This window comes from Rana temporaria, chromosome 11, assembly GCF_905171775.1.
Source record: "Rana temporaria chromosome 11, aRanTem1.1, whole genome shotgun sequence".
NCBI lineage: Eukaryota > Metazoa > Chordata > Amphibia > Anura > Ranidae > Rana > Rana temporaria.
Genome location: NC_053499.1, coordinates 57,209,245 through 57,353,423, shown reverse-complemented (window position 1 = coordinate 57,353,423; position 144,179 = coordinate 57,209,245). Strand labels below are relative to the sequence as shown.

Here is a 144,179-nt window from a genome sequence, read left to right as displayed (position 1 = left end):
AATTTTTGGTCCAAACAGTCCTCCTCCTACTCCTGGACCTGGACCGAGCATGAGCTATAGCCAGAACTCCCAGCCCATAAACAGCACGCTCTCTCGCAGGATTGCGCAACATGTCTGTTTTTTTGACGAACGGACGCTCAGAAACTAGCAAAATTGCAAGAGACTGAAAATCGCGAAAGCACACAGACGAAACCTCTACTAACTCTCGATTAGCAGAAGGAACGGAAAGGGTGACGCCGGAGAATTGAACTTCCTCTTTTAAACTCTCGTCAGTACGTTGAAACGTCACTACGTTCGTGTTTGTTGACGAAAATGTCAGAGCGTGTGTATGCTACGGATGTCCGACCGTGTGTACGAGGCTTTATACACATAAACAGATGTTTTTTCCTTGTAGTTAAGAGGGCTGGGCTGGAAGGCAGCATTTGTCTTTTAGACACATGCCCCTTCTATGACACTGCAGTTAGAGGCGTGCCTCCACGTCCCTGAGTCACACACCTAGCTGAAGATATGGAAGGCGGGACAGACCCAGAGTGTTCTGAGCTGTCATTCTTAGGACACTGCCTTGGTTGGCGGTACAGACCAGGACTCCCAAGTCCGCCCATTACAGTGATCAAAGAGGAAATACATTACTGCTTACTGGATAAAGGACTACAAAAGGGCTGTGATAAGAACAGTGGCTGCGGGAATACAAGGCACAGCAGCCAGTGGTCTTACAAACCCGAAACCACTGGGAAATAATGGTTTGATAAAAAAAAAATAACAATAAAAACAGGCTATTTCAGAGCAACTTCTGAATGAATCAAAGATGGATAACATATTCAGTAAAAGTAGGAAAGCAGCAATAAGGTTATGTAAAAAAAAAATTGTCCATACTTTTGTTTTAAATTTTACTTTCTTTGCTGCTGTACTTAAAGATAAATATTATAGAATATATGTGAAAGTATAACTCTTCAAAATATAGTTATCAAAATAAACATGCTATCACTTCCTTAGTATGTGGTAAAATTACATTTCATAGGGGAAGCCATGTACTAAAATTATTTTATTATGGTGTATTAGGCTGTCATATCTTCCAATGTTTAATGCTAGCTATACACTATGCAGTATGCGGAAATGATGACATGGCAAAGATGTGAAATCACAATTGTGAAATGTATACAGTGAGTTAATAAATAAGCGATCATGAGTGCAAAGCACCGTACCTCAGTAACAAAGGTCACAAACAAATTACAGCTCAGGCAGCTACTGCACGGTTTGTTGTAGTTAATAGGTCGCCTACGTAGAAACATCTTTAAAGTGGTTGTAAACCCTTGTTTACAACTTAAGTTACAGGTAAGCCTATATTAAGGCTTACCTGTAGCTATCAATGATATCTCCTAAACCTGCACGGTTTAGAAAATATCCCTGTATTTGCATGTGCCGACGTCATGCGGCACATGCGCACTTAAGCCAACTGAAGCAATGGCACTATGTGCCGTTGCTTCAGTTGTACTGTGCCGTTATAGCGTGCATGGGCGGGAGTGACATCATCGCGGCTCCGGCCAATCACAGCGCCTTAGCCGCGAGACCCGGAAGTCACTCTGGGGAAACATGTCGGCGGCCGGAGGGGGAGACGTGGACCACTGCGGGGGCTTCAATCGGAGGTAAGTAAAACATAATCAGCTAGTTTGCTATGCATACTAGCTGATTATGCCTTTCTTTTGCAGGATTTTAATTTTTTTCATTTTTGAACGGAGGGATTACTTACTCTTTAAAGTGTATTTCCATTTGTGCAGCCAAAATGGCATAGCAACTACGTTACATATTTGTTATATTTTCCCAATCACATATAACTTTTAAAAATATATTTAAAAATTGCTGTTGATGTTCTATGTTGATGCACTTTTAAACAAATCTGTTTCCTAATCTGAACAATAAAAGCTGCTTGTAGAGTTCTATGTATACACCTGCTACAAATAGTGTTTTAAATAATGTTTAGGTATGCCATGTGAATGGGAACACATAAGAAACATAGCAGGGGTTCTCAAAAATTTTAGTGCAAAGGCGGAATTGCTCTTTAAGACAGCTTTAGGCAATATCTTAAAATGCTATAGTCTGAGGCCTTGTACTCACGGCAGGACATGTCCGATGAAAACGGTCTGCAGACCGTTTCCATCGGACATGTCTGGCCGGGGACTGCCCGGGGACTTCTGTTCGATGGCTATACACACCATCGAACAGAAGCCCGCGCGTAAACATTACGCGGGGCGTGTCCGCGGTGTCGCCGCGTCGATGACGCGGTGTCGCCGCGACAATGACGCGGCGACGTGGGCGGGCCGCCTTAAATATGCTTCCACGCATGCGTCGAAGTCATTCGACGCATGCGAGGGATGCGGGCGGCAGGACATGTACGGTAGGTCTGTACAGACGACCGTACATGTCCGGGCGGACAGGTTTCCAGCGGACTGTTTTAAAACAAGTCCGGGAAACAGTTGTCCGCTGGAAACCTGTCCGATCCGTCCCAAAATGGTCCGCTCGGGCCAACACACGGCCAAACATGTCTGCTGAAACTGGTCTGCGGACCAGTTTCAGCAGACATGTTTGGTCGTGAGTACGGGGCCTCAGAGTCATGATTACTGGTCTACAGACATTTGCTGGTTTTGTAGCTACTGCTACCAAAAGGGAATGCAGTTGCAGACAGACCATGCATGTTTAGGCTGGTGAAGTAGAGATCGGAGATAGCAGAAGGATGTAGTGGATTTATCTCAGTGGAAGAAAATCTTGGCCAACACATACCCAACAAATCTTAGGCCCCGTACACACGATAGAATCCATCCGCTGAAAAATCTCAGCGGATCGGTTTCAGCGGATAGATTCTATGGTGTGTACAATCCAGCGGATCTGTTTCCGCGGATTTTTATCCCCTGGGATGGATTTCAAGCGGATAAAAATTTGAAGACATGCTTTCAAATCTATCCGCTTGAATCCATCCCAACGGATTGATCCGCTGGTCTGTACAGACTCACCGGATCAATCCGTCCGAAGGGATCCCCCGCATGCGTCGTAATGATTCGACGCATGCGTGGAATTCCTTATATGACAGCGTCGCGCTCGCCGCCGCGTCATCATCGCGGCGACGGCGCGACACGTCATCGCGAGGGGATTTCGGCGCGGATTTCGATCCTATGGTGAGTACACTCCATCGGATCCAAATCCGCTGAAATCCTCGAGAGGATTTATCTGCGGAAACGGTCCGCTGGACCGTATCCACGGATAAATCCTCTCGTGTGTACTAGGCCTTAGATGAATTTAAATGATAAGTTTACTTTTCTAAAAAAATAAAAGCAAATTATTTTTCTGGTTTTTGAAGCCTGTAAATCTTTAGATCTGTCAGTGTATCTGTATATCCCATATGCATAGGTCCCAACTGTCCCTGATTTCGAGGGACTGTCCCTAATTTGTAGCAATGTCCCTCTATCTCCCTTTCCCCCTCATTTTGGTCTGATTTATATAGTTGTATATAAAATGCACTTTTTATCTTTCAAAAAGTGTTTCCCAGTGCTAAAACCTTTCATGCATTTGTACATTTTAAAATCCGATATAAAGGAATAGTAGTGCTAAAAAAAAAGGCCCTTGTGGATGTAAGTAACCTTTTGTTTGGTTAATTCTCCTTAAAGAGGGCGTGGCAGGGGCGTGCACTATGCCTACATACATTTGCTAGTAGGTGTCCCTCATTTCCATCTCAAAATGTTGGAAGGTATGCATATGGGCAAGCGGATACACTGAAGGGAAGAATCCATGAACTCAGGGCTGATTCTTAGCAGGGTGCACAGGGTTCTTTGCACCCAGGCGCCTGCAGAGGTGGGGTGTGCCGAAGTGCCAGAGTTCTCCCCTCCCTCCTTCTCTACTTGTTTGTATCCATCCAGAACTAGTATTCTAAGCATAGGTGTGTGTCCATCCAGAACTGATGTGTGAGCATAGGGCAGCCGTCCAGTCTAGCAGTGCTCGGGGGAGGGTCCGCTCCTCTTCCTGACACGAGGGTTCTATTTTTTTTAGTGACTGCTGAGTGCTGATGTGCAGGAATGAATTCCTCACACTGGGAGTCTTGGATCCCGCACTGTCTCCACCAACTCCAGTTGGAATGCCGCCTCCCATCTCTATCTCGGCTGCACAGAGAGAGAACCGAGGTGAGTGACAGTGTTCAGTGTGCTGTGGGATGGCATCCCTTTACACATGCTCTGGGCTTCCCCTGCTCTAGATGTTTTATGGCATAATAAATTGCATTGGATACACAGCCTCTGCCCATTCCTGCGCCTCAGTAGTCCATCTAGAAATCTGATGTATAATGAGATGTACCAAGAGCCCTGACAGTGCGGGGGCGTCGGCGCTGCGAGTTTTAGCCTTGATTTACCATCTTTTTAGAGGTACATTTAAGCCCCACTAGCAGCCAAATAAAGGGTTCAAAGGCACCAGTGCTGAAGCAGGTATTCACCGCTCCTAAAGCCTCGTACACACGATCAGTCCATCCGATGAGAACGGTCCGATGAAGCTGACTGATGGTCCGTCGTGCGTACACACCATCAGTTAAAAAAGCGATCGTGTCAGAACGCGGTGACGTAAAACACAACGACGTGCTGAAAAAAAAGAAGTTCAATGCTTCCAAGCATGCGTCGACTTGATTCTGAGCATGCGCAGGTTTTTAACCGATGCTTTTGCATACTAACGATCGGTTACCAGTCCATCGGTTAAATTTTAAAGCAAGTTCTCATTTTTTTAAATAACCTATGGGGCCTACACACGATCGGTTTGGACTGATGAAAACGGTCCTTCAGACCGTTGTCCTCTGGCGATCCTATAGTGTGTACGAGGCCTAAAGCGCCTCAAAGAAGCTACTTGCAGGAATTTTTTGGATGTCCTGCAAGCACACTGCCCCAGTGTGAAAGCACTCTGACTCTCACACTGGGATTGCAGATGAGGCTTTTTTGAGGCGCTATTTTTACCGCTAAAGCGCCTGAAAAATGCCTCCAGTGTGAAAGGGGTCTAATGGGTCATCTCCTGTACTATGTCTGCAGTCTCTGCTCGTCTCCTGTACTACATCTGCAGTCTCCTATATCATGTCTGCAGTTTCTGACCGTCTCCTGTACCATGTCTGTAGTCTCTGACCGTCTCCTGTATCATGTCTGCAGTCTTTGACCATCTCCTGTACTATGTCTGCAGTCTCTGATCATCTCCTGTACCATGTCTGCAGTCTCTGACCATCTCCTGTACTATGTCTGCAGTCTCTGACGTCTCCTGTATCATGTCTGCAGTCTCTGACCATCTCCTGTATCATGTCTGCAGTCTCTGACCGTCTTCCTGTATCATGTCTGCAGTCTCTGACCATCTCCTGTATCATGTCTGTAGTATGTCTGGGGGCTCTTTCTAACAGACTCTCTAACAGAAGCCCTCTCTGTGTCCATCAGAGAGGCCCCCCTCCAGGTCCCAATAAAGTAGTCTGCTTCTCTTTCTGTATTTTGTTTATTGTTAAGAGATCATGTAAGGATCCCAGGTTAATGAAGACTTCACGGGGGAGCATCTCTGTGGTTGAGTCATTGCCATAGAAACATTTGTAAAGGGGAGGAGTTAGTAAAATGACCACGCCCATTTGATGGCACAATAAATATTTCTGCACCCAGGTGCCAGGTGCCTGTGACCCTAGGATCGGCCCTGAGTGAACTACTACTGCACTCCACAGTCCCATGGTAGTTCATTGAGATCTACAATCCGACAGCCGCAAAGCATGTCGGGACTTGAAGTTCATCCACAGCTATGGCCATATTGGTGGAACCGATACAGGATAATTTCTAAAAGTGACAGCTAGTACAGGGAGCTTCTCCCCATACTGCTGCCACAGGCGGGGGAGGGGGAGAAATCGAGCAGTGGCTGCAGCATTGGGAACATGTTACATGTTCCACCCTAAAAATGGGTGAACATGTAACATGTTCCCAAAGGTGAACTTCTCCTTTAAGCACTCCACCCAAAACAAATTGTTCCACTTAAAGCAGTCTGGTCATAGAGAGAGAGATTTTCTATCCTTCAACAGTGAAAATATGGGTCACCCTATGCATTGGAAACAGTGAAACCAACTGTACATTCTGCAGTACTTTTTCCCATATATCTCTTAGGTTACATCTATATCCAGATGCAAATTTTTAAAGGATAAATTCACCTTTGGTACATGTACCTAAATACTAGTGTAACATGTAACATGTTACTAATGCAACATCCCTGTTCACCCCCTTCCCTGTAACATCAAGCGGCGGTTCTTCCCCACCCACTTTCATATTTAAAAAACAGCACGGCTGTGTGGGGCTCCGCCCATACAGTCACATCATTCACAGAGATCTGTGAATGATACAGTGTTGCCAACCGACTGTAGATTTACAGGCAGCCCGTAAAAACAGGGCACTTTTCTCCTGCCTGTAAAAGCCCATAGCAGGAGAAAAGTGCCAGTAAAAATATGCGCACTTCTGGAAATTTCTAAGAAGATCTGATCCTGAGAAGCCCGAGTCAGACCACGAGCAAGTAGGCATGTGCATTTCGTTTCGTTCCGAATCGAAATTCGGACGAATTTTTCATTATTCGGACATTCGGATGCATACGAATTCCCGAATTGCAATATTAATGAATTTACCGAATCCGAACGAACGTTTTCGATTCCGAATCGAAAACCCGCGGACGAAATTCGATGGGAATTTAAATTTTTTTTTTTCGAATTCCGATCGAATTTCGTCCGCGGGTTTTCGATTTGGAATTCGAAATTTTTTTTTTTTTTTTTTTTTTTTTTTTTGGAATTCCGATCGAATTTCGTCCGCGGGTTTTCGATTTGGAATTCGAAAACATTTTTTTTTTTTTTTTTTTTTGGAATTCCGATCGAATTTCGTCCGCGGGTTTTCGATTTGGAATTCGAATTTATTTATTTTTTTTTTTTTTTTCGAATTCCGATCGAATTTCGAAATTATATTCGAAGAGAGAATTTTCGAATTCGACCGGATTTTTCGAAATTCGGTCGAAAACGAACGAGTTCCGAAAACGAATTTAACACATGTAACGAACCTAACTTAACGAAATTAATTAAATAACGAATTAAAACGAAACGAAACGAAATTTTCCCTTTTGCACATGCCTACGAGCAAGTCTGACTCTGCCCAGCTCCCTGCCCCGCACGCAATGATGACCGGCACTGTGGAACTTTGGACTGAAGACACACAGTGCAGACTTGGACCTCACCGGACTGGACAGTGCAACGGACGGACCCCTGCCTGGCTGAAAGAAAAATGAAATCTCGCTAACCTTGTGAAAAATTAATAAAACGTATGGAGCACAAGGTGATGTCAGCGTGTTGCTCCGCCCTGATGTCACCTTGTGCTCCATACGTTTTCCCAAACGGCCAGCACATCAGATTCAAGGCTTTTTTTAAACTGCAACATTGTAAGTGTATAACTTTGGTTCTTATAATAAATTTGAATACAGTAATACACTATACAGAGCGTTTATATTTTCTATGTACCTCGTGTATCCATTGATGGTCAATTGGTCGAGAGGTTACTTTTAAGAATCCATGACTGTGTCTGCTGTCTCTTGGAGTCAAGCTGCGATTCATTACATGCATTCTCTTGATCCTCTGTCATGGGGGATCGTGGCAAGTTGGCAAGAAGTAATTTCTGCTGATTTGGTGGTAGATTCAACACGGCTTTTTTGGATATGACATTTCACATCTGTATGGACCTTCTGTCACGGAGCACCGATGTATAGTTATTTTATTCACAGTTTTCTACACAATTTAACATATATTCTTCTTTTTTGGTATTATATTTTATGGACACTAATTTTTGGGATTTCGCTAACCAACACATTTGTGGACTTTATTTTACCAATATTGATTTTTATTAATTTATCATAATATCAAGTTTTGTACGGGATATTTCTCAACATTCTGAATATTGGTGGTTTATTTATCATTTAGATTCCATTTGAAGTTCATTATCAATTTTATTATTGAATAATCACGGTTAGCGCGATTTATTTTTCTTTCTAAATTTTGCTCTTGTATTTATGTTTTACATGATAATTGCAGCTTTCGTTTGAATAGCTGGAAAAAAAAAATCAGCTATTTGTTTTGTACCTTTTGAGCGCGGTTTCTTTTCTCCATTTTTTTTCCCCCGCCTGGCTGAGCCTGTAGCCCACCATAGTAAGTGCAGTACTATATGCAGTTCCTCTAACTTCCAAAGGCGCCAAGCCAAAAAGGACAAGAGTCTCGCTCTCGGAGTCAGGACAGTGACACTGGTCTGCTCTCTCTCTCTCCGAGAGAGAGATGACTGAGACAGATAGCCCGCAGGAGTTCCCCCTCGCTCTAGTCCAGACTCGAAGGAACTCAGTCAGTGCCTACTGCCCACTCGATTGGGCAGAGGCCGGGGGGGGGGTGTACAGTACTGCACTGCAGAGAGTATGTTTATTAGACCACTTTCACACTGAGGAGTTTTTAAGGCGTTTTAGCACTAAAAATAGCGCCAGAAATCTGCCTCCCATGTATCTCAATGTAAATTTTCACACTGAGGCGTTGCGCTGGCTGGGCATTGACAAAACTCCTGCAAGCAGCATCTTTGGAGCATGTTTTGGGCGCTTTAAATGGTGCTATAAAAATGCCTATCTCCATAGTAATGAATGGGAACCGATATAAATGCACCCTAAAACCGTCTGAAAACTACCCACAAGCTGTGGGAAGGTCACATGACCGCAGTACAGTGGAGGATGCTGGGATACCAGGAAATCTGGTTGTAAAGTGGAGAGGAGACCTGAGAGAGAGACAGATGAAAATGATGGTGGAGGAATCAAACCAGGAGATGCAGCCTACAGCTGAGAACCTCTGCCTTTGTAGAACCGGAAGAGTTTATCCACACAATGAGGGGTCACCCAGAACTGTGGGATAAAAAACATCAGTGGTATGCCAATAGAATCAAGAAAAGTGCTAGATGGAATGCAGTGGCCAACCTTCATATTCCACACTGGCATTCCCTAAGACCCCTTTCACACTGATGGCGTATTGCAGGTGCTATAGCATTAAAAATAGCGCTTGCAATCCGCCCTTAAGCAGCTGCTCCATTGTCTCCAGTGTGACATTCCATCCCACTGCTTGTAAAAGCAGTCTAGAGGCTAATTAGCTTCTAGGATTGCTTTTACATGAAAGCCGACCGCTGGCTGAAAAGAATGATACCAAGATGATACCTAAACCCACAGGCATCATTCTGGTATATATAAAAACTCAAGATCCACAATATCACTGTAGCAGCGCTGCAATCAAACCATCATTTGAAAGATTCATAACATGTAAACCAGAGGCAATTAGTGCAGTAGAAAGGGATGATTTGTGATGGATCGTAAAGTCTTTAAAGTAGCGCTTCTTTCAGAAAAATGAATAATAAACGCTCAGACCGTGACCCTGAGGACATCTGGTATCTAGTTCCTCCAGCGTCTTCCTGGTTCCCAGTCTGTGGAGCGCACACGGTACTTCCGGTTGTCCGATAGGAAGTCACGGCCTGACGCGTTTTCATCACTTCGTGACTACCCATCGGACAACCGAAAGTGACGTGTGCGCTCCACAGACTGGGAACCAGGAAGACGCTGGAGGAACTAGATACCAGATGTCCTCAGGGTCACGGTCTGAGCGTTTATTATTCATTTTTCTGCATTCATATGTTTTATTCATGGTACGCATATTGCAAAGGGGGTATCAAGGGTTTCTGACAATAAACTTTTAAAATGGTACTACTCTATGTGGCCATTTATTCTCTCATATGTACTGCAGATCTGGTAGCGTTGGTGGATATTGCAGAGATATTAGCGGAGGTGGCATTGATTTGATGAGCAGTTTATTTACATATTTTTGGTGAGTGCATCCCCAAAAGGGGATTTTGGATCCCCCTACGTGGCGATTAATCCCCTAGTGAAAGAAGCACTACTTTAACCACTTAAGACCCGCACCATTACTCAGGTAAAGGACCTGGCCAGTTTTTGCGATTCGGCACTGCGTCGCTTTAACTGACAATTGCACGGTCGTGCGATGTGGCTCCCAAACAAAATTGGCGTCCTTTTTTTCCCACAAATAGAGCTTTCTTTTGGTGGTATTTGATCACCTCTGCGGTTTTTATTTTTTGGCGCTATAAACAAAAATAGAGGGACAATTTAAAAAAAATATATATTTTTTACTTTTTGCTATAATAAATACCCCCAAAAAAGATATAACAAAAACCTTTTTTTTTCTCAGTTTAGGCCAATACGTATTCTTGTACATATATTTGGTAAAAAAATCGCAATAAGCGTTTATCTATTGGTTTGCGCCAAATTTATAGCGTTTACAAAATAGGGGATAGGTTTTTTTGCATTTTTATTAATAATTTTTTTTTTACTACTAATGGTGGCGATCAGCGATTTTTTTTCATGACTGCGGCATTATGGCGGACACATCGGACAATTTTGATAAATTTTTGGGACCAAAAAAATGCTATACAAATGCATTGTTTACTGTGAAAATGACAATTGCCGTTTGGGAGTTAACCACTAGGGGGCGCTGAAGGGGTTAAGTGTGACCTCATATGTGTTTCTAACTGTAGGGGGGCGGGGCTGGACTTGTGACGTCATTAATCGTGTTTCCCTATATCAGGGAACAGACGATCAATGACAGCGCCCCAGTGAAGAACGGGGAAGGTGTGTTTACACACACCTGTCCTCGTTCTTCAGCTCCTGTGACCGATCGCGGGACTCCGGCGGCGATCGGGTCCGCGGGTACCGCGGCCACGGTCACAGAGCTTCGCGCCCGCGACCCATGGCTGAGCACTTAAAGAGGACGTACAGGTACATGCTTGTGCCCAGCCATGCCATTCTGCCGACTTATATGTGCAGGAGGCGGTCCTTAAGTGGTAAAGACTTTACTATCTTTTACAAATCATCCCTTTCTACTGCACTAATTTCCTCTGGTTTACATGTTATGAATCTTTCAAACGATGATTTGATTGCAGCGCTGCTACAGTAATATTGTGGACTCTGGTTTATTCTTGAGTTTTTATGACTGTTTATATATATATTTATTATGTTTTAAGCAGCTGCTACATTCTTCTTTTTATTCACTCATTATTTATATATTTTATATCTCGTGATCCCATCCTAAGCGCGAGTGGTGTTTTTAGTAGGGGCGAGTACAGAAACACTGTTTGATTTATCATTCTGGTATAACCATTCAAAGTCCAGCAACATACCAGTACATTGCTGGTCCTTGTTGGACATATATTGTAATCTTTTTTTTCATGCAGCCTGTTGGCTGAACGAAAAAAAGAGATTGATCGGTGGGTATGCCCACCATTAGAATACCTCCCTTCATCCACCCACTTTTAATGATGGGCACACATGCAACATTTATATATGCCGAAGCATGGGGGCATCTTCCCCCAAAAGTTATGCCACGTACACACGGTCGGACTTTTCCACGGGCAAGACTCCATCCGAATTTCAACCGTATGTACGGAGCATTAGGAGCAGATCTCTCCTGCTGCCCCCATGCTTTGGCATATATGCTCTTTTTTTTAACTGTGGTGGTGAAATCACCTCCTACAGCGTTGGAGTCACGGCTTTATGTATCGTGGGAGCAAACAATGTTGCTGTCAAGATAAATAAAATGGCGCACCTGCTAAGCAAATGATGGTTAACATTAAAACAAAGTAACATTACAGTATAACAGTAAGACCTTAACATACCAAACCTGCAAAGCAAATACCAAAAAAACACAGTAAAAAATAAAAAAATGTTAACGCAACCTGTGTCTAAAATATATATATGCCGAAGCATGGGGGCTTCCAACCCGCAAAAGTTATGCCAGGTACACACGGTCGGACTTTTCCACGGGCAAGACTCCATCTGAATTTCAACCGTATGTACGCAGCATTAGGAGCAGATCTCTCCTGCTGCCCCCATGCTTTGGCATATATGCTCTTTTTTTTTAACTGTGGTGGTGAAATCACCTCCTACAGCGTTGGAGTCACGGCTTTATGTATCGTGGGAGCAAACAATGTTGCTGTCAAGATAAATAAAATGGCGCACCTGCTAAGCAAATGATGGTTAACATTAAAACAAAGTAACATTACAGTATAACAGTAAGACCTTAACATACCAAACCTGCAAAGCAAATACCAAAAAAACACAGTAAAAAAAAAAAAAAAAATTTAACGCAACCTGTGTCTAAAATATATATATGCTGAAGCATGGGGGCTTCCTCCCGCAAAAGTTATGCTGCGTACACACGGTCGAACTTTTCCACGGGCAAGCCTCCGTCGGAATTTCGATTGTATGTACGCGGCATTAGGAGCAGATCGCTCCTCCGCCCTTGCTGCCCCCCATGATTCGGCATATATGCTCTTTTTTTTAACTGTGGTGGTAAAAATTACCTCCTACAGCGTTGGAGTCACGGCTTTATGTATCGTGGGAGAAAACGCTGTTGCTGTCAAGATAAATAAATCCACGCTGCAGCTGAATGGCGTACCTGAAAACAATAAAACACATTAGACAGTAAAGCATAAAAAAATTAAATACCTGAAAAGCAAGCATGATAAAACATAATAACAATAAAACATTGCAGAATAGAATACAGTAAAAAAGAGCAGAACAATAGAGAGAAAATATAGAGAGAGAGAGAGAAAGAGCAATAAAATTGACAACTATTATTTTTTTTTTTTATATATTTTTTTGTGTAGCGCTACCCCTGAAGGAGCCGCTGATAATTAATGGGATGGCAGATTTACCTCATGGCTCCCTCCAAATGTCTAGGGATGAAGGATGCATACAACAGCAGCAAAGGAATGTCCGTTTATGTGCTCTTTATTACCCAGCCGGGTAAAAACAGTGAACAGGTGATGAAAGAGATAGAGATGGAAAAAGGAGAACCGCAGATTCAGGCGTAGTATTTGGAACAGTCCTGCTCCTATGCGTGACACTTTTCTCACCACTCCTATTTGAGTGGGCTTAGCGTACCCGGATAGGCCTCTCTCACTGACCTAGCAGCCGAAGTATTGCTCGAACCTCTTCAGGACGAAGTCTCTGCCACAGACCCTCCTGGATGAATGTCAGGGAGACGCCTCTGCCACAGGCCCTCTCTGATTGCAGATACGGAGGCAACCCTCCTAGGTAAAGTTATGCCTAAATCTTCTTCTTAACGTCGCCCAGGTACCGACTGAAAGAGGAGTCAATCCTTCAGTGTCCTGTCACCTCGATCCCCGGTGGTTCGTCGGAATCCTATTGGACCGCCAGGCTCTCATTGGCGCTCCTCAGATGGACTCCCCACCGAACAGCTACACTCCCTTGGGATCTTCAAAAGTGGGAACCCAGTCGACCACTGGGTCCCCGTCCTGCTTAAATGCTCCGGACCATCTTAGGCCCGAAACCAGGAACACTGCATAGCATGCACACTCCGGCCAGGTAGGCCATAGCACCGGAGTGCCGTGATGTGGCCACCCTGAAGGTGGGTGCCACACCGGAAGAAGACCCTGCCTCAATGGCGTCTGTTCCAGAAGTACCCTCTCCCAGCATGCCCAGTGAGAACACTCCCTCCTGATTGGCTGCTGGAAAAAGGCACCCAAGCCTCTACTCCACTGGTACCACCTGTCGTCCCGGGGTGCGATAACACCCCAGCAACAACAGAATGAGCCCACAGTACAGCCAAGCTGAAACAGAGACCCTAACCAAACATTGCAATTGAAATCAGAGTCCATACACTCTGATTATCCCTTAAATTTCGACCAGCACCGGTACTTGGAAGTAACCCGGCGCTACACACTCCCCCCACTTGAATAGACACTGTCCTCAGTGTCCAACAAACTGGTGTTCAAGCCTGAACATCTGACCCGAATCTGCTCTGACAGTAAAGGGAGAAATAGAAAAGAAAAGACAAATATAAAAACTTAAAACACTATTTTGTACATTATCCACAGTGATACATTACGACGTAAACATTTCTGACTATCTATCCTGCCCTATTCTCCAACAGTTTTGATAGATGATCAGCAACCTGCAAAACAAAATGGAAGAACACACACAAAAATATACACATACAGTTACCGAGGGTGAAATGAGACTGCTCCTTCCCAGCAAAGGTGAAGCCTCCTTTCCTCCCAGAGAGACACACTCAAATAAGTGCTGAGATTTTCTCAAACTGCAAGGGCCTAGGAGAAATATATATACAGATTGTCTTTCTGCGGTAGTAGAAGTTGCAGAACACTGCCCCTAGTGGTCAGTGTGCTGGTACTACCAGTATAAGGCAGTCCATGCTCAAATGGAGCAATCAGCAGAAAAAGGGAGATATGAAAAACTGTATCTTCTCCTCCTCTCCTCTTTTTTTTTTTTTTTTTTTGTGCTGTGAAGAAGCCGGCAAGATCCTATCCTTACAAACTTATCAAAGTTCTGCACAAACAAAAAAAAGTGTGAATCCGATGGGATGAAAACACAAAAAAACTGGAAAGGGGCAACAGTTCTTGTCCGCAACTTCTTTAAAGCAAAACAGCAAAGGTGACAACGCAGGAATGAGGCCTACTTATAAAACCGTGGATCCAGCAAAATGACAATGTCCCCTCGGGAATTGGCAGTGGTGACAAAGAAGACTTGATCCACTTTTCCGGGGCTTTTGAGGACCACTCTATCGTTGAAGATGTACCGTCCAGGACTCCAGTCCTTCAGGCAACCTTCAAACTGGTGGCCAAGAGAAACAAAAGCATAGTCCGTGTTTCGGGCAGCCTTTGGAACATTCAAATATTCCCAAATGTTGTCTTTGCACCACTCCTCCCGCTTTGATTCGATTTCCTGCATCAGGTCTGCGGGCACATACGGGAACTCCCATCCGTAATCCAGGGCTACCTTCTTCATAAAAATACGTTGAAGAAGGGCCAACTTTGGCAGCCTACGGGGGTGTCCAAGTCCTTGTAGCACGATAGCGTCAGGAGCTCTTTTCAATGCAGGCAACCTAGTAGGCATAGGGTCAGTAACTCTGGTGCTCGGCACTCCAGCCTCCCATGTCAGTTGGGGAAACCCCGCAAATGGTTCAAACCATTTATCGTCCCCATCATCAGACAAAGAGTCCAGATCTGAGGATTCACACTCTTCCACGGGCAAGCAGATGTGCACCCCAACAGGGACGTTGGTAGAATCACCCGTACATACTGGTAGGCCTCTACCACAGACCTTCACGGGGCCCATGCTAGCAATAGCGTGCCACACTGAGACCACATTAGTTGGTGTCGTCTCCGCCCAGCTCCCAGACGATTAACGACCGCCGCATGTACCGGGGGGGGGGGTCCCGATCGGACCCCGACCCACGTCTAGGCAGGGACGTACAGGTACGCCCATCTGCCTGTACGTGCCATTCTGTGGATGTATATGTACATGCGGCGGTCATTAACCACTTGCCGTCGCCGCACCGTCATAATACGTCCACAAGGTGGCTCTCCTAGGCGAGATCACGTATTATGACGTCCTACCTTTTAGCCGCCACTAGGGGCGCACGCGCGCCGCCGGAGGCGCGCGCGCGCGCCCCCCGCTCGCCCCCGACTCCCGTGCGTGTGCCCGGCGGGCGCGATCGCCGCCGGGCACACGCGATCGCTCGGTACAGAGCGGGGAACGGGAGCTGTGTGTGTAAACACACAGCTCTCGTTCCTGTCAGCAGGGGAAATGCTTTTCTTCGGTTCATACAATGTATGAACCGAGGATCAGTGTTTCCCCTAGTGAGGCCACCCCCCCCCCCACAGTAAGAACACACCCAGGCATACTTAACCCCTTCCCCGCCCCCTAGTGTTAACCCCTTCACTGCCAGTGGCATTTTTATAGTAATCTAATGCATTTTTATAGCACTGATCGCTATAAAAATGCCAATGGTCCCAAAAATGTGTCAAAAATGTCCGAAGTGTCCGCCATAATGTCGCAATACCGAAAAAAAAATCGCTGATCGCCGCCATTACTAGTAAAAAAAATATTAATAAAAATGCCATAAAAATACCCCCTATTTTGTAAACGCTATAACTTTTGCGCAAACCAATCAATAAACGCTTATTGCGATTTTTTTTTACGAAAAATATGTAGAAGAATACGTATCGGCCTAAACTGAGGAAAAAAAATGTTTTTTTATATATTTTTGGGGGATATTTATTACAGCAAAATGTAAAAAATATTCATTTTTTTCAAAATTGTCGTTCTATTTTTGTTTATAGCGCAAAAAATAAAAAACGCAGAGGTGATCAAATACCACCAAAAGAAAGCTCTATTTGTGGGAAAAAAAGGACGCCAATTTTGTTTGGGAGCCACGTCGCACGACCGCGCAATTGTCTGTTAAAGCGACGCAGTCCCGAATCGCAAAAAGTACTCTGGTCTTTGGGCAGCAATATGGTCCGGGGGGTAAGTGGTTAAGTGGTTAATGCTCCATTTTTGGCCTACATGCATATTTCCCTCCATGCTATCCTTGGCCCATACACACCTAGCCTAGTCACTTAACAATAGATTTTGGCAGCTTTATTGTAGTGCTTTACCCTAAACACCCCCTAAAATGTGTACAAATGTTATTGTTCTCATTAAATTCAGGCAGAGTGGCAAAGTCTTTTTTTGGGGGGCCCAAGCTCAGCTAGAACCTCCCCCCCTAAAATGTGTACAAATGTTTTTGTTCTCATTAAATTCATACAGAGTGGCAAAGTCTTTTTTTGGGGTCTCAAAGTCAGTTAGGACCACCCCCCCCACCCCCACAATTTTTACAATGGGCCATCAGAGAGGGTGAGGAATCTGATAATTGTGCCTTCTAATTTTGGCTTTAAATACTCCTTTAAAATAAATGTTATACTGATGTTGGCCCAGAAGGTTTTTTTTATAATATGCTTGCAATGTTATGTGCAAAAGTACTAATATATTTTTTTCTTGTTTGACTTCACAGTTTCCTTCTACGCCACAGGAATAGCAGACTGTGACATCCCAGTTTGCCATGCGGTGGGACTTTCCCAACTGTGGAGGGGCAATAGATGGGAAGCATGTACGCATCGTTCCACCACCCCATTCGGGGTCATACTATTTCAACTACAAGGGGTTCACATAGTATTGTGATAATGGCGGTGGTGTCGGCGACATATGGCTTTCTATATGTGGACGTGGGTAAAAATGGGCAGATGTCCAATGGTGGAGTGTTTGCCCAGACAGAGTTCTCCCAACATCTCCAGAGGAGTGGCCTGGCATTGCCACCTGATGAAGACAATGTGGAAGGACTCCCGTTTGTGTTCGTGGCAGATGAAGCATTTGGGCTTGGGAATCATTTGATGAGGCATTTCCCCAAAGGACCCTCACCCCTGAGAGGAGGGTGTTCAATTACCGGCTGGCCAGAGCCCGAAGAGTGGTCAAGAATGCGTTTGGCATAGAGGCCAGCCGATTATGCCTGTTTTATACCTCAATAATATGTCGGAATACAAACTAAATTACATTGTGATGGCGTGCTGTGTGCTGCACAACTTTCTACTGCAAACATCGTCAAATTATATGCCCTCAGTTGGGCATGAGGCTGCACTTCAGGACCTCAATCCTATCCCGGCCCTGGAACCTGGCCGTACTGGCTTGCCCCCCCCAAAGCGCCCGTGATGTGCACCAAAAATATGTGGACTATTTCACGGGTAGGGGGGCCATTGCTATGCCAGAAGATGTTTAATTTCTTTAAAAAAAAAATGTAATTTTTTTTACCTGTAATCATCTTGAATTTGATTTACTGCTTGTGTTTTATTTAGCTGTCTCCTAGGAATTTGCCTTTAGTAAATAACCACCATTGTCACTGTAAACTATTTTTTTTGCAAAAAATGGTATCGAGCATAGAAAGAAGATGCCACACATTGTAAATTTTCAAAAATGTTACTCTGTGCACATTCACATGTGCATTATTAAAAAACATTATTTCACAATATATACATCTGGCTTTAATTAACTTTTTTTTTTGGCATGTTTCAAAACATAACATACAAAACTGTGGAACTTACAAAGTTCAACGTACAAAATGTGAAGGCAATATCAGACATTATAGTATGTCAACAATGTGTTGCTGTTATATGAAAAAAAGGGAAAATAAACTGCGCTAATATAACAAAATGTACCCATCAAATCACGGGTATAAAATTATGCTAGTGAAGCAAATATGAAGCTGCGACTTGCTGTGTAACATCAAACAGTGATCAGAAAAATAGAAAGAAAAAATCGCGCTACAAGCTTGTGAAAAATATATAAACCAATAAAGGCATATGCTAAAATGAACTTCAAAATTAACACTCCTCATGTGCAAATCGTGAATACATAATTAAGGAAACATTGATTGCATTAAACAGAAGAGTCCATAAATAAAGTGAATAAATAAATGAGTGTCGCATCAATGACCAAAGCGAGGGAAAGAATCTTCCTCCACCAGTGTGAAAGTGCTTACTTGGTATATTCAAATTAAATCACAGATGAAAGTGACAACCCATCCACTGAAATCCTCCACCGACAGAGCACACACATCTGTTTACCAAATCCCGGTGGTCCCTTGATTATGAGGGACCGCAGGTAGCATGTACATCCGTCTAGGGAATCCGAGCAGTCCAGGAGGGTGATGTCAGTGCGCCGCTCGTTCCGCCCTACTAGTTTCGTGAAAATTCACGTCTTCCAGGGGCACGGGCGGCACACCACATCACCCCCCTAAGTATACAGCAGCATCAAACCAAGCCTCGCTCCCAGTCCGCGTGCGCGCCGCCGTCGAGAGGAAACCAAGCCTTGCTTCAGATCAAAACCCAAACAGCGGCTCATGCGCGTGCGCACCACGACAATAAGGAAGCCAAGCCTCGTTCTGGATCTCCACTCACACCATAGCCAAGCCAAGAGGGGCGTGTAGGACCATATGAGGCAATGCCCCCGGGACAAGAACCAATAAGATTCGTGTCTCGGGGACCAATGAAAAAACAACAGCAAAACCCAGTCTCGTTTCACCGAAAAAAGGCAAGTGACACAGTGTTAATCCCATCCGCATCTCACCCAACGGTGATCAATACAAGAAGAGAATGGGATGAGACCAATACACCGTCCAGCATAATTATGCATTAAACGGATGTATTACTCCAAACAGCACTCGCCTGAATAGCCTTAACAAAAAGTTAAATGAAGGCTAAAATTTGATTACACTGAACATATCAGTCAAAAATGTTGAGACATAATCTAATACATAATAGTACACATCTCCAGCTAAACTTGTGGGCATATGAACCGCAGACCACAGATTGCTGCAAAAAATAGAATTAAAAATGAAAATAAAAATAAAAATAAATATAAAGTATAAAAAATATGTAAAAATGAATCTAATCGGGTCTTCATGACATCACAAATAATTAATAAAAGCATTAATATCTGTGTCTATGTTGAGACCAAATGGCGTGTATGTTTTTAGGCGGTATATCCACGCCATTTCTTGTTTGGAAAGACAACTGAACTGCCCCTCCAATGTGGGTTATATTTATCGATCCCTACAAATAATGTATTGGTAGGGTCCCTGTTATGTACCTGGTCGTAGTGTTTCGACACTGAGTGTTTATCGAACCCCTTTCTGATATTGGCAATATGTTCGTTAAGTCTTAACCCTAAGTGCCCACTTGGTCCTCCCAACGTATTGAAGGCTGCAAGGGCACTGGATAAGATACACTACCCCTTTGGTCAAACAGGTGATAAAGGGCTCAACCTCGTGGGACCGGTCTTAGTGGATAGGAAGGTGCATGTTTTTCTATCTTGGCATCTGTTAAGAGAGCAGACTTGGCACCTCTTACATCTAAAGTAACCCGTGAGGTTTTGTAAAAAGGTTCTGGTTTCCTTTGGGGGGTCTTGGACGCTAGGAGCAATCTGACTAGCAAGCGTAGAGGCTCCCTTGAACACAATACGTGGTCTCTTTGGTAATATAGGGGCCAGAACTTGATCCGTAGTCAAAATGTGCCAATGTTTTTTTCTTTTGTTGATGCTATGATGCTGGACAGAATAAGTTGGCAAGGAAAAATTATCACCTCGATCCATTTTGATGTGATCTCTCAAGAGATGCTCCCTCTCCATAGTTCTAGTGTTATCGATCAACTGAGACAGAGTAGTATGATCATATCCCTTCTTGGTAAATCTCTTGGAGAGCACCAAAGCCTGGCTTTCAAAGGATTCCAACTCTGTGCAGTTGCGTCTTAAACGCATAAACTGCCCTTGTGGGACCGCTTTTAGCCAGACCGGTAGATGGCAACTGTCCAGTGGGATATAGGAGTTTCTGTCGGTGGATTTGAAAAAGGTGGTCGTCACAAATCTCTAATGTTTAATTGAAATTTTTAAGTCTAGAAAATTATCTTCCTCTCTACTCGCATCAAAACAAAACTTAGGGCCAGATTCACAAAGAGATACGACGGTGTATCTACAGATACACCATTGTATCTCTGATGTAAACTGGTCCTATCTATGCGCCTGATTCATAGAATCAGATACGCATAGATAGGGCTAAGATCTGACAGTGTTACACTGTGTTACACTGTCGGATCTTTTTTTCAATAGCGGTTTTCCGTCGTATACTTACCCTTTCTTTTATCAGGCGCAGCCAATGTTAAGTATAGCCGACGTTCCCGCGTCAAATTTAAATTTTTTAACGTCGTTTGCGTAAGTCGTTCTCGAATACGGACGTCGTTTACTTAAGCGTCGCAACCACTGACGTCCTAGCGACGTCAGTGGGAGCAATGCACGCCGGGAAATTTCGCGGACAGCGCCTGCACATTTAAATCGGCGCGGGAACGCGCCTGATTTAAATATGACACTCCCCTAGCCGCGGAATTTGAATTCTGCTGGGGGATTTAGGATCCGCCGTCGCAAGTTTGGAGGTAAGTGGTTTGTGAATTAGCCACTTGCCTCCTAAACTTGCGGGAGCGGATCTTAATTCACGTAGATCGAGCGGATCTATAGATCCGCTGAGCTACGTGAATCTGGCCCTTAATCCCTATGATGTTAATATTCAAATCCAACATAAAGTCCTTAAGATCGGACTCACTCCCATCCCACAGGAGGAGGACGTCGTCAATGTACCGGGACCAAAGCACTATCTCTGGTCTCCGGCAAACATCGACGACGTCCTCCTCCCACTTAGCCATGAATAGATTGGCCAAGCTGGGGGCATACTTGGCCCCCATTGCAACTCCCCTGTCCTGTCTATAGAATTGGTTGTCAAACTATAAATAATTATGGCTAGCTGCGTATTGCAACAGCTCCATAATAAAGTCAATCGACGTCTGAACCAACCCCGAGCTCCTGATGAGATACAATAGAACCACTTCTAAACCAAGCTGGTGTGGGATTATGGTGTAGAGAGAGGTCATGTCAGCCGTGACCATCCATAATCCTTGCTTAGGAGTAATGTTAGTAAGCGTATTGATAACTTGTTTGGAGTCCTTTATGTAAGAAGGGATCTTCTGGACCAGTGGTTATAAAAAGAAATCAATATACTTGCCCACCCGGGACGTGATTGAATCAATCCCACTAACTATGGGACGTCCCGGGGGGCAAGTCTGATTCTTATGTATTTTAGGTAGATAGTATATTACTGGAGTGAAGGAGCACTCGGTATCAGAAAAAAACCCTCTTTACTATTTAAAATACCACTACTCAAACCACGTTCAACTATGGCCTTAAGATCCTTCTTGTATCTGACCACTGGATCCCTATTGAGGGGTGTATAAGTGGCTGCGTCATCCACGATACGATGCATCTCGTTTAGATAATCGAATCAATCCAGGACGACGATGCCCCCCCCCTTATCAGCGGGTCTAATCTCTAGAGACTTATTGGAGCACAACGACTCCAGACCCTTCTCTAAGTCCTGGTGCATTTTGGTTTTCCCCTGATGGGAGATGGCACATGTTGACAAACTGTGTGCATCTTCACAATTTGGCTTGAAGAAAATATACAAAAAAAAATCAAAGTGCATAAAAGAACAAAAGGGGGGGGGATTTTTTTTCTTTAGATTCGCCCCAAAACATCAATCATGTTCTTAAATTTTTGATCCATAAGATTGATATTATTCCTCATAATGTCTAGTTCTCGACTACACCCCATGATTTCCTTTATTAAAATTTGTGCACTAGCACTTGAGAAACAAGGAGTTTCTTCTTCACCAACATGTTCATCACCTAAAAAAAAGGTATTAAAAAAATGCAGGCCTACATCTCTTACCTGAAGCTGTGGTGACAGACACTGACCTGTTGTGGTGACAATTTCCACCACTTCATCCACCTCTCCTTCCTCCACATCTTCATTTGTTGGTGTTCTCTCTGGTCCCTTTCTTTATTAGTAGGTGTGGGGTTCCTGGTGTCCTCTTTTGAGTGGTGTCCTCCAAGTCTTTGCTCCCCTATGAGAATGAAACAATCGGTATATTTAGCACACAGATATTTGAGGTCAGAAATAGGAATATGAAACATTGCTTGGAAGTGGGGTATAATTGTCTGTTTTGACAGAGTTCCAAGATTAAGACATGATTTTTTTCCCCTTACCAAAGCTGGAATACTTACCTTTTTTGGCAAAGTTTCACACATGGAGACACCACAAGTATAATTTGGAGCACCTGTGTTGGACACCCTAAAAATGTTGTTCTGGTGTCCCACACTAATGCTCCAGAGTCCAGATGTGAAAACAGCTGCTGTGAGTGTCCTCTCCTTTCCACTGAATAAAAAGTTTGCATTTTATTTTAGTAAAGCCCCATACTCACGACCAAACATGTCTGCTGAAACTGGTCCGCGGGCCAGTTTCAGCAGACATGTTCGGTCGTGTGTGGGCGCGAGCGGGCCGAATTCCAGCAAACATTTGCCCGCCGGGCCTTTTCCCAGCAGACAAATATTCCTGGACTTGTTTTAAAACAGTCCGCTGGAATCCTGCCCGCTCGGACATGTACGGTCGTCAGTACAGACCTACCGTACATGTCCAGGCGCCCGCCGTCCCTCGCATGCGTCGAATGACTTCGACGCATGCGTGGAAGCATTTTAAAGGCGGGCCGCCCACGTCGCTGCGTCATTGTCGCGGCGACACCGCGTCATCGACGCGGCGACACCGCGGACACGCCCCGCGTATTGTTTACGCGCGGACTTCTGTACGATGGTGTGTACAACCATCGTACAGAAGCCCTCTGGCAGACATGTATGGTGAAAACGGTCCGACGGACCGCTTTCACCATACATGTTTGTTCGTGTGTACCCGGCCTTACAAACACATCTAGACAACAATGTAATAAAAATCTTTAAATACAAATAGGCATGACCAAATGTAGTTAACCCTGTATCAAACAAAAACATTGTATGTAGTGGGGGAACAATGTTTCCTACGACCGATTACTGTGCCCACTAATCTGAAAGTTTTCATTTTAAACTGTCCAACAGTTAAAAAAAGCACATGGAGCAACATGCAAGTATAATAATAATAATAATAATAATAATAATAATCTGAACACAGGACATATACTTACTTTTTTGAAGCATTCTCTTGATCCTCCTGTACTGGTCATGCTCCCTCAGTTTAAGGTCTGACCAGCGTTTCCTCAGCTGCTCCTTGGATCGTCATACCCCAAAATTCTGGTGCAGACTCCTCACAACTTTAGTCATGATCTTGGCCTTTCTCACATTTGGGTTCTTGTATGGCCCATGCTTCCCATCATAGTCAGTCCTCCCCGCCATCTCTGCAAAGGACATATTTGAGGCCTTGTATCTCCTAGATCAGGACGTTTCTGGCTCTGGGCTTTCCTCATTGTCACTATAATTATCAGCCACCTGCTGTGTCTCCGCCATGTCGTCTCCCACTGCACGCCGAAAGAGAAGGGGCAGGGAACATACTAGAAAGAACGTCAGGTGCGGGCGACGTGTGCCGAGATTTACGCATGCGCAGTGTATATAAAGATAACACGCATGTGTTGTACCTATGTTCTGTGTGTGGAGGAAGGAGTAAGCTACGAACGTGAGACCGAAGGTAACATTTTGACTTGGGGCATCAGTGACCTATACTGCTTCGAGATTGTGGCCTATATGGGGATAAAGATTAGTAGAGTTTAACCACTTAAGACCCGGACCTTTATGCAGGTAAAGGACCTGGCCGGTTTTTGCGATTCGGCACTGCGTCATTTAACTGACAATTGCGCGGTTGTGCAATGTAGCTCCCAAACAAAATTGGCGTCCTTTTTTTCCCACAAATAGAGCTTTCTTTTGGTGGTATTTGATCACCTCTGCGTTTTTTTTTTTGCGCTATAAACAAAAAAAGAGCGACAATTTTGAAAAAAAAAATCAATATTTTTTACTTTTTGCTATAATAAATACCCCCAAAAAATATATAAAAAAGCATATTTTTTTCTCAGTTTAGGCTGATATGTATTCTTCTACATATTTTTGGTAAAAAAAAAACACAATAAGTGTTTAACGATTGGTTTGCGCAAAATTTATAGCGTTTACAAAATAGGGGATAGATTTATGAAATTTGCCACGGCTGGGCACTTAAAAAGGGAACGTACAGGTACGTGCATGTGCCCAGCCGTGTCAGTTTGCCGACGTTTATCTGCAGGAGGCGGTTCTTAAGTGGTTAAAGATTGACATTGTTATTTTTGGCTTGTGTTTTATCTTGCAGAAAGAATGAATGCTTTCAAAAAAGGCAAATTTATGAGTGAGTTCCTGGACAGGTATAGGGACTTGCCTGCTCTGTGGGAAACAAGAAACCCGATACAGAAAAAAAAGAGTAGCAAGGACGGCAGCGCTGGAGAACCTGCTGCAATTTGTGCAGACACGGGTCCCCACTGCAACCCTCAAGGACGTGGACAATAAAATTGTGAACTTGAGGGGCACATACAGGAGGGAGCACAATAAGGTCCTGGAGTCCATGAAATCAGGAGCAGCAGCAGCGCATGTATATTTGCCCAGTCTGTGGTACTACAACAAATTGAGTTTTCTGGACGACCAGCTGGAAGTGAGGCCATCACTTTCTACCCTTCCCTGCAGACTTCCCTCCACCCTTCCCTCCAGCCAATCTAAGCCTTCTGATGAGCAAGCAGAGCCTTCCATCCTGGAAGAACCGGATGTGGACTTCTGGAGCCTGGTATAGAATTTTTCAAAAGATTTATTGTCGTAAAATGAATGATGTAAAATAGATGTTAATATTGATAAGAAATTTTTGTTTGAACAAAAAGTGTTTTACATATCAATAGACAGTAGTGGCCAAAAATGATTGGGACAAGAATGAAAACTGCTGGGGTCAGAATGATAGTCTTTTCTAATTATTAATATTCAATTTACAACAGTCATGAGCTGAAAATTGTGTGTGATTGGTGAACCAAAAACTAAAACTATGTCCCTTTTTTATACACAGGAAGAGCTCAGCCAGGATGAGGGTGGGGAAAGTGGCAGGCATGAGAAGGCAGGGGGATGTGTCAGCCAGGAGGGGGCCGGGCCCAGTGGCAGCCAGCAGGTGGCTGGGCCCAGTGCCAGCACCCAATCACAGTTGCCTCCCATCCGCCTGCAAACAAGAAGGGCCAAGAGGGGTAGAAACATGGAGGAGGCAGCAATGGCCTTCATTAGGGAGGCTCATGCCACACTGCAAGAACCCACCACTACTCAAGAGGGCTATGAAAATGATGGAGATGGAGAGGGGCTAATGGCTCCTCTGTGAGACACTCATATTCAAGGCCCTAAATATGGGGTTGATGGGCAAAATTACAAAAAATACTGACATTTGTGAGGTCTCTCCTCCTTCTCCTCCTCCTGCCATAAGTCCATCTCCAGTGCCACAGGCTCCAACGAAGCGTACAAGGAAGGCTGCAAAGAAGGGTGGAGGGAAGGTTACCAAGAAGACCAGAAAGTGATGGCCTGGCTTCAGTCTGGTCTGACAGAAGACGCAGGCTGTTGTAGTACCACAGACTGGGGACATATATGTCATCTGCTGCTGTTCCTGACCTCTGGGAGTCCAGGACCAGATTGTGTTCCCTATTGTATGGACTCCTCAAGCTCCCAATTTTATTGTCCACAGACTTGATGTGTGCCCTGGGGTCCCAAGGCTTTGCAAATTGCAGCAGGTTCTCCAGCATTGCTTTCCTCTTTATTTTGTTATGAGCCAGAATAAATTGATTTTATTTTTACAGTTAATACTTGCCTATGTGTTTTTCTTAAAAAAAGGACAGTTTGTGAGTATGCAGGTACATTTTGTAAATACAATAATTAACAAGGGACACCAACAAACCTCCTTGAGGTTAAAAAATAAAGATAATAATGTTATTGTGGTAACTTGGCACACAAAAAATAAATAAAAGGAATATATGGAGATCACTAGAAAATAATTTGTAAATAATCACAAAAATGATGGAGATCAAGCTTTAAAAAAAAAATCTTCATGAGATCCCAAAAAATAATAAAGAAATACGTTTGTCAGAACTTGTGTGAATATCAGTAGCAAAACAAGTTCATTATTGTAGCATTATAAAGAAGAAAGGAATGTGCTGCTTTAAACAATGCAATGTGTGTCAGGAATGTGCACAAAATTATGCACATTCCCGACATGCACAGAAGTCCACTGCTCTTTAGGATTGATTCTTAATGGCACCCCAATGCATCCGCACACATGTGCGCCGAAACGCGTGGTGCCGCAGTACCATGTAGTTTTGTGTGGCATGATTTTATAAAGGGATCAGGAAATTCTTTCCCCATCTTTATAGGTAGGCGGGGCATCCCACTGAAATTATTAATCTGCCCTACACATTAAACCAAGCGGATGATAGGTCACATGGTATTGGTGTTGTAAAAACAAACATTTTTCCCTGGACTTTTTCATTGAACATTTCCTTTAAACTTTTCAAGTAATCGTTACTCTCAAATGTTCAAACATTTATCTAACAAAAAATCACATATTGAAAAATGTAACATATAAGAGGGAAGCACATTTGTATTTTTACCAGAAAACAGGCATTACAAAGTTCAGAGGAATTGCTGTAAAATGCTGAGGAGTGACCCTTGACTTAGAGTATAGCAATTGAAACAATTCTTTGACTGCTCATAAACCCTGGAGCATTGTGACTTTGAGTTATGTATGAAGATAAGCAGAACAATTAGGTGGAGGAGTGGATACTTTACGTAAGCACAGGTCAAGTAAGGACAAAGACATAATGTAGAAAGTATAGTTTGCCAAGATAAGAATGTTGATAAGTCAGATATTTCGAGAAACTGGAATTAGTAATTTTTTTTTTACAGATCTTCTTAAGCCTGCCATAGACGGTTTGAAACTCAGCCGGGTCAGCAGGAGCATGGGCCAGCCAGCGTGGGCAGGCTGAATGTACCCAAGTTGGTTGATCGATCAGTTTGGGTACAACCAGCCTGTTGGATTTTGCATGCGATTATTGTTAGTGGCTATTATAGCTGCTAGCTGTAATCGCTGTAGTCTCCCGGCAGGGACAGCTTCCTCCGCCCCCTACCGGGAGAACACAATGGCTTCAAAGGAGGGATTCCCCCATCATTACTGTTTGTGTTGATGTGGGATTTGAGCGATTTTCTTTCCTGGAGATGTAGATAGCTTCCTATGTGGTAGATGCAGATCTAGTTTAAAACAAAACAAGGCCCTAGGAAGGCTACGCTTTCTTCCCTATTCATACCCCGTTTACATATTTTCATTTGTAGCACCCTCTAGCTCAGGGATCCTCAATCTACGGCCCTCAAGCTGTTGCGGAACTACACATCCCATGAGGCATTGTAAAACTCTGACATTCACAGACATGACTATGCATGATGGAAATTGGAGTTCCTGAACAACTGGAGGGCCATAGTTTGAAGACCCATGCTCTAGCTAGTGTAAATAGGTTAGTTGTTAGAGTAGGCAAATTGGCTTGGCTGAGAGCCAAGCTTGGATTGTGACTCTGGGTCAGCGATTAGTGACTCAGGGGCTGGATGACTTATCTGGCAGCCCTCTCTGACACTTCCCCCTGGTCTGGAAGTTGGTAGACACTTCCAAAGCCAGAGGGTGGGAGTATAGAGGAGCTGCAAGCATATTTATGAGGGCACATAAATAGCCATGAGCCTAGCCAGCAGCAGGGGTAGTCAGGTGGAAGATGGAGATGGAGTGCTGAGGAGGCTGTTGAAGGTCCCACAGGGCACCCCCCCCCCCCAGTCTGGAGGGGGGGGGTAACTTCGGACCTGGGGCTCTGGTGCTGGAAGATTACCCCACAGCACGCAGAGGAAACACTTCCTGGAGGCATGGGAGCAAGGAGAGAGGACAGTGGGGGCAGGTCAGCATGTCTCGGAGATCTCATAAGAGTCAGCTGGGTGGGCTGGTGAGTGTCAGTCTGGAGGACTGTGGGAAAGTAAGTCTGGAGGGCTAGTGAAAGGGGCAGCTTCAGTCGTGTGGGCTGGCAGGGCCTGAAGAGGTGGTTCTGGAATCAGTGACCACAGAGAGGAAGTGCCGGGAAACTATACATAGCTGAATTCTGCAAGCAAGTGTGTACTGGAGGAGGAAGAGGAGCTGTATATAGAGAATGTATACAGGACAACTTGTCCCTGAAGTTTGTTTGAAGTCAAGTGGGCATCCCTCAACCTCACATCCTTATCCAAGATATATCACTCAATAAAACAAAAAAAAGTCACTGACTGTTCTCTGGAAATTCAGTGTGTCTAGCTGTGCAGGGTGGGGGATCCCAGTTACTTGTGGCCCTAAAGGAGATGCACTACACATTAAAAAAAAAACACTAAAATATTTTGCCCTCAAAAGAAAACTATTTTATATTCTGTATGACTCTCCTATGATTTTATTTCTGTATCCCCCCTTATGTCTTAATAGGCTAAAAGTTCTTCCACTTTCTGTATCCTCCCTTAAACTCCAATAGACTGTTAATTCTTCTACCTACCACTACCTCACTCTGGCAAGCAGAAGTGATGACAGCAGGGGGCAGTGTTGTGACCATGGAGATGTTCTGTTTTTTAGAAAGATCAACACTGATCTCTTGTGCTTTCAATACTTCAGCCTATATAAATAGGTAGTGGCAGCTGATGGTGTAGAACAGTGGTTCTCAACCTGGGAATCGGGACCCCCTTGGGGGTCAAATGATGATTTGCCAGGGGTCACCGAATCCTGGGCTATTTCTGAAGCCCGCAGCGGTCTCACAGCCTATTTGCGGCTGTCCCAGCTGTGCAGTTCCTGGAGTCCATGGCTGCCCACTTAGCCACTTAAAGCGGAGGTTCACCCAAAAATCAACTTTCTGTCACTAGATCCAGCATACTGCTGACATCTGCAGTATGCTGTATTTTTTTATTTTTTTTTGTACTTATGCTTTTAGCTGTCTTTCTTCTCCGGCTTCGCCGCAAGGCTTCACTTCCTGATTCTCTTACTGAAGATGCCGGCACCTGCACCCGGGAACCGAGGGACAGATCAGCTTCGGGTGAGGACATTGCAAGTGCCCTGGACAGGTAAGTGTCCTAATATTAACTGGTTGCCGACCAGCCGCCGTCATTTTACGGCGGCAGGTCGGCTCCCCTGCGCGAGAGCCCGTAGCTATACGTCGGCTCTCGCGCAGGCCACTAGGGCCCCCCGCTTGCCCCCGACTCCCGTGCGCGTGCCCGGCAGGCGTGATCGCCACCAGGCACACGCGATCGCTCGTTACAGAGCGAGGACCGGGAGCTGTGTGTGTAAACAGCTCCCGGTCCTGTCAGGGAGACAAATGCTGATCTTCTGTTCATACAATGTATGAACAGAAGATCAGTAATTTCCCCATGTCAGTCCACCCCCCCCCCTACAGTTAGAACACACCCAGGGAACATACTTAACCCCTTCCCCACCCCCTATTGTTAACCCCTTCACTGCCAGTGGCATTTTTATAGTAATCCAATGCATTTTTATAGCACTGATCGCTATAAAAATGCCAATGGTCCAAAAAATGTTTTAAAAATGTCCGCCATAATGTCGCAGTACCAAAACAAATCGCTGATCGCCGTCATTACAAGTAAAAATAAAAATATTAATAAAAATGCCATAAAAATACCCCCTGTTTTGTAAACGCTATAACTTTTGCGCAAACTAATCAATAAACGCTTATTGCGATTTTTTTAACGAAAATATGTAGAAGAATACGTATCGGCCTAAACTGAGGAAAAAAATAGTTATTTTATATATTTTTGGGGGATATTTATTATAGCAAAAAGTAAAAAATATAATTTTTTTTCACAATTGTCGCTCTATTTTTGTTTATAGCGCAAAAACTAAAAACCGCAGAGGTGATCAAATACCACCAAAAGAAAGCTCTATTTGTGGGGAAAAAAGGACGCCAATTTTATTTGGGAGCCCTGTTGCACGACCGCGCAATTGTCAGTTAAAGCGACGCAGTGCCGAATCGCAAAAAGTGCTCTGGTCTTTGACCAGCAATATGGTCCGGGGGTTGAGTGGTTAAAAGTCAGCAGCTGCAGTATTTGTAGCTGCTGACTAAAAAAAAAACTATGGTGGAACTTTAAACACATATAGTGCCTTCAAAAAGTATTCATACCCCTTTACATTTTTCACATTTTGTCATGTTATAATCAAAAACATAAATGGATTTTATGTGATAGACCAACATAAAGTGGCACATAATTGTAAAGTGGAACAAAAATAAGTAGTTTTCAATTTTTTTACAAATACAAATCTGAAAGGTGTGGCGTGCACTTGTATTCAGCCCCCCTGAGTCAATGCTTTGCAGAACCACCTTTCACTGCAATTACAGCTGCAAGTCTTTTTGGGGATGTCTCTATCAGCTTTGCACATCTAGAGAGCGACATTTTCCCCCATTCTTCTTTGCAAAATAGCTCAAGCTCAAGTCAGATTGGATGGAGAGCGTCTGTTACAGGAATTTTCAAGTCTTGCCACATATTCTCAATTGGATTTAGGTCTGGACTTTGACTGGGCCATTCTAGAACATGAATATGCTTTGATCTAAACCATTCCATTGTAGCTCTGGCTGTATGTTTAGGGTCATTGCCCTGCTGGAAAGTGCAGAGTGCAAACTGCTGGAAAGTGCAGACTTGAGACATGTTTTCTTTTAAGATTGCCTTGTATTTGGCTCCATCCATCTTCCCATCAACTCTGACCAGCTTCCCTGTCTCTGCTGAGGATGGTGTGTTCAGGGTGATGTGCAGTGTTTGTTTTCAGCCACACACAGCATTTTGATTTTAGGCCAAAAAGTAAAATTTTGGTCTCATCTGACCTGAGCACCTTCTTTCACATGTTTGCTGTGTCCCCCACATGTCTTCTCGCAAACTGCAAACAAGACTTCTTATGGCTTTCTTTCAACAATGGCTTTCTTCTTGCCACTCTTCCATAAAAACCAGATTTGTGGAGTGCACTACTGATAGTTGTCCTGTGGACAGATTCTCCCACCTGAGCTGTGGATCTCTGCAGCTCCTCCAGAGTTACCATGGGCCTCTTGACTGCTTCTCTGATTAATTCTCTTCTTGCCTGGCCTGTCAGTTTAGGTGGACAGCCATGTCTTGGTAGGTGGGCAGTTGGGCAATACTCTTTGCATTTTCAGATGATGGATTGAACAGTGCTCTGTGAGATGTTCAAAGTTTTGATTTTTTTATAACCTAACCCTGCATTAAACATCTCCACAACTTTATCTCAGATCTGTCTGGTGTGTTTCTTGGCCTTTATGATGCTGTTTGTTCACAAAGGTTCTTTAACAAACCTCAGAGGGCTTCACAGAACAACTGTATTTATACCGAAATTAAATTACACACAGGGGACTCTATTTACTAAGTAGGTGTCTTGTGAAGGCAATTGGTTCTACTAGATTTTAGTTTAGTTTAGTACTACTGTGCATTTTGGTGTCTTGTGTATGTAAAAAAAATGTTTGTGCGGGTTGGTGCATTAGGCAGCCCATTTAAATAAACAGGCTGCCTTAACGCAACACATGTTCACACACTCTAAAAAACTAAATGGGTAAACTCTAGCAGGTGAATCAGACCCATGCGACCTACAAACCTAATCCCATGCAGTCCCAACCTGAACAAATCAATGACAAGCTGACAGATGCTTTGGCTGTACGCTCATACAAGCATTTACATAAGTGCAGGAATGGATGACCATCCGCTCTTTTTTCCCTGTACGCATGCCAACACTCAGATGGGCATAAAGCCGTGACTTCTGTAAGCCTGTCTTTGATTTGTACAGACTGATGTCCATGGTTGTAGGCAAACACCTATGACTCCCAGGCACACAAATCCCAAAAGGTGTTAACTTTAGAGTATGAGATCATTGAGAGACCTATTTTCATTGCTGCATTGATTACTGTGAAGAAAGCGCCACTTACAATCCATAATGCAAAGGCTTTTTAGCATTATTTATTTGCCACATTACCTAAAGCGGTGTCCCAGCTGAATTGAATTTTTTTAAAGTCAGCAGCTACAAACATTGTAGCTGATAACTTTTAATAATCACACTTTCCTGTCCAGGGTGCCAGCGATGGCCCCCCGAGGCCGATCCAGCCATCGGATCGGGTGCCGGCACCGCAATTCGTACTAAGGGAAACAGGCAGTGGAGACTTGTGGTTTCACTGCCCGTTTCCTACTGCAAATGTGCGTGTCGTGCTGTGCTTTGTGAATGGCTGGCTTACTAATGGGACACACAGGTCCCAGAAGACAGGGCACCCGATTCCCCAGAAGACAACGCGAGGAGGAGAAGAATGAAGACTACCGCGGAATAGAAAGTGGCAGATTAGGACGATCTGCCTAGCAAGAGCCATTTCTGGCAAGTATATAAAAATTTTTTTTCACATTTGTAGGAGCCTTTTTATGGCATTTTAAATAAAAGGGTATCTTTTTTAGGAGCCCTTTTATGTAAAGCGGAGGGTGGACCTCCGCTTTAAACACTAGAACTGTTCAAATTCATAATAACAAAGAAAAAAAAAAGAAAAAAAGTGTTGACATTGTCTTAAAGTGGTTGTAAACCCTCTCTTGCAACTTGCACCTACAGGTAAGCCTAGATTAAGGCTTACCTGTAGGTGCAAGAAATATCTCCTTAACCAACACGGTTAAGGAGATATTTTCACACAAACGGGCACCGCTGTCTACGGCATGCGTGCCGTAGACACCGGTGCAGACGCACTGAGCGGTGCCGTTTTTGTGAAAGGCATTAACTGGGTTAATGCCGCGTTTTCGCGCATGCGCTGGGACCTGTCGGTCCCGCGCGCATGTGCAGAAGTGACATCATCGTCACTCCGGCCAATCACAGCGCCAGAGTGGCGATAACAGGAAATAGTGACGAGGGGACAGGACGGTGGCGGTGGACAGGACGGAGGCGGACTTCGGGGGCAAGAGTTAATTAAATAAAACAGAGTCCTCTACCAGAAGGAGAGCTTCAGGAGAAGTCTGAATAAAACAAAGCTCATTTGCAGACTTTCGGAAGATCAGATTAGATAATTGAAATACAGATAATCATTACTTCAATTTTCTTGTTCTATTTGTTACTATTCTGTTTGCTTGAGAATGATTTATTTCTAGGGCTGTGATTTTTTTATAGATCTGGCTATCAGACTGCTTTACACTGATGATTTTATAGTGTAAGGAACACTCTGTATAAAAGCAGTATGAATAACAATCACATGTAGTTTTATGTTAAATTGAGATTGCATTTGCAATTGTTTTTTTTCGTTTCAATGTTTTTTATTGAAAATTTCCCAAAGAAAATAAATACAATCTTGAAAGATGATGCACAAGAAATCCTACAAACAGTTTGCTGGAGACAAGCAAACTAATGGATTACTGGAAGCATGTCCTGTGGTCTGATGAGACCCAGCCTTAGATGAGGATCAGATCACATTTTATGGCAAATTACTGCAGAAAAAAACAGTCAATTCCAAGAGGCTCACATACTTTTTCTTGCCACTGTATCTGTGGGATCTCTTTATGTGTGATCAAGTTCTTCAATGTCCCATCTACACTATGCGCCAGATTCACGTAAAAGTGCGGCGGCGTAACGTATAGTAGATACGCAAGTTTTCATCGCAAGTGCCTGATTCACAAAGCACTTGCAATGAAAACCCGCGTAATTCAAAGGGGCGTGTGCCATTTAAATTAGGCGCGCTCCCGCACCGGACCTACTGTGCATGCTCCGTTCTGAAATTCCCGCCGTGCTTTGCGCGAACTGACGTAATTTTTTCGAACGGCGACGTGCGTAGCGTACTTCCGTATTCCCGGACGTCTTACGCAAACGACGTGAATTTTTCAATTTCGACGCGGGAGCGACGGCATACTTTATACAGCACATACGTGTGCTGTGTAAAGTTAGGGCACCCAAAACGACGACTAACTTTGCGACGGTAAACTAGACTAGCAGCGATGTAGCGAACGCAAAAAAACGTCGTGGATCGCCGTAACTCCTAATTTGCATACCCGACGCTGGTTTACGACGCAAACTCCCCCCAGCGGCGGCCACGGTACTGCATCCTAAGATCCGACAGTGTAAAACAATTACACCTGTCGGATCTTAGGGCTATCTATGCGTAACTGATTCTATGAATCAGTTGCATAGATACTCTGAGAGATACGACGGAGTATCTGAGATACTCCGTCGTATCTCCTTTGTGAATCTGGGCCTAGATTACCAAAAGTATTGGGACATCTGCCTTAATTGATTGACATCTGAACTTTAATGGCATCCCAGTCTTAGTCCATAGGGTTCAATATTGAGTTAGCCCACCCTTTGCAGCTATAACAACTTCAACTCTTCTGGGAAGGCTGTCCACAAGGTTTAGGAGTGTGTCTATGGGAATGCTTTTTTGAGGTCAGGCACTGATGTGGACGAGAAGGCCTGGCTCGCAGTCTCCGCTTTAATTCATCCCAAAAGTGATCTATCGGGTTGAGGTCAGGACACACAAACAAGGTCCATAAAGACATGTATGAACAAGTTTGGGGGGGGGATCTTGACTGGCCTGCACAGAGCACCGGCCTCAACCAGATAGAACACCTTTGCGATGAATTAGAGTGGAGAATGCAAGACAGGCCTTCTCGTCCACATCAGTGCCTGACCTCATAAATGCCCTTCTGGAAGAATGGTCAAACATTCCCATAGACGCACTCCTAAACCTTGTCGACAGCCTTCCCAGAAGCGTTGAAGCTGTTATAGCTGCAAAGGGTGGGCCAACTTAATAATGAATCATACGGACTAAGACTGGGATGCCATTAAAAGTAATATAATGTAATATAGTGTATATCTGATCCCCAATTACATATTTGGCAAATAAAGTAATGTTCTATTAATGTCCAACTAAAACAGTTAATGAATAACAAAACTTACAAGTACAGGGAGTGGCACTACCAGGATAATTTAACTCATATCATTTTACACATGTTTTTATTCCCAATCTTCATATTCAATATAAAATGAGCCACTTTGATGAAGACATGTAAGTGTTACTTTCTTTGCTGCTGTACCTAATTATACATATTATAGAATATATGCAAAAATGTTACTTCCTTCAAAAGATAGTTTGTTATGAAAATAAACATGCTATCACTTATTTAGTACACAGTAGATTGAAATGTAATGGCGGCAGCTATGTATTAAAATTATTTTATTATAGTTTAATTAGCCATCATGTCTTCCTATGTCTAATGTTAGCTGTACACTATGCAATATGTGGAAATGATGACATGGCAAAGATGCGATCATGAGTGCAAAGCACCATACCTAAGTAACCTAGGTCACATACTGTAAAGATTACAGCTTAGGCAGCTGCTGCATGGTTTGCTGTAGTTAATAAGTTGCCTACATAGAACCATCTAGTGTATTTCCACTTTTGCAGCTATTGGTATAATATAATTGGTATAATACCCGTGTTAGATGTGTTACATTTTCCTTATCACATAGCATAACTTAAAAAATATATTTAACCCCTTGGCACCTGCCAGATGCAAATATGCAGCCTCTCGGCGCCTGGTCCTTAGAGGGGCCCCATATTTGCGCTAATTTCTGCCTATGCACTTGTACTGAGAGCAGTTACCGTCGAAAGTTTTCAGACCAGGTGACCGCCAATTACTGCGGTCATGTGCTCTTAAGCCATGCCCCCTGCTTCCCGGCATCATAAATCCTCTTAAAGGGCCAGGAGGCGCTAAGAGGTTAAAAATTGCTGCTTAACTGGGGGCTGGGAGATCTTCATTATCAGTTGTAAACTTGATGTGCTCCCCGCCTGTCCTGACAAAACTTTAAAGTGGAAGTTAACTTCCATGCATGACTTTTACCTATAGGTAAGCCTATAATAAGGTTTACCTATAAGTAGTGTAAATATCACCTAAATGTGCAACGTTTAGAAGATATTTGCTGTATACGCAGCCAGTGACACCACTAGCGCGTGCCGTTTCTTTAGAGCCCTGCATGACCGGCAGCTCCCCTGTGCATTCGCTGTAAAAAAAAAAAAAAGACAGACAATTTTGAAAAAAAACACATCCAATAACAAGATGTAAAAAAAAAAAAAAACGCATATTAATTGGTTTGCACAAAAGTTAAAATGTCTACAAACTGTGGGATATTTTTATGTAATTTCGATTTATTTTTTACTAGTAATGGCAGTGATCACAGATTTTTAGGGGGAATGCGACATTGTGGCGAACTGATCGTAAACTTTTGACACTATTTTGCGGCAGACAATTTGGACACCTGAAACTTTTTGGGGACCAGTGACACTAATACAGTGATCAGTGCTAAATAATATGCACTGTAACTGTACTAATGACACTGACAGGGAAGGGGTTAACATCAGGGGCAATCAAAGGGTTAAGTGTGCTCCTAGGGGGTGCTTTCTAACTGTGAGGGGAATGCTGTGACTGGAGGAAAACAGAGATCCACGTTTCTGTTTAAAAACACAAGATCTCCACCTTCCTCCCTCACAGAACGGCGGTCTGCCTTGTTCTCCTGTGAACGATCAGCGGGTCATCGCAGCTGCCGGACCCGCTGATTGGCTCCTGCTGTGTACAATCACAGCAGGAGGGGGTCGCCGGTGGTGCACACGCCCTAAACCCACTGCACTAAATCACATACCTTTACATGATTATGTTCAGGGGGCGCAGTGCTGCAGTATATCTGCGTGGGGTGGTCCTTAAGTGGTTAAGAAATTCCTTGCTTAAGGTTGTCTAGGAAGCCACCCTACCCCTCCTCCAGCACAATTGTCAGAGATCAGTATTGGCCTTTAAAACTCCTAGACAAACCTGATAAGGTGCATTTAAAAAAAAAAATCATTGGAACAAGTTTTGTCAAATTGCAGAACAGATTTGATTACTTTACTTATTACCCGGTTTTAGACAAACATGATAAAGTGCATGTAACGGAGGTGAGGGTGGAAAAGAACACACAGATATCAGGAAGAGTTTTAGGACCCCTGACCAAGGGGTTCTTTATTTTTGGGGGCTGAAAAACAAGGAGTCAGAAAGGGGGAAAGGCCACAGGGTAATAATTTCAACACTGTGAGAGACATGCAAAAATATAACAGGGTGGCTATATGACGCATCAAGGGATAAGTCCCGAGTCCCAGGCAGGGCCGGACTGGCCTACCGGGATAGCGGGAAAATTCCCGGTAGGCCGCCTGCTGTCAGTCAAATTTATCAGCTGTGTGGGCTACGGCGGCGGCCGCCGGCCGCCATTGCGGCCGCACTTTGCAATTGTGCAGGGCTGGATGGCTGCCCTATGCCTAGCTGCAGTCACTCCAGTGTCATGCATGTCACATTATGTCAGTGAAGCAGCGGCGGGCCGGCCGCCGGTGAGTTGCGGCCGCCATGCTCGCCGCCGCACTTTCCTTCCCAGCATCTAACCCGCTGTGTGGACTCACTCACTGGACTGGAGCGATCATGTGACTGAGGGAGGGGAGGAGCCGAGCAGGAGAACTGAACGTCAGATCAGTTCCATCTTCCCGTGCGGCGCCAGCACCGCCCACTATTTCTCCTGCAGGGTCACGTGGCAGAGGAGGCAGAGGAGAAGAAGTTAATGGCGCCGACCACCCTTGAAGCACAAGGTAAATGAATAGATTTTAATGAAATCCTGACCTGCAGGGCCGGACTGACCTGCCCTGAGGCTGCTTAGGGGCGAATCTGTGGCTGCAGCGCTCCGCTCCCTCGTCCTCCTCCACTACACTGTGTACATCACACTCACAGTCAGCGGGTATCTCCCTCTGTGTGTCTGCAAGCTGTGAGTGTGAAAACTTTAGCGCTTCTGATTGAAAAGTCCCCCCTCCTCCTCCTAGACCAGCTTGTGTCTGCAGAGGGGGGGGCAAAAGCTAGTGTAATGTGGCTTCAGTTATGAGCAGAGTGTCTATTCTCTGTCACACTGTTCGGACCCCGCACTGACAGCCCACCCTCCCCCTCCTCGCACATTGGACAGGAGAGAAAAGAAAATACAGAGAGCAGGATCTTCTCTCACCCCCCCTCGTGTGTGTCCTCGTGGCCCCGCCCACATCCAATCCTCAGCAGCTCCTCCATGCTTCCCAAAGAGAAACTAGCAGCCTGCAGGGAGATGAAGGACAGCTTGTATTATGGATGCTGCCTGCAGCCCTCCACAGAGGATCCACAGCTCCAGGTCAGCTAAAATCCTTGCTTCCTAATTAAACTTTCCAGTGATTGAAAAGAAAGCAGCACACAGGTGGGTCAGTCATTGATGGGACTGAACAGAGTGTGTTGTCACCTCCAGAGTCCCTCAACCAACACAGCAGCCCACTAGGGTTTCCATTGTGTGGTGCACTACAAGCCCCAGCATGCTCTGCCAGCCTATGTATAGCACAGGCTAGTAGGCCTTGTTTGCTGACCAATCTAGGGCCCAAGCCTTCATCTTTGGTAAGGGAAATATCCCCCCCCCCCCATCTCGCCAACCTCTGAGCACACTTATGTAAGGGAGAGCTCTGTGGACTGTGATGTAAAGGGGGACTCTGATGTACATGGGGGCTTTGGATGATTAGAGACCCTCTTACATCAGGATTCCAAGAGTACCTCTTTGTGCCAGTTCACTCCAGACACAGTTCCATGTGCTTTTTTTCTGCACAAAATGCAGGCACAGTGTTTTCCATGTATTCCAATGGATCTTGATGGCTCTAGTTCACACCATGCAGTCAGTTTTCGGTCAGTTTCTGCACCAGAAACTGACTGCGTGGTGTGAACTAGAGCCATCAAGATCCATTGGAATACATGGAAAACACTGTGCATGCATTTTTAGCGCAGTAAAAATGCGCACAAAACTGTATGGAACTGCGTCTGGTGTGAACTGGCCCTTACATCGGTTTCCCTTTACATTACAGTCCACAGATCTCTCCCTTGGAGCCCTTTCACATGGGCAGACTCTGCCAAGCAAATCCACCTGCTCAGTGGGGGAACTGTCCACTGATCCCTGCTGAGCAGGCGGATGACGGGTCCATGTCTGCTTCACTTGTGCAGAGTGGACACAGTCACAGACTGCTGTTCTCTATGGACCGGTCTGACTGTCATCCAATCTGCAAGACGGATGGGGAATCTCCATCCATCTTTTTTCATTGGAACGGATGCAGGCAGGTGTAAATGGACACGTCTGTTTACATCCACCTCCCCATACAAAACAATGGGTAGTCCAATCAGTTCAATTGTGTAAAAGGGGTCCTTCTGCAGGACCAAAATCAAGGGCCCCGTGATGGAAGAAAAGGACACCAGGGGCCCTTCATGGTTTCTTGTGGGCCCTGAAGGTTCTAGTTACGCCTCTGGGCACAGACACTGACTGCAGTGACACTGCATTATGGGCACGGTCAGGCTGCAATGATGGGCACGGTCAGGCTGCAATGATGGGCACGGTCAGGTTGCAATGATGGGCACGGTCAGGCTGTAATGATGGGCACAGTCAGGCTGTAATGATGGGCACAGTCAGGCTGCAATGATGGGCACAGTGAGGCTGCATTTGATGGGCACTGTTGGCTGCATTGATCTCTTGTACCATGCCCGCAGCTCCTGAAATCTCCTGTACCATGCCTGCACCCCCTGACATCTCCTGTACCATGCCCACAGCCTCTGCCATCTTGACATCTTCTGTACCATGCCCATAGCCTCTGACATCTCCTGTACCATGCCCACAGCCTCTGCCATCTTGACATTTTGTGTACCATGCCCAAAGCCTCTGACATTTTCTCTACCATGCCCAAAGCCTCTGACATCTTCTGTACCATGCCCAAAGCCTCTGACATCTTCTGTACTATACCCACAGCCTCTGACATCTCCTGTACCATGCCCACAGCCTCTGACATCTCCTGTACCATGCCCACAGCCTCTGACATCTCCTGTATCATGCCCACAGCCTCTGCCATCTTGACATCTTCTGTACCATGCCCATAGCCTCTGACATCTCCTGCACCATGCCCACAGCCTCTGCCATCTTGACATCTCCTGCACCATGCCCACAGCCTCTGACATCTCCTGCACCATGCCCACAGCCTCTGACATCTCCTGTACCATGCCCACAGTCTCTGACATCTCCTGTAACATGCCCACAGCCTCTGACATCTCCTGTATCATGTCTGCAACCTCTGACCATCTCTTGTTTTATATCATGTCTGCAGTCTGGAGAGGAGTCAACGGTTGGGGTCACGGGAGAAGTCAGACGTGTGTGGACTGTGGAGAGGAGACAATAGGAAAACCAGAGCCACCAACTGGGAGCCGACTGACTGATCCCTGCACAGTGCACCTGAGAGGTGGTCAGTGACAGCGCTGCCAGGCCAGTCTGAGAGGGGGGGGGTCATTGATGTAAGGGGGGGGTTGATGTAAGGTGTCCCTCTTGATGATTGCTCCACTTTTACCACTTTTAACTGTAATTTGCTGTTATATATCCCTAGCCCTATGTGCTGTCATATCGGTCTTATCTATATATAATACACTCTTCAACTGTGCTTTACAATGCATAATTAATTTTCCCTTTTATGAACAAGAAAATAATGACGTTATTTTGTTGGGCTGGTATAATAATGCTATGGGGCTGGTATGACATTTTTTCCAGGGCTGGTTTTTACTCCCAGTCCGGCCCTGGTCCCAGGGCAATAATCCATGCACAGTGACTACCAGGTCACAATCCAGTACAGCATGGGCAAAGTCCAGGGGTACAGGGCAGCAATTCTAGGACTCCCCAGCAAACAATGACCTCACCGGAGGATGTCCTGGCAGAGTGGCAAGGAAAAGGAGGTCCTTCACAATCCCATCACAAGTCCTCAGGGGGCTGTGTGTCTTGGCCCTCGCTTCAGGAACAGACAGCAAAGTAGTTGAAGGAAGAGGAGAGAGTGGAGTTCCAGTATCCAGAAAGCCATACAAAACTACAACTCCCAGCACAGCAGAAAGCAAAGTCTGTCCCAGCAGTTCCATGCATTTTCTAGCCACCTTGCAGCCATGAACTCCTCTGTCCATCAATGAAGTAAACTCAGAAAAGTGACAATCTTTTTGTTATCTGGAACCTTTTAAATACAGCCAGAGATCTCAACTACAATCTGTCAGTGCCAAAGTGTCTGGCCGTCATTGTGCAAAATGCAATGAATTCTGTACTCTCTGCTGAGAAAGATGACCTACCTCCAGACCCACTGGTCACAGGAACTCACTAATTAATTATGTAGATCAGCTAGCCTTTTTATGTACTGCTCTTCATTTAGGTTTATGTAACAAATGTTTTTTTTATAGGTTTTTCTCATTCCCTATTTCTCAAAGATCGAAATATTTATGACCTCCGTTACAGTGCATTTTCCATATAGTTGCATGGTTGGCTCTCTGCAATGGTCCTGGAAGCATGTAACAATCCAGGGGGGATCAAAATGGTCTAAATTTCAAAATTAAGTTCTTACATATTTTTTTACCACAGTGGTTAAGGCATCAGCGGGTAATATAAGTATTGAACACGTCACTATTTTTATAGGTGAATCTATTTATAAAGGTGCTATTGACATGAAATTTTCAACACGTCGGTAACAACCCATGCAAACAAAGAAACCAAGACAAATAAGTTCAGAAATTAAGTTATGTGTAATAAAATGGAATGACACAGGGAAAACGTAATACTTCATACAAAGTCCTTTCATGGTAACGACAGCTTCAAGATGCCTCCTGTATGAAGAAACTAGTCGCATGCATTGCTCAGGTGTGATTTTGGCCCATTCTTCCACACAGTCTTCAAATCTTGAAGGTTTAGTGGGCCTCTTCTATGAGCTCTGATCTTTAGTTCTTTCCATAGATTTTCTATTGGATTGAAGGCAGGTGATTGGCTGGGCTATTCTAGCAGCTTTATTTTCTTTCTTTGAAACCAATTAAAAGTTTCCTTGGCTTTGTGTTTGGGGTCATTGTCTTGCTGAAATGTCCTCCCTGCAGGATTGCTTTCCAATTACTGGTAGATTTCCGCTATTGTCTTGGATTTCCGTGTATTTTTGCACCTCCTGTTCTTCATGTGTTCAATACTTTTTCCCTGTGTCAATCCATTTTATTACACATAACTTCATTTTTTAACTTATTTGTTTTGGTGTCTTTGTATGCATAGATTGCATTGGTTATTACCGACATGCGGTGGAAATTTCATGTCAATAGCACCTTTAGAAATATATTTACCTAGAAAAATGGTTATGTGTTTAATACTTATTTTACCCTCTGTATACTACCAGTAACCTTCCAAGCTTAGACAATATACTTATAGCACAACTTCTGACACCAGTAAACATATCCCACTGGCCTCTAATAACTATAAATATACAGTACCAACCCAAAAGGGGAAGCTCTGTTCGTTTGCATCCTCCCCCTCCCCTTCCACATTTGGTGGGGGTGGGGAGCGGGTACCTGGTTTTGACAGGTACCCTCTCCCACCTCTGGCTCAGATCGCCTACAAATAAAAACCACATGTTATGGAGAAAGGGAGGTGTTCTATAGTTCTAACATACTCCCTTTCTAGGGTGACAACACTGCTCATTCTAGATACAGTACTGTTCGCTTCCTAGGATAGGACAGTTTTTCCTGGCAGGATTACCACGCACTGCCACTTCACAGAAGTTACATTGTCCCTGGCACTCGGCTGCATTCCCGGCATGGATGAGCCAGAGTGTACAGAGCACTTCACATGCACTGTAGGGAAGTATACACTTTTTTAAAAATGGTGTTGCTTTGCGACTTTACATGTTTTTTCTGATAAAAATTATACCACAGTAGCAGGGCCATCTGAAGCCTCTGGCATTGAATTGTATAGAATGTTACCGTAGTCTCCCTTTACCATGTAAAGCACTGTGCAACCTACTGGTGCTATATAAATCTTATATATTGACCATATTTATATAAAAAAAATATTTTCAATTGGTTCATACGCTTAAGCCATCCATTGACAAATCGAAATTCGGCTGGTTCAGCAATAACCATCTAAATTCTGATATATCAATAATTAGGCTGGTTATATTCAAGTCAGTCTGCCAACTGTCCATTTTTTATTATACACTGCTGCAGGTTATAGCCGACAGCAGTGATCATTATATCCTAAAGATAGGAAAACACAATACAATAGCACAGGGATTCTCCCATCAACAAGGAACCAGTGCTTGAAGGAAAGAAAATTGTTTAATGTATGACCACCCTAAAGCTGATAATTCATGTTAGATTTTTGTTCGAAAATGTTTGTCTTTAGAAGTTCTTTCAATTTTCTAATAGCTCATAGGATGGATAAAAATGTGGCTGGTTCAGCAGAGAATTTTAATCCATCCATGGCTGGTTTAAGAGGAAAGTGCATGCATATTTTGAGGAGAATATAGGCACTACAAAGATCCATAGGATTATTGTATAGTGCTAAAGAGTGACCCTTGGCTTAGAATAGGCTAAACTGAAACATTTCTTTGACTGCTCATAAATCCTAAAAGGAAAAGTCACTGGCCCAGATTCAAGAAGCACTTGCGCCCGCGCAACCATAGTTGCGCGGCGCAAGTGCTTACTTGCTCCGGTGTAACGAGTGCTCCTGATTCAGGAACCTCGTTACACCGACTGCAGCCTAGGATGTGACAAACATAAGCCTCCTTATGCCTTCACATCCCAGGCTGCATTCTTGCGTTGGCCGCTAGGGGGCGCGGCCTTTGTGATCGGCGTGTAGTATGCAAATTGCATACTACCACCGATTCACAAAAGTTGCGCGGGCCCTGCGTACGCAAGGTACGGAGTTTCCGTACGGCGCCTTTAGCATAAGGCTGCTCCTGCTAATAGCAGGCGCAGCCAATGCTAAAGTATAGCTGCGCCTCCCGCCCGTGAAATTTAAATTTCACGTCGTTTACGTAAGTGAACCGTGAATGGCGCTGGACGCCATTCACATTCACTTAGAAGCAAATGACGTCCTTGCGACGTCATTTGCCGCAATGCACGTCGGGAAAGTTTCCCGACGGAGCATGCGCTGTTAGCTCGGCGCGGGAGCGCGCCTAATTTAAATGATTCCCGCCCCCGGCGGGTTCATTTACATTAGGCGCCCTTACGCAGGGCTAATTAGCATAGCGCCCGCGCAATTTACGGAGCTACTGCTCCGTGAATCGCTGGGCAAATGGAAATATTTGCGTGGGCGCAGAGAAAAATCTTTGCTCTTTGCCCACGCAAATATTGCTCCATTCTACCTGAATCTGGGCCACTGAGTAATTTATGAAGATAAGCAGAACAATTAGGTGGAGGAGTGGACACTTTACCTAAGCAGAGATCATGTAAGGACAAAATGAAAAGTATATTTTGCCAAAAAGATAAAAGTTTTATAAGCAATTTATTTCAAAACTGGAATGAAAACTGAATTGATGAAAATGGTTTCTGGTCTTCTTAGGCCCCGTACACACGAGAGGATATCCGCTGGAAACGGTCCGCCGGACTGTTTCCAGCGGATAAATCCTCTGGCGGATTTGGATCTGATGGCTGTACACACCATCAGATCGAAATCCGCGCGGAATACATCCGCGGTGACGTGTCGCGCCGTTGCCGCGACGATGACGCGGCGACGTGCGCGGCGCTGGAAGGTAAATACTTCCACGCATGCGTCGAATCATTACGACGCATGCGAGGGAGGGGAGCGGACGGACTGATCCGGTGAGTCTGTACAGATGACCGGATCAGTCCGCTGGACTGGATTCCAGCGGATAAATTTCTTAGCATGCTAAGAAATTTTTATCCGCTGGGAATCCGTCGGCTGGATTTTTATCTGCCGGGAAAGGTCCGCTCGGACGTACACACAACCGGATCTATCTGCTGGAACTGATCCGCGGATCAATCCCAGCAGATAGATCCGGTCGTCTGTACGAGGCCTAAGAGGTACAAATAGGTGCTTTCTATTCCGGTACATGCATATCTCAGTTATAACCAAACGAGGCCCTAGGAAGACTACTAGCGTTACCCCTTCCCCCATCTCCTTCCCTATTTATATCCTGTTTACGTATTTAAAAAAAAACACTCAAAGAAAACAATTTTATCTTCTGCAGGATTTTCCTAATTGACTATAAGATCTTATTTCTGTATTCTCCCTTTTTCCAACAAAAGTTCCCTTTTAAGACCGCTGCACAAATACGGTGTGACAAAATTGTATTCTCTAGGGTGTTAGGAAAAAAATATAATGTATGGGGGTGTCAAGAAAGGTTCCTTCCGCTGGTGACACTGCCTGATATTTTGCATGCAGTACTGTGGTCCACCAGCAGGTGTCTCCTGGCAGTCTGGATCAACGCCAGCAAAGTGGTGATGTAGATGGATATATTTTAGCTAATTTGTAAGGAGTTAGGTACCATCTATTCAATATTTTCTGGGCATTGTCCCAATGCTCCAAGCAGGATGCTGCAGTATGGTTTATTCTCATAGCATTGTACCAACATTCGTCTGAAAAGGATTGTCCTAAATCTTTTTCCCATTTATACAGATTAGGGTTTTTCTCATATTAAGGATATTGAGAAAAAAACTTCATAGAAGAAAGCTATACTTTTATGTTTTACAGGTTTGTTAATGGTGAGGTGTGTCCATATTAAAGATGGAACTTCAAAATCCTGATGTGGATTAAAGCTTTGCAGACGGTTGAGCTTATTTAATTTATCATCAATCTTGGCTTTGTATCCTGAGGGAAGGTGTACGTAAAAGTTAAAGCCCTCAGCAATCCATTTGTTCATCGAGAGTCGGTCTCTACAGTAGTCAAGGGCTCTGAGTGGTATAGATATCTTTTGTAAATGCCCTAGAGCATGGAAGTTTGAAACAAGAAACATTCATGCCAACAGGGTAGCTTTAATGGAAAGCAATTTAGGAACTATTAGGTAGATTCAGGTACAACGGCATTAATTTAGGGCGGCGTAGCGTAGCCTGTTTAGGCTACGCCGCCGTAAATTAGCTAGGCTAGTAATGATTCTCAATCAACTTACCTGCTAATTTACGGCGGCGTAGCCTCAAAGGAGCGGGCGTAAGGGCGCCTAATTCAAATGACTTGGAGGGGAGCGTGTATCATGGTAATGAGGCTTGACCTCACGTTTTTGATGTTTTTTGTCACTGCGCATGCGCCGGGCGACTACATTTCCCAGTGCGCATTGCGGCTAAGTACGCCGTACGGGCCTATTGATTTCGACGTGGACGTAAACTACGTAAATCCCGATTCGCGGACGACTTACGCAAACAACGTAAAAATTTCGAATTTCGCGGCAGGAACGGCGGCCATACTTAACATTACTATTCCACTAGAGCCTAGCACTAACTTTACGCGGCCTATCTCTTACGTAAACGGCGTAAAAGTACTGAGTCGGCCTGGCGTACGTTCGTGAATCGGCGTATCCCCTCATTTACATAATCTACGCCGGCCGCAATGGAAGCGTCATCTAGCGGCCAGCAGAAAAATTGCAATCTAAGATATGACGGCGCAAGCCGTCGTATCTTAGATATGTTTAAGCGTATCTCTGTTTGAGCACACGCTTAAACATACGGCGGCGTAGATTCTGAGTTAGGCCGGCTTATCTACTGATAAGCCGGCCTAACTCTTTGTGAATCTACCTACATGACCTTAGGGAATATTGTGTAGGTATAGCTGCTGACTTTTATTAAAACACACACTCACGTGTCCCACATTCCAGCGATACGGCCGTCCGAAGCCTCACTCCTCTCCGCAGTGCCGACATTGCAAGTGTGGGCACCCGGCTGTGACAGCATGCAGCTTCACAGCCGGGTGCGCACTGCGCTGTCCTGAATGGCGGAGCAATCTTCTGGGACATGCGACAGAAGATTGCAGGGAGAAAGGGGAAGAGGAGGAGTCGCCTAGGTGGCGCATTCGGAAGTAGGAGCTCTGTACCTGTCAAAACGTGATAAAACATATAGAGAGGGTGGCGTGACCGGATGTGAAGGAGAGAGGATGCGTGGGAGAGAGCTCCGGCTTTCATGCTACCAAATCCTTGGTAATTCTCCTAGGCCAGGGATATGCAATTAGCGGACCTCCAGCTGTTGCAGAACTACAAGTCCCATGAGGCATAGCAAGACTCTGACAGCCACAAGCATGACACCCAGAAGCAGAGGCATGATGGGACTTGTAGTTTTGCAACAGCTGGAGGTCCGCTAATTGCTTATCCCTGTCCTAGGCCTAGTACACACGAGAGGATTTATCCGGACCGTTTCCGCGGATAAATCCTCTGGCGGATTTTGATCTCATGGTTGTACGCGGCGACGTGCGCGACGCTGTCATATAAGGACTTCCACGCATGCGTCGAATCATTACGACGCATGCGAGGGATGGATACGGAAGGATTGATCCGGTGACTCTGTACAGACCAGCGGATCAATCCGTTGGACTGGATTCCAGCGGATAGATTTCTTAGCATGTTAAGAAATTTTGATCCGCTGGAAATCCATCCCCGGGGGAAAAAATCCGCGGAAAAATATCCGCTGGATTGTACACACCAGGGGATCTATCCGCTGAAACCGGTCCGCGGATCAATTCCAGCGGATCGATCCTCTCGTGTGTACGGGGCCCTAGACTAGGAGCCATCCTGCTTAGCAAGCCACTACCACATTGTTGGGGACTCCCCCCGATCCACTGATGTCATCCAAGGAACGTTCAGCCAAGAAACAACTGCCTCCTAAGTCTCTGAGCTTCCTGGCAATCATATGTGCGATGGCCATCTTGCCTTCGGGAGCAGGGCGGGCTGTGTCTGTGCAGACGGAACTGCGGCTGCTGATGGACATGGAGCAGGATGGAGGAGACTATTTGCAGCCTAATGGTATGGAGCAGCCGGCAGCTACAATCTCCCCCCCCCCCGTGGCCAAAGAGGCGAGCAAAATGCTTTTAATGGGCAGAAAAGATACGTTGGCCATGGAGTGTGGCCTTATCAGGCAGGACCTGGACAGATTCTGGGGCCACGTTACTTCGGCAGAAAATTGTATCTCTGATATGGAAGATACTGCGGCCATCACCACTCAAAATGTTACTGAACTACAACGCACAACAGTTAAAATATTGATGGCGCAGTCTGAAGACGCCGAAAGTAGGCTGTGCTGCAATAATGCGAGAGTGGTGGGTCTTCCGGAGGGCGTAGAGGGCCTAGACCCTACCAGCTTTGCTGAAAAATTCTTTAAGGATATCCTAACTTTGCAGCAAGTCTCCTCTGCATACATAGTAGAGCGTGGCCATAGGGTCTGCCAGGCCCAAGGCCGCAAGGTGCGCCGCGCAGGCCATTCCTCATCCTTGCTGATGCTAGGGAAAAAAACACAGCTCCAATTTGAAAATTACTACAGGGCATTTCTTATCGGATTTTTTCCCCGGAGTTGCAGACACGTAGACGCACATTCCTGAAGGTACGAAAAAGGCTGCGAGAAAAGGGGCTCATTTATGGCATGTTGTACCCCAGCAAGCTCTGTGTTGAATATCGGGGCTCAGTCAAATTCTTTGAGGTTCTCTCAGATGCCTCTAATTGGCTGAATACCTTGGATTAATTTTTCATTGGCAGGGAAAAGGTTAAATGTTTGTTTTTTCTTTTCTTGTAGGCCCGGAACGGATAGGCCGAACACATCCTTGCTTCCATGTTTGAGAAGGTGCAAGCTTCCTCATGTGCTTCTCCCAGACTGATCAAATGGTATGTCTAATGTGGGTTGAATATCCAGCCCTTATTTGTTCAACTTATTGGCCTCAGCATGCTGCTCTCGATTCATGGATAACTAGTGTTCCATATCCAAAAGTTTGCTTGGAATTCCGAGTTCTCTCTAAGAACTATACTGTGTTGTCAGACTTGACTTCTCCCTTTCTAACCACCATATTTTCCCCCTGACAGAGTTCGAGTCAATTTTTAAGAAGTATTTTCCAGTTTTGAGTTTTTGGGATCAATTCCGCCTGTTGGTTATTGTTTCTATGTTTTTTATGCTGGCGAGACAGGGACAGATGGACTATTTGTTGGGACTTTTTTGTTGGGACTTCCTAAAGGGGATCCCCTATCAAAACTTAAGGAGCAACTACTGTTATGGACATCAGAAGGTACAGCGAAATCTATATTGACCAAAAAGGAAGCCTTATATCTAGTTCCCAATGCACTGAGGACTCCAGTACTATATATAGTCCCTAAGGTGCACAAAGACAAAATCAACCCACCAGGGAGGCCCATAATCAGTGGGATTGGATCTTTATATTCCAGGATTGGGGAATATCTAGACACATTCCTACAGCCATTGGTCATACAAGGCAAATCTTATTTGAAAGATAGTCGGGAATTGATCAAATCCCTATCCTCCCTGAAGGTCACAGAAAACACCTGGCTGGTTACAGTTGATGTTGAGTCACTGTATACCAATATCCGACAGGATGATGCCATAGAAGCGGTAACTCTGGCACTCAATACTGACCCCAGGCTCCCGGACATTCAGGTCAAATTCCTTGTGGATGGACTCCAGCAGGCAATGGGGAACAATTACTTCTGGGCCTTAGGATCATTCTTTAATCAAGTCAAGGGAGTGGCGATGGGGGCTCGTTATGCCCCCAGTGTGGCAAACCTAGTATTGAATAAGTGGGAAGAAGAAACCATCTATCAACAAAACCATATATCACTCATCTATTATATGAGGTACATAGATGACATTATCCTTATGTGGGAAGGAACTTGGGCTACCCTGGAAATGTTCTTAAATGGATTGAATACCAACCAATACGGACTTAAATTCACAGCGACATCAAGTCTGGTTTCAATCAATTACTTAGATCTCATTTTAACCAAGAATGGTAACAAAATTAATACTCGCACGTATTTCAAAAGTACGGATAGAAATGCGTTTGTACCAGTGAATAGCTGCCACCACCCCAAATGGTTAAGCACCATTCCGAAAGGACAGTACATGCGACTTCGTCGGAATTGTGACACCATCTCTGATTTCCAATCACAATCTTTGACCTTAACAGAAAAATTCAAAGAAAAGGGGTATCATCCCAAAATTCTAGAAAAAGCAATATCGGAAGTATCAAATATGAATAGAGAACAACTTTTGACTTCCAAGAAGAAGCCTCCCTTCTCAGGAGAATTGGCTTTCTTCTCAGGTTTTCACCGACAATATCAGAGCATTGAGAAAATTTTCAACAAGCATTGGCCCATCTTGCTTAAAGATAATGATTTAGCTGCACTACTACCCCCCAAACCAAAATTTGTATACAGACGGGCACCAGGACTGAGAAATATAATTGCCCCAAACATACCGGACCCACCACCTAAACCTCTTACTTTTCTTGATGGAACAGGATTCCACTACTGCACCAGGTGCAAATCATGCAAAAGCACCATTAGAAAAAGCAGAAAGATCACAAAATTTAAATCTAACACAACCCAAAGTGAGTATACAGTGAAACCACTTATCACATGTGATTCACACCACGTCACTTACTTACTTGAGTGCACGTGCCCGCTACAATATGTGGGCCGCACTACCAGGAAATTAAGAATAAGGATCAATGAGCACGTGGCTAACATTAAGAGCGGTTTTCCCAATCACAGTGTGTCTCGACATTTTGATGAATGCCATGGTAGGGATCCTAGCCAACTTACATTTGTGGGCATTGACAAAGTAACTGGCCATTGGAGAGGTACCAATATGACACAGGCAGTCTCTCAGAATGAGACCATGTGGATTCACCGTTTGGGGACGATGCATCCGCATGGCCTCAACATTGAATTGGACCTCAACTGTTTCCTCACTAATTATTAACTAGGGTGTTGAGTTTATATTCATTGTGCATAAAATCCCCTTTTTAATAAAAAAATCTAAATATTTATTATCATTTGATATAGGGATTATATCGATTTTAATATTAGCATTTTTAATTGAATGTATTATTGTTTACATGCCCTTGTAAATGTGTTTTACTACCTTATTTATCCATGTGGGCTTTTAGGGATTAATGGGTAGATACATTTCTTCCTATTTTTCCCTTTAATTCATTTATCTATATATGTCCGTTACATTTGCACATTAGATTTGGACGCATACTATTGTTGCCAGTATCGTTCAATTACTTGTATTATTGCCTTTTTCTTTTGTATGTAGCCAAATATTGATACTATGGGTATAACTTTCAAGTCTATGCATTGTATGGGCAGTCCCACGGCACTGAACCCGCTACTGAGGCTGAACTCGGTGATTTCCGCCCATACCAATTGATGGACATATATAAACTACAATCTAGCGTGGTTGGGCACGCCTCCTGAAGACGTTCACAACGAAACGTACGTCGGGGCGGCACTCAACCACGCACGAAACGTCACTTCCTGCTAACGCTGGTTCCGGATATTGCCGAGGTGGAAACGCACGCTCCACCGACGAGAGGTCGAAACAGCGGTATACACTCGTGGTATACATTGTGACATACCAACCCTACGCGATACAGCCTCAGTGCCGGGTCACAGGCACTCCTCATGGTAGGCGGCCATTTGGCTCCTTTTATGTTAAGCCTTTTTAATTTTAATAAACCTACTACACTATATTGGCACCATTCTGTCTTTCATGTTATATATTGGGACGTCCAAGACTGGTATTCACATCCTTGCTAGGATACAGCAGACTCTACAAAGTGATCCTGTTTTAAGCTATTTATGTCTCCTTGTTTGATACCAAACTAAGGGACATATCCATCTGGTAAGGAGCCATTTCACTTATCCACTTCGGGTGTTTGGTCATATGGTGAAGGTGGAATACATTGGAAGCACTATTCTCTTCAGTTTTTTCCTGAGGATCCACTTTGGGACATTTTTTCTTTTTCTTTTTGTTATATTCATTCACCATCACTGGACTGATTCACTTGAGCCCAATTCTTACCAAGTATAATACTATGGGGATCTGGGCTTGATTTCATATTCAATCAAGTGCACATGGACTTTATTGTTAGATTTATCATTATTCACAGGTGTTTCACATATTTATATATTTGCACAGTTTCTTATTATATAAATATAAATTCTTAGCGCACCCATCCCCCACCTATTTCCTATTTGTTGGGACAGTTCGAGTTTCTATTATTTATTTATTTTCTCAATTTTTGTTCTTTTGTAATTTTTTTACCACTTCTGAGCAAGTGGTTTTGGGGTACCACCATGCGTTCCTCCCTGCCTATCGGAATGGTAGCTTCCAGAAACAAGCATTATTTCTACGTTGTATATGTATTCTTTAGCATATTGTGGCTTTGTGCGACTCTGGAATTAAATTTTGATCCTAGGCTTCCATCTTGGGGCCTTTTTTAGAATTGCAGTCATGTGTTTAAATGTTAGCGTTATTTCCTGGAATTATATATATAATGTTTGGGTGTTCAAAGTAATTTTCTAGCAAAAAAAAGAAAAATGTTTCATGTAAACAAAAAGTGTCAGAAAAGGCTTGATTCTCAAGTGATTAGAAGAGTGGGCGATGTGTTACATAAGATTCTAATGTTGAGAATAAAATGCCAAGACAGTTCAACCCCCCCTTCCCCAAATGACCCCTTTTTGGAAAGTAGACACTCCAAGCTATTTGCTGAGAGGCATGTCGAGTCCATGGAATATTTAATGTTTTACCACAAGTTATTGTTTTTTTACACAAAGTTGTCACTTAAATTATATATTGCTCACACATGCCATGGGTATATGTTAAATTACACCCAATATACATTCTGCTGCTTTTCCTGACTCCTGAATATGGGGTTACCACGTTAGAGACTTTTTAGCAGTCTAACTACATGCAGGATCCCAAAAAACAAATAACCGCTAAGGGCATCAATTTCTCATTTCACTTCCTCACTACTTATCACATTTTTGGAGGCCCTGAAAACAACCCCCCCCCCCCCACCAAATTACCACTTTTGGGAAAGTAGACACCCCAAGGACACATGAGTGAGCTTTAAGATTCTGAGGCCACATGGAAAAAGGTGTTATGGTCAGATGAGACTAAAATTTTATTTAGCCTCAACACCAAACAATATGTCTGTCAGAAAATCAAATACAACTTTCCATCCAAAGAACACAATTTCTACAATAAAGAATGGAGGTGGTACTATCCTGTTATGGTGGCATTTCTCTACAGCAGGGACCGGAGTACTTGTCAGGATTGAAGGAAAAATGGTTGTATAAAAATACCATCAAATTGTTGAGAAAAATCTGCTGCCCTCTGCCAGAAAGTTGTCAATAGGAATAAGGTTTACCCACAAAAGAAATCTAGAATTCAACCCAACACTTGGGTGCAACACTTCAACTTTAATGATCCTTCATGCAAAAGAGATCACAGACAGTGCGGGTACAGAAAAAGTTGACGCGTTTTGCGCTGTGACTAGCGCATACTCATAACCAAAGCACACAGCAAAAATTACCACACAGTGGTTGAAGGAGAAAAGGGTGAATGTCCTTGCATGGCTTATGCAGAGCCCAGACTTAAACCCCATTGAAAATCTGTTGAATGACTTGAAGACTGGAGTCCACAAACTGTCACCATCAAATGTAACTAACATTGAGCAGTTCTGCAAAGAAGAGTGGGCAAATATTGCAAAGTCTAGGGGCCAAATCCACAAAGATCGTGCCTAACGTAAATTTTTCCATTTAAGTTACACTGCCTTAAAATTTCTACCTAAGTGCCCGATCCACAAAGCACTTACCTAGAAATGTTGGGCTGTGTAACTTAAATTCCGTCGGCGCAAGGCGTTCCTATTGTAATGGGGGCGATTCCCATTTAAATTAGGCGCGCTCCCGCGCCGGCCGTACTGCGCATGCTCGTGACATCATTTTCCCGACGTGCATAGCGCAAAATTACGTTACCTCGAGCTTTGTGGATTGCGACGGGTCAATAAAGTTGCGTTGGGGAAAAAAAAAAAGATACGGCGAGAAAAAAAAATTCAAAATTCTAAAAAAATTGCGTCGCTGGACAGAAAGGTCTGCTTTTACATGGTGTACTAACTTTACACCTTGTAAAAAGCAGCCCTGATTTTGCGTATGCAAACTAAAACAAAGCTGAAAAGCTTTGTGGATCTCCGTAAGTGCTAATTTGCATACCCAAGGCGGCATTTTGACACAAAATACCCCCAGCGGCGGATGCGGTACTGCATCCTAAGATCCGGCAGTGTAATTCAATTACACATGCCGGATCTTCTGCCTAACTATGGAAAACTGATTCTGTGGATCAGTTCCATAGTTAGGAATAGGGATACGACGGAGTAACAGCAGTTACGCCGTCGTATCCCTTTTGTGGATTTGGCCCTAGATGTGCAAAGTTAGTAGAGACATATCCCAACAGACTAAAGGCAAGAATTAAAGCAAAAGGTGGTTGGATAAAAAGGGTGATCTTTTTCCAACTCAGTGATTCGATTTTTGTTTTTTTCTGACATGTTGGTGTTATATCTTTCACTTGGATATTATAAGTTGCATGAGTAAATACAGCTGGACAAAACGAAAACTGTGTCTGTCTTTATTTCGAGCTGCAAAGCGACAAAATTTGATTATTTTCAATACACACTGTATGTCTAAAAGGAAAGTTAAACAACACAGGGCATCAGCAGAGCAGTTTAAAGATAGAAGTGATCAGTGTGATGCCGCATACACACGATCATTTTTCAGCATAAAAAAAACATAGTTTTTCAAAAACATCATTTAAAATGATTGTGTGTGGGCTTCACATCATTTTTCAGGTTCTAAAAAATACAAAAAAAAAATTGAACATGCTGCATTTTAAACGTTTTAATCAATGTAGTTTTTCGGGTTGTAAAAAATGATCGTGTGTGGGCTAAAACGACGAAAAAACCTGCGCATGCTCAGAAGCAAGTTATGAGACGGGAGGGCTCGTTCTGGTAAAACTACCGTTCGTTATGGAGTAAGCACATTCATCACGCTGTAACAGAAAAAAAAACGCGAATCGTCTTTTACTAACACGGAATCAGCTAAAGCAGTCCAAAGGCGAATGGAACTTCCCCTTTAAATGCCATCGTACCTGTTGTACGTCACCGCGCTTTGCTAGATCATTTTTTTTAAAACGATGGTGTGTAGGCAACATCGTTTTAATGATGAAGTTGGGAAAACTTATTTTTTTAGGCTTGCTGAAAAACAATGTTTTTATTCATGCTGAAAAATGATCGTGTGTACGCGGCATAAGTCTGCCAGGTGAATCTCTGCAACCACAGAAGGTCAAGCAGCAGGGCAGTCAGCAACTAGGATCCCTATGTAGATTAGTTATAGAAGTGTGGGAGATCTGTATGAAAGGTGAGAAGGGTTCTCTGCTTTCTGAGAGGAGATGTCCTTTATGGATGCTGTTCTGTGTAACTACACAGATCATACCTACTTAAGTTGATTCTGATGTATACATTTCTGCTTACAAAACTATTATTTTCTTTGGCACAAATGGATATTGAAAACATTAACCACTTGAGATCCGCGCTATAGACGAAATACGTCCGCAGCGCGGCTCTCAAGTGCCAAGTGGCCGTTTAAAAACGGCCTTTATGTGCATTACCCGCGCGCGCCACTGGGTGGCGCGCGGCGGGTAAAAACTGTCCCGACGCATCGCCGAAGACCCGATGCGTGTACCTGGCGGCCGCGATGTCCGCTGGGTACACGCGATCGTCGGTAACACGGCGGTGACAGCAGGGACGTGGAGCTCTGTGTGTAAACACAGAGCTCCACGTGCTGTCAGAGGAGAGGAGACCGATCTGTGTCTCTTGTACATAGAGACACAGCATCGGTCCCCTCCCCCAGTCACCCCCCTCCCCCCACACAGTTATAACACACCCAGGCTACACATTTAACCCCTTCCTCACCCCCTAGTGTTAACCCCTTCACTGCCAGTCACATTTATACAGTAATTAGTGCATTTTTATAGCACTGATCGCCGTATAAATGTAAATGGCGCCAAATTTGTGTCAAAAGTGTCCGATACGTCCGCCGCAATATCCCAGTCCCAATAAAAATCGCAGATCGCCGCCATTACTAGTAAAAAAAAAAATAATAAAAAAAATCATAATTCTGTTCCCCATTTTGTAGGCGCTATAACTTTTGCGCAAAAAAGTCGCTTATTGTGATTTTTTTTTTTTTTTTACAAAAATACGTCGAAAAATACGTATCGGCCTTAACTGAGAAAAAAAATTGTTTTTTAAAAAAAAATTGGGATATTTATTATAGCAACAAGTAAAAAAAATATATATTTTTTTTAAATTGTTGCTCTTTTTTTGTTTATAGCGCAAAAAATAAAAACCGCAGAGGTGATCAAATACCACCAAAAGAAAGCTCTATTTGTGGGGAAAAAAGGACGCCAATTTTGTTTGGGAGCCACGTCGCACGACCGCGCAATTGTCAGTTAAAGCGACGCAGTGCCGGACGCTGAGATTTCGCCTGGGAACGAAGGGGGTTTATGTGCCCAGTAAGCAAGTGGTTAAACAAAAAAAGGCAATCATTTCTCAAAATGTTCAATTACCTACAATTTTTCAGAATGGACCTCCCTACCCTTAAGACAATGGTCCTTGTTCATGGGATTCCTATAGGAGCAGGAAGTGCAGAAAACTGGGAACGAGTGGAAGAATTCCAAGCTAGATCTGATGATGTGATCATTGCAACCTATCCTAAAGCTGGTAATGTTTCTTTTCATTCTACAATTAATATTTATCCATCCAATTACATGTTAATTGAGCATGTTCAAACTTATGGGCATTTTGTCTGGCATTCTGGTATAATTTGTACAATACAATTTGTTGTACTACTTTAAAAGTGGTCCCGAACTGGAAGTTCAGAAGCCACATGCTGTACTCTTTGATGCTGCTCAAAGTAGCTTCTTTTTAAATATCCACTGTTCTAAACACCCATCATGATCATAGAGAGTAAAAGACTTTGGTGCATTTAAAACTTTATTTTCAAACTCGTTTGGCTGTACTTCTTCTATCGATCAAAGGAGTGCAATTTGTTGCACTCCTGTGACCCGTTTTCAGCAGAGAGCAGGCTAAAGTCCACCAGGTGCCTAGACTGACACCCAACTCAACCGCTTAGCGAGCCACTGAGAGACTGAGCTGGCTGCCCCCGCCCCCTCCACAGCTCAGTGCTCCAATGAGCGAGGAGGGAGCAGAGCAGAGAGCTGTGACTAAGGCCCCATGCACACGAGAAGCAATTACAAACACCTCTAAACTCACGTTTTCAAAGGCAAAAACCGGCGTTTAAAACGCCCGTTTTTGCCACGAATTGAGCGGCGTTTTACCGCGTTTGCGGCTGTCAGTGCTTATCTGAAAGACATTGTAGACCCTCCCAAAGTTTAAAACGCAAAAAAAAAAACGCTTCTGAACCCAAAATTTTGCGTCTGAAAAAACGGCCCTAAACCCAACTGCTTTAAACTGCCAAAAAACGTGATTGTGTGCATGGACACATAGGATAACATTAAATGAGTTCAGGGGCAGTAGAAAAAAATGCCCAAATGCCTCTGAACTCGAGTTTAGCAGCGTCTCGTGTGCATGGGGCCTGACAGTCTACAGCTCTCTGTTCACGGGGCTCTGAAAACTGAGCATTTGGTGATATTTCATCGCTTGGTTCTCAGTGCAGAGGTGCCGGGGGACAGATGCAGCATTGTACCAATGCTGCATCCACCTAGGTAAGTATTGATCTCCAAAAAAAAATCCTTTACTTCTCTTTTAAAACATTTGACTTTATTATTATTATTATTATTATTATTATTAATAAAACAATTCCAAGTTAGGTTTTTACACCATTTAGGAGATTGCACTCCTCTTCATGCACCAGCAAATGGCAGGATACGAATTGAGCAAAATATCCTTAACACAAGTAAATCACTTTAAAGCGGGGGTTCACCCTAAAACTACTTTCTAGTATTACAATGTCCCGACACATTACAATACAATTATGCCTATATACTATATACTATTATAGTATATACTATACTATAATACTAGAAAGTAGTTTTAGGGTGAACCCCCGCTTTAAGCTAGTGTTCTCAGGTTAGCTTATTTCCACAGCCCTGAAAGCATCTCCAACGTTACAAATAAGTAAAAAACTGTATGAAATCATATATTTTACAAAGATTTAATATTTTGTTTTTCAGTTTAACTCATGAATGGCATTGTGCCTCAGGGCTACTTTTATCACTGAAAACAATCTCGGACACCTGTCATAATTAGATTTATCTGCGGCCCCCCCACCCCAAAGCACCCTGTCCCCATGTTGATGAGAACAGGGACTCTTCCCAACAACCCTGGCCGTTGGTTGTCAGGGTCTGCAGGCGGGGAGCTTATCGGAATCCGGCAGCCCCCTTTAATAAGGGGGCCCCCCACCCTAGGTGAATGAGTATGGGGTAAAAAAACACACTACACAGGGGTTTTAAAATAATTTATTAGTCAGCTCCGGGGGGCCCCCCTCTCTTCTTTAGCTCTTTTACGAGGAAGGCCTGGACTTCTTTGACATCTTCTGCCGGGGGGTCCCGGTCTTCACCGCCGTCTGGTTCTCTTCCGCCAGGGGAGTGCTTTTTTTCTTTATCTCTTTTACAAGCGCCCCCCCAACTTCTTCGACGTCTTCTGCCGGGGGGGTCCCGGTCTTCCTCGCCATCTGGTTCTCTGCTACTGGGGGCCCGGGCTTCTGTCGCCTTCTTCTCTTCTTCTTGACATGCCGCTTCCTCCCGCTGTAATGCAGTGTGTGCAGCTCGCACCACTTTATATAGGCCTCTTATGACGTCACAGTCCCATCATGCGCCAGGTGGTGACGATTAAAGGGGGCGGGGTCACCAGGTGATATCCGCCCCCTTATGTCATCACCACCCGGAGCATGATGGGACTGTGATGTCATAAGAGACCTATAAAAAGCACGACATTACATCGGGAGAAAGCGACGTGTCAACATCGAAGAAGAGAAGAAGAAGGCAGAAGGCGACAGAAGCCGCCCGGGCCCCCCCCCCCGCTTGTAAAAGAGCTAAAGAAGAGAGCGGGGCCCCCGGCGGAAGAGAACCAGACAGCGGTGAAGACCGGGACCCCCCCCCCCCCGCAGAAGACGTTGAAGAAGTCCGGGGGGGCGCTCGTAAAAGAGCTAAAGAAAAAGCTCCCCCCTGGCGGAAGAGAACCAGATGGCGGTGAAGACCGGGACCCCCCCGGCAGAAGAGCTAAAGAAGAGAGGGGGGCCCCCGGAGCTGACTAATAAATATATATTTTTTTATAATCTTTATTTTTTTTTAACGTCGTATCTTAGGCATGTTTAAGTGTATCTCATTTTGAGAATACACTTAAACATAGGATCGGACTTACGTCGGCGTATCTGCTGATACGCCTGCGTAAATTATTTGAGAATATGGCCCTTTGAGCCTACAATATTGCACCTTTTCACAATATTCCAATTTTCTGAGATTGTAGATTTGGGGTTTTCATGAGCTGCAAGCCATAATCATCACAAGTATGACAAATCGTGGCTTGAACTATCTCATATATTAGTTTCACCATTTAAGTTTCATTATTTAAAAAAATGAATTTTTGCACGATATTCTAATTTTTAGAGTTTCACTTGTATGTTAAAATGTAACTTGACCTGTGTTAAAATGTTTAAAAAGATAAAATGTTGTTCAAAGTTTGATTGAAATAGCTTTTGATTTCAGTAAATATGCTGCAAACACAACAAATTACAATTTTCAGTTCTTTACAACCTATAAAGTGTTTTGAAACGTACTGTGTGTAATAATTTGGAACAGTGCATTGTAAGTTTTTGTATTTTGAAAAAAAAAAAAAAAAATTATCATTAGGAGGTTTGTTTAATAAAATTTGAATTGTACTCTTAATAGTTGATAACATGAAAGGTTAACATAAAAGGTTAATTAAATCACAATTTTTTTTTTTTACCACAACCATTCCTTTATATTGGCTTTTAAAATTTACAAATGCAGCAATTTAGAAATTGGATGAAAGGTTTAGCACTGGGAAACACTTATTGATAGATAAAAAGTATTTTTTCTATACTACTAAATAAATCAGACCAAAATCAGGGACAAGTGAGGGGGAAAGAGGGACATTGTTCCAAATCAGGGACAGTCCCTCCAATTCAGGGACAGTTGGGAGCTACGATTAGTGCATTAGCTGATAACTTTGTATGAAACAACCGTGATAATTTTTCTTGCCTGTGGTCATTAATTCGTTTTTATTTGATGATCTTACTAGGAACTACTTGGGTGAGTGAAGTTGTAGACATGATATACTGTGGAGGAAATCCTGAAAAATGTCGACGAGACACCATATATAATCGAGTACCTTACTTAGAATTTAAAATTCCTGACATGCCTACAGGTAATAAATTTAATATTTAAAATAAATTAACATCCAAGCTGAATTGTCACAAAGTATGGCAAAACTTCTACATAGGCAACTTTAGTAAAACATGGCCATTTTCTACTTTTGTTTGATTTCTCAGGTGTAGAAATACTTAAAGACAAACCATCCCCTAGACTTGTGAAAACACATCTCCCTATTCAGCTGATGCCGGAATCCTTCTGGGATAACAAGTCAAAGGTAGCTTCAGTTCCACTGCATACAAGATACACTGACAAATAATACAGATAAAAAAAGACTATGAAACCTGCAGAAACATTGGCAATTCACAGCACTGTATCTGTGACTCAATGAGGGTAATGTGGTTGTATAGTATAGTCTCTACAAGACTCTCTATAGTAACAGAGGGCCAGATTCACAGTGAGAGTACGCCGGTGTATCTACTGATACACCGGCGTACTTTCAAATTTCCTGCGTCGTATCTTTGTTTTGAATCCTCAAAACAAGATACGACGGCATTTGGGTAAGATCCGACAGGCGTACGGCTTCGTACGCCTTCGGGTCTTAGGATCGAAGGTACGCGCGGTCATCGCATTCTCTTACGTCGTCGCTAGTCGGCTTTTCCCGGCGTAAAGTTACGGATGCTATTTCAATGGCTTATATTTAGACTAGCCATGCTAAAGTATGGCCGTCGTTCCCGCGTCGAATTCTACATTTTTTTTTTTTGCGCAAGTCGTCCGTGAATAGGAAAGGACGTAACGCACGTCGCCGTTCAAAAAATTACATCGGTGCGACGTCATTTCACGCAAAGCACGGCGGGAAATTTCAAAACGGAGCATGCGCAGTACGTTCGGCGCGGGAACGCGCCTAATTTAAATGATACACGCCCCATTTGAATTAGGCGGGCTTGCGCCGGATGGATTTACGCTACGCCGCCGCAAGTTTACAGTCAAGCATTTGCACGTAAAACTTGCGGCGGTGTAACGTAAATGCAATACGTTACGCCGCCGGAATTCTACCTGAATCTGGCCCAGAGAGTCAAACTGAGAATTACTATTTCAGTAAAACAGCACAGAGCATAGCTACGTGTGACTGTCCTCATAAACAACATCTCTCACGGTGAAGTCAGGGGTGGCTCTGGTAACACAGATAAATAGCTGAAAGGATCTAAGGCCCAAGGACTGAGTGCCACCTTTTTGGGACTGCAGCACTCTGTTTGGGGAGGTGTTTACCACAATAGCTAGATCTTCTGGGGAAGTTGCATGCTATCAGGCTCTGGCCCAGCTGCCGGCACACTGGTCCTGTCAGTGGAGGACCTCTCACCTAGCTGGGGATGACCCTCCTTGCTACCTCTGGCTTATCTGAGAAGGAGGGAATCACAGAAACGTATGTTCCTTGGGCATGTCCAGGAAATCAGAGAGCAGTGGGGAAAGAGGCATGTGTCTGAAATTGAGCATGTTGAGTAATTGGGCACTCCACCACACCCATCCAACTTGAAGTTGCTGTCCCTGGCAAATTTGCAGACTAAACAAATTCATCCTGCTCAAAGTATCTGCTGCCTTCTTCTGGGGCAGGAGGCCATGCATCTTTGTCTTCAGGCACATGAGTAAAAGGTAGTTCAGAGGTTTCTACAGTGGGACCAGAGCTGGTTAACCCTTTTGCTGTGTAAGATTGTCAAAGTCCATGGTTGCATCTAGGGGGTCTTGGAGATAATGGTGGAAAAGCAGATAGCAACCACCATCTAGTAACAGAAACTTATATGGTTCACAAACTTGGGCAGGTTTTTCAAAAACCTGTCCAACTCTAATAGGTTTGAGGAGTTTACGGTGTAGGCATCTTGGTTTTTCTTGGGTACTCTGTTTCGGGATATCTTAGTCTGGAACACCTCGAATGGGCTTCTGAAGGTGAACTCGTGGGACTTCCTGCTATGGTGTTTGCCATTTTCTTTGCTGCACAAGAATGGTCACCTTGTCCCCTTCCAAGGCAGTGTCGGCCCACATTTTGCCAGTTCATATTATTGTAACGTTCCAATGACAAAAGTTGTATTACATACCCTTTATCCCTCGGTGTGGCAGGCACAGCACTGTTCTCTTTTACGCAAAGATACAGGCTGTGAGCAGTCTCTCTTCATCATCACGTGCAATGCGCAGCTACAAACTCTGCGTTGCCCATGGAGGAGGCAAGCATGCAACTGACTTAGAGTATGTTAAAGAGGAGGAAGTGCTGGACTGGTTTTGTGGATTGAAGGAGCCTGTCAAAGCCAGGAATAAGGCAAGTACTAAACATTATTCTGGTGCCCCTAGACTAAAAACAAAAACAAAAAAATGTAACCCTCCTAGTGTGTAATAAAGAGTTAGACTTTATTACAAACCTATGTTTAACCCTTCATATATGTGGGTATCAGAGAATAATTTAAGATGACTGAAAAGTATAATAATAAAAAGGAACTTGCTTGCTTTGTTAAAAGATGTATTACAGACGATGAAAAATAAATAAGAACAGTATTCAATCCAGGGGGAGTCCTTAACTTCTTCATTTGAAGTTCCTGGAGATGATAGTCCGCTCTGTCTATATTTCAGGCATATATTTGCTTAATATCCTGAAAGAACTCCGGTCGCCTGCCTTCCAGTCATATACACTATATTGTCAAAAGTATTGGGACAACTGCCTTTACCCGCACACTTTAATGGCATCCAAGTTTTAGTCCATTGGGTTCAATAGTGGGTTAGCTCATCCATATCTTTATGGACCTTGCTTTGTGCACTAGTGTGCAGTCATGTTGGAACAGGAAGGGGCCATCCCCAAACTGTTCCCACAAAGCTGAGAACATGAATATGTCCAAAATGTCTTCGTATGCTGATGCCTGACGAGTGCCCCGTCACTGGAACTGAGGGGCCAAGCCCATCCCCTTAAATAAAACAACCCCACACCATAATCCCCCCTCCAAATGATTTGAAACCTGTGCACAAATCAGGGTCCACAAAGACATGGATGAGCGAGTTTGGGGTGGAGGAACTTGACTGGCCTGCAGAGAGTTCTGACCTCAGCCCAATATAACACTTTTGGGATGAATTGGAGCAGAGACTGTGAGTCAGGCCTTCTCATCCAACAGTGTCTGACCTCACAAATGCGCTTCTGGAAAAATGGTCAAACATTCCTATAGACACACTCCTAAACTTGTAGGCACCCTTCTTAGAAGAGTCGAAGCTCTTATAGCTGGAAAGGGTGGACCAACTCAATATTGAACCCTACAGGCTAAGACTGGGATGCCATTAAAATGCATGTGTGTATAAATGCAGATGTCCCAATACTTTTGGTAATATAGGGTATATAACAGCCCATAAAAAAGGTTAAAACTGGTTTGAGCCACACCATAGAATATAAAAGGTCAGAGGTTTCCAAATTTCCACAGAATAATGATTATACACAAACATAATTGGATAACATTAAACTATTTACTTATTTCTTGTAAATCAATAACTATTAAAAAACCTAAACTACATGCATGAGGGGGATTGGCCAGCTTTAAGGAGAAGGTAACACTTACTGCAACTGTTTTTACAACTGCAAATAATGAAGTTGCATATATATATATATATATATATATATATATATATATATATATATATATATATATATATATATATACATATACACACACGTTAAATATCTCCAACCTAGGTTATATACGTCGCCAGAAATGCAAAAGATGTGGCCGTTTCCTACTACTTCTTCCACAACATGGTGAAAGCCATGCCTGATCCTGGACCATGGGATACATTCTTGGACAGTTACATGAAAGGATATGGTAAAAACACAAAGACAACACAAATACAAAATTCATATTATACATTAAACAATCTTAAACTTGTTTTATTATTTTCTACTACAATTTTTACTTTAGTGAACTATGGTTCCTGGCATGATCATGTTAAAGGCTGGTGGGAAAAAAGATATGAATATAATATCCTTTATCTTTTCTATGAAGACTTAAAAGAGGTAAATACTACATTAATTTAGTTTGTTAAGATAGCCCAATATTGCCAAATGCATGACCCTAAACATCTTGCTAGAGTGACTATTGGGTAGCTCAATGAAAATGCAAATATTGCTGCCTTTAATCACTTTAAGACCCCTTTCACACCAATGCCCTGTACACACGATCGGTCCATCCGATGAAAGCGGTCTGATGGATTTTTCCATCAGTTATCCGATGAAGCTGACTGATGATCAGTCGTGCCAACACACCATCGGTTACGCGGTCACGTAAACCACGTACAACGGCACTATAAAGGGGAAGTTCAAATCCAATGGCGCCACCCTTGGGGCTGCTTTAGCTTATTTTGTGTTAGTAAAAGACGATTTGCGCTTTTCACTGTTTTAGATTGATGAATGTGCTATCTCCATAACAAACGCTAGTTTTACCAGAACGAGCGCTCCCGTCCCCTAATTTAGTCTGAGCATGCATGGATTTTTAACCGATGGACGTGCCTACAGACGATCGTTTTTTTCCTGTCGGTTAGTTAACCATCAGATAATTTTAAAAACAAGTTCCAATTTTTTTAACCGATGGATAAATAACCGATGGAGCCCACACATGATCGGTTTGGTCTGATGAAAACGGTCCATCAGACCGTTTTCATCAGACAAACCGATCAAGTGTACGCGGCTTTACAGTGCTTTGGCAGCAGTGCCCATTCATTTCAATGGGCAGGGGCAGTGGAGGAGTGGTGTATACACTGCTCCTCCACTTCGCCAAAGATGCCATTTGCAGGACTTTTTCTAATTTCCTGCAAGCGCACCGATCAAGTGTGAAAGTACTTGGGCTTTCACATTGGGGCTGCAGGGGAGGCATCTTTTAGGTGCTTTGCAGGTGCTATTTTTAGCCCTTTAGCACCTGAAAAACGCCTCCAGTGTGAAGGGGGTCTAAAACCGGGCTTTAACCCCCTACCTACCTATACCAATTTTCAGCTTTCAGCCCTGTCGCACTTTAAATGACAACTGCGCGATCATGCAACACTGTACCCAAACTAAATTGTTATCATTTTGTTCACATAACAAGCTTTCTTTAGGTGGTAATTAGTCACCACAGTTTTCTTTTATATTTTTGCAAAAAAAAAAAATTAAAAATAAATGTCTGTTTCTGTTATAGAATGTTGCAAATAATTGTTACTTATAAATAATTGTTTTTCTTTAGGCCAAAATTTATTCTGCTACATTTCTTTGCTGAAAATAACCCAAATCCGTGTATATTTAGCCTGTAGGAAAGTTATAGAGTACACAAACTATGGTATATACAGTATATTGTATCTTAACCACTTCAGCCTCGGACCATTTTGGTGGTCAATGACCGGGCCATTTTTTGCGATTCGGCACTGCATCATTTTAACTGACAGTTGTGCGGTCATGCGGCGTGTCTCCCAAACAAAATTTACATCCTTTTTTTCCCACAAATAGAGCTTTATTTTGGTGGTATTTGATCACCTTTGCGGTGGCCAATTTTGAAAAAAATTCTATATTTTTTACTTTTTTCTATAATAAATATCCCCCAAAAATATATAAAAAAATACATTTTTCCACAGTTTAGGCCGATACGTATTCTTTTACATATTTTTGGTAAAAAAAAATCGCAATAAGCGATAATTGATTGGTTTGCGCAAAAGTTATAGCTTTTACAAAACAGGGGACTGTTTTTACTGTTAGGGGGCGTGGCTACACGTGACACATCACTGATGACCTTCCCAATCACGGGGAACGGTCATCAGTGACAGTGTCACTAGGCAGAATAGGGGAATGCCTTGTTTACAAAGGCATTCCCCTTTTCTGCTCTTGCCGATCGCAATCGTGGGACTCCCAGGAACATGGAGTTCCCGGGACCCGCGGCCACACTCGCGAGGAATGCGGCACGTGCGCTGGGCAACAGATTTAAAGGGACGTACCTGTATGCCAATCTGCCTGCCCGTGCCATTCTGTCAATGTAAATAGCCGTGTGGCAGTCGTCAAGTGGTTAAAACTGATGTTAAAACTGATGTACTGACAGACTATCTAATTTCATGAGGCCCTAAAATGACAGTACAATACCAATACCCCCCAAACGACCACTTTTTGGAAAGCAGACAGTCCAAGGTATTTCGTAAAAGGCATGGCAGGTTTTTTTGTCCAAATTTTTTGAAAAATGTCACAATTTTATTTTTATTTTTTACATACTGTTACCAGTGAAGAACAGCATCATCATATTATTGGAGTGGCAGTGATCTGGTAACAGTACGGAAAAAAAAAGTAATAATTATTTTTCATGATTTAAAGTCTTGTTTTTTTTTTTTTCAAATTAACAAACGTTATGCTTACCTCCTCTGTGCAGTGGATTGGCACAGAGCAGCCCAGATCCTCCTCTTATCGGGTCCCTCTTTGATGCTCCTGGCCTCTCCCTCCTGTTGAGTCCATGTCTGAGTCAAAGATAACTCCGAGGCTTTTTTCTTTCGTGCTTGGGGTGATGGTTTGTCCAAAGATGTTGGGAGAAGTCGATGTCGTTCTAGATTTTGTCTTTTGAGGGCGCTTCTCCTCCAGGCTCCCTTACCTCGTCTGTGTTCTTGCTTCAGCAATCTAAGAGCGTCATTGAACCAGCCCGAGTTGTTTTTGCGGATGAGTGCTCTGCGTCTTGGAGCGACTATGTCTGCTGTTTGTAGTAATGCTTTGTTGAGGAGGTTGAGGGTTTCTTCCCCTGCCGTTGTGAGGTCAGGAGCTAACAACGGCAGCACGGTCCAGGAAGAAGGACGTGTGTGCTATAGCTCCAGGCAGGATCCAGCTTCTAGGATATTCCTCGGACTACACGCATCGCAAACCGGTCTATGGCCACCCCCCCCCCGACTCAGTTTTTCTCCCAGTTTTTCTCCCAGCCTTCCCCTACTCACCAGCTTGCCGACCGCGGCCACAGCCTGCCACCATCCGAGCTGTCGCACTGGATCACCAGTCCTGCAGGACAGACCACGGCTGCGGCCTAACATCCGGCCTCCTACCTTTTCCCCCCATTTTTCCTTCCTCCGCAGGCCCACCAGCCACCTCCTGCCCTGGAGCGCCACTCAGACGACAGTGGAACGGTAGGTGCAGACCCCCACACGGCAGTCCGTGGCTCTCACAGGACAGTCCGTGGCTGCGGCCTAGCTGCGGGCCGATCTGGCTATCCAACACTCCAGCCCCTTAATTCTGCTTTCCTCCATACTTACCCACTCCCTCAGCAGGCCGGCCGGCTGCCTCCTTCCCCCGGAGTTCCCCTGAGCCGATAGCTGCCCGTTCCCAGCAGGAAAGGCCGTCGCTCGGTCCTAGTTCCGAGCGACGACCATCTTGGTACACCACGCAGCCAAGGTATCAAGCACCCTGCCCCCCCCCCCCCCCCCCTAGTCACCACTCCCAGTTTCAGCCACAGGACCATTCAGGAACCAGCCATCGCTAGGGAACCCCTCCAGGCCACTCACAACTGGGGAGCCTGAAGGACGGATGACAGCCTGGTAAGTAGCAGCCATAATGCTACACCCAAGCACTTTCACCACTACCCCCTACTTCCTCTTTTTCTTTTTCCTCCCTTGCTACCATCCCTCACTTGCCGCACTGTCTGTACATCCACCTGAGGATCATCTTCAGCCTCACGTTGGACTGGTGGGCTTGGCTTTCAACTGACAAGCAGGTAAGTACCCCAGGCTCCTGTCCACCATAGCAAGTTGATCCAGGGCTAACCCGATTGCCTCCAGAGGGATCAGGAAGGATTTATTTTTGCTTGGCGGGGTTTTTTTCGCCTTCCTCTGGATCAACCAGGAGGGCTAGATTGGGGGTCCACCTTTCCGTCAATCATCATCATCATCTTTCACTCAAGATAATCACCGCCATCGTCATCACCGTTAACCATCTCATCATCTTCGGCGTTTTTTGTACCATGCTTAACATGATATATTCAGCAAAAAACATCCGTGGCCTAAGGAATACCGCCCCAACGTTACCAATGCCATTCAAAAAATACTACGGAAAGAACAACTTCTAAGAATCAATTGACGATCGACCATCAAAAACAAGATGGCACCATTTCAACTACGACACCCATCATGCGCCCTGATCAACACAAGATCCGCAGTCAAGCACAGACAGGAAATTCACGACTTCATCACCCAACACAACATAGATTGCCTTTTTATCACAGAAAGCAGGCTAACATTGGATTGTAACACCATCCTAGTATAACTAGTGCCAGAGAACTATTGCATCCTAACCGAGAACAGAACTGGGCAAAGAGGAGGAGGCCTAGCAGTGATCTACAAATCTCACCTCTCTCTCACCAAACCAGACCTACAGAGCGCATTGCCGTTCATGGAAACACTCACCCTGCAACTCCAAACAATACCCCAGGACACCGTCCACATACTATGCTACAGACCACCGGGACCAAAAACGCATCTCCTCACATCTCTGACAGAATTTATCTCAACATACACCTTGAAAACCAAAAACCTCCTGCTACTTGGAGACTTCAACCTCTGACCTACTCCTCCCAGGACCCCATCGCCACCGCCTGCATTGACCAATTGGAGGGACTAGGTCTGCAGCAACTGATATGTGCTCCTACGCATGTTTTGGGTCACACCCTCGACCATATCTTCAAACAGGATATGGACGTCAACATAATAGAGAACAGGCCCTTACCCTGGACAGATCACCATGCAATCAAATTCAAAATAACCACCAACACCGGCTTCAAAAAACTGACAAACCCATTAACAACACACTGGACAAGATCGCAGAAGAAACTCCACTCGGAACTCTTCAAAACCACACTATTGAACAAAATAACAATGATAAAACAAAATCAATCAACAGAGGAAACACTCAACTCCATTAACAAAGCATTACTACAGACAGCAGATATAATCGCTCCGAGACGCAGAGCGCTCATCCAAAAAAATTATTCCGGTTGGTTCAATGACGCTCTCACATTATTGAAGCAAGAATGCAGAAGAGCGGAAGGAGCCTGGGGAAGAATCTCAACAAAGGAAAACCACACAAATTACAAATTAATCACCAAGAAATACCACAAAGAAATCTTCAAAGCAAAAAAAGAACACTTCTCAAACACCATCGCAAAAGGCCGAAACCGTACCCGCGAGCTTTTCAACCTTGTCGCTCAGACTATGAATCCAGCCTGCCTGGAGGCTCCGAAAAATGAAACACAAGATTCTGCAATGAATTATCGGATTTTTTCATTGACAAAATTGAAAAAATACGTGAAACAATTCAACAAAAAAAAACAACAAGCCTCACCCCTACAAATCAAAAAGTAAATATTAATATAAATATTCTTCAATTTCAACAAAATTTACACTGGATCCAATTACCACTGATACCACTAAAAGCATCATCGGAAGCCTCCGAGACAGTACATCGCCTAATGACATCATTCCCATAAAACTTCTGAAGAATGTGCCGATATCATGGCACCCACAATCACGCACCTTATAAATCAATCATTTAAGGAAGGTACGGTTCCGACCTCCCTCAAGCAAGGCATAATCAAACCCCTTCTAAAGAAACCCAACCTCGACCCCAAAGACCCAAACCATCGTCGACCTATAACCAGCCTCAACGTCCTCTCCAAGATTATTGAGAAAGCAGTAGTACAACAGCTACAACACCATTTAGACACCAACAAACTACAGGACCCACTACAATCCGGTTTCCGCCCAGGTCATGGGACGGAAACAGCACTTCTCAAAATATGGGATGATGCTCTCTAAGCAGCAGACGAAGGAGAATCCTGTCTTCTGATCCTGCTGGATTTTAGTGCTGCCTTTGACACAGTAGACCACAAAATGTTGCTAACTCACTTCACAGAAGTAGCTAGAGTTGCAGACTCTGATCTACCCTGGTTCACATCATTCCTCGAAAGATCGATCCCAGACAGTGAAACTAGGACCCTTCACTTCTGAAGCACGTACCATTTCATGGTGAGTCCCTCAAGGATCACCCCTGTCGCCCGTACTATTCAACATCTATCTCCACCCATTCCTCAAAATTATCAGTAACCAGGACCTACTCTACCATTCCTACGCTGACGACACTCAACTTTACTTTCGCATCAGCAACAAAAAAGACCAATACCACAGACTAGAACAATGCCTCACTTTGATAGACAACTGGATGATGGAGAGTCACCTTAAACTCAATGGTTCCAAAACAGAACTTCTTCTGCTTCACGCAAACCGAAAGACAAATTCTAGGATGACATGGACACCACCCCATATTTTGGGACAAACCATCACCCCAAGCACCAAAGTCAAAGTCTTGGAGTCACCTTTGACTCTGACATGACGATGGATGCACAAATAGGATCAGTAGTCAGCGGATCTCACCATCTTTTCTGCCTGCTACGAAAAATCATTCCCCTTATCCCCAAAGAGGATACAGCAGTAGTGGTTGGAACAATTATCAACTCCAGGCTTGACTATCCAAACTCCCTCTACCTCGGACTCCCAAAATACCAGATTGCTCATCTACAAGTCGTCCAGAACACGGCAGCAAGACTGGTAACAGGAAAGAAAAACTGGGAATCAATCACTCCGTCCCTGAGGACCCTCAATTGGCTCATTTAAGGCCCTCTGCCTGACACACAAATATGTACAAGGACTCGCCCCCAATATTTATGTGAGAAAATAAAATACCACAACCCCAATCGCGTCCTTCGATCAACTAACCAAAATTTACTCCAAATCACCAAGGCCCGCTACAAGTCCAAAGAACGAAGATTTGCAGTCCAAGGACCTTGACTGTGGAACGCTTTACCAAGTAACATCCGTACGGAAGTAAATCATCAGGCCTTCAGAAAAAAACTCAAGACCCACCTCTTCTGAAGGCTAAAGAAGAAAATGGATACCAATCACCTTGAGGCGATTCAGTTCGCATTTGTAGCGCTATACAAGGTTTTCACTCACTCACGCACTCACTGAATGGTTTTGATTGAGCGTTGTTATTTTATTTGATAGTGTGGTTTTGAAGAGATCTGAGTGTAGTTTCTTCTGTGATCTTGTCCAATGTGTTGTTATTGGATATGTTGGTTTTTGGAGACTAGTGTTGGTAGTTATTTTAAATTTGATAGTGTGGTGGTCCGTCCATGGTAAAGGCGAGTTGTCCAGTGTGTTGATGTCCATATTCTGTTTGAAGATAAGGTCAAGAGTGTGCCCCGAAACATGCGTGGGAGCATTTATCAGTTGTTGCAGACCCAGTTGGTCGATGCAGGCGATGGGGTCCTGGGTGGAATTGGCCCAGAGGTTGAAATCCCAGAGTAGGATGAGGTTTTTAGTTTTCAAGGTGTACGTCAAGATAAATTTGGTGTGAGAAGGTGAGTCTTTGGTCCCGGTGGTCTGTAGCATAGCAGTATGTAGACGGTGTCCTGGGCTGTTTGGAGTTGCAGGGTGAATGTTTCCATGAAAGGTACTGAGTTCTGTAGAGTTGGTTTGATGAAAGAGAGGTGGGATTTGTAGATCACTACTAGGCCTCCTCCTCTTTGCCCTATTCTATGCTCGGTTAGAATGCAATAGTTCTCAGGCACTGTGTTTGTCTCCCCGCAGGGATGTAGTCCCAAGGGAGGGGGCGAGCACGCTGACTAACCCCCAGCCAGAACAACTCAGATTATGGGGGCAAGCTTACTGACAGCGTCTCCCCACAGGAATGTAGTCCCAAGGGAGGGGGCGAGCATGCTGACTAACCCCCAGCCAGAACAACTCAGATTATGGGGGCAGGCTTACTGACAGTGTCTCCCCGCAGAAATGTAGTCCCAAGGGAGGGGGCAAGCACGCTGACTAACCCCCAGCCAGAACAACTCGGATTATGGAGAAAGCTTACTGACAGCGTCTCCCAGCAGGAATGTAGTCCCAAGAGAGGGGGCAAGCACGCTGACTAACCCCCAGCCAGAACAACTTGGATTATGGGGGAAAGCTTACTGACAGTGTCTCCCCGCAGGAATGTAGTCCCAAGGGAGGGGGCGAGCATGCTGACTAACCCCAAGTCAGAACAGCTCGGATTATGGGGGCAAGCTTACTGAGGAGGAACAGGAAGTGAGAAATTCAGACAAAGAAAAAAAACATTTAGAAGAGAAATCGAAGGAAAGGGTAAGCACTAGCAACTAGCACTAGCTTAAAGGAACCTATTTAGAAAAAAATAAATCCTTTAAAGAAGTATGGCCAAAACTTTTTTGCGAGACAGAGCCAGCAACAGCCTTCCCTCCCCAGCCCAGCACTCTAGTGAGTGCTGGAAGGCAGTGCAGAGAGCCGTTATACAGCAGTCTCAGCTCTCTGCTCAGAGGGGATGGGAAGAACTAAGCGTGATTGATCCCTCAGTTGTCACTGTACTGGTGGCGGGGAGCAGACGCAGCATCGGATCAATGTTGCATCCATCGAGGTGAGTAAAAGTTTTTTTTTTAAAACAAACATACTTCACTTTTTAATGTACACCTTGAAAGGTGTTTTATACATAATACTGTATGGAACTCTGCTTACAAATAGGTCTTTTAAACAGGATCCAAAGAGAGAAATCAGAAAAATGCTACAGTTCCTGGAAATAGATATGAGTGAAGATATTATTGAGAAGATTGTTTACCACACCTCTTTTGAAGAAATGAAAAACAATGATATGGTCAATTACAAAACTTTACCAAATGAGATACTTGACCAGACTACAACTACCTTCATGAGAAAAGGTAATTCGTTTTTTTTAACTATAGAGTGAATCAAATCAGTCCTTTTAAAAAGACATGGCATCACACGTGCGGCCCGCGATTGCTCAGGCATGGTAGCCTATTAGTTTGAATGTGCTGCTGTGCCCGTGTTTCCCACAGGAAAAAGGTGCATGTACCTTTTTAAAAATGCGAATTCCTTGTGGCTCCCGCACTGGCAAACGTGCTGCAGGCTGAGTTGCGTTGGGGTGGCATTCAGAATGAATGGCAGCCTTTCGCATCTCATAAGAGCAGTGCAATTTGCTGCGGGTGCGAGAACAGGTGCTGCTACCCACAACCAGCCTGCAGACTGTAGGTAAATGTTAACCTGAGCCCAATTGTTCCAAGATTTCTGCTGTTAGAAAACCCTTAAGTTTAAAATACTTTTTATTGGCTTGTTTTATATTAGCAACCAAACAATCCATTAGCATTTTCTGATCTCATTATTCAATTTTTTCCCCAATCTGCTTTGCCAGACTTGTACTTTAATGGCTTTGGAGATTCTGTCATCATTTAAAAAAAATTATAAAGCAGCTACACGGAAAAATAATACAATCACAGTCCGAGTGCTAAATGCCTGGTCTTCCATTGTGCTGTGTGATTCCAACTGCCAGCCCATTCATAAAATCAATGAAAACAATTCATGGAAAGCCGCACACCAAAATGAACCTAAAAAGGTAGCCTTTATTGGTGTAAAAAGGATAAAAAGCACTACAAAATACAGCACAGCAAGCAGTGGGGTAAAAAATCTGACGCGTTTCGCACAATCAGTGCTTAGTCATAGCAGCCAGCCCATTCATCACTACTGTGTCCTGTAGCGAAGCAGTGCCCAGCAGAAGGAACCACACAGTCAGTGCAGCATAGGACCAGACATCTGACACAACTGGAAGTATTAATCATCTTTTTTTTCTGGGCCCCTTATGGTATGGAGTATACAATACAGTGCACAGAGAAACATGTTATACACACTGCACATCATACACCATGGGGGTTATTTACAAAAGGCAAATCCACTTTGCACTACAAGTGCAAAGTGCACTTGCAAATGCAGTCGCTGTAAATCTGAGGGGTAGATCTGAAATGAGGGGAAGCTCTGCCGATTTTATCATCCAATCATGTGCAAGATAAAATGCTGTTTTTTATTTTCCTTGCGTGTCCCCCTCAGATCTACAGCGACAGCACTTCCAAGTGCACTTTCAGTGCAATTTCAAGTGCACTTTGTACTTGTAGTTTGCACTTTTATACACACACAGTACTGTTAAAAATGTTTTAGGCAGGTGTGGAAAAAAGCTGTAAATTAAGAAAGTTTTCAGAAATTAGTGGTTTATTTTTATCAATTAACAAAATGTTAAGTAAAAATGAAAAGAAGAGAAATCCAAATCAAATCAATATTTGGTGTGACCACCCTTTATCTTTGAAACTGCATCAATTCTTCTCAGTACACTTGCACAGTTTTTGAAGGAACCTGGCAGGTAGGTTGTTTCAAACATCTTGGAGAACTAACCACAGATCTTCTGTGGATGTAGGCTGCCTCAAATCTCAAGTTGAAGGAGATCCAGGCGTAATTAATTTAAGGAGGATTAGCTCCGCAACTACAAATCAGAACAGGCCTGAGGCAGAGGTGTTTTCCTGAAGTTGCGCAGAGAAGTGTTACGCTTGGGAGCAGGACTGTTTCCCTATCATCACGCCTGAATCTGCTGTTCTCCTTTCTTCTTCAACTTTACTTTCCTCACCACAAGTTTATTGTTTTTACCCGGCTGGGTAATAAAGAGCACAGCAAAGAGCACCTGTTGCAGACATTCCTTTACTTCTACTAAATGCAATACGCATCATTCACCCCTAGGAATTTGGGGGAGCCACAACGTAAATGTGCCACCTGAAACAACCAGCAGCTCCTCTGGGAGTAATTCTACATATACACACACACACACAGCCTGTCTTTCTGATAATTTGGGCGCCTGCCAGAGTTGGAGCCAGCGTGATGTGCACAAACTGACTGCAACAGCAGACAAAGAGAACTGGAGGAAGGCAGGACATGCAGCGTTAAGCTTGGTACACACAGTGAGGAGCTTGCTGTACTAATCATGTGATGCAAGTACAGCGATCTCCCCACTGAGCTATTGTATTCTGACAGGGGGGCTGCCAGCACTGATCGGATTCTGGTTTTCCAGCATGCCCATTCGCCAGAAGCCGGCTGTTTGGCTGATGTACACATGGACCCAAATGTTGGCCTGTACCCCAGGCAGACAAAAGAAATAAATGAATGCAGCTCTAATCATTAATGCATATATTAATACTTTCAAAATGCATTATTCTGGGAGAGTATCAGCCTCTTGCAATCCATGTAAACCAAGGCTTGAATGTGACAGCAAGAACAGCTCAGGGAGCAATTTAGTTTATGTGCTGACAAGGAGAATATTGCTATGATGAGAAAGCAAAATGGCAGATAGATGAGCTCACCACTGTGCTGCTTTTCCTTACACTGTCCATTAACAGGCTAGGGCGGGTCCGTGACAGCCTGGGTTTAGAGGAAATGGACTGAATGATGCCAACTATCAGAATTAGGATATCTAGTGGCAGAGAATCAATACTACAGGGAACAACTCTCAACTGAAGGAGTATGTTATTGTATCATTTAACATGATATTAATTTTTAAAAGAATGGCTGCATGCAGTGACAATTCATATTTAAGTTTTGGGCCTGCATAGCCACACAAACTGTGGCCAGGTTAATGCAGAAATGATAGCCCTTGTTTACTGGCCCTAGGGGTGCCCTATTTTGATCAGGGCATTGACACCCACGCTTACTATAGCTCAAATTGCTCAAAAAGTTAATGCTTGTTCCAATAAAGGTTTCAGAACACACAGTGCATACCAGTTTTTTGCTACATTCTGCAGGCTGGTCGGAGTGCCCATGCTGACCTGTTTCCTCAGGCAAAATGGTCTACAGTGGGCATTTGAGTCTCAGAACTGTACCACTGAGCAATGGAATAAGGTGTCTTTGAGGTGTTGAGTTGGCCTCAAATTTCTCAAGATCTCAATCCAATCGAGCATCAGTCGAATCCATGAGGGCCCCACCTAATAACTAACAGGATATAAAGGATTTGTTACTGACAGCTTGGTGCCAGGTATCATCACAGAATACATTGGAGGTCTAGTGGAGTCCAGAGTTCCAGAATTTTCACCTAGGCAATAAAGTCTCCCCATCCCATCTGTGTAAGCAGATGTGCTGCAGGGCTCCGATAATGAGAGAGCCCTATGGCACATCTACACATGCCCAAACATTTGTCAGAGTTCCCGTGCAAAGACTGACCAGGGGAGTCTGAAAACGTCCTTGTCTTTGCTCATGCACGATAAATCCCCAACACTTGTGCAGATGTGGTGACAGGCTCTGGCAGGACCCGATGACCAGGCAGAGACTGTGGGTACATCTGAGCATGCACCATCATGGTGGTGCCCAAGGGGGGGCAGACTTTGCTTCCGGTAAAGGTATGGTTTAAAGTGAAAGTAAAACTGGAGATCAGCTTTAATAGTTATTTGTGGCTGGAGTTTTGCTTTATTGATCTTATTCTGAAATATAGTAGGTGTGGCCATAAATAGACAGAATATGGCCCATCGAAGATTAGTTACATTCAGTTTGGCATGTTTCATGCGTCAAAAAGATCCTTTTCTCTTTCAGGTTTAGCTGGTGACTGGAAGAATTATTTTACTGTTGCACAGAATGAGAAGTTTGACGAACACTACAAGAGACATATGTCAGGCACAAACTTATGCTTCAGAACTGAGATCTAATGTATTTTTCCATTTCTGTAAAATATAATAAACACGCTTAAATGGTCTGTATAATACATTCATGACATGTCTTAATATACAGTAACAATATAATTAGAAAAAATAAATTGTATGTGATAATACTTACCAAATGTGTCACATATTTTTGTCTTAATAAAAGCATTTACAAAAAAAACATTTTCTATGTATTGTATAGGAAGAAGTGCAGAAGTTATGATAGGGAGGCAAGCAGAAGGTATGAGAGTAAGCAGAATGTGCGGGAGAACATTGCAATGGGTATGACTGCATTGTATGCGCAGGAAAGAAGTAGCAAAGTGTACGACAGTGTGCAGGAGAGGGGTGCCAGGATATATGATAGCAGGCAGTATGTGAAGGAGGAATGGTGGAGGGTATGACAGCTGTTGGTGGCATGTGATGGAGAAGAGTGACAAAAAGTATGTCAGTGAGCAGTAATTTGCAGGGAGAACTGCAGAGGGTATAACAGAGGGCAGGAGACGAGTGACAGTAGGCAGTATAGGCAGGAGAGTAATCAGAGAGTCCAAGTATGTGCAATGGGCTCAGTTCACTAAAGATTATCTCATGAGATAATTGAATCATGCGACACATTTTCTCCAAGTGTTATTTACCTCACAAACCAAAGACATAAGGTAAAGTTATCCACTTGCCGACCAGCCACCGTCATTATACTGAGGCAGGTCGGCTCGTTCCCCCAAATCGTCATAGCTGTACTTCTGCACCTTTATGAGATAGCGTGTGCAACCGCTGCAACGCGAGGGAACCGATGTGCTTGGCCGGTGGCCGCGATGTCCGCCAGCCACCCACGATTGCAGGCACGAGAGCCAGATCCCATTCTGACAGGGGAGGAGAGACAGATCTACTGTTCCTAGTGATTAGGAACAGCAATATATCTCCTCCTCCAGTCAGTGCCCTCCCCCCACAGTTAGAAACACACATGAGGGAACACATTTAACCCCTTGATCGCCGGCTAGTGTTATCCCCTTATCTGCCAGTGACATTTACACAGTATTCAGTGCATTTTTATAGCACTGATTGCTGTATAAATGTCAATGGTCCCAAAGAAGTGTCAAGAGTGTCCCATCTGTCTGCCGCAGTCCCGTTAAAAATCACAGATCGTTGCGATTACTACCAAAAAAATAATAAACATGCCATAAATCTATCCACTATTTTGTAGACACTGAGGGCCGGATTCAGATACATTGATACAGATACAGATACAGATACATTGGTGTATCTTTCTGGGTGGCGTAACATATCTCAGATACGGTACGCCGCTGTAAATTAGGGCGCAATTTCCATATTCAGAAAGAACTTGCGCCCTTAGTTACGGTGGCGTAACGTATGTGTGTCGGCGTAAGCCCGCCTAATTCAAATGTGGATGTTGTGGGCGTGTTTTATTTAAATTCACTGTGACCCCACGTATCTGACGTATTTTACGAACGGCGCATGCGCCATTCGTGAAAAAAATCGCAGTGCGCATGCTCGAAATTACGCCGCAAGTCGTCATTGCTTTAGACGTGAACGTAACTTACGTACAGCCCTATTCGCGAACGACTTACGCAAACAACGTAAAATTTTCAAAACTCGACGCGGGAACGACGTCCATACTTAACATTGGCTACGCCTCATATAGCAAGGGTAACTTTACGCCGAAAAAAGCCTAATGTAAACGACATAAAAAAATGCGCGTACGTTTCTGAATCGGCATATCTACCTAATTAGCATATTCATTGCGTAAATATACGGAAGCGCCACCTAGCGGCCAGCGTAAATATGCAGCCTAAGATACGACGGTGTAAGACACTTACGCCGGTCGGATCTTAGGGAAATCTATGCGTAACTGATTCTATAAATCAGTCGCATAGTTACGACCCCGCACACTCAGAGATACGAAGGCGTATACGGAGATACGCCGTCGTATCTCCTTTCTGAATCCGGGGCTATATCTTTTGCGCAAACCGACATTATGGCGGACACATCGGACACTTTTGATGCTATTTTGGGACCATTGTCATTTATACAGCGATCAGTGCTATAAAAATGCACTGATTACTGTGTAAATTACACTGGCAGGGAAGGGGTTAACCACTAGGGGGCAAGGAAGGGGTTAAGCATGTCCCAGGGAGTGATTCTAACTGTGTGGGGGCTGGGCTACCAGTGACACGAAATTGATCACTGCTCCCAATGACAGAGAGCAGTAGATCAGTGTCCTGTCACTAATTAGGCAGAACAGGGAAATGCCTTTACATAGGCATCTCCCTGTTCTACGGCAGGGGTGCGCGCGTCCGCACGGCAGCAAATTGAAAGGGACATACAGGTACGTCCCTTTGCGCAGCCATGCCACTCTGCCGACATATAAGTACATGCAAGTGGTTAAAAATTTACAACCCCTGAACTTTAGGTTATCAAACAAGATGGCAATAAAATAAGACATATAAAAAGAGTATTATTATTTTTCATTACATTTGATTGAAGCATGGTCTAAAGAAATTAAAAAAAAAAAAAAAAATTACCATTAAGTTATATTAGGGTTTTTTTCCGTTTTTTTTAGTACTCCCCGATACCAATTACCGATACCTACCGCAATGTTTTTGTTTCCACTTCAACTGCCAGCAATGGTAAAGCATTGAAAAGTCTTTGTGTGTTTTTTTCAAATAAAATACAAATAATAATAATATTTTTTTTTATTTTTAATGTTGTGCTTTTTTAATGTGAAATGTGTAAATATATGTTAAAGGTGTACAAATATTAATAAACAAAGCAAACAAGAAAAAAAGTTTTACTTATCAATTGTTTCGAAAACAGAAATGAATAAAAAAAAAATAGATCAGCAGGAACATAATAATTAAATGGAGACGAAAAATAAGGAGTTAATACGGCCGATTAGAGTAAATTAAGGGTTAATAAGAGGTTAAACAGAGAAACAATTTAACAAAATCCATATTGCTTTAAACTGACTTCAACTGCAGACAGAAGTTCATCCGTTTGATCTGTAAGGCTCCGTTTCCACTAGTCATGCGACTTTGGACATAAAGTCGCATGAAGAGTCACAGCCCATTGATTTCAATGGCATCCGTTCCAATCTATGCGACTTAAAGTTGCAGCCACTTTGAAAAGGTTCCTGCACTAATTTGATGTAACTTTTGATCCAGAGACTGTAAAGTTGGATCAAAGCTGCACTCTAAATCGCGCAACTTTGGGGGTCGCAATAGTGGAAATGTAGCCTAAATGGATTAAACAGAAAGATAAGTTATTTTATCTTTCTCTTTCAGAGCAATGTTGTTCACAAACATTGCCGGCTGCCTTTTGTTTTTTTGACAGCTGTGAGCAGTTGAATGGCTCTGCACTTTCTACATGAATCGTGGAGATGCTGGATTAAGATCATGGGGGGGGGGGGGGGGGGTTGAATCGAGATCACAGTCTTTTAATTAAGGTAGATTAATCGTACAGCCCTAACCATACTGTAGGATTTGTTAAAGGCAGGATTCACAAAGTGTATAATTGGTTCTGACTCAATGAGAATTGAATTATGTTGTCCAAACATTTAAGGTGATCTATGGTACTTGAATTATAAGTAAAGAATGGCACACAAAGGAGCATCAAAACAACGTTTTTCTCGACGTGATTCTTGTCAAGCCTGCCTTGCATACACACGATCGTGAAAAAAATGCTCTAGCAAAGCGTGGTGACGTACAGCAGGTACGACGGCACTATAAAAGGGAAGTTCCCTTCGAATGGCGCCATTCTTTGGGCTGATTATGCAAACTTTCCATCTCATAACTTGCTTCTGAGCATGCACGTTTTTTCCCCGTCGTTAAAGCCCACACACAACCGTTTTTCACGATGAGAAAAACGACGACGTGAAAAACGACGAGAAAAAAAAGAGCATGTTCTAAATTTTTAATGCCCATTTTTCACGTCGAGAAAAATGCTCTGGAGCCTACACACAACCATTTTTAATGACCAATTTAAAAAATTGAATTTTTCTCGTCATGAAAAACGGTCGTGTACGCGGCATAATGGTTTGTTTGGCTCCACTTCATGAAATGGATAAAGTGTTGTATCAAAAAAATGCAGAAGCCTTCTTCATTTTTCCTATTTATTGCCCTAGGAACACTCCCATAGCATATCTTCAAGGTACAATATGACCAATAAACAAACCCCTGTAAACTGATATCTTGCTAAAAAAGTAAGCAACCTTTGCCCCATATTATTTGATTATAGTAAACCTTTGACAAGCTATTCAAGTCATGCATACACGACACAGCTCCACAAAACGAGAACTAAAAGCTATTTATACAGTACCACTATTTCCTACTGACTTCAGTAAGCACTTGACCTCTGGAAGGTTTTACCCCCTTCATGACCAGGCCTTTCTTTGATATTTGGCACTGCGTTATTTTAACTGGTAATTGCAGTCATGCAACACTATACCCAAACAAAATGTATATATTTTTTTCAACACAAATAGAGCTTTCTTTTGGTGGTATTTGATCTTCACAGGGTTTACTTTTTATTATATAAACGGAAAAAAAAGGCAGAAAATTACTTTCTGCTATAAAACAGATTAAAAAAAAATCAAATTTCTTAATAAATTTAGGCCAAAGTGTATTCTGCTACATATTTTTGGTAAAAAAAAAAAAAACATGTGTATATTGACTGGTTAATGAATGTTATAGCATCTACAAACAATAGGATATATTCTGGATTTTTTATTTTATTTTTATTTACTAGTAATGATGGCGATCAGCCTCTTAAAGCGGGACTGTGATAGTGCGGCAGCAATTTGACACTTTGTGGGAACCAGTGACACTCCGGATTCACAGTGTGGTGCAAATTTCAGCTCTCTTATCTCTGCAGAGAGATAAGAGAACTGTTCAGCAGATCATCTCCGTTTTAGCTGCGAATTTGGAGACCTGGGAGAGGGGAGGGGGAGGGGGGAAGTGTATTGAGGTGAATGAGAGAAATCCTAAAGAGAAATGAACACATCTGCAAATCAGATGCGTGCCCATAGAAGATAATGGGCCTGAATTCGCACCTGAGCCACACCGCAATGCCTAGAAAACGCACACGTTTTTTCGGCAATGCGCAGTGCGAATGCATTGCACATATGTGAACCAGCCTCATTGAAATCAATGTATTTTATAATGTTATGCAAATCGGATGCGGTTTAAGCTGCAACCAATTCGCATAGGTGTGAACCTGGCCTAATACAGTGATCAGTGCTAATATACACTGACACTGTACTAATGACACTGACTGGGAAGTGATTAACATCAGGGGTAATCAAAGGGTTAACGGTGTGCCTAACTGTGCTTGGTGCATTCACTGTGTGCCGTTTTTTTACAAAAGGGATGTGCTGATTTTTCTTCCTTGCTTTGCAGGGAAACAAAAACAGGCACATCCCCACTGACAGGACAGAGCCATGTTGTTTACTTTCACAGAGCTCTGTCCTGTCTCCCTCTTCACCGATTAGCGGGTACCAGGCCGGCAATCATTGGCCGAAATCCAAAAGGATGGTCACCCAGAACCAGAATTCCTTTCAAATGACAGCTGGAACCCACTAATCGTCTTGTGCTGTGCATAATCACAGCGTAGCCAGGGGGACGGGAGCACCCTATTCTGGAAGAGCTGGATCATGCATTAGGATATGTGATCCAGCACAGAAGAGCCGCTCTGCCACCATACTCTTACAATAGGTGGTCAGCAAGCTGTTAAAGTGATTGTTAAAAAAATAAAAATAAAAAAAAATTATGTTTACAAACATGTCTTATTTATTTACTGTTCTCGGATGCCCCGTTGCTGCTCCTGGCTCCTCCCCTGCTAAGCGCACCCCATATCAAGCTGCTTGCTAAGGGGAGGGGGTCATGCGTGATTGGTCCTGCTTAACGCTCTCTTGCTCACTGACTATTATTGACAGTAAGAGGGAGGCAATGAGTTTTGTGACTGGTGGGGAAGGCAGAAGGGGGTGGGTGGGCAGTTGGTGCAACTGTTCTCAGTATCAGCAGCTGTTGTTAACCTTCCAAGTGTCAGAAGACAGTCGCTCATAGCAAAATCTGGCAACCGTGTGTAGCGCCCCCTTTACTTTCAGTAAGGGCACTACGCTAAAGTTAGTGGGAGAATGAGAGATAGGTTGCTCTCATTCTTGATTATGTTAAATTTGGCTGTCGCCAAATCTGGATTGTTCTGTGGGTCAGTCTGCGTTCCAAGGATACAGTTACATCTCTGGGCGGCAGGTGGCGCCAGAGAGGTCCAGGCAGAGCCGCTTCTTCTCAGCAGCCAATTAGAGGAGTTTTCCCTCGCGGGGCATGCTGGGGAGGAGTATTTCTGTGGCGGAAGCCGTTGTTCTGGGTTCTTTCGCGGGTTCCTGGTTCCAGGTGCGGCACCCACCTTTAGGGTGTGCGCACATCGCGGGCCCCACCACTATGGCCTACCTGGCCTGGGGTCGTGCGCAACGCGGAGTTCCTGATTTTGGGCCCTCCTGGCCTGGAGCGACTGATGCTACTAAGGGGCCCCAGTGACTTACTGGGTCCCCCGCTACTGAGGAGATCCCAGGCTGTATGGCGTTCGGTGGGGGATCGGCTTGAGGAGAACCCGGAGGCAGGTTATCCAAAAGGGCTTGAACGAACCATCGGGGATCTGGTGACCGGAACATTGACAGGTACACTTGCGCTGTCAACCGGTGACCCTAGCACAATTCACTGGGAGGATAAGCTCAACCATTCAGCTTAACCAAGTACTAGGCCTGTGGCAGAGGCCTCAACATTTAATTAGAGCCAGGCCTGTGGCAGAGGCCTGTTCCTCCCAGCAACCATAAGTGGCGCTCCGGCTGCCAGGCTCGTGGCAGGAGTCTGTCCGGAGGCACTTCACCCACTCTGGCTAGGGTGGCAACGCATTGATACAGCTACAGAATAGCAGGATTGCTTTTCTCTATCCAAAGCCTGATACCGCAAAGTTCCTTTATTTCATCAACCTTTCCTGTCTATCTCAAGTTGATGTTGGTCGTGTTGGGCCGAGAAATAAAGCATTCAGAAAACCTTATCTGCTGATTGGACATTCAATTTCTGCTCTGCTCACTACCTTCACCCCTAGACATCACATAGAGGTAACTTAACACGCCGATCCCAAATCAACGAGCGGCTCCTGAGGGGGTAGCGCTACACGTGAAAGAGACATTGCATGGATGATTTTTACAAGAAACAAAAAATTCAACTTCAACCTGAGCAGAGATTTCCCGGTTTGTGGTTTCTACAATCTTAAAGTGAATGTATTTATGAATGTGAATTAAAGTGGATGCATTCTATGCATTAATGCGAAGTTCCACCCAAAAATTTAACTTCTGCTTTTTGGAATCCTCCCCCCCTCCGGTGTCACATTTGGCACCTTTCGGGGGGAGCAGATACCTGTGTAATACAGGTATTTGCTCCCACTTCCGGGCCTATGCCACATCCGGCACCTACTCCGTCCCCCCGCTGTCTTCTGGGAGACACACAGGTTCCAGAAGACAGCAGGGACCAGTGGGATCGCGTGAGTTGCGCATGCACAGTAGTGAATCAGAAAGTGAAGCTGCAAGGCTTCACTTCCTGATTCCCTTACCGAAGATGGAGGGAGAGATCAGCTTTGGGTGCCGACATCGCAGGCACCCAGGACAGGTAAGTGTCCTAATATTAGAAGTCAGCAGCTGCAGTATTTGTAGCTGCTGACTTTAAATTTTTATTTTTTCAGCGGGACGCCGCTGTAGAGGTAAAAAATAAGAAAACACAACACTTTCTATGCCTGGGATTCCCCCCCCCCCCCCCCTTATACTTGACTGAGCCCCATTGTGATCAAGCACTGTGCATGAGAGCAACAGCTCTCCCGGCTCTGACCCTCCTCAAAGGGTAGATCGAAAGCAGCAGGAGCCATTGGCTCCCACTGCTCTCAATCAAACTCTGATGAGGAGTGGGGATGGGCCCATTCTCCACTGTCTGTATCTATGGATGCAGGCAGTGGGGCTTGAGAGCAAGCCTGCACAACTGGCCCCATAGAAAGCGGCTTCCCATGGGGGCACTGGATGAAGATGAGGAACCAGGAGTGCCGGCAGGGGGCCCAGGAAGAAAAGGATCGGGGCTGCTCTGTGCAAAAACCACAAAGCAGGGATGTATAACCTCCAGCTACAGGCCTCACAATCCAGTCTGTGTCTTTGCAGTGTGTGCATCACCTCCAGCTACAGATAGTGGTAGTAACAAAACACTGCTTATAGCTGGTAGAGTTTGTTTGTGAAGTGTCAACCGTTCTATCTGCAGAGGGAGTTTACCGATATTGTTATTGATCCGGTTTACATTCTCCCGTGTGCAAACGCTAAGGATGCGCTTCGCAAACTTTACAGCTCTATCAGCAAACGAACATCAAACAAACAACCCTGATGGCTTTTTCATTATTGCTGGTGACTTTAACCACACAAACTTAAAAAAACTGTTTTGCCGAATTTCTACGAACATGTGAATTTTGCAAAAAGGGGAAACAACACACTGGACTTGGTTTATACAACAGAGAAAAATGCATACAATGCTGAACTCTGCTTCCTCCTTCGGTATTCAAATCACTTCTCTGTTATGCTAATTCCAGCATACAAACCGTTGCTTACACCTGCAAAACCAGTTCAAAAACAAATCACAGTATGGCCAGACAATGCTACCCCAGTATTGCTTTCAGCACACGGACTGGAACATGAGTAGGGTTGCCACCTGTCCAGGATTCACCCGGACAGTTCGGGTTTGGAATCTTGTGTCCAGGTTTCAGTCTGCCTGAAACCTGGACAAATTATTTAGACTGAGCTGTGGCTCCCAAAGTGACCAAGATAGTCACACAAGAATCTGTTGCCATTCAGGAGCTGCAGTCCGCTGTCTGGGGGCAGGTTTGGCATCACTGGGGGGGATTGGCCATAATGTCAGCAAGAGCAGTTTGGCCACACCCACTGTTTGCCGCAGCGCGCTGAATTACCACTCTCCTTGGGGCACCCAAACGTGTCCCAGGTTTTTTTATAATTCTATATTGCAGTGGTCATCACCCCTGTCCTCATGGCCCACTAACAGGCCAGGTTTGCAAGATAACTGAAATAGATCACAGGTGATCTCATTTGCTCCTCCGTGATGGCAGTATTCTAGTCTGCATCTCCCCAAGGTAATACATAAAACCTGGCCTGTTAGTGGGCCCTGAGGACAGGGTTGATGACCACTGCTATAGTGTATACTACAGAAAAAAAATGTGCCCTGTGCCGCTAAAGTGTTCGGGTTTAACTTAAAGAAAAAGGTGGCAACCCTAAACATGAGGCAGCCACTTACAACAATCAGACTTACAAGAGTACACTGAAACAGTGACTGCCTACATCAAAAAGTGCATAGATGATGTGACAGTCACTAAGATTATCACCGCACATGCCAACCAGAAGCCGTGGATGACAGCAGAGGTTCATGGGCTGCCAAAGACCAGAGATAAGGTATTCAGTTCAGGAGATAAATCAGCTCTTAAAATAGCAATAGCCAATCTGTTTAATGGCATCAAGAAGGCAAAACAACAATATTCTCAATAAAAAAAAAAAAAAAAATCAACAAACACACTTTAGCGACAGCAAAGATACATGGGGCCTTTGGCAAGCCATCCAGACCATCACTGACTACAAGCCCCTGCCACAGGCCAGTGACAATCATACTTCCCTCCCCGGGTGCACTCAACCACTTGTATGCACAGTTTGAGATGCAGAACCAAACACCTTCACAAAAACTACCCATATCCCAAAACAAATGGGCGCTCTGCTTTTCTCCAGACGACATAAGGAAGACCCTGTTAAAAACCAACCAACTGGCTCTGATGACATACCTGGAGGTGTACCGAAACACTGTGCTGTACAGCTGACAGATATCTTTGACATTTCGCTGAGCCAGGCGGTTGTCCCTACATGTCTTAAATCCACCACCATAATTCCAGTGCCAAAGAAGAGACCTGTATCCTGTTTGAATGACTATCGTCCCATAGCACCAACTCCAATAATGATGAATTGCTTTAAGAGGATAGTCATGCATCACATGAAGTCCAGTCTTCCATACACTCTGGACCCATATCCGTTTGCATACCGTCCAAACCGTTCCACAGACGATGCAGTATCCTCTACCCACCACTTGGCCCTTACCCACTTAGAACAGAAAGACTCTTATGTTAGAATGCATGTTAATTGACTTTAGCTCAGTATTTAACCACTTCCCGCCCAAGGACGTCATATGACGTCCTGGATTTCCAGTGGGGATATCTGAATGATGGGTGCAGCTACAGGTATCATTCAGATATCACCGTTATCAGCCGGTGATTCTGCACACCATAAGAATGATCATAGCGGCAGTTCCGCCGCTTGATCGTTCTTATAGGTGACGGGAGATGACGCCCCCCTCCCGCCGCCAGCCGGTGCTTCTCTGGACTCTCCCGTGCCATCGGGGACCCGGAGAAACAATCTGCTGCCGCCGGATGGGAAGCATAGAGATGACTGGTGACCAGATGGTCACCAGTCATCTCTATGACCGCCGGAGGCCCGTGCGGTGGCATTATGACGTCACACCCGGGTACCCGGAAGTAAACAAAGCTTCAATCCTGGCTGTCGGCATGAGATTGGTGAATTTTTTTTCACAATCTCATGCTTTCCAGCCTGGAGGGGAGATGTGGGGTCTTATTGATGTCTAGAGAAATTCAGAATGTGCTTACTTTCCGTTTATTTAAATGTTTAAATTACAATAATTTTTTTGAAGAAACATAAAAAACGCCTTTAAAGCTCATCAGTTTAGAGTTAACTAGGAGCTCTTGTGCTAAAATTACTGTTCTCATTTGGACGATCGTGACAATATGTCACATGCATGTTGCGATTGCGGTTTACATACACATGTGTAGTCTGAGCTTTTGTTCACGTTTATGCATGTGTGCGCTAATTAAAAAAAAAAAAAAAAATGTTTTACTTGATTGCTATCACAAGGGGTTAATAAACCCCCATATTATAGTATTGGGCAGGTGACAGGTACTCTGTATGGAGACATTAGGGGCCAAATAGACCTCAATGTCTCCTCTGCCCTTCACAGCATCTAACCAAGCACAGATCAGTTTAGTTAGGCCCCTTTCAGACTGGGGCAGGAGCCGCGGTGGCGGTATAACGGTGGGATTGCTGTGGGAATCAGCCGCTAGCGGTATTAACCCCCGCTAAAGGGTTAATACCGCCCGCAATGCGCCTATATAGAGGCGCATTGCGGGCGGGATTGCCGCGGTTTCCCATTGTTTTTAATGGGAAGGAGCGGTGAAGGAGCGGTATACATGCTGCTCCTCTCACCGCTCCAAAGATGCTGCTGACAGGAGATTTTTTTGTCTCCCGCCAGCACATCGCCTCAGTGTGAAAGCCCTTCGGCTTTCACATTGAGGTAGCTGGGCAGGAGTTTTTCGGGTGGGTGATAGCAGCGCTATTTTTAGCGCTGTACCGCCTGAAAAACTCCTCAATGTGAAAGGGGCCTTAGATGTGTCCCTTGGCTGTACTACTAGCCAGTAAATGGTGGATCTGAAACCGGACGTGACAGAATCATGGGCTCTGTGAAAGTGATCAGCAGCTACAGAGATGCTGCATCACTTTCAAGCCGGCAGACATAAAAAAAAACAAAAAAAACACAACACTACATTTGAACAGTCCTGGCTGGTATAAAACCCCTGTCTGCTATAGGCAAACCAGTTAGTCACAAAGCAGTGTCAGAAGTATAAATTCATAGAAAGGGAGTGTGCTGTGTCCGTCAATGAACTCAGAGAAAGACATTTTACGGCGAGTAACAAAAATCCTCTTGCACACTGGGAAATGTAGGCGCCTGTCGCATGCGCAGTAAGAAAAAACATAAAAAAAAACGTGAGGTCAAGCCTCATTGGCTTAAAACACGCCCCCCTCAAACACATTTGAATTAGGCGCCCTTACGCCCGCCGGCTTTAGGCTACGCCGCCGTAAGATAGCAGGCAAGTACATTGTGAATCATGTACTTGCCTAGCTGACTTACGGCGGCGTAGCCTAAACACGCTAAGCTACGCCGCCGCAAGTTTGCACCATCGTACCTGAATCTAGCTAATCGTCTTACAGTTCACCGGATTGGCTTAAAGGCTCTTTTGCTGTAAGACAGGAAGTTCGGGACTTTTAAATCCTGTGGCAGAGAATTCCTGACTATCCATTCTGCGTTCTCAGACGGTCTCTGCGACTGTTTCTATACTGTCCATGCAGCATTCTGGCTACTAGGCCATGTGAGAGGGGTCTATCCGGGTGAGCAAATTGGAACTTTGAATACTTTTGTGCATTCTGTACTGCGTACCTGAACCTTCCCCTTCTCTCTATACTCTACTTCCTTCACAAGTTTATGCAGCAAAAATAAAGCCTACAGTTGAAGGTTTTACATCTTGTGTGGACATTGCAATTTCTACAGACTTCCTCCCCTGAACAACGAACTTAGAGGCAACGTGCAAAACCCCAAATCTAAACCAGCAGCTCCTACGGGGGTAGTGCTACATTTAAATTAGAAAAGAATAACAAAAATAGATTGTGACAACGTGTGTACTGTTTTTAATCCACATCAATATGTTACCAAAACAATTGTGGTTACCAAAACATAAATAGTAGCATTGACGTTGGGAGCAGTAATTCTCACTCTGTGCCGTTCCAGCAGCTGTTCCTATTACCATCAGTAACTAACTGCTAAAGAGCATGTAAATATTGGTTGCCATGAGTTGTTTATTAGAAGATTTAATCAGTAGCTCAAACAAACAAACAAATAAATAAATCAAACAACAGAAAATGCTCTTCATACATTTCAGGTATTTGATTACTGTGCCTGTTTTTCTATAAAACAGGTTGAAAATATATAATCCATTTTAGACAAATCGAATAAATGTTTTCTGCACCTCTACACTTTTTAAAATAACATGCACACCTGTTTCTTATAATTCTTCTTTCCATTAGAAGCTTTCTGAATGATAAACATCAAAAGTGAGGGCCCTTTCACAGGGGCGCGCCAATCAGGTCCGCCTGTCAGTTTTTCAGGCGGACCTAAATTAACCCTCCATGCACACCTATGGAGTGGTGGATGTCAGCGATCATGTCCATTGACATCCGCCGCTATTCGATCCGATCCAGTCCACCAAATCCAGACGGATGGTGACCCTTTTTTTTGTCCATCTGGAGGATCGGATCAAATAAGATCGGGTGAAAACGGACACACGATTTCCCCATAGGGTGGAGCAGGACTCTGTCCATCTCCACTCTGCACAGTGAATGGAGACGGACCTGTCATCCGCCTGCTCAGCTGAGATCAGCAGAGCCAACCCCCCGCTGAGCTGAGGGGACCACCCGTTTTGAAAGGACCACAAGGCTCTATTCCTACTTCTGCTACATAAAAAATCGTGAGATTTCTATTGCGACATTACCATGCAACTTGATGGGACTTTGACGTGATTTTAATGCGACTTTGAATGAGTGCAATGTTATGACTTTGGCTTTGACCAACGTGATCATTTTGTTTGTTCTCCACAAAGTCGCTAGACATGTGCAGAACAGAAAAATTTGTTTTGTGTATTTATTTTTTTTCTAATGAATTCCAATTCGAATTGGTCGACCGATTAGAATTCTGTGTGATGAATATCTGGTTGTTAAGGAGAGGGCTGAGAAGCCGGCCGCCATGTCCTTAACAACCGATGACTCATCAGCTGTCAGGGGGTTTCCCCACTAACAGCTAAATGTAAAAAAAAAAAAAGAAGGAAGAGGAAGAAGAATGCAGTCAATGAAAATAATAATGAAAAATAATAAATTGCGTGGGTCCCCCCTCCCCTTAATGCATACCATCACCCACACCAAGATCCACACCAGATACTTAGCATGCAGCCCACGTTCCCAAAACACCTTATTCCCCATGTTGATGGGGACAATAGCCTCTTCCCCACAACCCTGGCTGGCGGTTGTGGGGGGTCTTATCGGAATATGGAAGCCCCCCTTTAACAAGAGGGCCCCCAGATCCCGGCCACATCCACCATGTGAACCGGATGGCAACGTCATCATGGCATGCTAGATAGGTAATGTCACAAGGGGTGGTGCCACCTGGTGACATCACTGGGTGGTCCGCCCCTTATTTAAGAGCGGTCACACGGAGGAGCTGGAAGATGGCGGGAGCTTTCATGTGGGCCAGAAGTTTGTTTGTTTTTTTCTTGTCTGCGATGGGCATCGCTATTGACAATGACTCTACATCAGGGGGACATTTTTTTTTTAAATAAAGGAATTAACAAAAACTGCCTGTCATTTTTTAAATTTTGTTGGGTAAATAAGTAGGGGTACGATGTATCCTATACTTCTTCACATGGAGGGGGCTGGGATCTGGGGGCCCCTTAGTCAAAAGGGGCTTCTAGATTCTGATAAGCCCCCCCGCCTGCAGATCCCCACAACCACTGGTCAGGGTTATGTGGAATAAGCCCTTGTCCCCATCAACAAGGTGCATTTTTGCCCCCTGCCCCATCAACAAGGTGCATTTTTGCCCCCTGCCCCATCAACAAGGTGCATTTTTGGGGTCGCTCGCGCCCCCCATCTTTCCTGACATACCGGCTGCATGTTTGGAAAAGGGTCTAGTATGGATTTTGGGTGGGACCCCATGCTGTTTTTTATTTTAACATGGGGTTTCCCGAAGGGCCTGGTTTTCACTTGGGGGGGACCCCACAATGTTAATTATTTTTCATTGCCAGCATTCTTTTCACAAGTCGCATACAAATGGCATTTATATCATGCAGTTACGACTTTCATGGGACATTTCATGGTTTACAGTGAGGTCTATGGGCCTCAAGTCGCATGAAAGTTGAACCAAAGTAGTTCAGGAACTACTTTGAAGTTGCAAAGATATGAACAATTATCATTGAGAAACATGGGGTGCGACTTGTCATGCATATTTGGGTTCCAAAGTCACATGACAAGTTGCACAAGTGTGAATGGACTCTAGTCCTGTCCTTTGCACTTCTGCAGACCCAATTCCTAATATAAATAGAAGAGGAAGCCCGAGGGCTAACGCTGCGCTAGAAAGTGAATATTAACTATGTGAATGAAAACAATTAAAGCAGCCAGCACCTATAAGTTCGTTCCTGTAAGTGCAAACTTTTCTTTTATTAAACCATCTGAATTGATACACTGCTCTATGGGAGCCTTCTCTTTTTTTATCTTTGAGTAACATTAGAATACTATCTGCTGTTCCGGATATCGCATTGGTCCTGGGGAGACCTTTATTTCCCTGTGCTGGGTGAGACTGTTAATAGCAGTCATGGCTTTTTGGTAAGCAAAATAATGTGAATAGGACTCTGCCTTAGTTTTCCATTTCCAACAATATTTTTTCTTTTTTACTTATTTTTTTTCTTATATATATATATTTTTTTTTCAATGATTTTATTATTCACGATTTATCAACATGTTTAATAATATGTTTAGCACTGCACTCATTTTGTAAATGTATCAAATTCCTAATACAACAACCAAAAAATACAAAGCTGGAGCATAAATCCCATAAAAGATTGGTTTATTTATACAATATTAAACTTTAATCTCATGGTACATAGAATTTTTATGGATGGCTGAAAAACGGGTGACTGAGACATCCCCATGTGTACCCATATCAACAGAACAACCTGCCAAAAGAGTCCATATCTTTGATATATGTGTAGCACTACCCCCGAAGCAGCTGCTGGTTTAGAATTGGGCCTGCCGTTACCTTACTGTTGCGTTTGTCTCAGGGGTTCTCCTTGAAGAGTTATCCGTGAAGAAATGTATGCACCAACACAAAGTCTCTTTAAAGGGTTTTACTGAACAAAGGGATAGAGGGATGGGAAGGACTCATTGACTCAGTGATCACGATCACTCTCCTAGGTCCAGAGGAACAACTGTCTCCAAGCTGGAAGCTCGATCAAAAGCTAGTCTCTGCCACAGACTAGGTAGTAGAAATTGTTCATTAGTCTCTGCCACAGACTTGGTGAACCCCTCACTGGGTTAACTTCTGAAGGAAAATAACTCAGCTCTCAGTGCCAGGATCACTCAGCCGTTCCGGCAGCACTGCAAAGTAAATTTTGATCCGGATACATCCTCCAATTGAGTCCCCAATTGCTCGGTCCCCTCCAACAGGCAAGGCGACACAGGATCATCCCTGGACCAGTAGGCCCCAGCGACTCCTGGGCCCACATCTCAGTTGCGAGGCCTAGGGCCAACATGGTCCGAGGTGGAAACTGCCAACACATCCCTGAGGCCAGGAGGGCCCTCAGGTGAGGATTGGAAGACGAACCCCACTAAATGGTGTCTGCCCCTTAAGTACCCCCTCCCAGAACGCACAGCGGATTCACCACGCCCCCTGGGCTGTTTTTGGGCAAGAGGCACCCAATGCATCCAGCCTGCTGACCTTCCAACCCCGACCAGCGGTGGCAGAAACACCCATCGTCAGGAGAAAAATCATGCAACCAGCTGAACAGAGACAGAGCCACAATTTAGACACAATCCTTCTGAGCCAAACTACTGCTCAGATAACTATAATTTTAACACACAGCGCCCACTCATTGGGAGCAGGGCGCTACACATGAATGATCAACTTGACCCAACAAATATGATGTAAGATTTAAAAGCAGTGTTCCGTGTCAAAAGAATATTTGTGCTCTACTATAGAATGTTTGTACAACAGCTGCTGAGTAGGGGTGCAACGGATCAAAAAACTCACGGTTCGGATCGTTCCTCGGATCAGGAGTCACGGATCGGATCATTTTTCGGATCGGCAAAAAAAAAAAAAAAAGAAACTCCCCCACTGTAATATCCACATCTCCCTCCCCCCCCCCCCCACTGTAATATCCACATCTCCCCCCCACCAACTATAGTACCCCCTCCTCTCAGTACAGAGAACCCCCTCCAGGTAGTACAGACAGACACTCTCCCCCCCATCCTCGGGCAAGACACACCCCCCCTCAGGTAGTACAGACACTCCCAGCCTGTGTCCCACGAGTGCGGGCTCCTCCTCTGTGGGTATAAACAGAGGAGGGCCACTGCCGGATGTACCAAGATGGCCGCGGCTCCGGAGCTAGGCCAAAGCCGCGGCCTTTCCTAATGTTATTCCTGCGGCTCCCGGTGCTAGGCCGAAGCCGCGGCCTTTCCTAGCGTTATGGCCGCGGCTTCCGGAGGTAGGCCAAAGCCACGGCCATAACGTTAGGAAAGGCCGCGGCTTCGGCCTAGCTCCGGAGCCGCGGCCATAACATTAGGAAAGGCCGCGGCTTCGGCCTAGCTCCGGAGCTGCAGCAATCCGCGGATCACAGTGTGTTCCGATCCGAAGGGGGTGACCCGTTCGGATCACGGATCAACTGTGATCCGTTGCACCCCTAACAGTAAGCCTAAGAAACACCGGCGATCGGTTGAAGGGGTATGACCTCTCACGCTGCTTCTAAAAGTGATCCAATGGCTAATCTGCACTTTTGTAAGAAAGAGAATCACCGGCTGAAAAAAAAAAAAAAAATACTGAGGTTATGGCTGAAAGCTTTAGCCATAACCTCGGTAAACCACTTGTGGCTTGCTCAGACTTTACTACCGCTTTGACAGGTGGTGTCGTCTGTTAACTGGACAAGCTGAATCACAAAAAAAATAAAAATAATAGTTAATGCGGCTTTTCCAGTTAATAGAAGACACCACCTGTCAAAGCGGTGGTAAAGTCTTGTTTTCAAAATATAAAACACTGGTTCCCCTGCAGGTTTAAAGAAAATCTCCATCTTTCCACACATTTTACAAGCTGACCCAAACAATCTACGTCCCTGCTAGATTTATGGTATAAACTGTATGCAGCTGCAGCTATATACAGCACTGTGTTCTGGGAGCGATGCGAGACCTTCCGGTCTCATATCAGAAAAGTTTACCACAGCGGAGCTCAGATGCTCACAGCCAAGCTATGTATTCTATCAATAAATACAAATCTTCCTCTGATTGGCAGAGAGACAGGCTGATGATGTCACAACCTCTGACTCAGCCAATCAGAGAAAGCTTTGGACTCATTGATAGAATACATAGCTTTTACTGAATAGCTGAGAGCCACTGTGATAAACAGGTATGAGACAGGAAGTCTCGGCTCGCACCCAGAACACAGTGCTGTATGTGGCCGCAACTACATACAGTGGTATATAGCACATCCAATGGCCTCACAGGTTAGTGAGGGACATAGTTTGTTTGGGCCAGCTTGCTTGGCCCAACTATGTAAAGTGTGTGGAAAGATGGAGTTTTTCTTTAAGTCATAATGTACTAGTATGCACCGCATACTAGTACATTATGACAGTCTTACCTGGAAACTGAGCCCTTCGGTGCTCTTCAGTCCTCTTGTCCTCGGTGCATCTATCTTGCCCGGTCTTCCTATATTTGGCCACTTGACTGGCAGGGCTAAGGTTACATCACTCCCATGCACATGGTAGCATGGACATCCGCTGAAATTTTTCCAAACCATCACTGCCATGTATTGGCTCTGTGGCTCTGTACTGCAGAGAAGCAGGAAACATGCAAAAACAAAACTAGAAACTACAGGTACATTATATGGATTGGTTTTTATATTTTTGTAATCGTTTTTAAAAGGAATCAGTTAACTATTATGTCTCTATGGCCGCGTACACACGATCAGTCAAAACCAATGAAAACGGACTGAAGGTCCGTTTTCATCGGTCCAAACCGATCGTGTGTGGGCCCCATCGGTCAGTTATCCTTCGGTCAAAAAAATGAGAACTTGCTTTAAAATTGAACCGATGGACGCCTAACCGATAGGTCAAAACCGATCGTTAGTAGGCAAAAGCATCGGTTAAAAAGCCGCGCATGCTCAGAATCAAGTCGACGCTTGCTTGGAAGCATTGAACTTCGTTTTTTTCAGAACATCGTTGTGTTTTACGTCACCGCGTTCTGACACGATCGGTTTTTTAACTGATGGTGTGTAGGCACATCAGACCATCAGTCAGCTTCATCGGTTAACCGATGAAAACGGTCCTTCGGACCATTCTCATCGGATGGACTGATCGTATGTACGCGGCCTTAACCCTGTAAACAGTAATTTCAGCAAAAAAATGTTTTTTATGTACAACTCCTTTAATCTTTATATAGTAAGTTGTGGAATGTGGGAACACATTTGATGGTGAGCTTGAAGTATTTATAATATTAGGAGTTGGTGGCAGTGCAGTAGTGTATTGTACACAGTGCCATGAGTAGAATGCATGGGCATGTTGCTTTCTTTACCCTTACCGTCCCTGTTTCATGCCCAAGATCACACTTTCTTCACTCCTGCACTCAGGGTCCTCTGAGCCACAGAGCCGGCAGCATCATCCTCACCACACACACACATGAGACCCGTGCATAGCTGTCCTAGCCCCAGCCCCCGCCCAGCAGGAGGGACATATGGAAATACAATATCCTTCCACACAGTGCCCCACTGCTGAAGCAGACTTTCCCCGGCCACACTTCCTATATGGGAGGGGTTAGTAAGGGAGCATCTGAAAAGTTCACTATACTGTTCAGTCAGCACTGCGAGAGCTTCTGCAGTATGAAGCTTCTCAGCCACAATTCAACACCTTCTTACGATTCCAGGGGGGGGGGTCAATTGACCCCCCCTTGCCCTATGGAGCGGACGCCCATGCATGGTAGTCACATCATCGCAACACACAGAGCTGGCCGTAAATGTAATCTGAGCTGCGCATGCATGGCTCAAACCACATCATCACAAACAGGCAGGGGGGACATTTATGACAGAAGAGACCACCGCGGTCTCTTCTGTTATAAGAACCCTGCCTGTCAGTGGATTTAAAAAATTCTGACTTTACTACCAGTTTGAATCAAAGAGGCCATGCCACAGCTTGCAGTGCATTAGTCCCATTGTCATTCAGAAAAATAAAAAATGGCATTCATGAAGTGGCAGGAGCCACACTTTTTAGAAGTTGTCCAAATGTGAACATAGCTTTAAACACTCATCGCATGCAATGCAGAACCAATAATCCTACCATGTATGCGAGGACTGCGAGAGCCTATTCACAACCCAGAGAAGTGGAAAAAGGAGTAAGGCAAATACTACACCTTATTGCTTTTACACCAGACTCAAAGTAATACTAAAAGTGGTATTTTTTTGTGTGTGTTAAAAACAGAAAGATGTGTTACACTTACCCCTTCTTTGGCTGTTCCGCCCCTGCCGCCAACACAGTCCACTCCTTTATCAGAGTGCCCCCTTAACAAGCCATGTTTTATAGGGACACCTTTGGGGATGTGCCCCCAAGTTTTGGCTAGGTGCGTCTAAAGACACACGTCACTGGTAAGCCACGCTCCCTCCTCACAGGAGTTTGACTATGGCTCCCCCTGCTGCTACCTGTGAGGCCAGGAAGAGAGGAGAGCGGACAGTGCTGGATCAGTGAGAGAGGGCTATCAAGTGTTTAGAGATATGGAAAGGGGTAGGATAGGTAGTGGGGAGTTTTATTTACTGTAACGCTAAGGAGCAATCAACCCTTGCAGTGGGTGGGGTGGGGGGTGGTTAGAAGCACTGCAATGGCAGATTTTTTTTAACTGCCTCCCGCCAGCCGTATAGACAAATGATGGCAGAGCGGGGCAGCTCTCATTCTGGGACACTGTCATATGACAGCGCCCAGTCTTGCCACGATTGCGGTGGGGGGGGGTGGGGGCTCATGGGGATCACAAGCACACCTGCGGCTATTAACACATGTGATCAGCTGTGTCCAATCACAGCTGATCACATGTAAACAAGGAGATGCCGTTTATCAGGTTTCCCCCAGGGATCCCCTCTGTCGCCTGTCCTTTTCAATATCTATCTTCACCCTCTTTTTGAAATCATCAGCAACCAGAAGTTACTTTACCACTCTTATGCAGATGACACACAACTATATTTTCACATCTGCAACAAAAAGGATCATTATCTCGGACTAGAGAAATGCCTTACTTTGATAGAAAAGTGGATGACAAAGAGTTACCAAAGGCCCCATGCACACGAGACGCTGGTAAATGCGTGTTCAGAGGCATTTGGACAGCTTTTTCAACTGCCCCTGAACACATTCAATGTTATCCTATGTGTCCATGCACACAGTCACGTTTTTCGGCAGTTGCGTTTATGCTTGTTTTTTCAGAAGCAAAAAAAATAGGTTCAGACGCAAAAGTTTTCGCGTTTCAGACGCAAATCGCGGCAAAACGCCACTAAACGCGGCAAAACGCCGGTACATCTGATTTAGTTTATAGCCGTTTTTAAAGGTGACCTATTTTTTTACATTAGAAATCCACAACTTGTGGCAGGTGACGTGGCCAGTGGACAATCCACAACTTTTGGCAGGTGACATGGCCAAGTGATGTGGCCAGTGGACAATCCACAACTTGTGGCAGGTGACATGGCCAGGTAACGTGGCAGGTGGACAATCCACAACTTGTGGCAAGTGACATGGCCAGGTGATTTGGCAAGTGGATAATCCACTTGTGGCAGGTGACATGGCAAGTGGACAATCCACAACTTGTGGCAGGTGTCGTGGTCAGGTGACGTGGCAAGTGGACAATCCACAACTTGTGGCAGGTGACGTGGCCAGGTGACATGGCAAGTGGACAATCCACAACTTGTGGCAGGTGACGTGGCCAGGTGACATGGCAAGTGAACAATCCACAACTTGTGGCAGGTGACGTGGCCAGTGGACAATCCACAACTTGTGGCAGGTGACGTGGCCAGGTGATTTGGCAAGTGGACAATCCACAACTTGTGGCAGGTGTCTTGGTCAGGTGACGTGGCAAGTGGACAATCCACAACTTGTGGCAGGTGACGTGGCCAGGTGACGTGGCCAGGTGACATGGCAAGTGGACAATCCACAACTTGTGGCAGGTGATGTGGCCAGGTGACGTGGCCAGTGGACAATCCACAACTTGTGGCAGGTGGCGTGGCCAGGTGACGTGGCAGATGACGTGGCCAGGTGACGTGGCAGATGACGTGGCAAGTGGACAATTCACAACTTGAGGCAGGTGACATGGCAAGTGACACGCTAAATACACGTACACTGCTGCTCTCTCAGCTGCTACTCTGGTCTCACAAAATGTCTGAAATGGTTAAATAATACTGTTTTTTGAGCTTAGGGAGGGTCATGAAGTTTCTTAACCAAACGCTTATAAACGCAAACGCAGTAAAACGCCGCGAAATTCGCGGCAAAAACTGGCGTTTTAAACACCGGTTTTTGCGTTTGAAAACGTGTGTTTAGATGAGTTTGCATCTGCGTCTCGTGTGCATGGGGCCTTAAACTCAATGGCTCAAAAACAGAACTTCTCCTGTTTCAGGCCAATCGGAAGATTCATCCCGCAACAACATGGACGCCTCCGCCCATTCTGGGTCAATCCATCACCCCCAGCACCAAAGTCAAATGTCTCGGAGTCATCTTCGACACCCACATGACAATGGATGCACACATAGGGTCAGTAGTCAGCGGATCGCACCATCTGCTGCGCCTGCTACGTAGACTCATTCCCTTTATCCCAAAAAAAAAAAAAAAAAAAGACATAGCAGTCGTGGTGGGGACACTTATCTCCTCCAGACTTGACTATGCAAATGCCCTCTATCTTGGACTCCCAAAATACCAAATCACTCGTCTGCAAGTCGTTCAAAATACGGCCGCTCGACTCGTGACTGGGAAAAAAAACATGGGAATCAATCTCACCTTCGTTGAGATCCCTTCATTGGTTGCCCGTAAAAGACAGAATCACTTTCAAAGCTCTCTGTCTAACGCATAAGTGTATTCTGGGAAATGCCACCCAATATCTATGCGAGAAACTAAAAGCCCATAACCCCAATCGCATTCTGCGATCCACCAACCAAAATCTACTCCAGATACCCAAAGCCAGATACAAGTCCAAAGGAGAACGAAGATTTGCGGTCCAAGGACCCAGACTATGGAACGCTCTACCAACCACCATCCGATTGGAGGTAAACCACCTGGCCTTCAGGAGAAAGATCAAGACCCATCTCTTCTGAGAGCCCAGGGAATGGATACCAAGCACCCAGAGGCGATTCAGTTTGCATGTGTTGCGCTATATAAAAAGTTTCTCACTCACTCCTCGCCTCACACTGACAGAGTGTGGGGAGAGGCGAGCTGATTAGCGGCATCTCCTCACAGGGGAGACTTGTATAGGTAATCAGGGCACTGATCATTAGTGCCCTAATTACAATGCAGCCCATCAATGACACCAGTCAGTGCCCAGTGATGCCAACTTGTGCCCATCAGTGCCGCCAATCAGTTCTGCCTATCCATGCACATAAGTGCCATCAATTTGTGCCGCATATTAGTGCCTCCTCATCAGTGCCACTCCATTAGTGTGCTTCAGTGCTGCCTCATCAGAGGAGGAGACAAATTACCTATTTACAAAATTTTCGGACAGAATCTTTTGGTCTTTTTTTTTGCAAAAATCTTAAATTCAGCAGCGATCAAATACCACCAAAAGTAAGCTCCATTTGTGGCAAGAAAATTATAAAAAATGTATTTGGGTACAGCGTTGCATGACCACACAGTAATTCAAAATTTGACAGCACTGAAATCTGAAGATTGGCCTGGGGTGAACGTGCCCTGTATTAAAGGTGGTTAGAGTTTTTTCTAACCACTTAGTGCCCGCAATGCACTGCGAATAGGCCTCCACTGTAGGCAAAGCAACCCATACGTTGCTGCCTACTTCTGGGTGTCGGACACGCCCGGCACCCACTGTAATTGTACACAGCAGGAGCACGTCAGCAAGTCCCGGCCAATGATTCATGTCTGGGACCTGCCGATCGGCTTCACAACACAAAGCTCTGTACACAGGGAACGATCTGTCAGTTTCTCATCCCTGCAAAGCAGATTGGTAAAAGCCAATGTGTGTCATAGTAAGGCACACGTTTAAAGTGGTTGTAAACCCAATATAAAGAAAAAAAACCCTGCAAGACAAAGGCATAATGAGCTAGCATACTAGCTCATTATGAATAACCTGAGATCGAAGCCCCCGCAGCGGTCCTCGTCTCCCCCCCTCCGGCGGCGACATCTCTCCCGGGGGTTACTTTGCGAACACGCCGCAGCTCATCCTTTGTGTTCGGGTTTAAGGGGATCGAGTGGCAACCCTAGCCGCACGATCACCGCCATTAGTAGAATAAAAAATAATAATAATAATTCCAGTATATATTCCATAGTTTGTAGGTGCTATGACTTCCACGCAAACCAATAAATATACACTTCTAGGGATTTTTTTTACTCAAATTCATGTAGCAGATTACATTTTGGCGAAAATAAATCCAGAAATTTGATCTTTTCTATTGGATGTGTTTTATAGCAGAAAGTAAAACACAAACACATATATGTATATATATTTATTTCATACATTTCGGTCCTTTCATTTATATTGGATAAAATAAAAACTGCAGTGTTGATCAAATACCACTAAAAGAAAGAGCTATTTGTGTGAAAACAATTATATGATTCGAGTACAGCGTGTTTATGACCGTCCAATTACCAGTTAGTAGCAAAAAAAATTCCTTGTCATGAAGGGGGGTAAAACCTTCCAGAGCTATAGTGGTTAACCACTTCCCGCCCGGCCTATGGCCGATTTACGTCCGGGAAGTGGTTCTGAAATCCTGACAGGACGTCCATGGAAGTCCTGCAGGATTTAATGCCGCGCGCGCCCGTGGGGGCGCACAGCGCGGCGATGCGGGGTGTCAGTCTGGCACCCTGCATCTCCGATCTCGGTAAAGAGCCTCCGGCGAAGACTCTTTACCACGTGATCAGCCGTGTCCAATCACGGCTGATCACGATGTAAACAGGAAGAGCCGTTGATGGCTCTTCCTCACTCGCTTCTGATAGACGCGAGTAAAGGAGAGCCGATTGGCGGCTCTCCTGACAGGGGGGATTCAGCGCAGCCCCCCCTCGGATCGCCACACTGGACCACCAGGGAAGCCCACCCTGGACCACCAGGGAAGGGCAAGAAAAAAAAAAGTCTGCAAAAAAAAAAAAAAAAGCATTAAAAAAAAAAGATGCCAATCAGTGCCGACTGACTGGCAATATGAGTAAATCAGTGCTGCCACCCCAGTGTCCATCAGTGCCACCCATAAGTATCCATCAGTGCCACCCATAAGTGCCCATCTGTGCCGCCTATGAGTGCCCAGTGCTGCCCATCAGTGCCGCCTATGTGTGCCCATCAGTGCCGCATACCAGCGCCACCAATCAGTGCCACCTCATCTGTGCCCGTCAGTACTACCTCATCGATGTCCATCAGTGCCATCTCATCGGTGCCCATCAGTGCCGCCATATCAGTGCCCGTAATTGAAAGAGAAAACTTACTTATTTACAAAAAAATTAACAGAAAAAAATAAAAACTTCATTTTTTTTCAAAATTTTCAGTCTTTTTTTTGTTTTTGCGCAAAAAAAAAAAAAATCGCAGAGGTGATCAAATACCACCAAAAGAAAGCTCTATTTGTGGGGAAAAAAGGACGCCAATGTTGTTTGGGTACAGTGTAGCATGACCGCACAATTGCCATTCAAAGTGTGACAGTGCTGAAAGCTGAAAATTGGCTTGGGCGGGAAGGTGCGTAAGTGCCTGGTATGGAAGTGGTTAAGGGGCAATTAACCCTTTGGGGGGGGGGGCAGCACTGCAAAGACCGATTTCTTTTTTTTTCTTCTTCTTTATGTTCAGCATTAAAAAAAGAAAAACATTTTAGTCATTATTTTTTTACTTGAATGCCCCTTTAACTGAAGCCATTCAGCTATAAACTAAGCATGACCTGTCTGTGGCTCCCGTCATATTTTCCTCTCGGCCTCATCCTCCTGGAAGATTTCCACATTCCCGTCAGCTAAGGCGGGAAAGCGGCTGGAAAAACACTCGCTCAGTCCACAGAAGTTGAGCTCAACCTGACGTCATCGTCGGCTCCTCCGCAAACTTTGGTATCCAAACAGACCGCACATTCCAGAACGCAATTGGGTGCCAGTCGGAAAATAGGAAGTGAAAGCGACGTGATTGGTTGGCGTCTAACTGGTTGTACAGCCAGAGCGAGGCGTGGAAAGCAGGTCTGATGCTGCTATTGGACAATAGTTTTCATGGGGAGGAGAGTCAGCTTCCTGGTTGTGGCAGAGCCGAGGGCGAGCGGAACAGACAGCTGGTGCAATCGTCTCTTTTGGGGTGAGTTGTACAGCTTTGGGGCTTAAATGATGTTTGTACTCCTTGTGTGTGAGCTGGGACGTTCTAAAGGCGGCCATGGATTTGTCTGTACACTGAGCAGAATCCACACAACTTCACTGCCTTAAAGAGAACCGGTCATGATTGGTGGAAGAATTGTATGATCAGACTTAAAGGGTTTGTTTACTTTTGTAATAACATGTGCAGCCAGGGGCCCCAGGAGTTTTCACATTGTGTAGACTGATTTGTATACATGACCTACCTATGGGCTTCCACCAACGCACAGTGCTGCATATAAGTCAGTATGGATGGTATATCTCCCCTCACCCCCATCATCACAGTGCCCCCCTCCCTCCCCCATGCTAAAAGTCATGGCTGAGCGCTCTGTGTTCAGTGACTCACCAGGTAGTGAAGCCAAGATTAGGATAATAACTCCAGAGGCCACGTCTTTAACCACTTCCATACCAGGACTAATCTGGCACTTCTCTCCTTCATGTAAAAATCATATTTTTCTTTTGCTAGAAAATTACTCAGAATCCCAAACATTATCAGACACCCTAGGGAATAAAATGGCGGTCATTGCAACTTTTTATCTCGCACTGTATTTGCATAATTTTTCATGAATTAAAAAATTACAAAACAGTAAAGTTAGCCCAATTTTTTTGTATAATGTGAAAGATGGCGTTACACCGAGTAAAGAGATACCTAACTTGTCACGCTTTATTGCGCACACTCATGGAATGGCGCCAAACGTCAGTACTTAAAGCGGTTGTAAACCTAAAATTGCAACTTTCTATTTCTAGAGGCATTCTAATAGCCCCAATTCGTCTCTTGTCTTTTTTTTTTTTTTTTTTTTTTTACCCTACCTGCTTCCTTCTCCTGATATCGCCGATATCCCGAATGGTGACGTCACTCCACGCATGCGCCGTTCGTTCGTTAATCCGGCCAGCCGAGACCCTGCCGGTCACTAGCTCTGTTTATGTCGGGGCTGCGTCATTTCCTGCTGTTGACGTCAGCGCAATATTTTTCATTGATATTTTCTCCCTCCCCCTCCCCAAGAGGCTCATGGATGTTTACGCTGTGTGGGTGGGTGTACGCTGTGCAGACCTTCTCTTTGTTTCCATGGTAACCGGAAACGAAGAGGAGGCTTGAATATTTGACGTAGTGCGCACGCGCGGGATTACAGCAATCGTCATCAACTGTGGGCGGAAGTTTTTACAGCAGCAGACGCGGAAGACCAACAGAAGAATGGCGCTGGCATAGTACAAGGAAGCCCAAGGACAAAGGTAAGGATTAAACCGCAATTTTAATAATTGCATTGATTACAGAACGATCGGTGGATGCAGCGGGACACTGTCTTTAGAAAACTGTTAATACTGAAGATAGTAGATGGGGGTTTACAACCGCTTTAAAAATCCTCATAGGCGATGCTTCAATTTTTTTTTTTTGCAGGTTACTAGTTTGGCATTACAGAGGATGTCTAGTGCTAGAATTGTTGCACACGCTCTAACGCACGTGGAAATACCTCACATGTGTGGTTTGAACAGCGTTTGCATGCGTGTTCTCTTCTGAGCGCGAGCTACCGGGAACAGGGGCGTTAAATTTTTTTTTTACACTTTTTTTAAACTCTCTCTAAAATATATATATATATATATATATATATATATATATATATATATATATATATATATATATATATATATATATATATATATTCACTTTTATTTCTATTACAAGGAATGTAAACATCCCTTGTAATATGAATGGTTAGTGACAGTTCCTCTATGGCAGGGATATGCAATTAGCGGACCTCAACTACAATTCCCATGAGGCATAGCAATACTCTGACAGGCAGAGGCATAATGGGACTTGTAGTTTTGCAACAGCTGGAGGTCCGCTAATTGCATATCCCTGCTCTATGGAGAGAAGCGGGGTCAATAAGACCCCACATCTCTCCTCCAGGCTGGAAAAACATGAGATCGAGAATTGTTTTTTTTGCTGATCTCATGCTGACAGCCGTGATCGCGGCTTTGTTTACTTCCAGGAACCCAGGGCGTGACGTCATAAAGTCGCGCCCGGGCCTCAGACGGTCATAGAGATGACTGGAAATCTTTATCGTCGTCAGCCGGCGCCGGACGATTCTTTCTCCGGGCCACCGATGGCACAGGAAAGCCCGGAGAAGCATCAGATGGCGGCGGGAGGGGGGGGGGGGTGTCCGTCTTTAAGAACGATCAAGCAGTGGAACGTCCGCTATGATCAGTCTTATCGTGCACAGAATCGCTGGCTGAAAAGAAAGATATCTGAAAGTTGCCTGTAGCTGCAGGCATCATTCAGATATCCCCGCACAAAGTCAAGGACGTCATATAAAAGCCCAAAGGCTGTGCTTCAAAAGATTACACACAGGTATAAAGATCTTTAGCCACATATATATAAAAAATTGTATTTTGAATGTGATCAGTGAATTCTAACCACAATTTTTTAAAGTGGTTATAAAGTGTGTCTTTTCCTTTCCTTTCCTTTCCTTTCCTTTCCTTTCCTTTCCTTTCCTTTCCTTTCCTTTCCTTTCCTTTCCTTTCCTTTCCTTTTTCCCTTTTCTTTCCTTTTTCTTTTTCCTTTTTCTTTTTCCTTTTTCCTTTTCTTTTTCCTTTCTTTCCTTTTCATTCTTTCCTTTTTCTTTCTTTCCTTTTTCTTTCTTTCCTTTTTCTTTCTTTCCTTTTTCTTTCTTTCCTTTTTCTTTCTTTCCTTTTTTCTTTTTCCTTTTTCCTTTTTTTCCTTTCTTTCCTTTTCTTTCTTTCCTTTTCTTTCTTTCCTTTTCTTTCTTTCCTTTTCTTTCTTTCCTTTTCTTTCTTTCTTTCCTTTTCTTTCTTTCCTTTTCTTTCTTTCCTTTTCTTTCTTTCCTTTGTTTCTCAAATATGTGCCTGCTCTGTGCACAGGGTGGCCCTTAGCCTCCTCTTCTGGGGTCCCTCACCAGCGCTTTTGGCTACTCCTCTTCTCCATGCGCTGCCATAGGAAACCGCCTCCTATGGTGGCACACCTGCATGCTCGCTCTTAAGCTGGGCTGTGTGCATCTTTAAACACACACACAGCTCAGCCCCACCCCCCTCCTCACTGCATTTGAATGGCTGTGAGAGGGGAGAGAGAGTGAGAACCTCCTCTGGTGCAGCTGGGCAAAGCAGTGGATCAATACACAACTCCAGTAAGCACTTATGGAAAGGGGGGTTGGGAGAACAAGTGAAAGGTGTGGTTGTTTTTTTTTTTTTTTTTTTTTTTTTTTTATATATACAGGCATACCCCACTTTTAAGTACACAACGGGACCAGAGCATTGATGTAAAACGAAAATGTACTTAAAGTGAAGCAATGCCTTTTTTCACTTCTATGCTGTAGTGGGGGTGCCAGGGGCTTTAGTGGGGGCATCAGGGGAACACTCACGTAAATAAGCTCATCTGATGCAAGGGGGGCCGCTCCAATCCATCCCACGGACATCTCGCTGTGCACAAAGGACAGTGCTATTGAGAGGCTGGATGGCATTCTGTGGCTGACAGGGAAGCCTGAGGGGATGTGATGTCACCGGAGGTGGGGAGGCAGCCAGGATACAGAAAGAGCACACTGGAACTGGGCAGGCTAAGTGCTCAGAACTTCAGTTCCGTCTAATGCGGGTGCACGGCGCGGAATATTTGTACTTGTGAGACACTTTACGTACACTCGCGGGCATGTCCGTACTCGCGAGTGTACGTAAAGTGAGTGTCCGTAAAGCGGGGTATGCCTGTATCATACTTACCTAGGTGGATGCAGCATCTGTCCCCCACCAGCTCTAAGACGGAGAACCAAGCGATCAAAGACCACTGATTGCTGAGTTTTCAGTTCTATGAACAGAAAGCTGGTGACTGTCAATCTCCAGCTCTCTGCTCAGCCTGTTTTGATGAATGACAGACAGCTGGCTGCACAGACCTGCATGGATCTCCAAGTACATCCTGGTGTGTACATCCATGCGGATCTGATGCATGGATCAGAACGCAGTCTGTTTATGTGCAGCCAGGGTGTCTGTCATTGATTTGAACAGGCTACTGCTTGGTACACCTGTGAATTCCATGCAGATGTACAGATCAATACGCCAATGGGAATGAGGTATAAAAAAAAATACAGTCAGTGTCTGTCAAGGATGAGTGAATGCTCGTCGCATTCATCCAAATATATAATTATTATTATTTTATAAAAGACCCCTAGATCTCCTTACAGTCAAAACGTGCGCCGACCGCTGTGAGCTTGTGTTGGTAATCTTCGTCAACCTCTGCTCTTTGTTGTACAAGTCATCACTTCTAAGGGGCAGCTATCTAATGAGCTGTGAAGGATTTTAAAGAATCGCCTTTGTATAATGTTGGGTAGCCTAGAATTTGACATTTTGCTTGAAGTGTTTGTTACCTCTTTACTACAACCGTTCCCTACCTTTCCCAATGTTGGTTTCCCTTTCTTTTTTCTGTGTGTAGATGGATGGAAGTGGAACGTCGCCGCCATCATTAATGAATGAGTATATGCTGCAAGGCAGTGTCTCCTCTTCAGGAACAAGATGTATGTATTAAAGGGATGTCTGTGTTTTTTATTATCTAAATAAAGCAGTAATAAACCCAAAAGAAAACCATTTTATTGGATTTTACACCAATACAAAAGAAGAACACGTTATATAACCTAACCCTTAAGGGTCTCATAGGAAAAAGTACAAGAACATAAAAAATAAAGCACAGTCAGTACAATGATCAGGCTTAGAACAGCTGTTGACAGTCTCTAATCATGTGGTGCCCAGCAGTTGGAACGATTCTTCAGTCATTCCAACAAACATAAGAAAACGTAAGCCATACATTATACAGGGGGAAAAAAAACGACTATCACTGATTTTTTTAATGTGTAAGCTGGCTTTAATTTAGTGTATCTAAATATTCTAATACATTTAACCCCCCCCCCCCCCCCAATATCATTAATGTTTTGGTTTAATAGGTTTTCTGCTTTAAAGCAAAAAAAAAACATCAAATTGGAAGTTAAGAGAAGCATGTTTGTTTGTTTGTTTGTTTGTTTTTTCCCTAAAACATACTTACCTAGGTGGATGCAGCGTCGATCCCCGCCGCCTCTAACACTGAGAATCGAGCAGTTAAACACTGCTGATCGCTCGGTTCTCTGGGCTCCCTGAGCAGAGAGCAAGTGACTGTTTTATTGTGCTGTTTATCACTCAGTGAATGTAGATTTGTTCTGATATTCTTCCAACATTCAAACATTTTTATGTTTTGCTTAATATTCAAACAACTCCCTGGTTTGAAGTGCGGAATGTATATTTTAAATTGCTTCTTTTCTTTGGAGGTGTGAATTTTTAGCTTATAGATAGTGCTGAACCCGTGTTTTTAATATAGGTTCAGCACATGACTTTTTCCCTTTTTTTTTTTTTTTTTTTTTTTTTTAAGAGAATTAAAATAAATAAAGAGCACATAGAAGCTGGATCTGATTTATACTAATTGAAGCACAGGTGTTGAGGTATAGAATAGAAAAACAGTATGAGTTTTATGTACAAAAGCTCCAACGCTTGCAGTTTTTTTTTTTTTATATGACCTCGACAGCTGCAGGATAACCTTTATTCCCCTCTCAAAGTAACTGAGGTTGTTTTATAAATGCAGTTTGTCATCGCCTGGGCATGATTTGCATAGAACTGCATCCCTGCCCTGTGCTGATTTAGGCTGTTTGCATAATAGCTTCTGTTCTTGTTGGACATCATGGGCACAAGCTGTTTTTTTTTTTTAGCCCATATCCATTAAGCTTTAGATCAGGGGTCCCAAACTGGTGGCCCTCCAGCTGTTGCAAAACTACAAGTCCCCATCATTCCTCTGACTGTGGGAGTCATGCTTGTAACAGTCAGCCGTGCAATGCCTCATGGGACTTGTAGTTTGGCAACAGCTGGAGGGCCACCAGTTTTGAGACCCCTGCTTTAGATGAATTACATTTTTGTTCTGATTATTTGTTTTTCTTTGTTTTGTTTTTTTATTTTTATTTTTTAACAGGAGAAACAAAATAGTGGCCTTCTCAGTGGGGCCATCACTGTATAAACAGATTAGTAGGATGCTATATTCATCTATTTAAAATGACATCCTTTTATCCGTTACCATTTTCTTACTTGTTCTCTCCTCAGCAATGGATGTGATTGTGTATTTTGTGAATGATGAGGCAGTTCCGCTGACGGTGGATGGCCTTTCTGGCATGATGGCACATGAGTTGCACCGAATAATCCGCGAAGTCCTTGCGCTCCCTGACATTGCTCAAGAAGTCTTTGCTCTATGGCTTGTTTCTCCATTTTTGGGTAATAAACATGGGTATTTGACATTGCTGCACATCCATACAGTCATAGTGAAATGGCTCCTTCATATAATTTTACCTTTTTTTTATTAATTATTTTTAGAGGTGCAACTGAAGCCAAAACATCAACCTTACAAAGTCTGCAGACAATGGCATGAACTGTTGGCACGGTTCACAAATTGTTCGACTGAAGACATTCATCAAGGTAAACAAATAATCTTTATTTTATCTTTCTGAATGTAAAGTCAGAGATACAGATGACAGGACATTTTTCTTTAAAGCAGAACTGAAGTTCCACTGTAAGAAATAGCGAGCGGGCAGGATTTTATTGCAGAAGAGACATGCAATGTCTCTTCTGCGATAAAATGCCCCTATTAAGTATAAATGTGATAAACTTGACGCTAGGGCCGAAACAATTAATCGATTATGAAATCGATTAACATTTTCATAATTGTTTAATCGGGCAGTAACATAATGGGATTAAAAAAAAAAAAAAATTGTCCCTTTATAGTACAAAAAAGCAAATTGCTTCTGTAAATATTACTTTCACTGTCCCACAGTAAAAAAAATTAACCCCTTACAGAAGCGATCATTTGCTCTTTTTGTACTTATTTTTGTTTTTTTAACCCCATTATGTTACTAAACATCTCAGGCCAGTTCATTTACATGTTTTCTTATGGGACACGTTCACATCCATGATTTTTTTTCCAGGTGCTGCGTATTTGAAAAGGGCAAGGACTTTTTAACGCAAAACGGTGCTATTTCGTTTTTTTGGTTCAATATACTTCAATGGAGAAGCTGCAGAAAAGCATGTCATGTGTTTTTGCGGCAATTTGTGTTTTGTAATCTGCCCAACAAATTGGCCCAAAAAGTTTTTTAAAAATGCTTTTTTTTTTTCTAAGGCTATTATCCGATTAATCAAAACAATCGGCTAACTAATTGATTATGAAAATAATCGTTAGTTGCAGCCCTACTTGACGCATCACCTCCAATAAAAATAATGAAATTGTGCGTAGAACAGCAGCTGCTCCTTTAAAGTGAATAAATCGCCTCAAAAATATTATATACATTTAAAGGCATGCTGCTACTTTTATGCAAACAACAAACCAAAATATATATAGGGTAGCCCTTCAGGTTTCTTCCAATCACCATGCCTCAAATAGGTAATGTGCTTTAATAGATTCACTTACATTGTGCGCCACCACCGCGAGGGCAAAAATTCACACTCGCTAACTCCAAATGGCCATGAAATGCCTCACTCGCTTTTTGCGTATACTCCAGAGATGTCTCTTTTCATCACTCTTTCACAGCTAGTGTGCTAAGGGATCCTTCCACTCCATGTGCAATGAGTAAATAACAAAGGGATAAATTGCATAATATAGTGTAGTATGTTTTTTTTTTATATTTGAAAAAATATCACAAAATTGTGCACTTGCATTTAAAGGTGACATTAAAACACTGCACATCACCAAAAGAACACCATGCCCACAGTGAAAACATGGTGGTGGCAGCTTCATGCTTCAGGACTATTTTTCTTCAGCTGGAACAGGAGCCTTAGTCAAGGTAGAGGGAATTTTGTACAGTTCCAAATACCAGTCAATATTGGCACAAAACCTTCAGGCTTTTGCTAGAAAGCTGAAGATGAAGAGAAACTTCATCTTTCAGCATGACAACGACCCAAAGCATACATCCAAATCAACAAAGGAATGGCTTCACCAGAAGATGAAAGTTTTTGGAATGGCCCAGCCAGAGACCAGACCTGAATCCCATTGAACATCTAAGGGGTTATATAAAGAGGGCTGTGCTGATAGACTCATGCCCAAAAAGACTAAGTGCTGTAATAAAATCAAAAGGTGCTTCAACAAAGTATTTTAAGGGTGTGCACACTTATGCAAGCATAATATTATTATTATTATTTTATTTTTACTTCCCTCCACCTAAAAGATTTCATTTTGTTGTTCAACTGAGTTGTTCAGTTTATAGGTCACATTAAAGGTGGAAAACGTTCTGAAATTATTTATCTTTGTCTAATTTTTTTTACCTAACAGAAACCTGACAGTTTAACAGGGGTGTATAGACTTTTTTTTATCGTGTGTGTGTGTGTGTGTGTATGTAATTTAACATTTATTCACCATCTTGCTTTTAGATTGGTGCTTGTCCATGCTGTGATTATGTTGTTTTTTATTTGGGGTGTGGTTGAATAAGATTTATTATGACTATAAAGCATGGCATAATTACATTTTTTGCTTCCTGTGTTCTTTACATAGATGAACCTTGTCTGCAGTTCCGCAGAAATATTTTCTTTCCTAAATGTCGAGAACTTCAGGTGAGATAATAAGTTATACAGATCATAAACTGACAACTGAAATCATCATCACAGCCTTTATTATAGGGTCTTGAAATCATAAAGCATGATAAAGTATAACTGTTTGTGTTTGACTCTTTAACCACAACAGTATTGGTTTCGATATGTACTAAAGTATTGTACATATTGACAGGACCCATGCATCACAAGGAGCCATGTCAAATGTGTATGGTTACAGTTGAAGTAGTCCGAGGACCAGAGATGCCCCCTAAAGTATGGCCAATGGCTGCGAGCGCTGATCACTGTGCTCTGGCTGGGGCGGCAGTCTCACAATAGCTCAGCGTGTAGATTGCCATGCTAAAATCGGATGTGTCAGTACAGTGATCTGTACGTGGATTTTTTTTTATTTATTTTTTCCGTTAAGCTCGCTGAGTTGAATGGAAAAAACTTCCTGTGTGTACCCAGCATAAGTGTAGACACAATTGATACCCTGTGCCTATGATGGCCGCTCTCAATGCACAAGCAAAGAAAACCGTGGGGGCTGTTTGTGGTCCCATTTTATATATTCACTCCTAATCCTGGCCAATTTCTCCTTTATGTAAAAATCCGTCTTTTTATAAAATTTCTTTGCTGGAAAATCCAAAACGTGTGTGTGTGTGTGTGTGTGTGTGTGTGTGTGTGTGTGTGTGTGTTTTTTTTTTTTCTCTCTCCTACTAGCAGGGACCCTAGGGAATAAAATGGCGGTCGTTGCAACTTTTTATGTCACATGGTATTTGCGCAGCAATATTTTAAACGCGTGTTATTTATTTATTTTTTTCCCCAAAAAATAAATTGTGAATCCAAAAAAAAAAAACCCTCAAGTTAGCCTTATAATAATTATGATTTTATATATATATATATATATATATATATATATATATATATATATATATATATATATATATGTATGTGTGTGGTGGTTTAGCCATAGAGGAAATGTATCTTGCCATTTTATGAGATGGATATGTTGATTTTGCGTTTAGATCGTTAATGAGGAAGTTTTGCGTCTGCTATATGAAGAGGCCAAATCTAATGTCCTAGAGGGCAGGTACCCTTGTGACTTGGAAGACTGTGAACTGCTGGGTGGCCTAGCTTGCCGTTTAGAACTGGGTCCTTATAACCAACAAAAGCATACACCTTCTACATTAAGGTATGAGTATACCTTTTCATGCTTGTATATTCATTTTTTTTGTTTCTCATTGGGAGTGGTCATTAATATACAAAAATCTATACATCAATACCTTGCCTCACTCGCATGAGTTTGTAGTAAAGACTACTTTCTACTTAAAATTATAAAAAATGCAGATTACTGCTTTTCCTTTTATTTTCATCCGGCCAGAACAAGCAGAATTCATCAGGGTGTGTGTGTGTGTTTGTTTGTTTTTTTTGCAATACCTTTTTATCCCGAAAGGAAAAAAATTAAATTCTGTAACTGCTTATAAAGTGTTAGTTGGAGTTTGGCTTTAGTTTGTTAGTGTATTTAAATCTACTAGCACATTTAAACCCCCCCCCCGACTGACAATATTGCTGTCCAAATATGCCCTCTGTGCTCACTCATCAAGAGTGGGGGCACTCTAATACAGGATGTGTGTATTTGTCCAGATCACCAGGTAAAAACAGAGGGGGGGGGGGGAGCCTAAGAATGTGGGTTTTGTAAAACTCTTGTTAGGCCATAAACTATTTAACCCTTCACTTCTTACTATTCTTTAGGTCATTAAGAGCTGGGCTGTAATCATTTTCTGTTATGTTGCCAGCTGCAGCAAGATAAAAGGGGTCATTCGCCCAGCCACTACAATGCCGTAGCTAGCGCTCCACGGGCTGGATTAAAAGGTCCGCCGGGCCGTAGTTTGCCCAGTCCTGCTCTAGATGGACTCTTTAGGCACCACAACACACACGGTCATCTAAAAGTAAAATGTTTATTAATACAAATAGTCTAAAATGACAAGGTAAGGTTAAAATACCGAACACCATATGCTAGTATAACTACCACAAAAAACCTCACCATAAACCCTCATAGGCCAAACTATAACCTTGTGTAAGACTATTACAAATGCAGTCATCGATATCTAGATAGGCCTGGTGTAGGTTGATGTGGAGGGTAGAAAAGCTCAGCTCTACATGTTTCCTGCTCACACGCTTTTTCCGGAGCTTGAGGTAAGTATTGTATGTATAAGAATAGATACAATAAATACAAACCATTATATGTAAACAAATGGTATATAACAGAATAAAGTGACTCAAAATGTCATGGGTCTACATAGGTCTGGCCAGTGTAACACTGTGGGACAGTGTAGGGTAGGAGCACAGCATGGATGTGGGGACCCAAACAAACACAGACAATGGTGACCAGAACCAGGCTGAGCATAAGTTGGAAAAAACATTATGACCACCCACCTAGTATTGAGTAGGTCCCCCTTTTTGTTGCCATGATCTGTCAAAGCATGGACTTGACTTCCTGAAGGTGTATTCTCCACAATAGTTACTTAAAGGGGTTGTAAAGGTTCATCTTTTATTTTCTAAATAGGTTCCTTCGATTTCCCTTCTAAATGTTTTTTTTTCTTTGTTTGAATTTCTCACTTCCTATTTCTCCTCGGTAAGCTTTCCACCATAATCCGAGCGGTGGAAAGTCATTTAGAACAGCTTACTGAACACCTTACTGAGGAGAAACAGGAAGTGAGAAATTCAGACAAAGAAAACAAAGAAAAAAAACATTTAGAAGGGAAATGGAAGGAAAAGGTAAGTGAACCAACAATGCACTAGCTTATAGTAACCTATTTAGAAAATAAAAACAAACCTTTACAACCCCTTTTAATATTCCTTGTAATGAATGTAGACCATTTTTCAGTGTTCATTTTGAAGATGCCAATTTAAAGCCATGGCTCGTTATATTGGCTATATTTTGGACCACCCTGGCATTATTTTCATCATGGCTTATAACCATGTTTGACAAGCATCATCCTCAGAAAGCAGCTTTTTATAAGACCTTTTGCTTCATCTGTCTGTTTAGTTTTTTAATCATGCCTAGGTACATACAGAAGCTCTGGGCCTTAACAGCCTAGTAAGTATTTAACGGGCGCAAAAATATCTAGTCATGGCACTTGTGTATTGTGTGACTCTATTGTATACTACAATACAATACAGCAGGGGGTGACCAACCAGTGGCCCGCGACCTCCTCCTCTGGAATGGCGGGTTGGTGGAGTGATACCAAATTCTCTCTGCCTGGGACAGCAACAGCTGGTGATACCTGAATAGAATACTGTTATTAAAGGTAAGTTTAACAGTAAAAGCACAGTGTATATATGGACATATCTGTTCTGCAGTGGTTACTGTGCTGCTTTCAAACCGATCTGCAGGTGCAGCACAGAACACATGCGGGTTACCTGCAATGAGCCATAGACTTCTGTTTTTACCTGTGGGTTGGTGCACTTCAGAAAGTACACCACACCTGCAGGAAATAATAGAAGTCTAAGTGCAGCTAACCTGCAGGTATACAGCAGCGCATCAGTGTGAGGCCCCTTTGACCCAATTGGACCCTTCGTTCACCTTTATTGAGCCACAGATGCAACCAGACTTGTGGCCATTTACACCCACGACCTAGTCGATCCGCTAAAAAAAAACAGAAGGGGGGATCCGTCTCCTTCCATCCAGGCAGATCGGATTGGAGGGCCAATTGAGTAGAATGGGCTGTGCCCCTGTCTGCTCTGCATATGCAGAGTAAACATGGACCTGTCATCTGCCTGCTCTGTTAATTGTGGCCCGCGATCGGTTACCAAGTCGCGTAAGTGGCCCTTGCGCTTCAAAAGGTTGGGCACACCTGTGAATACAGGGAAGTTCTCTGTATGATAATACCAAGGTTGCGCATTGCATCATGGGATGCAACAGAAGTGTTTCTCAGTGTCCACTTTACTAAAAGTTGCATCTTACGTGATTTTCTGATTCTAATAAATTAGGGCTGCAGTGGGGTGTGATGTGCGTTTTTTAAACTTCATTCATGTCTCCGCACAGCAGCCTGTGCGTGTGGTAAAAATAAGTTTTTATTTATATTTTTTTTCTGGGTTTTACTGCATCGGACCTCATGGGCTGTGATCCAGTATGAACAGGGCACATAGAAAACTATTATAGTGCAGAAAAATGCGCATCTTCCAAAGATGGGTTCAAACTTTATTTTTATTTTTTTATAAACAAGTCTGATGGGTAGAATATTGTTTTTAAAATGGAGAGCCTTTAAAATAATTTTGTGCAAACAAAAATGTGATGTACGAATGGCAAACTTGACGCTTGGCACCTATACACACCATAATAGTACTTTCTTCAGGATGATTGTATGTTTAGGGAGATTGTGCTTTGCTTTGGGGTGCCTTGATTCTGATGAAGGACCACTAAAACAAGGGTAGGTTTTATTTCCAAATGGGTATACATAATTTCTAGTTACAAAGATACAGTACATACATTATAGTTACAAAGTGGGTAAGTAGCAGGAAAATGTAGAGGGAAGAAAAGGGATTCTCTCTAGGCTCACTCGCTCTCATTCTGTGTGAATCATTTGCAGAAGGGCTTCTTGTCCAGTTTTGGGACTCGCCCTCAGTTTGGTCCCATCAAATTGGTATTCTTAATCCATCATTGACGAAATCTTGTACCAGAGGTCACAGAACTTCATTCCTGACCCAGGCTCAGAGTGGAGTTTTTGAGCAGATGATTACGCAGGACGTCCATAATAATCCTGCCCCCAGCAAGCATACTGCAATACTGAACAGGTTTGGGCAGTAAATACCCCAGGGGGTCCTAATCTCAGGAATTCATCTCGTCCTTTTTTGTTGACAGTTGGTTTTACAATCTTCATCTGCCTTAATACAGATCTATTTGCAATTTGCTCTTTCAAGAGGCATATTTTAGTTACTATCACAGCTGCATAGATATTTATTTCAGGTACTTGCATAGCGCCATAAATTTACGCAGCACTTTTCATATACATTGTACAAAGATATCAATTTTTTATCAGTTCTAATAGTTTGAGATCTAAGATGCTGAAATGTAATTGTGATATATTTCTTCTTTCATAGACCTAAGCTGGAGTGCTTCCTTCCTCCTTATATGTGTAAAAAAAGGAATGGATTATTGAATGCTTTTATTAATAAAGGAAGTCGCCAAGCAGGTTTTGAACAGACTTTGCTTAACTCCTACAAAGAAGTTACGGAAAATATTACTTGTGAAGAGGGAGAAGCCACAAACTACAAAGAGTATCTGAAGAAGTGCCATGAACTTCCCTATTATGGGTTTGTATTTATATTGAAAATGTTTGGTAAAAAGGGGAAAGACCGGAAAAGAGACTTTCTACTTTGAGCCCCTGTTCACACCGGTGCGACCTGTCATGCGGTTTGACATTTTCAAATCGCATGACAAGTTGCACCCCATTGCCAGCAATGGAATTGTTCATGTGCCACAACTTATTTGGCATAGATTATGAGAGTTTCCTGCACTACTGTTTACTGATTTCATTGCGAGTTGCATAGATTTCTGTTAAATTAAGTTGTAGGCTGCAATGGAATCGGCAGTGCAAATTGCTCTGATATGCGGGTTTGAAATCACGCTGAAGTAGCAATTTCAAAGCCGCACCAGTGTGAACTAAGGCTTAAAAAAAGGGGGGCGGGGGACTTTTCACCTAGAAAGCGTTGCAAGCTCGAAAACTCACCACTCCAAAGACTAATGACACGTACACACAGTCAAAAATGTCGACAAAAGTTCGATGTGAGCTCTTGGTAGGAAATTCCGACCGTGTGTAGGCTCCATCTGACCATTTCCGACAACAAAAATTTGAGAGCTGATTCTTGTCAGAAATTCCAATCATCTGTATGCAATTCCGACGCTCAAAAAAACATGCATGCTCAGAATCAAGTCGACGCATGCTCAGAAGCATTGAACTTAATTTTTCTCAGCTCTTCGTAGTGTTGTACGTCACCGCGTTCTTGACATTCGGAATTTTATGTGACCGTGTGTATGCAACACAAGTTTGAGCCAAAATTCAGTCGGAAAAAAATCCATGGTTTTCTTGTCGAATTTCCGGTCATGTGTACGCGGCATAAGACCAGCAGCATGGATAGAAGTGGTAATATTCCTAAAAGAGTGCAGTGCAATCAAAAGTAAATCAAGCCTGCACCTCTATCATGCGTTAATGTGCAAACCCAGCAATTGAAAATCACAATATTTAAACAGGCCTTTTAACAAAAAAATACTGTATTTATCGGCGTATATCGCACACTTTTTTGCCCTGAAAATCAGGGCAAAATTGTGGGTGCGCGATATACGCCGATACCCGCTTCCCGCGCTGTGTTTGAACCACTGCGCCGACATATACCGAGCGCAGTACACTCGGGTATAGTCGGGCAGGCTCGGCTCCTCTCGCGGTCACGTCCTGTACGTCCTTTACGTGAGCAGCCTTACATGTGCCTTGAATGCAGCCTTACCATTGCAATCAATGCAGCCTTGCATGTGCCACGAATGCAGCCTTACCATTGCAATCAATGCAGCCTCACATGTGCCATGAATGCAGGCTTACCAATGCAGCCTCACATGTGCCATGAATGCAGCCTGATCGATGCCCATCTGCAGCCTCGGAGGGGACGAGCGCCCGACAGATTACAAACAGGAGAATCTCTTGTTTACTCGGTTACTTCTTTAATACAAAGTCCCGCCTCTTATGATAGAAAGAACAGTCATCCAATGGCATCCCAGGAGACAGGACTTCCTATTACAAATGCCGCTGAGTAAACAGGAGATTCTCTTCATGCAATCTGACAGCGCTCGTCCTGTCCCCTCCGAGGCCTCACAGATAAATACGGTATATATCTTTTGTGGCCCTGGGGGGCCATAGTAAATCACCAGGGGGGCCGCAATTGGCCCACGGGCCGGACTTTGGACATGCCTGCTCTATAAGGATCCTGACAATATAGTCCACCCACCTGATTGATAACTGGCTCCAGGTGAGAACCAAAGCACCCTCCTCATCTCCTGGTGCTCCAATGAGTGCTGGAGGAGCAGATCGGTGACTGACTGTCACTGCTCTCTGCGCTAAGCATATCAAGAACTGAATGCTCAGCTCTCATCTGATCTTTCAGCTCTCAGTCTTCGAGCCAACATTGGACAGCTGCAGCATTACACTGATAAGAATGTACTGTTTTTTTTGTTTTGTTTTGTTTTGTGTTTTTTTTGTTTTTTATGTACCCCGCATAGACACTAATTTTCTTTTAAGAAAAATGTGTCCCAGAGGTACTGTAAAGCCTCGTTTTACACGATCGGATTTCCATCGGACAAATTCGTGGAATTTTCTACGAAGGGTGTTGGCCGTGAACTTGTTTTTTCTGCTCTTTAGCGCCACCCTTTGGGCAACTTCTGCTAATGTTGTCTTATGGTTGGCATTGGTTCTGAGCATGCGTGTTTGTACTTGGGATTTTAGTCCGATGGACTTGTGTACACACGATCGGATAATCCGACGGAAAATTTGAGAGCATGCTATCCCATATTTGTTGAAATTCCGACAACAATTGTCTGATGGAGCATACAAACGGCCAGATTATCTGACAAAATCCCTGCCATCACACAATTGTTGTCGGAAAATCCAATTGTGTGTACGGGCCTTAAAGAGGAGTTCCACCCAAAAATGGAACTTCCTCTTAACCCACTCCTCTCCCCCTTACATGCCACATTTGGCATGTCATTTTTTGGGGGGGGGAGTGGGGGCTTCAGGAGAAGGGGACTTCCTGTCCCACTTCCTCCTTCCGCCGAGGGGCTGCAAAGGCGATACGTCATATAGCCTTTTGGCAGCCCCTCCCTGTAGGCGATCGCCTGGGACACGTGACAGGTCCCAGGCGATCGCCTGTCCAATTAAACAGCACCGGGCCGCGCGCGCATGCGCAGTGCCGCTCGCGCAGTGGGTGCCCGGCCGTAAAGCCGAAAGCTGTCACGGCCGGGTGCCCACAGTGACAATGAAGACGCCGGAGGGGGGGAGAGGAGCGGACCCCCGGCCGGCGCGTCGCTGGAGCAGGTAAGTGTCAGTTTATTAAAAGCCAGCAGCTATACTTTTTGTAGCTGCTGACTTTTAATAAACTTAAAAAATGGGTGGAAAACCCCTTTAAGTGTACATTGCACATAGCACTTCCCTCCAACAGCACATTTGATTTAGAATTTCTTATTTTCAATGAGCGCCATCTTTTGCACTCCTCACGCTCAAAGAATGCTTGCATGTTCCAATAGCTCCCCACATTTATTTATTTTATTTTATTTTATTATAATTTTTTTTAGGTTTGTGTGTGGTTTTTTTTTTTGCATTCAGTGTAATATATTATGTGAATCTACAGGTGTGCTTTTTTCATGGGAGAAATTGACAAACCAGCACAAGGCTTTCTGAACAGAGCTGGACGCAAGACTGTGTCAGTTGCTATTAATATGGAAGGAGTGTCTGTTATTGACCGTAAGGAAAAGGTATTTGAACTCTGTGTACTTGTATGGTTTGTGATTTATTTTTTATTTATTTTTTTGAGAAGGTTCTGTTACTTATAAACCGTGGAAACTTCTGATCTCAAATAGTGCCTTTGCAGCTTTAAAAAAAAAAAAAAAAAAAAAAAAAAGTGCATGTAAAAAAGTAACAACATCACAAAGCCGCTGTGTTCTTTAAGGCAAAGTCAGCAGCTGCAGTATTTGTAGCTGCTGACTTTTAAAATAAGGACACTTACCTGTCCAGGGCGCCTGCAATGTCGGCACCCGAAGTCTATCTGTCCCTCGGCTCTTCGGTGCTGCCGCCACTTTAGGGGGCCGGCCTAAAGTGATCTGGCAGGACTTGGCTTCTGACTAAAGTTTGACTTTAACAGAACGTGGTGTAACGGTCAACATAATGGTTTATCCTGTTACGGCTACAGATTCGGTCTGTTTAAGCAGGGATCTACCTAACTCTACAGACAGCAGTATCACAACTAGCACCAGAGTTTGGGGGGGGGGGGGGGGGGGGGGGGACTCGGACTTGATACACAGGAAGAACACCTGACATTTGCGTTTAGGTGAGGGGACAGTTTTATATTGCATATACAAGATGTATTGTACAACTTTCCTCACATATTGTATTGCTCATATGCGTAGTAACTGATTGGCAGTCTAGCAATTCCTGTGTATTTCTTGCTTTGGTGACCAGACTGCCAACCTGGTCACCCTTTTCCACACGGATAGTTAAGGGCGTTGTTGGTCCAAGTTTTAGATGGCTATTTGGACACATCAGGAGTTGTACGGAAATTTAAAGGATCACTAAAGGAATTTATTTTTTTTGCTAAATAGCTTCCTTTACCTTACTGCAGTACTGGTTTCATGTCCTTATTGTTCGTTTTTGCTTTGAAAGTTGCTGTAATTCTGCTGTGATCTCCACGCTTCCTGGTTGTCTTTTTCCTTATAACCACAGTACTGGGAGCTTTTCACTGTAGGTCTAAGCTGTCATTACTGTGTGTCTAAAACTTAACAGAACCAATCAGATTCATTTTAAAAACAAAACGCTGCCCTGGATTTGTTTGTTTTTGTTCTGTGTGTCTCTCTAGTTCACAGGAACATGAAAACAGTTTAAAAGTGAAACTAACCTACATGCACATTATATGATAGATAAAATTAATTTGTAATCATTTTTAATAGGAATCGGTTAACTTTTATGTCTCTATACCCTGTAAACAGTAATTTCAGCAAAAAAATGTTTTTCCTTTAGTGATCCTTTAAGGTTTAAGTATCATGGAATTATACTATACTGTTTTATCCTTGCAGTATCTCATTCCAATGCAGGTATGGGTGATCTCTTAGCGATTTTTCAGTCTCAACCAGGGATAGAAGGCAGTGCCTGATTGGCTGCTCATTGGATGGTGCTTGGGTGATTCCGGGGCCAGCGACACTTGGCAAGCCAAGCGGCATCGCAGCAATGATTTTTTTTTTTTGTGGCCACTGTTGAGGGAAGCATTCTCATTACCACTGATGGGGATTTTGGTTCCTACTGTCTTTCGGGGTATTATTCCCATGGCTCACAGATAAATTGTTTTCAGTACGATTCCTAAAACTGATTTAATTTAGGGGTTCCTTGCTGCTCTTCATAATTATATCTAGAACCTCTCAGTGAAGTCAGAGGTAATTTCTCAAATCTTTGACATCCATATGGACAGAGGAAGGGGTTTGCCTTAAAGCGGAGGTTCACCCGCACAGGACACTTTTTTTCCCCTTAGATGGATGCTCGTTTTGTCTAAGGGAATCGGCTAGTTGTTTTAAAATATGAGCTGTACTTAACGTTTACGAGATGCATCTTCTCCGCCGCTTCCGGGTATGGGCTGCGGGACTGGGCGTTCCTATTTTGATTGACAGTCTTCCGAGAGGCTTCCGACGGTCGCATCCATCGCGTCACGATTTCCCGAAAGAAGCCGAACGTCGGTGCGCAGGCGCAGTATAGAGCCGCACCGACGTTCGGCTTCTTTCGGCTACTAGTGACGCGATGGATGCGACCGTCGGAAGCCTCTCGGAAGACTGTCAATCAAGAAGGAACGCCCGCTCCCAAAGACCCATACCCGGAAGCGACGGAGAAGATGCGTCTCGAAAACGGTAAGTACGGCTCATATTTTAAAACAACTAGCCGATTCCCCTAGACAAAACGAGCATGAAGCTAAGGGGATTGTTTGAAAAAACAGTTTAATGGGTGAACTCCCGCTTTAATGGCTCCATCCATTTAATGGTACCACCCAAGGGAATCGCAGCCCATTCTACCAGGGCTTGGTCATCTTTATGTGGAGAAAGCAGGAGCTACAGTACCCTTACAAAAACGCTACAGGTTAGATCTCCTGTCCAGTCGAGACCAATCTTTCAGATGCAAGACTTGAGAAAACAGAGTTGGGTACCTGGTAACTCCTTTTCTAGGAAGTCTTCCAGGGCAGCACTCAGATATCTATATCTATCTCACACACACAGATTTTTTTTACATGTAAGCGACAAGTGTCAGAAAAAGGCGAAGTCTTTTTAAGTAGATAAATAAAAAGCCAGCAAATGTTCGACAGCTCTCAGCAGAGAAGGGCTCAGATTTTCTAACGATTGATTGTGCAGCTCCACTGTAAAGCTGGCAGTCAGATCCTGTGGTCAGCGATCTCTAGGGCACTGTGTACCAGGCCAACTCGGCGTGAACTTCTCTACAAGCAACAAAGGCTGCCCTTTTGAGAACAAAAGCTTGTTTGGACCATCCTTGCATGCCTTCAGATGGTGACTGTGGGTAAAATCATTCTTTTATATCTACTGAAGAAGGTGACAGGTCAGAAACTGGTATTGCCTTCAGAATCCAAGAAGAGCTCCTTTTTTATAACTTAACAAGCCTTGGACTTAAAGCGGATGCTTGCAACCCTGTTCCATAAGAACTATACAGTCAAATGCTCTGGCTCCAGAGGCAAACCCTCCTCACAGTGGTGGATGCCCCCACTCGTGCAGGTTGGGGGTTGTCTAATCATCATCTGTGTTGCCTCCTGGTATTCAGATGGTGGCTGTGGGTAATAGTATGCGATTTATAGCTACTTAAAAAAGTGTATGTGACAGTTCAGAAACTGGTAATTCCTTCAGAATCAAAGAATAGCCCCCCAACAAGCTTTGGGCTCGAAGCAGATGTTTACAACCCAGTTCCATAAGAAGAATTGGACACTCAAATACTCTAGCTCCAGAGGAAAGCCCCCCCCCCCCCCCTAAAAGTGAGGGATGCCCCCACTTGTGCGGTTTGGGGGTTGTCTAATCATCATCTGTGGCTGCCAGTTCTTGAGGTCACAAATGAGTGGGTCTGCGGTGTGGTCTCCAGAAGTTACAAACTAGAGTTTCGCTGTGTTTCCTTTCCATGTTTTATATGCTCAAGGGTATGTTTGGAGCCCCAAAGAAGTGGTTTTCTGGAAAGGATGCTGTCTTGGAGTCATCACACCCATACTAGAGAGGGAGAGGTTTTCACGGCTTCTATTCCAACCTGTTTGCATTTCCCAAGCCAGACGGAGACTTCCTGCCTATTCTGGACCTGAAGGGTGTCCATTTCTTAAAAGTACAGTGACTGCTTTACTTCATTATTAGGACTTCCTGAAGTGAGTAGATGTCAAGAATGCCTACCTACATATAGCTTTTTCCGGCTTCACCAACAATTTTTGCGATTTGCCGTAGAGGATCGCCACTACCAGTTTACTTAGTTTTTCAGCCTGTCCATGGCTTTCAGAGTGTTTACCAAGGTGTTCGCTCCAGTTTTAGGGTTGTTGAGGACCTAGGGCAGGGGTGTCAAACTCAAATTCATCGGGAGCCGCATCAGCAGTTTGGTTGCCCTCAAAGGGCCAGTTCTATCTGCTCTCACACCAGTGGCGTAGCGTGGGTTGTCAGCGCTCAGGGCAATTTGCTCCCCCCCCCCCCCCCCCTGACTCGCAAACTTACCTATTTTTAGCTAGCTCCAGTCTGGTTACATGATCCCCTGTGTGAGCCAGCGGTGGCTGCAGGGAGAGAGAAGAGCATGCTCATCAATGACTGGTAAAGCCTGGAGTGGTGACATCACCTATAGATTCTTATGTCCCATCTGTTGGTGCTCCCTCCTCTCCCCTGCATACACCACTGGCTCACACAGGGAATAACATGACCGGACAGCCTGAAAATAGGTGTTTATATCTTTTCTACACAGGTTAGCCATCATAGGCATTAGGAGTGGGATTTTATAATATTTAAGTTAATGGAAGCTACATATGTCATATTCACACTAGAATACTTGTTGCAGTACTGTGCCGTTGGGATCAATACCCAGTAAGATTTTGTATTTAACCTTTTGAAAAAAAAAAATATGGCTTGGGAAATTATATATATATATATATATATATATATATATATATATATATATATATATATATATATATATATATATACACTGTTAAGAGGAGACTGTGTGAATCAGGCCTTCATGGTAGAATATCTGCATCTTGAAACAGCACACCACATGTTTTTAGCGAGTCCTGTATTTCACCTGAAGTTATTTGTGGGTTTTTCTTTGCATCCTGAACAATTTTTGCTGGCGGTTGTGGCTGAAATTTTTAGTTAATCTACCTGACCGTGGTTTGGTTTCAAGGGAACCCCTCATTTTCCACTTCTTGATTAGTTTGGACGCTGTTGATTTGGCATTCTCGATTCCTTTGATATCTTTTTATATCCCCTTTTCCTGTTTTATACAGTTCAACTTCTCTTTCCCGCAGATCCTTTTTGACATTTATTTTTTGCTTTCCCCATGACTCAGAATACAGAAGTGTCAGTGCAGCACTGGATGAAAGATGCAAGGGTCTGTCAGGAGTCCAGACATTGACGTTTTATACACACACACTAATTACAAACAAACAGATCAAATAGCCATTCAAACCCCTTTTTGTCAACTTGTGGGTATGTTTTATAAGGCCAAAATCACCTAAACTTAAAGGAGTTGTAAATAAAATAAAAATGTATGCTGAAATTACAGTTTACAGGGTATAGAGACATAATAGTTAACTGATTCCTTTTAAAAACGATTAAAAATAGATAAAAAAACAATCATATAATGTACCTATAGTTTCTAGTTTCGTTTTTGCATGTTGTTTCCTGCCTCTCTGCTGTCCAGAGCCACAGAGCCATAAAGGGCAGTGATGGTTTGGAAAACTGATCCAAAGGGGAGGTGCTGTGGGGTTTTAGACACACAGTAATCGCACCTCCTTGAAGTTAGTGACCACAGAGAGAAAGCTCCCAGCACTGTGGTTATCAGGAAATGGACAACCAGGAAGTGTGGAGATTAGAGAAGAATTACAGCAACTTGAGAGCAAAAGCGAACAATAAGGACATGAAAACAGCACTGCATTAAGGTAAAGGAAGCTATTAAGATAACACAAATATCTTCCTTTACAAACCCTTTAAACTTTTGATTAGGGTCATTCGGGTAGTTTCTGCTGTCATTATGATTTAAAGAGTAAACACATTTGATAATAAATGGCTTCAGCCAAACGCTAACCATGAGTGAAAGAAAAGCACAACTGTGTGTGTGTGTATGTGTTTATATATATATATATATATATATATATATATATATAATTGTCCCCTTGCAATGGTCACAGCTGATGGGTGGAACCTTATGTATAGCGATTGCTCCCCTAATGTCCCTGAAAGGTGTATGAAGCTGTTGGGTGACTGAGCATGTGTGCATCTAACTGAAATTAGGATAATCCATATTGTGTGCACTTGCGCCTTTTATTATGGTAATATGAGCTCTATGGATTTTCATGAAATACCAGTCATTCATGTGTAACAGTAATACACTGACTTTATTTTTATTACGCATAATAACCATTGTGGTTATTTAAATTTTTTATTTTTATTTCTATCCATACATTATGCGCATTCAATTTTAAACATCTGTTGTTCATTTTATTTTTTATTTAAACAGTTTCACAAAGCCTCTTCCTATTTCTTTTTCACAGCATGTCTTAATAGGTTTGAAGTTTTCAGAGCTGTCTTGGGATCTCTCGCATCCCGACAGGGAAGAGCATGTTTTATGGCTGGAGTTTGATGGTGATAATGAAGGAACACCGGTTAACAAGTTGCTAAAAATATACTCCAAACAGGTGACATTCCAGCAATAATTTAGTAATTTTTATATTGTACCTTCCTTGTTTTTAAGCTACCGAGAAGTGATCAATATAAAAGCATGTAATACATTTTCAGAGGAAAAAACTGAAGTAACTTTTAATGCATATACTGTACATCAAAAAACCTTGCCAGATAATAAATAACAGAGGAGATCCACCTGCCCGCTTATATACTGTATAGCGTGAGTTCAGCATCCTCACATTACCCACAACAGAAGGTTGCTTTTTCCCCCTACAGGCATCGGACAGAACCTTTTTAAGGGTTCAGTGTATGTAGTTCATGTTTGTTTCCAGTTTTTATTTGCAAGAGATTTTTATCATTGTTGGAAATTTCCAACCAGGCTTGAAATTGCTCATGCCATTTAACATATACTATGAAATTGTCACAGAAGACTTCTGAATCTGTTGCTTCTCCTGAAAATATAAGCTGTAGCCAAAGAAGCAGGTTAGATTTTCCTGAAATACACATTTCAAATACATACTGAAACAATTTATTTGCCAAGATGTCTTGGTTTAACATGTGAAAAAGAAGCTAACTTGTTGTGTAAAGTATTTACTTTGCCTAGAAAAAGTATTCATTCCCCTTAAAATTTTCCACATTTTGTCATGTTACAACCAAAAATGTAAATGTATTTTTTGTGCTAGACCAGCACTAAGTGATACATAATTGTGAAGTGGAAGGAAAATGATAAATGGTTTTCAAAATGTTTTACAAATATATGAAAAGTGTGGCGTGCATTTGCCAATACTCTGTAGAGCCACCTATCACATTAAATCCCAATAAAATACATTTGTTTTTGGTTGTAACATGAGAAAATGTGGAAAATTTCAAGGGGTATTTATACTTAAAGGCAATGTATAACCTGGTGTTTTAAGAACATCTATCCCCTAGGCTATATTTCTGCAGGATAAAGATTTCCAGCTCTATAATAATGCTTGCCCCTAATGCAGTCTAAGTTCAGAAAAAAGTTATTGACCATTTAGTCATCCTCATTGCAGCTTAAAGTGGAACTTAATATAAAAATAGTGAACAGGCAGGTTTTTTATTGCAGAAGAGGCATGCAATGTCTGTTTTGCAATAAAGTACACTTAAAGCGGGGGTTCACCCAAAAAATAATTTTAACATTACATTCAGGCGCGTTTTTAGAATGACAATCGGGTGTTTTTTTTTTTTTTTTTTTTAAATCGTTGCCGTACATACCGTTTAATAGATATATGTTCACCGCGGCTTCCGGGTATAATCTGCGGGACTGGGCGTTCCTAATTGATTGACATGCTTCCGACCATCGCATACAGCACATCACGAGTTGCCGAAAGTAGCCGGACTGCGAGTCGGCTCTATAAGGCGCCTGCGCACCGACGTTCGACTTCTTTCGGCAACTCGTGACGCGCTGTATGCGCCGGTCGGAAGCATGTCAATCAATTAGGAACGCCCAGTCCCGCAGATTATACCCGGAAGCCGCGGTGAACATATATCTATAAAACTGTATGTACGGCAACGATTTAAAAAAAACCCCACCCGATTGTCATTCTTAAAACTCGCCTGAATGTAATGTTAAAATGTAATGTTTTTGGGTGAACTCCCGCTTTAACTGCCTGCTTGCAAGCCTCTGCAGAATGTACACTGTCCATGTGCGGGAATGATTGTACTCCTGCGCATGCATGGGATTGTCTTCATCCTGAATCTGCCAAAAATCATACCTAGAAGAACCATGGAAAAGATGCTGTTGAGTCACCTCACAGGTGTCAGACCTTTGGAGCGAATGTAAGCATTTGTGCCATTTGGTTCAGCTTTAAAGAAGCATTACATATAGTTTAAACAATACCCAGGGAATGAGCTTGCCACCCAGAAAGCCCTCTACCATTCTGTTAAGTCTGACAAGTGGGAAATTGTATACTACTTGAATTTAAGTACACCTGTCATGAGAGAAATATGTAACCTGCCATTGCCGACAACTTCTTCTGGAAATGCTTGTTGTCTGACCGAGGGGTGCTTTGGCTTTAATGCATTGAGGTTAACATGAACATGTATACAAAGCTAAAAGTCTTATGCTGTGTACACACAAACACGTTTTTTTTTTTTTTATGTCATTAAAAACAATTGTGTGTGGGCTCCAGAGCATTTTTCACAATGTAAAAAATGGGCATTAAAAACTTAGCACATGCTCTAATTTTTCACTACGTTTTCAACGTCGTAAAAAATGATCGTGTTTGGGCTTTAACGACGTGAAAAAATCGCGCATGCTCAGAAGCAAGTTATGAGACTGGAGCGCTCGTTCTGGTAAAACTAGCGTTCGTAATGGAGATAGCACATTCGTCACGCTGTAACAGACTGAAAAGCGCGAATCGTCTTTTACTAACACGAAATCGGCAAAAGCAGCCCCAAGGGTGGCACCATCCGAATGGAACTTCCCCTTTTATAGTGCCGTCATACGTGTTGTTCGTCACCGCGCTTTGCTAGAGCGTTTTTGTTTTTTTCACAATCGTGTGTAGGCAAGGCCGTTTTAACGATCAGGTTGAAAAAAAAGTCGTTTTTTTCTAGACCATTAAAAACTAGTGTGTACGCGGCGTTACACTTTTCAACCATAATGTACAACAGATTGTTCTAGGTCTGTGACTCAAAAGTACTTTAAAAGTTATGTAATCCCAATTACAGAAGTTCTATAAACTGCTCCCTTTCTGGTTGTCATTGCTGTTGTGCAAGTTTTGTTTATATTGGTATGAGTAAAGGTTTCATATGTACCAGTTGATCCTACCAGCTTTTGCTCTTTTTAAGACCTTCTTTCACAGCATGATTGCCAGCTCCCAGTTCTCCATGAAGGTGGTCTCCTTCACCTTTCACCCTGTTGGCTGCAGGAAATACCCCCCCTGCTGGTTAATTTAACTACTCTGGCCATTTATCAGTGAAGATGACAAATCTGTAAATGTAACTTCCCCTGTATGTGTGTGTGTGTAATATATATATATATATATATATATATATATATATATATATACTTCAGGAGACTCAAATGGCAGCCACCATGTTGTACATCTGTCATGGCAGTGTCATTTCAGCAACTATATATACTTTTGCTGTTCTGGTTTGTTGCTTTTACACTTTACTTACAGGTAGCCTATTCAAATGAAAGGGCTGCCAACTCGCCACTACAGGAAAAATACAGACATAATGCATGTTTTATTTGTACACGGCATACCACAATGCATGGTTATGTTGAGCTTCATTGCCTCAGTGCTTTGGGGTACCACTCCAAATGAATGCAGATGCACGTAACTTTTGTTTAACCACTTAAGCCCCGGACCAATATGCTGGCTAAAGACCCAAGGTGTTTTTACAGTTCGGGACTGCGTCGCTTTAACAGACAATTGCGCGGTCGTGCGACGTGGCTCCCAAACAAAATTGGCGTCCTTTTTTCCCCACAAATAGAGCTTTCTTTTGGTGGTATTTGATCACCTTGGCGGTTTTTATTTTTTGCGCTATAAACAAAAATAGAGCGACAATTTTGAAAAAAATTCAATATTTTTTACTTTTTTGCTATAATAAATATCCCCCAAAAACATATATAATTTTTTTTTTTTCCTCAGTTTAGGCCGATACGTATTCTTTTCTTTGGTAAAAAAAAATCGCAATAATCGTTTATCGGTTGGTTTGCGCAAAATTTATAGCGTTTACAAAATAGGGGATGGTTTTATTGCATTTTTTTTTTTTTTTTTTTTTTTTTTTTTTTTTTTTTTACTACTAATGGCGGCGATTAGCGATTTTTTTCGTGACTGCGACATTATGGCGGACACTTCGGACAATTTTGACACATTTTTGGGACTATTGTCATTTTCACAGCAAAAAATGCATTTAAATTGCATCCTTTATTGTGAAAATGACAGTTGCAGTTTGGGAGTTAACCACAGGGGGCGCTGTAGGAGTTAGGGTTCACTGTGTGAGTGTTTACAACTGTAGGGGGGTGTGGCTGTAGGTGTGACGTCATCGATCGTGTCTCCCCTATAAAGGGAATGACGCGATCGATACGCCGCCACAGTGAAGCACGGGGAAGCCGTGTTTACACACGGCTCTCCCCGTTCTTCAGCTCCGGGGACCGATCGCCGCACTCGAGCGGCGATCGGGTCCGCGGGACCCGCGGTCCCGGAGCTTCGGACCGGGTCGCGGGAGCGCGCCCGCGACCCACGGCTGGGTACAAGTACAGGACGTATATATACGTGCTTGTGCCCAGCCGTGCCATTCTGCTGACGTATATGTGCAGGAGGCGGTCCTTAAGTGGTTAATGTGTAATGCTGTAAAGCATTACAAAAGTGTGGTTTGGCCCTTTACTGTTTTCTCAGTCCGTGACCTGAAGCAAATACAGTAGAGAGATCATTTTTGTTTTGACTTTTGTTTGCGTCATGCTGGTTCTGAGTCTGTAACTTGGACCCCTTTCACACTGGAGCGTATTGCAGGCGACAACTAAAAGAAACCGGCTTAGAACAAATGGTGCGAAAGAGAAAGGAAAAAGGGATGATCTCAACGTTATACTCGTATTTAGGAAAAACCGAACCATCAGATATGAATAAACTATATGAATGTTGGTTGAGAGATGTCCCAAAATTGGGGGAAGATATATAAATTTCCTTTTCAGATCCTAGTCTCACTTCGAGACAAATTAATCCAATTTAAAATAACACAAAGGATCTATTACACACCATATAAGTTGTTTAAAATATTCCCATCAAATTCTCAAAACTGTTGGAGATGTGCAGGTATTCCGGGAAATTTTATACATATATTCTGGACTTGCCCAAAGATAAGGTGGTTTTGGAGAGAGGTTTTGAGAATAATAGATGAAGTGACATTAGTTCAGCTTGACCTAGAGGCAGAGATCTGTCTGTTAGGTTTAGTAGAGGAAAGAAGAACACAGGTGGGTCTGTTGCTCTTCTACGCAAGAAAGGTAATAGTGTTAAATTGGAAGAAAGTAGAAGCCCCCTCGGTGGCGCAATGGAAGAACCTGATAAATAGTAATCTGCCATTGTATAAAGAGACATACTATAATAGAGGAAATGGGGAAAAATATAAGAAAATATGGGCAAATTGGATAGAAAACGTGCCTCAGGGTAGGGGGATAGGGAAGTGGGATGGAACTACACCAATGGAAGAAAGGGAAAAAAAGGAGGTAAACGGAAGAAGACATAAATGTGAAGTATGTAAGGAAATGTGGGTATTTATGTGATTTTAATGGGAATGTGAAATGTATACTTGTATGTTTGTATATGAGAAAAAATAATAAAGAGATTTATAAAAAATAAAAAAAATAGCCCCTGCAATCCGCTCTTAAACAGCTGTCGCATTCACACTGGAGCGTTGCGCTAGCAGGACGGTAAAAAAAAGTCCTGCTAGCTGCATCTTTGAAGCGGTGAAGGAGCAGTGTGTTTACTGCTGCTGCCCATTGAAAACCGCTGGCAATGTGCTGCTGCAGTAGAAGCGCATTGCGGGCGGTTTTAACCCTTTCTCGGCCTCTAGCGGGGGTAAAACTGCCCCGCTAGCAGCAGAAATGCGCCGAAAATCCGCCCATAGCGTCGGCGGTAAAAAAAGCGGAGTTTTACCGCCGACGCTATGAGCGGCTCAGTGTGAAAGGGGTCTAAGAGCCAGGCACCTAGAATTGTCAATTGCCCCATTATGGTATTCTTTGTATTTCTCACATGACGATCGTAGTTTCAATTAAATAGGAGGATATTCTGTCTTAGTGGCAATATTTTCTGGAGATCATTTGAAGTTCAAGATTCATGAAATTTGAGCTGGGAACATATATCTGCAGTGTTTTGTTATCTCTCTTCAAAGCTATATGTCCTGTAGCTGTCTCCTGCCCCATTCTTCTGTTATTGGCCTGATAACTCCTGAAAAGTTCTCCTAAAACATATAAAAGCAGTTTTTGTGTTGGGGAGGATGCTATAAATAAATTATAAAATTAAGGAGAAATGAAAAAGGGCAAATGTGGGACTTTATATGAGATACAAAGTCCCAACTTTTTTTCCTTTTTAATAGCTATAAATAGATTGGCAGAGCCCTGGACGATTCAAAGGACAGAGCTGAAAGTCTCTCTCCCTATGAGGAGAGGGAGTGCGTGCCTTTCCTCCAATCGGCTGTATATCCAGGCTTCACTGCAGTGCTAACCAGGAAGAGAAAATCTCCTAACACTATGTGCACTTTCTAAACAGTATATAAAGATAGACCGAAGATTTGCATGTAAAACTAATGTAGGGAGATTTGTTTCATCCCTGTGTATCATCTGAGGCTGATCACTTCGCTGGGTATATGTGAGGGTTTACATCCGCTTTAAGGAAAATACTGCTATAGTTTTAGACTTTACCATTAAGTCCTTTTTTTTTTTTTTTTTTTTTTCAGGCTGAGCTGATGAGTGGTTTAATTGAGTATTGCATAGAACTTAATCAAGGTGGAGATTTGCATTCTCCAGACTCTGTTTCTGGGAGCACACCAATTACTGAGAAACGGAACAAACTACGAAGACAGGAAAGTGTTCTGTGTAACCGCATCAAGCATCTCACCACTATTGATTATGTTGATGATGGTAAGATATTGGTATAGTGGTCTGGTTAAATTCTTTGATCGTATATGGTGTGTGTGTGATGATGTGTTTTAAAGGCTGACTACTTGTTAAATCTAAGGTCCTGTTTTAAAGAAAAAAACACATATGCAGAAACATATACATGCCTCCTAATGTTTGTATTAATGAGTCAGACCACTCAAAATTATTTATACTATTTGATTATAGTGGTTGGTATAGCCACCAACTTTGTATATTTCTTAGGGCTCCAGCAGCAAAATATTAATACCTAATTCACTCAGCTATAACTATTACTAGGGTAATGGGGCTTAAAGTATAACCAAAGGAAAAAAGTTTAAGTTGAGAGGGATTTAAAATGCCTGTAAGATTTCTATTACTATCTGTGCCCCTAATAGGGCAAATTACCCTCCTATTTGTCTTGCTTACCGTTCTCGTAGAAAGTAAAAGAAAATCCCTAAGTTTGGGATGTCCCTAGGCCAGTAGTAGTGGGGATGCCTCACGATGGAGGGGTTTCTTCTTCTCTCTTCCTGTTTTTGCTATGTGGCAGGGAGTCGAGGGAAATCTTCCCAATGGGACATGGGTGGCCAAAAAAAGTTTGCTTATAGTTCTACTTTAAGGCCTCATGCACACAGAATGTTTTTATAGCTGCTGTTAGGGGCATCTGATGTGTTTTTGGATAAACTGCGTCTTTACATTTTCCAGTTAAGTTCACCTTTTAAAGGACAGACTAGCTTTTTAGAATTAAAAATCATTAATGCACTTTTTTTTTTTGTATGTTAAAAAAAAAGTGCATTTATTTTTTATTCTTTTTTGGAACCTGTAAGGCATTGCACCAGCGATCAGCAGATTACTGGTGCCATGCAGGTATCCTGCAGATCTGCCAGTAAAACTGTATCTGCTTGCCCCTATGGGATGTACAGGCACACAATCTGACAGGAAGAGAGAATGAACTATCACGTTGCCCCATAGCGTCGTAGTAGTGCATTGAAAAATACAAGCCGACAGCCACAAAGGCTGCAGGACCTTGTCGTTTTTTCCATTCACAGGACACTAAATGGGTGACACGTCTGGGAGGGGGAGAGGGATCCCCTACTAGCTGTCAGATTTGGGAGGTGCATGGGCCGGTCCGTTTGTTACATGTTACACCCTGAATATGGGTGTAACATGTTACAAAAGGTGAACTCATCCTTTAAGGGTAAAAAAATTTGCAGGTTTTTGTTTCATACACAGGAGCCTGCAAGCATTGCACACGCAATCAGTAGATCGCAGGTGCAATGTTTGGCTTCTGCAGACTCTTCTTCCAGCTCTCTACCTGTACCACTGTATGGCTTTCAGTTAGAAAGTGTCAATGGGCTATGAGTGCACGAATTGTTCCACAGTGGAAGACGGGACTTGTAGTTTATTTATTCACAGATCTTTGTGAATTAAAGACAGCCCTGTCAATTCAAAAGTGACCATGCCTGTGGGGGGAGAATAACCCCCTGCATGCTGTCGAGGGTGGTAATGAGGGATGCTTCGCAAGATTTAGCAAGTTACTCCCTAAATATAGGTGTAACCTGAAATGTGTTGCTAAGAGTGGAGTCAGCCTTTAAATGTCATATGTCATGTTAACACAAACATGCAATTGAGCTATAAATGTGTTTGAGGATGTGAAGCCATGGGAGTTACTGGAACCAGCAACCTAAACACTTCCAAGTTTTATATGTAATTGATCAAGTGTGCATAAACAATGGAGTGTGTAATTTCTTTATGTATAACTATTTTTTTCCCCAGGCACTGAAATTAAACGAGTGAAGCCCAAAAGAGCTGCATCATTTTTCACACGACAGTCAACCCATGGATATGCATCTGTGTTGCCTGCTGACAGCCCTGGGGAAAGCTGACCAACTGCAGCTAGTAAACGCGAAGACCAAAGAAACTTCTGAATCACTGAACATTCTTATTCGCTGTATGGACCAAGCCAAAGCAATAAGGGCCATAATTAACGTGCCTTATGTTGCTCCTGCACCTAAAGGGATGACTCTTCAAGAATGCCAGGAAAAGGCATTTCTACAGCCAGGTTTACAGTTAATTTCCAAATTTCAGAATGCAGTTTCATTATGTAGAGAAGATAACGGAAGTTCTATGACCAAGTTTGAAATTGTGTTGCCATGAGTGTGTGGCTTGTTGATTTTTTTTTTTTTCACCCCCCACTCAATATCTGGCCTAGAAAGTGGTATAACTGGTTTACAAAGTGTAATTGCCTGTACACTAATATTGTGTTGGGATTCCGTGATGGCAGCTCAGTTTAAGATTTGTGTATACAGGCGTTGCTGTCAAACAATGGCTTCTACATTTGAACATAATGCATATCAAACTTGTGTGTTCGAATACAAAAGGCTGCATTTGACCTACTTTGCTTGCAATGCAAACATATCTGCATTCATCAGGTCTAACCTAGCCTCAGAACTGCCATTCATACTGCACTATGGGGGTAAATGAGAATCTGCTGATCTGTGTTTGATGTGCCCTAATGTATAAACCATTACTGTATAGGGAAACTATCTCTTTTGTCATTTTTTAAACTAGAAGGATGAAATTAATAACAACCTTTTTAGATTTGGATAGACTGGTAAGGGGTTAGAAGCAATGTCGGGTCTTTCTTCTGTCTTTTTCATCATTAGGAAGATTAATTTTATTTATTGTTCTAATCGCCAATCTCACTGGGGATAACGGTAAGGGTAAATCCAACATTTTGAGCGATCACCAAAACCGAAATAGAGGAGAAATATTCCAACGGGGACACTTGTTCTTCTGACAACTGTCTAACAAGGGATTGTTGGACACATTAAAAAGATAACTTCCCACTTTCTGTTGAGTCTACCAGACAGGGAGTGAAGGGAATTCCCCCTAATGATACACAGATGGGGGGGGGGGGAATATACCATTCCTTACTCGCCCATTAGGGTGAATTACCCTTTCTTTGTACCCTGTGTTGTGATCATGTGTACGTCATCATTGAAAGTAATAGAAAATCCCAAATTTTGTGTTATTCCCTAGAACCTTAATAGAGGGGAAATCTTCCAATGGGGACCCTAGTTCTAGTGACACCCTAGAGATTCTTTTTTTATTTTTTTTTGCAGGGATTTCCTCACTTCTTATTTTCGTGATGGGACACAGATGGCAAAAAAAAAATCTGACGGGTTATAACCCTCCCTTACTATCCAATATGATACTTTAAGACATTGTTGGTTTGCTGTTAAAAAAATTAGGCATTAGTAACGAGAAGTTTCTTTGCCAGAAATGTGTGTAGCGCAAGGACAACCTTTATGAATGTGTTGTAATGAAAGGTCAAACTTCAACTGGAATGTCAGAAATGGGAATAACCTCTGTCCAATGGATTAACTGGATGTAACCCAAATCCATGTTCTTTTATATAAAATACATTTGAGCACCTGTTATAATTGTTAAAAAATGTATGTTACTGTAAAGAAATATGACAATGTTTCATCAATGAATATGTCCTATATTAAAGTGGACCTGAACTGAGTTAAAGTGATACTAAAAGTTCGATTTTATAAAAAAAAAAAAAAAATAACAAACATGTCATACTTTCCTCCACTGTGCAGCTCGGTTTGCACAGAGTGGCTCAGAACGCCGTTTTCTGGGGTCCTCCGGCGGCTCTCTCGGCTCCTCCCCTGCATCAGATAACCCCCACGCTCTCCCACGGGGGTTACCTTGCGGGCATGCTCCCGTGTCCAGCATTCGGCGTCCATAGCTGCCGACTGCAGGACTCGGCCCCGCCACCTGGCGAACGCGTCATTGGATTTGATTGACAGCAGCGGGAACCAATGGCTGCGCTGCTATCAATCTATCCAATGAAGAGCCGAGAAGCCATGGACAGTGACGGCTGGGACGCGCCCATGGAAATTCGGGGCTCATGTAAGTAAAACGGGGGGGCCGGACACTGCAAGGTGTTGTTTCACCTTAATGCATAGGATTCATTAAGGTGAAAAAACACGAAGTTTTAAAACCCCTTTAATAATTGCTGTGTTATAGGAACATCTATATATGTTAAAATGTCACTAAAAGGCTCTTGATAATAAAAAAAAAATAGTCACGGAAGCCCTGGTTCACATTGCAGAGATTTGTCAAATCGGCAGCTATTGCTGGCAATGGTACCATCCGAATCGAACATTTGCGGTGCTGCACCGATTCCCAAAAATAGTTTCTGTACTACTTTTGGTTACTTCGGGTGAGATTTCTGCACAGAGGTCTCTAAAAATCACCCCTGAAGTCGGGACCGACATGCAGGAATAAAATGAACTCCCACAATTTAATTCCCGTTAAAAGTAGAATTTTTTTTATTTTCTATGTTTTGGATCGAGTTGAAAGGGATTAAAACGCCTTTCGGTTTTGATGTCTGTGCCCCCATTAGGGAGATTCACCCTCTGAATTAGTCATGTTTACCGTTGAAAGTAAAAAAACATCCCAATTCTGGGTGGACATCAGAACAAGAATAGAGGGGGGATTTTTTGATTGAAAATGTATGTTTTATTTAGCAAAGAAAATATACAAAAAAACAAATGCTTCAACAGGGTACATTCCACTCCAGAATAGAGGGGGGGGGGGGGGTCTTCTAATTGAACTGCTAGTTCTAGTGACCCTGGTTAACAATTGGTATTCCCTGACACTGGATGGATTCCATCTCCCTTCCTATTTTGCTTATGGGATGGAAAGTGAAGGTAAATCTCCCTAATAGGACACAGAATGCAAAAAAAACGGATTGGGTTTAAAACCCTCCCTTAAGCCAACCTTTGGTTCAAATCTGTACCAGTTCAGCAGAAACTGGACGAGATTCAAACCATGTATGGGCAGGCTGAATGTACCCATGTTGATCAACTCGGGTACAACCAGCCTGCCAGATTTTACATGCGATTATTGCTAGCAGCTGTTAACGCCAGCCAGGAGACCCTAATGGCTCTGCGGGAGGAATTCTTCTGTCTACACTGTCTTTCTTGCAACCTGTAGATTCCTCTTGAAAAATACATCTAAGGCAGTTTTTCCTCAACCTTTTTACTGTGGGGGAACCCTTGGCAGAAAGTCTGATCTACAGCTCACGAAACATTGGACCTTATCAGCGAGCTGTAGATCTAACCATAATTGTTGTAAAATGGCTTTACAATTCATTCCATTATGTAAAGTTTACATAATAGAATAAATATTAGAACTTACCTGACACCAACATTATAGCGTAAACAAGGCACTTTCAAATCAATTGTTTTCTTTTATGTCCTTTCAGAAACCTTCTTTTTTTATTTATTTTTTATTTTTTGCACATTCGCTGTGAACAAGGCCTTTCTGAACTTGGACAAAACTCCCAAATATTGTGATTCATAAATAGGACAGCAGACTATGGGAACTGTTGGGCCTTGTTCACAAATCACAACATGCATGCATAAGAATTGATGGAAAACTGCAGATTTGACCTGCATAGAATACTTTGGTCTTGTTCACATCATGCACAGAGACATGCATTTTCCTAACGTAGGTTTCTGCAAGGACATAAAGAAAACTACTGATTTCTATGTGCCCTGTTCACACCACAACATTGGTGTCATATGAGTATTCTTCTCTGCAGAAAAAATACTCACAATACCAATGTTTTCAATGTGCACTGACAGCAATGTGTATGGTAGCGACTGAATTCAGACTGGAGAGGGGGAACAGAGCACAGCGGCCTGTGGCTGAATGAGACTGAAGATAGCAGGAGGTGAAATTATAAGAGCATTATGTACAATTATGGCGTAACATCAGGGGTCAAGTCCTGGAGAAAAAAGTGTGGGAACTCCCACCCAAGATCCACTCCCCCACAAAAAAAAATGATACGCTCCTATGCATAATTACTAAACCGCAAGTTCTTTCTAAATCCCGCAATAACTCGCGGCAGACCTCCGCAATGACTCCTGGGAACAATGACAAAAGTTCCCAGGAGACATTGCGGCATCGAGGAAGTGACGGAATACCCGCACACTACCTGATGAATCCAAATACAGGAAGCGGCCAGTAACATAAAGGATTACTAAGATTCGCCTGCCCCTGACAGTGACTCGAGCTGGGCATCGCCGCTTAGTAAAGGATTGGCTTGGGCGGCTCGGCTGCTCTAGTCTTGCAAAGGGAACTGCGTTCCTGCTGTGAAAAAAGTGCAGGAACTTGAGCCCTGTGTAACATATATATATATATATATCTCACCTCCTGCTACATTCAGCCTGATCCAGCTGTTTGTCCCCACTCTCTGCTCCCACCAGTCGCCCCCATGCCCCCCCCCCCCCCCCCTCATGGAGAACAAGAGAGGAAAGTAAAACATTACAAACCTTGGTAAGGTACACCAACAATAAGTATTTTTTTACATCTGAACAAATGCATATCCAGGTTACATAAAAATGGAATGAAAACATGTTTATAAGGCACATCAGGAGACCATCTGGGATAGCAACCCCTGAAAACATTACAGGTTAAAATTAACATTCACCATCATTTCAGAAAAGGGGATCATAGGTGTCCCATACGTAATGCATCAGGAAAGGTTATATGAAAAACCTGTCTTTATGACAAATGGCGTAGGGGTCACACACTGAATCGGTAACCGTGGATAAGTCCAAGTCAAGAAGCACTCAACCATAGTCTTAAGGCGACGTTGTCTAGGCCACTGAGCCCAGGAGATAAACTGAGGATTATCAGAACATGGACCATTAAGTCCAAGTGACGGAAAACTGTTCATCTTTACCATATTCCTCTGCCAACAGACGTTCAAGGTCCCTAATGGGGTCCACTTCAGTAGCCCAATCCCCCAGGGAAGGCATGGTTGTCAATCTTCAGTGACGGAGAATCACTACTCTGGCTGCTGCAAGAAAGTGTTGCAATACATCTTGATTTGAATTTTCCAGGGAGTATAAATAAGAGAGCTACTTCAGGGGAAGGTTGAATGTAAGTCGCCATCAGTTTACAGTATAGTTTGAAGATCTGTTGCCAAAATCCCTGTACAGGAGGGCATTCCTACCAGATGTGGACCCCGGAAGGCAAGACGCAGCCAACGGGAATCTGGTAATGCCAAGTTAAAATGGTGTATAGTAGAAGGGCATCTGTATCATCACATTACCAGTTTAAACCTTTTTCCTGGGTATTGGTGCCTAGGGATAGCTTGTGCATCAGGATAAAGCATTTTTGCCAGTCAATATAGGAGATATGGTGACAAAGTTCTGCCTCCCACGCCTCTGTAAATAGTGGAAGGTCAGGAGAAGAAATATTGAGCAAGAGGGAGTAAAGTTGCAATACAACATGTGCTGGAGGGTCTGCCTGCATGAGCAGTTCCTCGAATCCTGTTGGTTCAGCTAGGATGTCTGGAATGGATGGGAAAGTCCGGATTTAAAAAGTAGTCTGTTGTCTCTGAAGCCACTGCATGGGGTGTTGAAAGAAATCTGGAAGGGGTATCTGTCCTTTAAAGTGGGGTCTGCTCGAAGGACTTGGGCAAGTCTCCTATGATCTTCTTTTCACCATGGTCCGAATCCTGTAAGGTACATAGCTGGCAGGAAGGCCGGGGTCCCAAAGAAGGGAGTCATGGGCCCCTGGTGATTTGTTACGTCCCTTCTGGACAGCATGTGATCCCAGATCTGAATCATATGATGGGTAAGGTCATTGAGGGGCCTGAGCCCCCTTGGAGTGTGGGCAAGGTCCATGGGAGAGCGAAGAGTTCAATTGGGTTCATATGGCTTTCCAAGTGAACCCAAAGCTTGGTTGAAGAGTGGTGAAACCAATCTATTATGCGTGTGAGCACCGCTGCCTTATGGTATAAGGAGGCGTCCGAGGCTTCAGCCCCCTAACTTTTGAAAGAGATAATGTTTTATATCGTATTCTGGGACGGGCAGCATTCCATATGAATTTGGCAAATGGCTGGCGTATTTTCTGGAAGTACGAATTGGGTATGTGTATAGGAATGATTTGGAACAAATACAGGAACCAAGGGAGAACATCCATTTTCAGGGCATTGACTCTACCCAGCCATGAGAGCCGTTTGGACGCATATGTAGGTAAATCTGCTTGGGTTCTAAGGAGTAAGAAAGTAAAGTGGGATGCGTCCACTGGTTTTGAAGGCGAAAATAGTCAAGAGTCTTTATAGGTCCGACTTAGGCAGGGCTATGGTAAGGATTTCTGATTTATTGTAATTCACTTTAGAATTACTAACTGCTCCAAATTTCTGGAACTCCTGTAATACTGAGGGGAATGATGTGTGGGTGCGTCAAGAACAGGAGCAGATTGTCTGAGAAGAGAACGAGTTTAGTTTGAGTTAGCCTGACTGTTCTACAATGGATAGAGGATTGTTACATAAAGAGATCGCCAAATGTTTCATAGTAAGAACATAGAGGAGGGGGATCAATGGGCACCCCTGTCGCATCCCGTTAGAGATAGAAAAGGCTGGAGACAAAGAACCATTCAGTCTAATCCTAGCAGATGGAGAGGAATGAAGGGACATTATCCTCGCTATTATATTAGTTCCCAAACCTATTTGTTACAGAGATCACCGAAGGAACTGCCAGTACACTCGGTCGAATGCCTTCTCTGCATCAACTGTTAAGAGGCATAATAGAATATTATGGGTCCGGGCATAGTTAGAAGAAGGGTCTTCTGGGTATTGTCACTAGCTTCACTGCCACTCACAAATCTGACTTGAACTAAGTGGATTAACCTGGACAACAATGGTTGTAACCTATTGGCCAGAATTTTAGCAAAGACTTTTGAGTCGACACCAATCAAAGAGATCGGCCTATAGTTTGCGCAAAAAGTTGGGTCTTTGTCCGGCTTTGGGGTGAGGGATATATGAGCCTCGAGTGTTTGTGGAGGGAACATTGAGCCCTCTGACAAAGAATTGAACATCTTGGTGAGAAGGGGAGTGAAAAGTTTATAAAACTTAGGAGTGATGTCGTCGGGGCCTGGGCTCTTTCCACTTGGTGTATCCGTAATGGCTTTGGCAACTTCATCCTCTGTGATAGGCGTTTCCAGATCATTAATGGTGTCCTCATCCAAAGTAGAGAGCGCAGTTTTTGAAACCTAGGATAATTGGTCTTCTGTCAAGGTAGAAGGGTAACCTGACAATTGAGTCACAGAGATATTGTACAGGGATTAATAGAAGTCTCTGAACTACTCAGCCATCTTAGAAGGTGAGGAGATCAATGCTCCCTGCGCCCCCCGAATATGGGGCACAAAAGTGGAAGATAATTTTGGATGCAGGAAGCGAGCCAATGACCTACCACATTTGTCTCAAAACTTTTATACTGGTGGAATGTGAGCTTATCCGCATATGTGCACACGGAGGTCTCTTATAGTTCTAGGTGATCGGGCCTTGGAAGCGTCCGTACCTGAGGGCCTGCGGTGTAAGGCTCTTCCTGATTTTGAGTCATTCCTTCATTCTGTGGATCTATGACTTCACCTCTCCTTCCTCATTTGAATATTTTCCATCAGATCACTATTCATCAGGAGGGGCAGCTCTGACATGAGAAATCAAGACCCTTCTCCCCAGCAAGACGGTCATCTCCACACAGAACAGAGCATAGTAAGTCGGGAATGGCAGGGGGTGATTGGCTCCACAGCCGATTTAACTGTTTTTTTTACTTGCTTGTCTTTTCGGTGCACAGTTTCCACAGTTCAGATCCTCCTTAAAGTGAAGTTAAACCCATTAATTTAATGGTTTCCCAAAACATTATGCCATGAATAATAACGGTCTGTCCTAGTGAACTGTGCTCTCACTGTCAAGCCATCAAATGGCTGGTGTCATGGCTGATCACATGTGCAGCATCATGCCTACTGCACATCAAGATGAGCAAGATGACCGCTTCCAAATGAAGCATAAGGGGGTTTAGTTGCATTCTAAATTACACTTAAAGTGGATTAAGGTTAAAGGGATACTTGTTTTCTGATTACAAGATTCAAATTAAATGTATGCCTGTCAAATGACTTAAAGCGTTAATGGTCATCCAAAACCAAAAATTTTATATTGCAATTTATCAATCCCAGATTTGGTAACTATTAGTAACTATTTTTTTCTTTTTTTTTTTATCTTTATTTTAGCTGGTGATCCAGCAAGTAACATACTTCCTGTCTTGGGGTATCTGCATTCTGGAAGAAGTAGTAAAGCAGACATATTTGGACATTGTCAGTCGTCTGAGTGGGTAGTGTTAGGTTGGCCATACATGGATCAAAATTAAAGGAGTTGTAAATAAAAAAAAAAAATTGCTGAAATTACTGTTTATAGGGTATAGAGACATAATAGTTAACTGATTCCTTTTTAAAAAAACGATTAATAGATAGAAATCAATCATATAGATGGAAATCAATCATATAATGTACCTGTAGTTTCTAGTTTTGTTTTTGCATGTTGTTTCCTACCTCTGCTGTACAGAGCCACAGAGCCAATACAGGGCATTGATGCTTTGGAAAACGAAACTGATTGGTGCTGAGGGGTTTTAGACACACAGTAATCACACCTTCTTGAGGTTAGTGACGACAGAGAGAAAGCTCCCAGCACTGTGGTTATCAGGAAATGGACAACCAGGAAGTGTGGAGATCAGAGAAGAATTACAGCAACTTGAGAGCAAAAACGAACAATGAGGACATGAAAACAGCACGGCATTAAGGTAAAGGAAGCTATTAAGATAAAAAATAAATTTCCTTTACAAACCCTTTAATCTGGTTCAGCAGGAATTTCAATCCCTCTGGCTGTTCCTGAGGAG

At 43.5% G+C, this 144,179-nt stretch overlaps 2 protein-coding genes across 2 annotated transcripts; both read left to right on the top strand.

Moving 5' to 3' along the window:
• Positions 1-35,388: 35,388 nt before the first annotated feature.
• Positions 35,389-77,470, top strand: LOC120917358 (sulfotransferase 1 family member D1-like). The gene is made up of 8 exons (XM_040328590.1): positions 35,389-35,470; positions 56,939-57,078; positions 60,640-60,765; positions 60,890-60,987; positions 64,429-64,555; positions 64,652-64,746; positions 73,300-73,480; positions 77,175-77,470. The coding sequence occupies exons 1-8, from the start codon at positions 35,448-35,450 to the stop codon at positions 77,285-77,287; spliced, it is 903 nt and encodes a 300-aa protein (XP_040184524.1). The 5' UTR covers positions 35,389-35,447; the 3' UTR covers positions 77,288-77,470.
• A 25,799-nt stretch (positions 77,471-103,269) lies between these two features.
• FRMD8 (FERM domain containing 8) lies at positions 103,270-136,954 on the top strand. The gene is made up of 11 exons (XM_040328589.1): positions 103,270-103,514; positions 107,997-108,078; positions 109,679-109,846; positions 109,946-110,047; positions 112,110-112,168; positions 113,170-113,336; positions 117,248-117,460; positions 120,539-120,662; positions 126,680-126,823; positions 133,236-133,419; positions 135,190-136,954. The coding sequence occupies exons 2-11, from the start codon at positions 107,997-107,999 to the stop codon at positions 135,297-135,299; spliced, it is 1,353 nt and encodes a 450-aa protein (XP_040184523.1). The 5' UTR covers positions 103,270-103,514; the 3' UTR covers positions 135,300-136,954.
• Positions 136,955-144,179: the final 7,225 nt, after the last annotated feature.

Excerpts from the sequence above, each read along its gene's own strand:
- FRMD8 (XM_040328589.1), top strand. The coding sequence starts at position 107,997 with ATGGATGGAAGTGGAACGTCGCCGCCATCATTAATGAATGAGTATATG. Across the intron at positions 113,337-117,247 it reads CATACACCTTCTACATTAAG|ACCTAAGCTGGAGTGCTTCC; the intron begins GTATGAGTATAC and ends CTTCTTTCATAG. Across the intron at positions 117,461-120,538 it reads CATGAACTTCCCTATTATGG|GTGTGCTTTTTTCATGGGAG; the intron begins GTTTGTATTTAT and ends GTGAATCTACAG.
- LOC120917358 (XM_040328590.1), top strand. The coding sequence starts at position 35,448 with ATGAGCCACTTTGATGAAGACAT. Across the intron at positions 57,079-60,639 it reads TGCAACCTATCCTAAAGCTG|GAACTACTTGGGTGAGTGAA; the intron begins GTAATGTTTCTT and ends TGATCTTACTAG. Across the intron at positions 60,766-60,889 it reads AATTCCTGACATGCCTACAG|GTGTAGAAATACTTAAAGAC; the intron begins GTAATAAATTTA and ends TTGATTTCTCAG.